Source organism: Gorilla gorilla, chromosome 1 (genome assembly GCF_029281585.2).
Source record: "Gorilla gorilla gorilla isolate KB3781 chromosome 1, NHGRI_mGorGor1-v2.1_pri, whole genome shotgun sequence".
Lineage (NCBI taxonomy): Eukaryota > Metazoa > Chordata > Mammalia > Primates > Hominidae > Gorilla > Gorilla gorilla.
The window spans coordinates 37,583,460-37,705,355 of NC_073224.2; the positions used below are offsets into that span (position 1 = coordinate 37,583,460).

Below are 121,896 nucleotides of genomic sequence, written 5' to 3' on the forward strand. Positions count from 1 at the left end.
CAGATAACCTTGCTGGCTGCATACATATTTGAAGCTTATGTGCACAAATGGAGTTCTTCCAGAAAGAGAGAATGGCATTTGTGGAGGGTGAATCAATTAATTCAGCTACTGCTTTTTCCAACCTCAGTTTCTCACCGTAAACAGACAGAACAGCATGAGCAAAGTATCTGGTGTTTTAGGGTAAAAAGAGGGAGGAAAGGGTGGCTAACTTATCCACCAGGCATACTAAAGTATATGTGGTTCTTTACTTTTAAGCAACCCACATGTTCAACATTGATATCCCTATTGTTTTTTATTTTCATAATATGTATTTATAGCACTTCTTCAGAATCAGATGAAGAATCATGATATACAGTTTTTTTTTTTTTTTTCCTAAGGCAGACAGAGTCTCACTCTGTCGCCCAGGCTGGAGTGAAGTGGCGCGATCTCGGCTCACTGCAATCTCCGCCTCCCGGGTTCACGCCATTCTCCTGCCTCAGCCTCCCGAGTAGTTGGGACTACAGGCGCCCGCCACCACGCCTGTTTAATTTTTGTATTTTTAGTGGAGACGGGGTTTCACCATGTTAGACAGGATGGTCTCGATCTCCTGACCTCGTGATCCGCCCGCCTCAGCCTCCCAAAGTGCTGGGATTACAGGCGTGAGCCACCGTGCCTGGCTGTATATACAAATTTTTACCTTAAGTTTGTTAACTTTTTTTTTTTTTTTTTTGAGACAGAGTCTTGCTCTGTTGCCCAGGGTGGAGTGCAGTGGCATGATCTTGGCTCATGTCAACCTCTGCCTCCTGGGTTCAAGCCATTCTCCTGCCTCAGTCTCCCTAGTAGCTGGGGTTACAGGCACATGTCACCACTCCTGGCTGATTTTCGTATTTTTAGTAGAGACAGGATCTTGCCATGTTGCCCAGGTTGGTCTCCAACTCCTGAGCTCAAGCGATCCTCCTTCCTCAGCCTTCCAAAGTGCTGGGATTACAGGCATGTGCCACCGAGCCTGGCTAACTTTGTTAACTTTTTAACACAAGTAAACATACTTGCAGAAAAGAGCCCAGATAGGCATATAGCATGATGGATCTTCACACAGGAAACATGACCATGTAAGCATCACCCGGATCAAGGAGGGCATGGTTGGCACACCAGGGGCAGCCCTAATGCATGCTCCCTGCCAGCCACTACCCTTCCCTAAGTAGCAGCCTACTAATGGAATCAATTGGCTTTGTCTTTGAACTTTATATATATTAATCAGTAGAATCACACAAGAACTGGCTTCTTTCAGTCAACATCTATGAGAGTCACCCATGTTGTTGTAGCCAGTTTGTCATTGCTGGGTCGTACTACATTCTAGTGTGAGAAAACACCACATTTATCTGTTCTACTGCTGATGAACATTTGGTTTGTTTCTAGTTTTGATCTATTATGAATTATGCTGCTATTTTGGTGAACATATGTATGCATATTCATTTATATGTGTGTAGGAGTGGAATGTTGAGCTATTCACATGTCTCTCTTTTTTTTTTTTTTTTGAGACGGAGTCTCGCTGTGTTGCCCAGGCTGGAGTGCAGTGGCACCATCTCGGCTCACTGCAACTTCCGCCTCCCAAGTTCAAGTGATTCTCCTGCCTCAGCCTTCTGAGTAGCTGTGATTACAGGTGCATGCCACCATGCCCAGCTAATTTTTGTACTTTTAGTAGAGACAAGGTTTCACCATGTTGGTCAGGCTGGTCTCAAACTCCTGACCTTGTGATCCGCCCACATCAGCCTCCCAAAGTGCTGGGATTTCAGGTGTGAGCCACCGCACCTGGCCAGCCACCGCGCCCGGCCGACATGTCTCTTTATCGTTTTTATTTTTTTGGGTCTTGCTTTGTCACTCAGGCTGGAGTGCAGTGGCACAAACATGGCTCACTGCAGCCTCAACCTTCTCCCTCCCACCTCAGCCTCCCAAGTAGCTGGGACTACAGGCAGTCACAACCACACCCAGCTAATTTTTGCATTTTTTGTAGAAACGGGGTTTTTCACCATGTTGCCCAGGCTAGTCTGGAATTCCTGAGCTCACGTGATCCACCTGCCTTGGCTCCCAAAGTGTTGGGATTACAGGCATGAGCCACTGCACCCAGCTCTTTATCATTTTTCATATGACAAAGTCAAACTTCTTTTTATTTTTGAGACAGAGTTTCGCTATTCTTGCCCAGGCTGGAGTACAATGGCATGATCTCAGCTCACAGCAACCTCTGCCTCCTGGGTTCAAGCAATCCTTCTGCCTCAGCCTCCTGAGTAGCTGGGATTACAGGCACACACCACCATGCTTGGCTAATTTTTGTATTTGTTGTAGGGATAGGGATTCACCATGTTGACCAGGCTAGTCTCAAACTCCTGACCTCAGGTGATTTGCCTGCCTCGGCCTCCCAAAGTGTTGGGATTACAGGCATGAGCCACTGTGTCTGGCTCATATGACAAAGTCAAACTTCTATTACCTGGTGAGCAAACATTAAAAATTCTCACCTGGAGGAGCTGTGCCCCAGCAGTCTAATTTGGACAAACATGTTGTTGAAGAACAGTTCATTCACTTCACTTTATTCAATGCTTCCTGCGTGCCAGAATCCGGGCTGGGTGCTACAGAGACACTGACTGACAGAATCCTTGCCCTTGTCTAGGCACAGGGGCTCACGCCTGTAATCCCAGCACTTTGAGAGGCTGAGGTGGGCGGATCACTTAAGTCCAGGAGTTCAAGATCTGCCTGGTCAACATGGTGAAACCTCGTCTCTACTAAAAATACAAAAATCAGCCGGGTATGGTGGCACGCAGCTGCAATCCTAGCTACTCGGGAGGCTGAGGCAGGAGAATCCCTTGAACCTGGGAGGCAGAGGTTGCAGTGTGCCGAGATCATGCCACTACACTCCAGCCTGGGCAACAGAGGGAGACTCCGTCACAAAAAAAAAAAAAAAAAAAAAGAAAAAGAAAAACAAATGCTGATAATAGTGATAAGCGTAAGTCTCATAACCCAAAGCAAAAGTGATAAGGCTAGAGTCTGAATCATGAGCAATACCATCTCACCCAAATCTATTTGTCTTCTCAGCTTTGGAAGGTGAGTAGTGCAATTTCAAATAGTGAGGGATTTGTCCAAAAAATGTATCCAAATCTATTCAGTTCCTGAGTTCAAACAGTGAGATCTAGAATAGTGACAGATACAAAGTATAGAGTACTATACTTTTACCTAAGTTATATCTACTTATACTTTTTAGGGTAATAAGGCATTTTACAACATTTTTAGCTTTTGGAAATAAGATCTTCCCGTAAATACTATTTGGACATGTTTTCAGCAATAACCTACATACAAACGTGAGAGGCCACCTGCTTCTTCCCACTGACACCAGCCCCTCCCTTATCCAGGCCTTTGTTCTCTGCTCAGGTCATTTACCTCCTTCCTTCATCTTCTTCGCCTTCAGATTCCGCTGACACATCGCATTCTTGGGAGAACCTTCCAATTCCAATTATGGACTAGCTGCTCCTACCCTGTGCTCTTCGCTTGGTGACTATTCTTATCCCTTTTCAGCCCTTCTCACACTGTTTTGTGACTGTCTCTTTATCTGTATTAAGTTGGATATGAATTTGGCTCCTTTCACACAGACCAAAATATAAATGGCTTAAGCAACATAAAGATCACACACACAAGTGAGGCAAATGACCATCTGAGGGGTGAGGAAACTCTGCCGCAAGGGTTGCCCACGATCCTGGTTTCTTGTGTTTTATTACTTTGTCATTCCCTAGGATGTTGTCTCCATTTACAAGGCCAAAACAGGTTCATCATCAGCTCATCACTCTCTAGTCCCGGGAAGGGCAGCATGGAGTTAAAATGACAGGTAGCAGCACCTTCTTTTTTAAACAAGTTATGACTTTTCAAGGACATAGCCAGGGTCTTTGCTTCTGGGAGAAGGTGTGTTGAGTTCAATGTAGGCTGCCCTGAGTTAATGATGGGTTAATGCAACCCAAGTCACTTCCTTATAAGGATGTAACCAGAAGCTGTTCCCATCGCTTCTGTTTATATTATACTAGCCAGATGTTTGTTAGTCACTTTCCTGGCAGCAAGAGCCCTTCTTACTAAAAGGTAGAAGAAAAGAATGGACATTATAGGGCGATAAGCTCTCTGCCACACACACCACACTGGGCGTTAAGTTCTGAGTTTGTTCACCATTATGTCAGTAATGCTCAGTACAAAGTGTTTAATGAAATGGCTAAATCTTTGACAGTGCTAGAACAGAGGACATAATTCCGGGAGTTTCTGAACAGAGGACTGGATCTTTTTCACAAGAGAAAGAAAAGTTAGACCGCTGTAGACCAGAATTCAGACTGTTCCGCGAGTCCCCTTGAACAGGCTCTGAACCTTGTTCTTTTTGATGAAATGGGGATAACGCTATTTGATCCCTAGTATGAGTTGGGAGCGTTAAGATAACATTTGGCAGTGTGTAGTACACAGATCACGCTGAAAAATATGATCTTCCCTTCCATTTGCAGAAGTGCTGGCAACATCCACTGTCACACTACCTGTCGCAGTATCTGCCTGCTGTTCAACATGTACCATACCTGACTGGCAAAGCCAATGAACACGCAGCCAGTCTGCTCTCTGATGCGTTCTACATTTTATGTCGAGGTTAAGCTAAACTACCAGCAAGTTGGATACTTAGACCTAACATTTAATAGTCAAGACGATTTTTGCTTTTTCTCATAACCCACATCTATGATATACCTGACTGTGTTTCTCAGGATTGGGTGGATGTCAAGCAGAGTTGAATCTGCTCCTCAAATTTAAGACCTTCTGGTGCATATTCCAATTTTCCCTTCATTCTTTTTTGTTTTTTTGAGACGGAGTCTCACTCTGTCACCAGGTTGGAGTGCAGTGGCACGATCTCGGCTCACTGCAACCTCTGCCTCCTGAGTTCAAGCAATTCTCTTGCCTCAGCCTCCCGAGTAGCTGGGACTACAGGCCATGCCACCACACCCAGCTAATTTTTGTATTTTTAGTAGAGATGGGGTTTCACCATGTTGATCAGGATGGTCTTGATCTCTTGACCTCGTGATCCGCCCGCCTTGGCTTCCCAAAGTGTTGGAATTACAGGCATGAGCCACCGCACCCGGCTTCCCTTCATTCTTAATCACCTACCTTTAGTATGTGATCCTGATTTGCCTTTTTTTTTCTTTTTTGGTGCTCCCTCTTCTGGTGTCCTAAGGTACCCTCTTCTTCATGCCCTTTCACTGGGCATGGTCATACTCTGCTGAGATGTCTGAATCCTTCTGCGAACTCCTCAAAAAAACGACTGTGTTGGCTGGGCACAGTGACTCACGCCTGTAATCCCAGCACTTTGGGAGGCCAAGGTGGAAGGATAACAAGGTCAGGAGATTGAGACCATCCTGGCTAACACGGTGAAACCCCGTCTCTACTAAAAATACAAAAAATTAGCCGGGCGTGGTGGCAGGCACCTGTAGTCCCAGCTACTCGGGAGGCTGAGGCAGGAGAATGGCAGGAACCCGGGAGGTGGAGGTTGCAGTGAGCTGAGATTGCACCACTGCACTCCAGGCTGGGCAACACAGCAAGACTCCGTCTCAAAAAAAGAAAAAAAAAAAGACTGTTTTATTGACCTTTGTAACCCTGATTTGCTTTTAGTAACATTTTTTCACCACATTCTTTTTGTAAATTTTTTTTTTTTTTGAGACAGAGTCTCACTCTGTTGCCTAGGCTGGAGTGCAGTGGTGCGATCCTGGCTCACTGCAACCTCCGCCTCTGGGTTCATGCGATTCTCCTGCCTCAGCTTCCTGAGTAGCTGGGATTACAGGTGCCTGCCACCACGCCCGGCTAATTTTCATATTTTTAGTAGAGACGGGGTTTCACCATGTTGGCCAGGTTGGTCAAGAACTCCTGACCTCAGGCGATCTGCCCGCCTTGGCCTAGTGCTGGGATTACAGGCATAAGCCACCGCGCCTGGCCTTGTAACATTTTTTTTTTCCTTTTTGTAGAGATCGGGGTGTCTCACTATGTTGCCCAGGCTGCTCTCGAACTCCTGAACTCAAGTGATCCTCCCACTTAGGCCTCCCAAACATGCTAGGATTACAGGCATGTGCCACTATGACTGGCCCACATTCTTAAAAGTAGCCTAAAAATTTTTGTAGAATGAGGTGAAGTAAAAATTTAAGAAGAAAGAAAAGTAGGTAACCAGACCCATCTATATATAACTTCAGGATATATTGTGAGCAACACTGTAAATGATGAGTTGAGATTAAACACAACAAAAATCAAGCCCTTCACAAAGTATTGCCTAGGGACTCATCAAACATATAGAGGCCAAAGGAGAGTCAAATCTGGGACAGTTTGAATATCATAATGATAATAATGGATAATATATTAAAAATAGTAATACTTGACTTTGATGAGGAATGGACTTTATGAGTTTCAAAGTAACTTCCCATAAAATACACATACATTACAAAGTGAAAAAAAAGAGTAAAGAGTAACTTTGTAGTGTGAGAAACCTGGAAGAACTACCTCAAGTGATCACAGTGAACATCATGAGTAACAGGACAAACTGAAATTGCATGCCACATGACAAGCGCACAGTGTCACTTTGTAATCTGCCAAAGATGCATAACTTGAGTCTAATCACAAGGAAAACATCAGACACATCCACACTCAAGGCATTTTACAAAGTAACTGGCCTGAAACCTTCACAAGTGTCAAAAGTCAAACCTGAAGAAGCGTTCCACACTTAAAAGAGATTAAAGAATGTAGCAACTAACTGCAGTGGCCTCCTTTTAAAGCAGTGGTCCCCAACCTTTTTGGCTCAGGCACTGGTTTCGTGGAAGATAATTTTTCCACAGACAGGGTCAGGGGAGGTGGTTTCAGGAAGAAACTGTTCCACCTCAGATCATCAGGCATAAGATTCTCATAAGGAGGGTACAACCTAGGTCCCTCAAGTGCACAGTTCACAACAGGGTTCACGCTTCTATGAAAGTCTAATGCTGCCACTGATCTAACAGGAGGTGGAGCTAAGGCAGTAATGCTCGCTCGCCCACCACTAACCTCCCACTGTGCGTCCTGGTTCCTAACAGGAGACAGATAGGTACCTGTCTCCAACCTGGGGGTTAGGGACCTGTTTTAAAGGACATTATCAGGACAACTAGAGGAACTTGAATGGAGGAGGATTAGATGGCAGTGATATATCAATGTATTAATTCCCTGACTTTGATGGCGGGTTATGTAGGAGAATATCTTCAAGTGTAGGAAATACACATGACAGTATTTGGGAGTGATAGGGCATCAGGTTGGCACTTATTCCTAGATGGTTGTGGAAGGCGGGGGAGGAGATCTCTGTAACTTTTCTGTATAGTCAAAATAGTTCAAAGTAAGTTTTATTTGAAAAATGTAACAGTCATTTTATTTCAGCAGTTTAAAAATTGTCCTTTTTCTTAAAGAGGAAGAAGGCATTTTCACACAAGGCTGGCCAGATGGGAAGAATCTTCAGCTTCAGCTTGGCCTCATTCATTTGAAAATAAAATGTTTACATGAGGCCGCGCCTGTGTCCAGCTGAAAGCGGGTCCTTCAGAGCGTGTGGGGGATTCTCTGCCGGCTTGATGGGCTAGCTCCTCTAAGCCGGCTGCTGGAGACGTCACCGGCTGAGGGACTCCTGCAAACGTTCATACATGATTTGATCCTGAAAGGTGGGAGAACACAGAATACAGAGCCCGTCACTGCTTGTTTTGGGCTGAATGGTGCCCCCCAAAATTCACATGCTGCAGTCCGCACCCGCAGGACCTCAGAATGTGATTATAACTGGAGAGAGGGTCTTTATAGAGGAGACTGGATTAAAATGAGGTCATACAGGTAGACTCTTATCCAATATGACTGCTCTCCTTACAAAAAGAGGGGATTAGGGCACAGGAGGGAAGAGCATGCGCGCAGAGGGAAAAGCACATGCAGGCGCTGGGAGAAGACAGCCATCAGTGAGGACAAAGGCTCCAGAAGAACCAACCCTGCCCAACACTCTCCAGAACTGTGAGAAAATAAATTTTCCACTTTTTAAGCCACCCAGTCTGTGGTACTTTGTCATAGTAGCTCTTGCTGACTAACTTACTGTTAAAGAGAGGTGATATTTTACCTTCCTGCATCTAAATCCTAATCTATACATGCTCCCTTCCACAGGGGACTCCATGACATTCACAATCGTTGACTCAAGTTTTCCTAAAAAATCAGGTCAAGAGTCTTATGTCTATCTAATTAGTGAAGAAAGCACAATTCTAAACTACACTGAATCCAGATGGAAAGGAGGCAAAAGCAGAAACTTCTTTTTTTGTTTTTTGAAACGGAGTCTCACTCTGTCGCCCAGGCTGGAATGCAGCAGTGCAATCTCGGCTCACTGCAATCTCTGCCTCCTGGGTTCAAGGGATTCCCCTGCCTCGGCCTCCTGAGTAGCTGGAACTACAGGTGCGCACCACTACGCCCAAAAAATTTTTTGCATTTTAGTAGAGATGGGGTTTCACCATGTCGGCCAGGATGGTCTCAAACTCCTGACCTCGTGATCCACCCACCTCGGCCTCTCAAAGTGCTGGGATTACAGGCGTGAGCCACTGTGCCAGGCCGGGAAAATAGAAGCTTCTTACACTATATTAACATTCATAAGAAACTGCCAGAATGGGCCGGGCGCGGTGGCTCACATCTGTAATCCCAGCACTTTGGGAGGCTGAGATGGGTGGATCACGAGGTCAGGAGATCGAGACCATCCTGGCTAACATGGTGAAACCCTGTCTCTACAAAAATACAAAAAAATTAGCTGGGCGTGGTGGCGGGCGCCTGTAGTCCCAGCTACTCGGGAGGCTGAGGCAGGAGAATGGCGTGAACCTGGGAGGCGGAGCTTGCAGTGAGCCGAGATCGCGCCACTGCGACAGAGCAAGACTCTGTCTCAAAAAAAAGAAATTGCCAGAATGTTTTCCAGTGTGGTTGTATCTACATTTTCAGCAACAATGTATAAGAGTTCCAGGCCAGGCGTGGTGGCTCAGGCCTGTAACCCAGCACTTTGGGAGGCTGAGGCGGGCCAATCACCTGAGGTTGGGAGTTGGAGACCAGGCTGACCAACATGGAGAAACCCTGTCTCTACTAAAAATACAAAAAATTAGCCGGGTGTGGTGGCACATGCCTGTAATCCCAGCTACTCAGGAGGCTGAGGCAGGAGAATAGCTTGAACTCAGGAGGCAGAGGTTGTGGTGAGCTGCGATTGTGCCATTGCATTCCAGCCTGGGCAACAAGAGCGAAACTCTGTCTCAAAAAAAAAAATAAATAAATAAATAAAAAGAGTTCCAGCTGTTTCACATCCTTGCCACCATTTAGTGTTGCCAATATTTTAAATTTTAGTCATTGTGGTAGGTGTGTAGTAGAATCTCACTGTGGTCAAATTAAAAAAAATGTTTTTTTTTTTGAGACGGAGTCTCGATCTGTCGCCCAGGCTGGAGTGCAGTGGTGCAATCTTGGCTCACTGCAACCTCTGCCTCCCAGGTTCAAGCGATTCTTCTGCCTCAGCCTCCTGAGTAGCTGGGACTACAGGTGCGCAGTAGCTGTGACTACAGGTGCGCACCACCACGCCCAGCTAATTTTTGTATTTTTAGTAGAGACGAGATTTCACTATATTGGCCAGGCTGGTCTTGAACTCCTGACTTCGTGATCTGCCCGCCTCAGCCTCCCAAAGTGCTGGGATTACAGATGTGAGCCACCACGTCTGGCAAATTAACATTTTAAATGTTGGGTGGCAATTCCACTCCTGTGTATTCATCCCAAAGAAACACTTGAAGTGTGTTTTTTCTTCTGTGTTTATTCGTTTGTTTTTGAGACAAGGTTTTGTTCTGTAACCGAGGCTGGAGTACAATGGTGTGATCATGGCTCAGTGTAGCCTCAACCTCCTGGGCTCAAGTAATCCTTCTGCCTCGGTCTCCTAAGTAGCTGGGACTACAGGTGCATGACACCATGCCTGGCTAAGTTTTAATTTTTTTGTAGAGACGGGGTCTCACCATGTTGCCCAGGCTGATCTTTAACTCCTGGGCTCAAGCCATTCTTCCACCTCTGCCTCCTGAGTAGCTGAGATAACAGGCATAAGCCACTGTGCCCAGCTCCAGAGTGATTTTTTTTTTAACCCTTCTCCCACCTATGGTGAAGATGTTTTTATTTCCCTGAAATGTATGGGTAAGTCCCTATGGCTTAGTTTGGGTACAGTCTAGCTCCAAGAAATACAAAGCCATTTATCAAAAAGGGTAGAGTAGGTCAAATAATACTTGAATTAGATGATTAAAATTCTGAGATTGTGGGCCAGGCGCAGTGGCTCATGCCTGTAATCCCAGCACTTTGGGAGGCCAAGGCGGGTGGATCACGAGGTCAAGAGTTTGAGACCAGCCTCGCCAATATGGTGAAACCCTGTCTCTACTAAAAATACAAAAAATTAGCCAGGCGTGGTGGTGCGCACCTATAGTCCCAGCTACTCAGGAGGCTGAGGCAGAAGAATCGCTTGAACCCAGGAGGCAGAGGTTGCAGTGAGCCGAGATCATGCCACTACACTCTAGACTGGGTGACAGAGCGAGACTCTGTCTCAAAAAGAGAAAAAAAAAAAAAAAATCTGAGATTGTGGAGGCAGAAGAGGTCATTCTCTTTCTGAATAAAGTTGTTAGAGAATCTAGTTAGGAAAACTGTGTTCCAGTCCCTAAGAAACATATAAAATTAAAATCTCTCAAGAGCATTCTCACAAAGGCAATTATTTTGCTTGTTTTCAGATCAAAATGAACCATGTAATTTCTTTTTAGGAAGTAGAAGTAGTATACAAAACAATCTGTAAAAGAGTTTAATTCAGCCGGGTGCGGTGGCTCACGCCTGTAATCCCAGCACTTTGGGAGGCAGAGGCGGGCGGATCACGAGGTCAGGAGATCGAGACCATCCTGGATAACACAGTGAAACCCCGTCTCTACTAAAAATACAAAAAAATTAGCCGGGCGTAGTGGCGGGCGCCTGTAGTCCCAGATACTCGGGAGGCTGAGGCAGAAGAATGGCGTGAACCCGGGAGGCGGAGCTTGCAGTGAGCCGAGATGACGCCACTGCACTCCAGCCTGGGCGACAGAGCGAGACTCCGTCTCAAAAAAAAAAAAAAAGAGTTTAATTCATGAGGTCATATCTACTGGTCTAAAATTCTAGTTTCCTTTCTCTATGCATTTAACAGCATTGCTTACCTTTTTTGATACAGATGATCTTACTTTCTTGAAAGCTTCTTCAAAATGCTTATGACTAACCTTGAGTTCACCTACGGAGCAAATGCACAAATATACACATCTCAGTATCGTATGGTAACTGACTTAGAACTTAACTTCCTTTGAAAGATTTCAAAACTTTCAAGGGGTCCACTAAAAAGATCAGTGATGAGATGGGCTCTATTCTTTTTCAGAACAGTATTCTAGCCAGATATATTCTGCTCATCAGATTTTAATCCAAAACCACCCAAAGAGACCTGCCACTCATAAGCTGGTAACTTTTTGTAGGCCTCTTTGCATTAACTTAATGGTGATGCTTATGAAGAAGAGCCAGAATTATTCAGATAATTCAAATAAATTTAACTGGGAATAGAAAGTAGGATTCCATAGTATTAATATTTAAGAGTATGCAACACACAATGAGATCTTATGGAGCCACAATATCATAGAATATTTTATATATAATATATCTCAGCACTGGTTTAGAAGGGAGCTTTAGGTCGGGCGTGGTGGCTCAGGCTTGTAATCCCAGCACTTTGGGAGGCCGAGGTGGGCGGATCATGAGATCAGGAGTTCGAGACCAGCCTGACCAATATGGTGAAATCCCGTCTCTACTAAAAATACAAAAAAAAATAAGTGGGTGTGGTGGCACACGCCTGTAGTCCCAGCTACTCGAGAAGCTGAGGCAGGAGAATTGCTTGAACCAGGAGATGGAGGTTGCAGTGAGCCGAGATCGCGGCACTGCACTCCAGCCTGGGCAACAGAGCAAGATTCAAGTTTTGAAAATAAATAAATAAATAAATAAATAAATAAATAAAAATACAGACAGGGAGGCCAGGCGCAGTGGCTCACACCTGTAATCCCAGCACTTTGGGAGGCCGAGGCAGGCGGCTCACGAAGTCAGGAGATCGAGACCATCCTGGCTAACAGGGTGAAACCCCGTCTCTACTAAAAATACAAAAAAAAAAATTAGTCAGGTGTGGTGGCCGGCGCCTGTAGTCCCAGCTACTTGGGAGGCTGAGGCAGGAGAATGGCGTGAACCCGAAAGGCGGAGCTTGCAGTGAGCCAAGATCGCGCCACTGCACCCCAGCCTGGGTGAGAGCGAGACTCTGTCTCAAATAAATAAATAAATAAATAAATAAATAAATAACAAAATAAAAATAGAGACAGGGTTTTGCTCTGTCACTCAGGGTGGAGTGCAGTGGTGCAATCATAGCTCATTGCAGCCTCGAACTCCTGGGCCTCACCCTCCCAAGTAGTTAGGACTATAGGCATGCACCACCATGCCAGTCTAATTTTTAAATTTTTTATAGAGATGGCATCTTGGTTTGTTGCGCAGGCTGCTCTCAAACTCCTGGGCTCAAGCAATCCTCCTGCCACAGCTTCCCAAAGTGCTGGGATTACAGATGTGAATCACCACACCCAGCAGACAATTTTTCCCCCATATGCACTCAAATAATAACATTAAAGACACTGTCAAATGTGAAGGATGGTGCAAAGCTTTTGAGATGGCCCCAAAGCATCACATAACACAATACGCAGATTTTATATTTTGAAAGGAAAGTCTCAACATATGGAAAGTTATTCCAAATTTCACTTCTCTTGTGTATTTTCTAAGCTCTCCAATTTAGGCTGCATTTTAACAGGCAAGTAGATATCACCTTAGCAAAAGAATACGTTTTTCCAGAATTGATAAGCAGCCCAGACTCATGATGAAGACAGCGAATGGATCCATTTGCCTATAGGGACAGTACTCTTTATTAGAGAGGTACTAAATAACTTTGCTATTATTATAATTGTCAGCAACAGAGGTTACCTAATATTTCAGAACAGCTTCTAACAGTCTTATTAGAAAAACGTTAGCTTTAATATCATAGATAAATAGACACTAGAAAATGGTCATTTTCCAGGGCAACAGTGGTTTTAAGTATCATAATTAGAATTGAGAGATTCTGGAGAGAATTGTACCTTTTTCATTTCCACTCTTCTGTCTTGCCATTTCTTGTCTCAGGGCACAGATAGAAGCTTCTCGTACCAAAGCAGAGAGATCTGCGCCCCTACAATAAAATAGTATTATTTACTTATTCTTAGATACTGCAAAATCCCAGAAAAAAACCCGGAAAACAATTTTCATATAAGTCATATATTAAATAATCAGGAGAGAAAGTGACCAATAAAGATGAGAAATAAATTGATTATCAATCAATAGAAAAGAGCTCTTAGCTTTTATATAAGATATTTCTAGGCCAGGTGCAGTGGCTCACGCCTATAATCCCAGCACTTTGGGAGGCCGAGGTGGGTGGATCACTGGAACAGGAGTTTGAGACTAGTCTCAGCAATATGGAGAAATGCCATATCTACAAAACTACAAAAAAATTAGCTGGGCATGGTGGCATGCGCCTGTAGTCCCAGGCACTGGGGAGGCTTAGGTGGGAGGATCACTTGAGCCTGGGAGGTGGAGGCTGCAGTGAGCCAAGATTGCACCACTGCACTCCAGCCTGGGTGACAGAGTGAGACTCTGTCCCAATTAAAAACCAAAAACAAAAAAAATTAAACTCAAGAAGAAAGGAAATTATGGAGGAAACAATACAATGCATAAAGGGCTAAAGTGCTGACTAGCATATTCATGTATTACATAATGTCTAAAGTAAGCTTATAAAAAAGTCATTTATGGGCTGGGCGCAGTGGGTCATGCCTGTAATTCCAGCACTTTGGGAAGCTGAGATGGCAGAATTGCTTGAGCCTGGGAGGCAAAGGCTATAGTGAGTCTGGGTGACAGAGTGAGACCTTGTCTCAAGAAAACCCCCCAAAAAGTCACTTGTGGCTCCAAGTTCAGAAGGGAAAAATATAAACCCTGGAAAGTCTTTAATGCACCTGATTCAAGTTAAAACTGAATGAACACATCATAAGTTACTTAAAATATGACAAATACAAACAGGCCTTCACTTATTTAATTAGTTCATGTAATAATATGCTGAGTCAGCACAGTTCTGAGTTCAATGAAAGACACTCATGTTGACTGGAGTTTCACTACATTACAGCTGTAACAGGATTCTTAGAGATTATATGAGAAAGAGTTTGAATTTGGGGATAAAAACCTCACTTCTATGATTCACAAGTCTTGGAAAGAAAAGATGAAAATGAAAAATAAATTTTTTAAAAAAACCTCATCTCTGGACATTAAACTTATTATATAATGTTGATAATCCCCATACTATATAAATTTTTTTTTTTTTTTGAGATGGAGTCTTGCTCTGTCACCTAGGCTGCAGTGCAGTGGCGTGATCTTGGCTCACCGCAACCTCTGCGTCCCAGGTATGAGTGATTCTCCTGCCTCAGACACATACTATATAAAAGTAAAGACCCACAGAGCTTAAATTTTTAACTGAATCTGGTGTTTTGTTGGCTAAATGTTAGGGTTATAACATTATTTAATAATCACATACCTGCTGGGGTATTCATTCCTTCCCATACTATGAAATCTAACATTGGTGGAAACACCATTAACTAACACAAACAGATAGCTATAGACTGTAGTGGTGTAGTGTCTCTCAAACTGTAATTATAGTGGCATGAAAATCCAAAATGTACACCATTCAACTTTAGCCCTAACCCCTTCACAGACTGATAGCCTACTTGGTATATCCAAAAGATTTAGCCCAGGGCAAGTTCCGCCACCAAAATCACCTGTTACTCACCGAAAATCTTTTCAGATTTGAGCACTTAAAGCTGTATTATTATTATTTTTTTTGTAGAGACGGGGTCTCACTATGTTGCCCAGGCTGGTCTTGAACTCCTGGCCTCAAACAATCTGCCTGCCTTGGCCTCCCAAAGGGCTAGGATTACAGGTGTGAGCCACTGCTCCCGCCCTTAAAGCAGTAAACTACTCAAGTAGTAGTCTCCTAAGCATAAGGCCATTTCTTTATTTTTAATTTTATTTATTTTTATTTTTTGAGATGGAGTCTCACTCTGTTGCCCAGCCTGGAGTGCAGTGACACGATCTCAGCTTACTGCAACCTCCACCTGCTGGGTTCAAGCAATTTTCCTGTCTCGGCCTCCCTAGTAGCTGCGATTACAGGTGTGCACTACCATGCCCGGCTAATTTTTGTAGTTTTAGTAGAGACAAGGTTTCACCATGTTGGCCAGGTTGGTCTCAAATTTCTGACCTCAAGTGATCTGCCCACCTCAGCCTCCAAAGTGCTGGGATTACAGGCGTGAGCCACTGTGCCTGGCCACATCATTTAAATAAAGACTGGTATGGATTTGATTCCTAATTAGGGGGTGAGGCACATCCTATTTAAGGGGAGGTAGGAGCATTTACATCTGCCCCTCACCACCCCTGCCTGAGACTCTGATCAGTTTCTCTTCACTGAGAATCACTGCTACATTGGAAGGACATAACAGGGGAAAAAAAAGGGCCGGGTGTGGTGGCTCACTGTAATCCCAGCACTTTGGGAGGCTGAGGCATGAGGGACTACTTAAGCTCAGGAGTTCATGACAAGCCTGGGCAATATGGCGAGACCCCAAAACTACAAAATTTTTTTAAAAAAATTAGCTGGGGATGGTAGCATGCACCTGTAGTCCCAGCTATCCAGGAAGTCAAGGCTACAGTGAGCCATGATCATGCCACTGTACTCCAGCCTGGGTGAAAGAGGGAAACCCTGTATGGAAAAAAAAAAGAAAAAAAAGAAACAAAACAAAAAGCCGGAGGGGGCATTGTCTCTGTTAGTTAAACTTGAGTTTCATTTCCTCCCTCTGTGTCCCCAAATTGGGAAAGTTAACAAACAAATTTACTTCAAAACATATGAAGAAAAACTAATAACTGTAACAACCACAAACATAGAAAGGATGAAGGCAGAAATGTCAGATTTCCTGATGTTACTACGGCTATGTGGAGGTGAAAAGACGTGCAGTGAAAATGCATCCCGAGGGCTGCAAAATGTGGCACTTGTAGATTAGTCTCTTTTAAATGCTGATGCACCAGTACAATTTGTAAAGGACAGCAGTGCTGGTTAGGGTAGGTTAAGTACCAAGAGTCAACATATGAAAGGACTCCCCTGTTCCCAGGAATTCCTTCAGGGCCTCCAAACGTGCAGTCTCTTCTCTAAGAAGGGAGATGCCAGACACTTTATGTGCTTCATGGGGTACCTCATTTAATCCTCCCAACAATCTGCTGAGGTGAGCGTCATCACCCCTCATTTTATAGATGAGGAAATTGAACCCCAGAGAGTGAATTGACTTAAGATTTAAATACTTACGTATAGCAATCACAGCGAAGGTCACCAGCAATTGCTTCCAAATTTACATCTGCATCCAGTGGTGGTTTGGTACCATTCTAAGTAAGAGAGAAAAATGATTTTTCATTGGAGCTTTAAAGACCATGCCGGGCGCGATGGCTCATGCTTGTAATCCCAGCACTTTGGGAGGCCAAGGTGGACAGATCACCTGAGGTCAGGAGTTCGAGACCAACCTGGGGAACATGGTGAAACCCCGTCTCTACTACAAATACAAAAATTAGCCGGGCGTTATGGTATGCACCTGTAGTCCCAGCTACTCGGGAGGCTGAGGCACGAGAATTGCTCAAGCCCTGGAGGTGGAGGTTGTAGTGAGCAGAGATCATGCCACTGCAATCCAGCCTGGGCGACATGGTATGCACCTGTAGTCCCAGCTACTCGGGAGGCTGAGGCACGAGAATTGCTCAAGCCCTGGAGGTGGAGGTTGTAGTGAGCAGAGATCATGCCACTGCACTCCAGCCTGGGCGACAGAGTGAGACTGAGTCTCAAAATAAAGATAAAGACCATATTCATCTACATAATAGGTTCTTAATAATGGCTGTTTGACTAAATGAGTATAACTGACTTCCAGACTGGTGCTGTTAAGGTTTATACAAATTTCAATGTTGAGAAATGAGGCTAAGAAGCAGATTCCAAACTTGAGAAAGCTAAAGGCAAACAATTTATGCTCATGAAGTTTGAGGAATTTGTGTACAGCTGCAGCAAATACTAAACACCATCAACAAGAATGAAAATCAGCACTTCGATCTTTCCAAAGGCGAAGAAACACATTTCCTTTCCAGCTTAAATATGGCAAATACTTAAGCAATGCTTAGTGTTGGTGTGAGGCTGGCTAGGACGGAAGAAATAATACTGAACCTGGCCAGGAGAGAAGGAGCAGTATCTGCTCTAAAATAAAAGCACAAAGCACTCTAAGCTCAGTATATTCTTTCTTAATCATTTAGCTAACACTCAATCTTGATTTTGGTGCCAATTCCCCTTCAGCTCATTTCAAGACACATTAGCAATGACAAGTATGTAACTTAGAACTCTTAGAATTTCTCATGAGACTGGATGTAGAGAAAAAAAAACCAACCCAGAATTTTAACACTTAACCCAGTAACTTGCATGCATACATTATGTTTAATAATATTTTTAGTGACAAACTGCAGAGGCAAACAAAACAAGCTTTTTCTTCCCCCCAGGGTCTTGCTCTGTCGCCCAGGCAGGAGTGAGTGGAACAACCACAACAGACTTGACCTCCTCGGCACAAGAGATCCTTCTACCTCAGCCTCCCGAGGAGCTGGAACTACATGCCACCATGCCTGGCTAATTTTTTTTTTTATTTTTATTTTTTGAGATAGTCTCGCTCTGGAGTGCAGTGGTGCGATCTTGGCTCACTGCAACCTCTGTCTCCTAGGTTCAAGCAATTCTCCTGCCTCAGCCTCCTGAGTAGCTGGGACTACAGGCATATGCCACTATGCCTGGCTAATTTTTTATATTTTTAGTAGCGATGGGGTGGCGTGTGCCTGTAATCCCAGCTACTTGGGACACTGAGGCAGGAGAATCACTGGAACCCGGGAGGTGGAGGCTGCAGTAAGCCATGATCGCACACCATTGCACTCCAGCCTGGGTGACAGTTTGAGAGTTGGAGACTTGGTCTCAAAAAAAAAAAAAAAAAAAAAGAAGACACACACACAAAAGTGAATAAACACAAGCCATTAAGCTTTTCTCTTTTCTTTTTTTTTTTCTTTGAGACAGGGTCTGGCTCTGTCATCCAGGCTTAGTGCAATGGCGCAATTTCAGCTTACTGCAACCTCCACCTCCCGGGCTCAAGCCATCCTCCCACCTCAGCCTCTTGGGTAGCTGGGACTATAGGCACCCACCACCACACCTGGCTAATTCTTGTATTTTTTGTAGAGATGGGGTTTCACGATGTTGCCCAGACTGATCTCAAACTCCTCAGCTCAAGCGACCTGCCCGCCTTGGCCACCCGAAGTGCTGAGACTACAGGTGAGGGCCACAGCACCTGCCCAGTAAGCTTTTCTTAGTGTAAAACGTCAGCCTGGCAAAGTGCTCCAGGCACAGGGTTCGGCGACCTGGCTGAGAGGACTGGAGCTGCCGGCCTTGTGCACTAGTTACCTGTTGCTCTGCCCACACTCACATACCAGCGTCTCACTGCCTCCCAGCAGGGCATGTTCAAGAACTGCATAAATTATACATCTGTTAGTTGCTATCACTAAATAAAATGGACATGTTATCTACCACAGGTTCAAGAAACAGTTAATTTCCCATTCAATCCATTTTGACCTGGGACACAAACTATGATCTTAGGCAAACAATCTTGTGCTTTTTTCTCTAAGTAATAAAACTAAAGGGTCAGAATGCAGGATTGCTAAGCATCTTTAAGTGTAAACAATTTTCAACTGAGTCAGGATAGTGGTCAATCCTGGGGGCAGGTAGAAGTGGGTAGTGGCTGGAAGTAGAAGAGCAGCTTTTGTCGGTGTGGGAATGTTCTATTTTATTGTGGCAAAACATACAAAAAACTGACCATTTCAACCACTTTTCTGTGTACAGGTCAGTGGCATTAAGTCCATCCACATTGTTGTATCACCCCTATCCGGCTCCAGAACTTTTTTATCTTCCCAAAGAAAACAATGCATCCATTAAACACTAACTCCCCATTCTTCCTGCCCCCGCCTCCCAACCTCTGGCAGTCACCATTGTACTTCATAATTCTATGAATTAGACTTGGAGTGTTCTCTTTCTTGATCTGGAGACTTTGTAACAATTCATGGAGCTGGACATTTACTACTTTTTAATTTTTTTCTTGAATCTCTAAATCTACTTTACATTTACCACTTTTCTGTAGGTGTATCATACTTCAATAAAAAGACCTAAACAGTGGAAGTAACACTGGGCGAGGAATTAGAAAACCTGAGTTCTAAAGTTCAAATTTGCAACTGAATGGCCCTTATAGAACTTTGTTAATCTTTATTATTTAATTTTTTAAATAAAGTATCTTAATAGATAAGTATCTTATTTCCAGATGAGTGTGTGTGTGTATATATATATATATATATATATTTTTTTTTTTTTTTTTTTTTTTTTTTTTGAGACGGAGTCTCGCTATCGCCCAGGTTGGAGTGCAGTGGCGCGATCTCGGCTCACTGCAGGCTCCGCCCCCCGGGGTTCACGCCATTCTCCTACCTCAGCCTTTTGAGTAGCTGGGACTACAGGTGCCCGCCACCTCGCCCGGCTAATTTTTTGTATTTTTAGTAGAGACGGGGTTTCACCGTGTTAGCCAGGATGGTCTCGATCTCCTGACCTCGTGATCCGCCCGCCTCGGCCTCGCAAAGTGCTGGGATTACAGGCGTGAGCCACCGCGCCCAGCCGAGTATATATAATTTTGTGCTATATTTGAGAGGGGAGGGGGGCATCAGTGAACATATAATAGTGATTTCTTAAAATGAAGACTAGCGTAGAATTTCTTGCTATGGTGGTGGGGCTGCCACATTAGGTAGGAGCCCTTGTTAAGTGCTTTCTATGATTTTAAGAACCTATCAACTTACCTCGACTGTCACACTGTCACATTAACTGTACGGATCTTCCCTAAGGACACTCTGCGTGCTGTTAGATAATCTAATCTGAAACTATCCAGTGTCCTGTTTTAATCAAAAGCTGTATCATAAGAAGACAATTCTTTTATACTTCTCAATATCTAAATTCTACCCTTGGGTTAAGCTGGACCTCCACAAGGTCATGTGCATCCTCAGAGTGCATTTCTTGGACCTTCATCAAATTGTATTTAACGAACTGGCTTTGAGTAATACCCTCAGTTTATATTAAGAAAATGACAAGCCTCAGTCCCAAGAGGCTTATTGTGTTTGTGTCAGAAATACTGTTAAAGACATTGTGCATCGCATCTTAGTGTTCTCTTTGTGAGTACCCAGAGGAGGAATTTTTCTTTTTTCTGTCTCGCTCTGTCACCAGGCTGGAGTGCAGTGACGCAATCTCGGCTCACTGCAACCTACGCCTCCCAGGTTCAAGCGATTCTCCTGCCTCAGCCCCGAGTAGCTGGGATTACAGGCACGCGCCACCACAGTTGGGTAATTTTTTTTTTTTTTGAGACAGAGTCTCACTCTGTCACAGGCCCAGGTTGGAGTGCAGTGGTGCGATCTCAGCTCACTGCAACCTCCGCCTCTCAGGTTCAAGCGATTCTCCTGCCTCAGCCCCCCAAGTAGCTGGGATTACACCGCTACTTGGGACTACGCCGCCACCACGCCTAGCTAATTTTTTGTATTTTTAGTAGAGATGGGGTTTCACCATGTCGTCCAGGCTGGTCTTGAACTTCTGACCTCAGGTGATCCACCCACCTTGGCCTCCCAAAGTGCTAGGATTACAGGCGTGAGCCACCGCGCCCAGCCAACGCTGGGTAATTTTTGTATTTTAGTAGAGACGGGGTTTCACCATGTTGGTCAGGCTGGTCTCAAACTCCTGACCTTGTGATCCACCCGCCTCCACCTCCCAAAGTGCTGGGATTACAGGGGGGAGCCACAGCCCCCAGGAGAGGAGGAATTTTCCTCACATTTGCATAATGGGAGCAATTGTCAGCTTTCTATTCTTAGCATATCCTTTGTTTAAGAAAAATCTTTTGTGAAAGAAAGCTCAGTATATAAAGGAACACAATAAATAAATGAGGTGGGGTATGAGCTTCACAAAACGAATTCACTGTTATATGTTTAGATACTCTCAGAAGTTTCCTAATTCTTAGAAGATTAAACCTTTAGAAAAAGAAATAATTTCAAGTACCCTCACTTGAAAGAAAGTAACAAACTGTCCTTTTTTTTTTTTTTTTTTTTTTGAGACAGAGTCTCGCCCTGTGGCCCAGGCTGGAGTGTAATGGCGTGATCTCGGCTCACTGCAAGCTCCGCCTCCCGGGTTCAAGAGATTCTCCTGCCTCAGCTTCCCAAGTAGCTGGGATTACAGATGCACACCACCATACCCGGCTAATTTTTTGTATGTTTAGTAGAGACGGGTTTCACCATGTTGGCCAGGCTGGTCTCAAACTCCTGACCTGGTGATCCACCCACCTTGGCCTCCCAAAGTGCTGGGATTACAGGCACAAGCTACCACGCTTAGCCAAACTCTCCTTTTTTTGAGGGCATGAGGTATGCTCTACCTAGGATACCTCCAAAAGTTTCATTAGCAACATTACTTTCTAATTAGTAGAAATAAGGGCTAAGGAATCTTTGGATCACTGAAATCTAACTATTCTTTAATTGAAATGTGGTAATGTTTCTGACTTATAGTAAGAACTAAAATGAATTCTATTTATTCTCAAGTGAGAGCAAAGAGAAAAATTTTAAATGGCATAATAAAGAGCTTATAAAACAAAATAGGAGGATTTTGGAAAATCATTTATTGAAATGGTACTAGGATATTTAGAAGTATTTAGAAGCTTAAATTAATTTGGTTTTTCTTTATGACATTATCTCTATTACGATATTATATTATTTTTTAATAAAGGCCCTAATGGAAATCTCAAATAGTTTGGTAACTATAGAAAGCTAAGCTAAAGGAATTATTAGAAAAAGAAGGAAAATAGTCTCTTAAGGAAATTATAGGCCAGGCATGGTGGCTCATGCCTGTAATCTCAGCACTTTGGGAGGCCGAGGCGGGTGGATCACCTGAGGTCAGGAGTTCGAGACCAGCCTGGGCAATATGGTGAAACACCATCTCTACTAAAAATACAAAACTTAGCTGGGTGTGGTGGCAGGTGCCTGTAATCCCAGCTACTTGGGACACTGAGGCAGGAGAATCGCTTGAACCCGGGAAGAGGAGGTTGCAGTGAGCTGAGATCAAACCATTGCACTCCAGCCTAGGGAACAAGAGCGAGACTTCGTCTCAAAAAAAAAAGAAAAAGAAAAAGAAAAACAGGTGTGGTGGCAGGCGCCTGTAATCCCAGCTACTTAGGAGGCTCAGGCAGGAGAATCACTTGAACCTGGGAGGCAGAGGTTGCAGTGAGCCAAGACCACGCCATTGCACTCTAGCCTGGACATCAAGACCAAAACTCTGTCTCAAAAAAAAAAAAAAAAGTTATATCCCACAAATACTGTATGATTCTACTTGTATGAGGTACCTAGAATAGGCAAAGCATAGAGACAGAAAGTAGAATGGTGGTTGCCAGGGGTAAGGAAGAAGGAATGGGCAGTTTGTGTTTAATGGGGACAGAGTTTCAGTTTGGGAAGATGCAAAAGTTCTGGAGATGAGTAGTGGTGATAGTTGCACAACAATGTGAATGTACTTAATGCCACAGAAATATATACTTAAAAATGGCTAAAATGGTAAATTTTATGTTATGTATCTATAGTATTTTACTAAAATCTGAAAAAAGTTATGGCTCATTTACACTGATATTTTCCTATAATTCGTATTAAGCATTATATGTTATGAAATACTCAGGTTCAAAAAGTAATTCAAGATGTGCTACTACTTTTATTTTAACAAATATTTTTATTTGGTCATACAAATCTACTCTTTTTTTTTTTTTTTGAGACGGAGTCTCACTCTGTGCCCAGGCTGTGCAGTGGCGTGATCTCACTTCACTGGGTTCAAGCGATTCTCCTGCCTCAGCCTTCCGAGTAGCTGGGACTACAGGTGCATGCCACCATGCCTGGCCAATTTTGGTATTTTCAGCAAAGATGGGCTTTCACCACATTGGTCAAGCTGGTCTCAAACTCCTGACCTCAGGTGATTCACCCGCCTCGGCCTCCCAAAGTGCTGGGATTACAGGTGTGAGTCACCATGCCCAACCAAATTTATTCTTAAATCTATTCTTAACTACATATCAGAGTTTAGAATCATTAATGCTTGTTTTTTTTTTTTTTTTTTTTTGAGACAGAGTTTCGTCCTGTTGCCCAGGCTGGAGTGCAACGGCGTGATCTTGGCTCACTGCAACCTCTGCCTCTGGGTTCAAGCGATTCTCCTGCCTCAGCCTCCCGAGTAGCTGGAATTTACAGGTGTGTGCCACCACACCCAGCTACTTTTGAATGAGATCACCTCATTCAGGTGATCTGCCCACCTTGGACTCCTAAAGTGCTGGGATTACAGGTGTGAGCCACCGTACCTGGCTAGTAATTTTATTTATTTATTTTTTATTTTAAAATCCAGCTTCTGCAGGAAGCAATTTTTATTCACACAGTCGACTGTGAAAAATTAAAGAAAGGGCCGGGTGTAGTGGCTCAGTCTTGTAACCCTCTACCTTGGGAGGCTGAGGTGGGTACATCGCTTGAGCTCAGGAGTTCAAAACCAGCCTGGGCAACATGGTTAAACCCTGTTTCTACAAAAAAAAAAAAAAAAAAAAAAAAAAAAAAAAATTAGCTAGGCCTGGTGGCACGTTCCTGTAGTCCCAGCTACTCAGGGAGCAGAGGCGGGAGGATCACTTGAGCCTGGGAGGTTGAGGCTGCAGCGAGCCAAGACTGCGCCACTGCCCTCCAGCCTGGGTGACAGAGCAAGACCTTGTCTCAACAACAACAACAACAAAAGTTTGTAAAAAGTTTGCTCATCAGCAAAAGGAAAATATTTAAATATTTTGTAAGACATATACTTCAAAGGGAGTTTCAAGGTTTAAGCATGTGTATAAATGTAAAATGAAAATACTACATGGAACAGAGTAAGGGCTTAATAAATGTTAGCTATTATTATATCAGGTATTCTTAGGTTATACTTTTTTTTTTTTTTTTTTTTGAGATGAGGTCTCGATCTGTCACTCAGGCTGGAATGCAGTGGTACAATCTCGGCTCACCGCAACCTCCACCTCCCGGGTTCAAGAGATTCTCCTGCCTTAGTCTCCCAAGTAGCTGGGATTACAGGCACCTGCCACCACACCCAGCTAATTTTTGTATTTTTAGTAGAGACGGGATTTTGCCATTTTGGCCAAGTAGGTCTCGAACTCCTGACCTCGTGATTCGCCTGTCTCAGTCTCCCAAAGTGCTGGATTACAGGCGTGAGCCACCACGCCCGGCCTTGTCACTCTTTTAAAGACTGTATTTTATCTGAAAGTATTTGGCAGATATCAAATAATGTTTCTGGTTTTCTGAGATATTTTAATGACACTTAAAAGGAAGTAGAAGTTATGAAAAAAAAATTTTGGGGCCGGGCGTGGTGGCTCATGCCTGTAATCCCAGCACTTTGGGAGGCCAAGGAGGGCGGATCACATGAGGTCGGGAGTTCGAGACCAGCCTGGCCAACATGGAGAAACCCTGTCTCTACTAAAAATACAAAATTAGCTGGGCATGGTGGTAGACACCTGTAATCTCAGCTACTTGGGAGGCTGAGGCAGGAGAATCACTTGAACCCAGGAGGCAGAAGTTGCAGTGAGCTGAGATCGCACCATTGCACTCCAGCCTGGGCGACAAGAGCAAAACTCCGTCTCAAAAAAAAAAATTTCTACTTCTCAGGCAGCTTTTAGTGATAGACCTCTTATCACCACATCATCACTAGAAATACCAAATAAAAAATATAAAAAAGTAGTATATGGCTCGCTCTTTTTTATTTGAGGTGGAGTCTCCCTCTGTTGCCCAGGCTGGAGTGCAGTGGCGTGATCTCGGCTCGCTGCAACCTCCACCTCTCTGCTTCAAGTGATTCTTTTGCCTCAGCCTCCTGACTAGCTAGGACTACAGGAGCATGCCACCACGCCTGGCTAATTTTTGTATTTTTAGTAGAGATGGGGTTTCACCATGTTGGTCAGGCTGGTCTCGATTTTTTTTTTTTTTTTTTTTGAGATGGAGTTTCACTCTGTCGCCCAGGCTGGAGTGCAGTGGCGCAATCTTGGCTCACTGCAATCCCTGCCTCTTGGGTTCAAGTGATTCTTTTGCCTCAGCCTCCTGAGTAGCCGGGACTACAGGCACGCACCACCATGCCTAGCTAATTTTTATATTTTTAGTAGAGACGGGGTTTCACCATATTGGCCAGGCTGGTCTCGAACTCCTGACCTCGTGATCTGCCCGCCTGGGCCTCCCAAAGTGCTGGGATTACAGGCATGAGCCACCGTACCTGGCCCACTCACTCTTCTTTTACAAAACTTAGATCCCAAAAGATATGAAGAAGTTGCTTTGACCTACAAAATTTTTCAGACTTTTAAGAACAGGACTAAAGATCTTTATTCTAATCTCCTTATAATATTTCAGATGTTAATAGGAGAAAGAGAAAACTGTATATAAAACAATCTGAGGAATTAAAGTCAAAAGCCAGCAAACTGAAATAGAAAGGGTAAACATTAAAAATGCCAATTTTCCTCACTTTCTGTTGACTTACAAAGAACATACATGGGCAGGAAGTCTGCCTTGTGACTTCTCCCCTCTGAAATTAGATATTGTGCTTCCTCTTCCTCTCACTCTGCCCTGCTTTAGCCATCAACAAAGTTTTTTAAACAAAAACATTCATGACCTCTGAAGGATGAGGTAAGATAAGGATGTGAAATTGCACTGCTAACAGCTCTCTCGAGAGGGCACCAGGCCGACGCAGGCAGACAGGGCACAGGGAGGCTGCATGTGGGTCCTGCTCCTCCTGGGCAGCTCTGCCCAATGAGGTTCCAAGTCTTAGAATAGGACACAGTCAGAATTGGAGCAAAAATGCACTCTCAAGTCAAAGAGAATAAACTAACAAAAGCCCTTCTGCCATTGGCACAGACAGAGGCTGAGGACTGACTATGCAGCAGTCTAAACCACAATCTACAAAAGTTGCTTTTGGCCCGGCATGGTGGCTCACACCTGTAATCCCAGCACTTTGAGAGGCCGAGGTGGGTGGATCACCAGGTCAGGAGTTCCAGACCAGCCTGGCCAACATGGTGAAACCTCATTTCTCTAAAAATACAAAAATTAGCCGGGCGTGGTAGCACGTGCCTGTAATCCCAGCTACTCGGGAGGTGGGATCCGTCCACCTTGGCCTCCCAAAGTGCTGGGATTACAGGTGTGAGCCACCATGCCCGGCCAAAGTTGACCTCTATTGAAATGTCCTTTTTGATTTTTTTCTTCTTCCATATTCACAACTTTGTGCTTGGAAGCTGCAGGGCTCCTATCTGTTACCCACCCCATTTATGCCAGATGACTTTTTTTTTTTTTTGGAGACAGAGTTTTGCTCTTGTTGCCCAGGTTGGAGTGCAATAGCATGATCTCGGCTCACCACAACCTCTGCCTCCCGGGTTCAAGCTAATTCTCCTGCCTTAGCCTCCTGAGTAGCTGGGATTACAGGAGCACACCATCACACCTAGCTAATCTTTGTATTTTTGTAGAGACAGTGTTTTGCCATGTTGGCCAGGCTGGTCTTGAACTCCTGACCTCAAGTGATCCACCTGCCTCGGCCTCCCAAAGTGCTGGGATTACAGGCATGAACCACTGTGCCTGGCCGAAGTGGGGTACTTTGAATATTCACCCTTTGGTCTGAGGCCTAATGATTTTGGCAAATAGCACTGAAATTCTAGATGAATGAAGTATAAAGTTGTTCTGGTGTGAGTACCATACATTGAATGAAACACAGCAGGAAGAATGAGCCAATCATTCTCTGGTTCCAAATCTATAAAGCTCTGAATATCACATGCCTCATGTCTGGCATGTCTAGAAATAAATACCAATCCAACTTTTCTCTTTAGTTCATGAAATCCCAAGGACAAGTGTGAAAGCATTATCATTATGTCACCATGACTACAGGAAATTCATAGAAACAAAATTGGATTATATGTGTGTGCTTATTTGTATATACATACACACCCACATACATTGACCAAAGCAAACAAAATCTCAAGACCATAGTTCCTAATGACAGAGCCAAGAAGGCCGGGCATGGTGGCTCACGCCTGTAATCCCAGCACTTTGGGAGGCCGAGGTGGGTGGATCACTTGAAGTCAGGAGTTTGAGACCAGCCTGGCCAACATGGTGAAACCCCGTCTCTACTAAAAATACAAAAAAAAATTAGCAGAGTGTGGTGGCATGCACCTGTGGCCCCAGCTGCGTGGGGAGGCTGAAGTAGGAGATATGCTTGAACCCAGGAGGTGGAGGTTGCAGTGAGCTGAGATCACGCTACTGCACTTCAGCCTGGGCAACAAACGGTCTCTTTTTTTGACATACTGTGTCAAAAAATAAAAAATAAAAACAGAGCCAACGAAAGGGAGAGAAGATGCTATGATGCAGTCATCATCAAGCTTGTTTGATGCAAAGAAATAAGTATATGCAACCAAAGCAGGGTTTCTTAACTTTGGCATTACTGACATTTTGAGTCGGATAATACTTTTTTTTCCCTTGAGACAGGGTCTCAGCTCTGTTGCTTAGGCTGGAGTGCAGTGACGTGATCATGGCACACTGCAGCCTCGACTTGTTGGGGTCAAGCCATCCTCCCACCTCAGCCTACCAAGTAGCTGGGACTACGGGTGCATGCCACTATGCCCAACTAATTAAAAAATTTTCTTGGCCAGGTGCAGTGGCTCATGTTTGTAATCCCAGCACTTTGGGAGACTTGAGGCAGGTGGATCACGAGGTCAGGAGTTCGAGACCAGCCTGGCCAACGTGGTGAAACCCCGTCTCTACTAAAAATACAAAAATTAGCTGGCTTGGTGGTGCACGCCTGTAATCCCAGCTACTCAGGAGGTTGAGGCAGGAGAATCACCTGAATGCGGGAGGTGGAGGTTGCAGTGAACCGAGGTGGCACCACTGCACTCCAGCCTGGGCAACAGAGTGAGACTCTGTCTCAAAAAAAAAAATTTTGTTTTCTTGTAGAGACAGGGTCTCACTCTGTTGCCCAGGCTGGTCTTCAACTCCTAGGCTCAAGTGATCCTCCTGTCTCAGCCTCCCAAAGTGCTGGGATTACAGGCCTGAGCCACCATGCCTAGCCTTGGATAATTCTTAGTTGTTGGCTGTCCTGTGCACTGTGGAATATTTAGCAGCATGATCACTCCTCTGCATAGTGGTAAATAAATGTCCCTAGACATTGCCAAATGTTCCCTGGGGATATGAGGTGGGGTGGTGGGAAAATTGCCTTAGGTTGAGAACTACTAAACTAAAGCAACATGTTTTCATGGCTTTGACCACCAGCTATGTCCTGATGACAGACAAAACTATAGCCCAGCCAGAGGACTCTCCTGAACTCCCAACCACAGACCCAACATCCTGCTCAACTTCTCCACTTGATAGTGCCCAGGCACCTGAAACTCAAAGAGCTCATCTCCCAGACCTCTAATCCTGGTGGATGCCACCAGCTGCACAAGCTGCAAATTCATCTACCTTTTCCTTTAACTCCCAACTCTACAGTTAATCCAATGTCCTACTAATTAAAACCTTTAAACAGTTCTCATGTCTGTATCTTCTTTGTTATTCCCGTGATAACGCCTTAGTTCGTTATTTTTTCTTTTTCATTGATGTTTCTCAGTCATATTGCCTTAGTTCTAACATGCTTAATTTCATAACTTTTACTTTACTGGCTTCCAAGCTATTTTCCATACTGTGCATCAATAGAATCTTTCTACCCTACAAAGATGATCATTCTTCTGTTCTCATCTGCCCTGTTCTCCCTCCTCGGGGTGATTTTTAGGAACATTGCTAAAGGCGGTTTTAAGTAATGATGGCCCAGTGAGGCAGGATCACAGAATCTTCCTTTGTCAGCATCAAAAGAATACTAAAAAAAGTTAAACAATTTACCAGTAGCAACCACAGAAAGGGGTAAACCTTCATGCTGCAAATGTTGAAAAGTGGGTGCGAAGAGAAAATTTGAAAGTGGCTGATAATTAGGCCTCCATTCCTGGGAAGGAGTATTGAAGAAAGAAGGTAAGTTAACAAAATCTTGTGATGTCTATTAATATTCCAAGCTGGAGACAAGCAGCCTGAGGAGAAGATAGCTCTAGAAAAAGTTAGACACACACAATCAAGGGATTTCAGCAGATTCAGGAATAACTGCCAAGGTATGCCACTTTCCAGGGAGCTGGACAGAACTGGGTACAATCCCATGGGAGTGGGACAGCTCCCATGGGGGAGGTATCTCCAACTGGATGGACAGAGCGGGTCCAGGTACAAGTGATTTCATCCCCAGAAGGGTTAACACCACCAGCTTAGCTCCCTCTCCCATCCCAAGGCTATAGAAATGTAGAAACAAAGCACTTCTACAGACCTCAAAATGTGATGTGTGAAGGGCAGAAAAACTAGTTCCAGGTAGTGAGAAGTGGGATGACAGAACTCATTCAATTTTTTTTTTTGAGAGAGGGTCTTGGTCTGTTACCCAGGCTTGAGTGCAGTAGCGCGATCTTGGCTGACTGCAACCTCCACTTCTTGGGCTCAAGGGATTCTCCAGCCTCAGCCAGGAATGAGCCATTGAAGTCCAGCTAATTTTTGTATTTTTTGTAGAGATGGGGTTTCCCCATGTTTCCCAGGCTGATCTTGAACTCCTGAGGTCAAAGCAATCCACCTGCCATGGCTTCCCAAAGTGCTGGGATGACAGGTGTGAGCCAACGTGTTTGGCCCACTTATTTATTTATTTTTAAATATAGGGTCTTGCGGGGTCGGGTGCGGTGGCTCACGCCTGTAATCCCAGCACTTTGGGAGGCTGAGGCAGGTGGATCACGAGGTCAGGAGATCGAGACCATCCTGGCTAACATGGTGAAACCCCGTCTCTACTAAAAAACACAAAAAATTAGCCGGACGTGGTGGCGAGCACCTGTAGTCCCAGCTACTCGGGAGGCTGAGGCAGGAGAATGGCATGAACCCGGGAGGCAGAGCTTGCAGTGAGCCAAGATCATGCCACTGCACTCCATCCTGGGTGACAGAGCAAGACTCCGCCTCAAAAAAAAGGACAGGGTCTTGCTCTGTTGCCCAGGCTGGAGTACAGTGGTGTGATCACAGCTCCCTGCAGCCTTGACCTCCTGGGGTCAAGCAATCCTTCCACCTAAGCCTTCTGAGTACATGGTCCCACAGGTGGGTGCCACCATATCTGGCTAATTTTTTCTATCTTTTGTAGAGACAGAGTCTCAGTATATTGCCCAGGCTGGTACCAAACTCCTGGGTTCAAATCTGTCCACCTCGCCCTCCCAAAGTGCCAGTTTCTCCAAAAGTTTCTACTCCATTTCAAATATGATCTGATGTAAATCATTTTAAAGTAATAATCGAAGATCAGTTCACCTTCCCTTTGGGAGATATAGGCTGGGCAAACACAGCTACAGAAAAGAAAGTAATCAATGAAAATTACTACCTCTTATAACTGTCTCTATTTAAAACAAGAGAAACATATACAAAAATATACCATTTCCTTTACTCACTTTTGTGATAGTTTTTAAGATGGCAAGGCGATCTGCAGGGGGCGGTAAACCCACAAACAGTGTTTTGTCCAGGCGGCCCGGGCGCAGGATTGCAGGGTCAATTATATCTAGAGAAGAAGGGAGAAAAAAAGTCTTAAATAAAACCTTTTATTTTTATTTTTTTATTTTTTTGAGAGAGGGTCTTGTTCCATCTCCCAGGCTGCAGTGCAGTGGCATGATCTCAGCTCACTGCAGCCTCGACCTCCCAGGCTCAGATGATTCTCCCACCTCAGCCTCCTGAGTAGCTCAGACTATAGATGCATGCTACCATGCCTGGCTAATTTTTTTTTCTTTTACTTAATTTAATTAATTAATTAATTTTTTATTTCAATAGGTTTTTGGGAAACAGGTGGTGTTTGGTTACATGAGTAAGTTATTTGGTGGTGATTTCTGAGATTTTGGTGCACCCATCACTGGAGCAGCATATACTGTACCCAGTGTGCAGTCTTTTATCCCTCAACCGCTCCCACTCTTTCCCTCGAGTCCACAAAAGTCCACTGTATCATTCTTATACTTTGTGTCCTCATAGCTTAGCTCCCACTTACGAGTGAGCACATAAGATGTTTGGCTGGCTAATTTTTTATTTTTAGTAGAGACAGGATTTCGATCTGTTGCCCAGGCTAGTCTTGAACTCCCGAGTGCAAGCAATCCGCCCTTCTCGGCCTCCCAAAGTGCTGGGATTACAGACGTGAGCCACTGTGCTCAGACCAAATAAATAAAATCTTTTAAAAAATGCAATTAACGGCTGGGCGCGGTGGCTCACACCTGTAATCCCAGCACTTTGGGAGGCCAAGGCAGGCAGATTACCTGAGGTCAGGAGTTCGAAACCAGCCTGGCCAATATAGTGAAACCCCGTCTCTGCTAAAAATACAAAAATTAGCCAGGTGTGATGGCACACACCTGTAATCCCACCTACTCGGGAGGCTGAGGCAGGAAAATTGCTTGAGCCTGGGAGATGGAGGTTGCAGTGAGCTGAGATCATGCCACTGCACTTCAGCCTGGCCAACAGAGTGATACTGTCTCAAAAAAAAAAAAAAGCAATTAACATGAGATGAGAAGAACCTCTTTATAAAAAATAAAAAATTAATAAATTGCATTTTATTTAAATGAAAAGCTTCTGCTCATCAAAATACATCTCTTTGGCTATGCATGGTGGCAGATCACCTGAGGTCAGGAGTTTGAAACCAGCCTGGCCAACATGGTGAAACCCTGTGTCTACTAAAAAAAAACAAAACATTAGCTGCGTGTGGTGGTCCACACCTGTAATCCCAGCTACTTGTGAGGTTGAGGCAGAAGAATCACTTGAACCTGGGAGGCGGAGGCTGCAATGAGCCGAGATCGTGCTACTGCACTCCAGCCTGGGCGACACAGCAAGACTCTTTGTCTCAAAAACAATAACAAAAAAACAAAACATGTCCTTAAGTAAATGAAAAGTCCACCCCACCTTCCGGCCCCAAACTGCTCTTCTTCCAGGATTCCCTATCTCAGATAATGATCACCACACCACTCCACCCCACCCTACCTCCCAAATACCAGGCAGGTTTCTCCCTTCCTTCTAACCAATTTCCATCAAGCATTCCTCTGATTACGTCAACCCTCAGTAAAGGCAAAATGTGAGTCCTCCTAAATGGTCCTGCCTCTAGACTTCCTCTCTCTGGGCCTCTTTACAATGCCGCTAGTGTTATTGTCCTAAAATACATGTCCAATTCTCTCAAATTCCTCTCCCACTGCAGAATGAATCCTCCAGCTGTCACTATGGCAGGAAATCCCTTTAGGATCTGACCATCTTCCTTTCTGGTTTTATTCTTCCTACACATTCTTCCAACTCCCACGCCCTGTTTACACCAGATCTCTTGCTGTTCCCTAAACAATCCAGAAGCTTCTTGCCTTCTCTGTGCTCTCAGTGGTTCCCTTCCCTGAAGTGCCTCCCTCCTCATTTATACCTGTGGGAATTCTCAAAGGACACCTCTTTCAGGAAGTTTTCCTTGAGTCCCCCCAGATAAACTCTCTCACGTTCCTTTGTGCTTGCCAGACCCTTGGTATCAGGAGTACAGAGCAAGCCCCACACCTGAAGCTCATTTTGACCATTCCTGACTCCTTCACAAAGACCCCATTTTTAATAAAATCACATCATTTCCAACAGTCCCTTAACCATTAATATGAGGGTTCTTATAGCTCACAATGTTCAGACACAGGCTATAATTAATGAGATTCATGTTTCTAATAAACCTACTAAGACTTAACCAATGAGTTACTCCTCTACAAAGAGGCAAATTATTATTATTCCCTTTTTAGCTAAAATTCCAAACCTGTTAGATGTTGTTCTTTAACCACCTTATGGAACCCATATACTTATTATTCAATGGTTTCATCACTATTCAGCACATTGTTGGAATTCCCTCTTGGAATGCTAGGATTCCATACTTGGAAATAGGAAAGAATATTACTGCCTAACACTTTCAATATCATACTAGAGCATGGTTCAACAAGCCTAAGGGTCTTCTGACTCTACAGGGCAGAGGTTGTCAAATATTCATGTCTCAGAATCCCTTTGCACTCTTAAAAATTATTGAGGACTCCTTTGTAACCTTTCTCTCCTGCCCTTACCTGCTCTCCTTTATCCTTAGGCAGCCACCTATCTGTTTTGGCACTATAGATTAGTTTGCATTTTCTAAAGTTTTATATAAGTGGAATTATACAATATGTACTGTGCTTTCTTTCATGCAACATAATCATTTTGGGTTTCACCCAAGTCGTTTCATGTGTCAGTAATTTTCTTGTACAAGTCTTTGTATATGCTTTTTTTTTTTTTTTTTTTTAATGACAGAGTCTCACTCTGTCACCCAGGCTAGAGTGCAGTGGGGCGATCTCGGCTCATTGCAACCTCTGCCTCCTGGGTTCAAGCAATTCTCTGCATCAGTCTCCCAAGTAGCTGAGATTACAAGTGTGCCCCCCTGCCCCCCACGCCCGGCTAAGTTTTCTATTTTTAGTAGAGACGGAGTTTCACCATCTTGGCCAGGCTGGTCTTGAGCTCCTGACCTCATGATCCACCCGCCTCCCGAAGTGCTGGGATTACAGGCATGAGCCACGGCTCCCAGGCTGTATATGCTTTCATTTCTCTTCAGTAAATTACCTAAGTGTAAGATACCAGTAGTATGACCATATCAAACTGTAGGTATATGCTTAACTTTTAAGAAATTGCTGGCCGGGCGGAGTGGCTCACGCCTGTAATCCCAGCACTTTGGGAGGCTGAGGCGGGAGGATCACGAGGTCAAGAGATTGAGACCATCCTGGCCAACATGGTGAAACCCTGTCTCTACTAAAAATACAAAAATTAGCTAGGCGTGGTGGCACATGCCTGTAATCCCAGCTATTCAGGAGGCTGAGGCAGGAGAATCACTTGAACTCGGGAGGCGGAGGTTGCAGTGAGCCGAGATCAGGCCACTGCACTCCAGCCTTGGGACAGAGCAAGACTCGGTCTCAAAAAAAAAAAAAAAGAAAAGAAAAAAAGAAATTGCCAAACTGTTTTCCAAACTACTCATACCATTACATTCCCATCATCAGTGCATGAAAGTTCTAGTTCCTCCATATCCTTGCCAACATTTGGCAAAGCCAGTCTTTTCAATCTTTTAGTTATTCTAAGGTTTGTAGTGCTTATTGTGGCTTTAATTTGCATTTCCCTAGTGACTAATGGTGTGAAGCATTTTTCATGAGTTTGCCATTTGTACAACTCCTATGGTGAAGTAACTGTACAAATCTTTTGGTCATTTTTATGTTTAAAGTTGATTAAATAATTTTGTAAACTGACAAAGAAAAATGGTATATATTTAGGTTGTACAACACGTTTTTTTTTGTTTTGAGATGGAGTCTCACTCTGTCGCCCAGGCTGGAGTGCAGTGGCATGATCTCAGCTCACTGCAACCTCTGCCTCCTGGGTTTAAGTTCATTCTCCTGCCTCAGCCTCCTGAGCAGCTGGGATTACAGGCGACCACCACCATGCCCGGCTAACTTTTGTATTTTTAGTAGAGACGGGGTTTCACCATATTGGTCAGGCTGGTCTCGAACTCCTGACCTCGTGATCCACCTGCCTTGGCCTCCCAAAGTGCTAGGATTACAGGCGCCTGGCCTATTTTTTTTTTTTTTTTTTTGAGATGGAGTTTTGCTCTTGTTGTCCAGGCTGGAGTGCAATGGCGCAATCTCAGCTCACCGCAACCTCCGCCTCCTGGATTCAAGCGATTCTCCTGCCTCAGCCTCCTGAGTAGCTGGGATTACAGGCATGCACCACCATGCCTGGCTAATTTTTTTTTTTTTTTTTGTATTTTTAGTACAAACGGGGTTTCTCCATGTTGGTCAGGCTGGTCTCGAACTCCCAACCTCAGGTGATCTGCTCATCTCGGCCTCCCAAAGTGGTGGGATTACAGGCGTGAGCCACTGTGCCTGGCTAACATGTGTTTTTAAAATGTGTATACACTGTGGAATGGCCAAGTTGAGACAATTGACACAGGCATTACCTCATATTCTTATTACTTTTTTTGTGGTAGATCACTTAAAATCTACTTTCTTGGCAGTTTTCAAGTACCTTTTGGCTACTTTTAAAATGGTGTAGTTTTTTGTTTTTTTTTTTTTGAGACGGAGTCTCTGTCGCCAGGCTGGAGTACAGTGGCATGATCTTGGCTCACTGAAACCTCAACTCCCAGGTTCAAGCGATTCTCCTGCCTCAGCCTCCCAGGTAGCTGGGATTCCAGGCATGCACCACCACACTCAGCTACTTTTTGTATTTTTGGTAGAGACGGGATTTCACCATGTTGGCTAGGATGGTCTCGATCTCCTGACCTCGTGATCCACCTGCCTCGGTTCCCAAAGTGCTGGGATTACAGGCGTGAGCCAATGTGCCTGGCCCAAAATGGTGTAGGTTTTTTGTTTTTTGTTTTTTTTTCTGAGACAGAGTCTCGCTCTGTCATCCAGGCTGGAATGCAGTGGTGCGATCTTGGCTCATGGCAAGCTCCACCTCCCTGGTTCTCGCCATTCTCCTGCCTCAGCCTCCAGAGTAGCTGGGACTACAGGTGCCCACCACCACGCTCAGCTAATTTTTTTTGTATTTTTAGTAGAGACGGAGTTTCACCATGTTAGCCAGGTTGGTCTCGATCTCCTGACCTTGTGATCCGCCCACCTGGGCCTCCCAAAGTGCTGGGATTACAGGCGTGAGCCACCGCGCCTGGCCTAAAATGGTGTAGTTTTTAATCTTTTATGAGATATATGCTTTGCAAATATTTTCTCCTAGTCTGTGGTTTATCTTTATATTCTCTTATTTGCATTTTTGTAAGAGACTGGGTCTCACTACACTGCCCAGGCTGGCCTTGAACTGCTGAGCTCAAAGGATCCTCCCACTTCAGTCTCCTGAGTAGCTGGGTTTACAGGCGTGTACCACTGTACCTGGCTTATTGGCACTTTCGAAGAGCAGTTCAGTTTATCTATTTGCTCTTTTATGGTTTATGCTTTTAATGTCATATAGGAAATCTTTGCTTAATTCAAGGTAGAAAAAAATTTCTCCAATGTTTTCTTCCAAGAGTTTTATAATGTTGTTTTCAATGGTCTTTTGATTCATTTTGAGTTATTTTTTGTATGTGGTAAAAGGTGTGAATTAAGGTTCAATTTTTCTTTTTGCATATGGATATTCAGTTGCTCCAGTACCATTGTTGAAAAGACTATACATTCTCCACTGCATTGCCTTTGTGCTTTTTAAATACATCAACTATCTAGATATGCATAGGAATATTTCTGGATTTTTTTTCTGTTCCTTTTATCTATCTGTCTCAGCTCTATGCCAATTACCATGCTGTTGAAACATCTTTTAATTTAAACATATAAATACATGCCAGGCATGGTGGCTCATGCCTGTAATCCTAGCACTTTGGGAGGCTGAGGCGGGTGGATCACTTGAGGTCAGGAGTTTGAGACCAGCCTGGCCAACATGGTGAAACCCCATAACTACTGAAAATAAAAAAATTAGCTGAGCATGGTGTTGCGTGCCTGCAATCCCAGCTACTCGGGAGGCTAAGGCAGGAGAATCGCTTGAACCTGGGAAGCGGAGGTTGCAGTGAGCCAAGATCGTGCTACTGCACTCCAGCCTGGGCAACAGGGTGAGGCTCCATCTAAAAAAAAAAAAAAAAAACCCACAAAAAACTCCCCACAAAACACATCTTAAAGCCAGTTCTACATGCCCCAAGGTAAAGGGGAATACTGATGATAATTATAAAGCATTCTTAGTTTGGGAGTCCTATAATCACTTAACATCTCTGACAAATATCACACTTAATATTATGCAGTTTATTATTTTAATAAGTTATTTACAATAAAAGGCATTCTGGACACTTTATATAAATTTTAGTATTAGATGACTTAAACTACACTTCACCAAAGGCTCCTGCAAGATTCTATGTATTACATCATTAGAAATGAGATGCTAATCTCTTCCTAGCTCTTCCCTAAACAGGCCCCTACCATTGTCTTTCCCATCTTAGTTAATGTGAACTCATTCTCCCAGTTTTTCAGGCCCAGACCTTGGAGCCATGCTTGATTCCACTTTCCCACATCCTTAACTACTCCATTAGCAAATCAGGTCAACCCTATGACACAATATATTCAGATTCTTTCTACATCCACAGCTATCACCCGGCTCAAACCACCACCACCTTGCACCTGCATTATTCTTACAGCTTCCCAACTGGTTCCCTATCTAATTATGTCAGAGACAGAATTCTTTTTTTTTCCTTTTGCCCTCTCAACCCAGCTTCTCCCAACTTTGGGAAATCTGGGAAGAGAAAGCCTAAGAGACAGAATTCTTAGGTAGAAGACAAAAAATAACAATTCTGATATTTACAATAAAAATGGCACAACAATCCCAACACTTTAAAGAGAAAGTCCATTCACTCACAAATGAGATGGTTGCCTGAAAAAGAACCCTCCTTTGATCTGTTGATAAGCAGCACCTACTGTTCTTTATCAAGCACCTCCCTCCCCTCAAAAAAGCTATTACAGCTTGCCATGGGTAAAAAACATTAATTAAAAAAGAAAAAAAAGTTAAAATTGAGAGGTAACAGTAGCAACTTTTAACTTTAGGAAAACATTATTTTGTTATAAATGGACCCTCAATTTTTAACAAAGGTAACAAGACAATTCAATGAGGGAGTAATTAATCTTTGCAACAAAGGTGCTAGGACAAGTGGTTTTTTGTTTGTCTGTTTGTTTGTTTCTTTTTTTGGAGACACGGTCTCACTCTGTAGCGCAGGCTGGAGTGCAGTGGTGTATCATAGCTCACTGCAGCCTTGATCTCCGGGGCTGAAGCAATCCTCCTGCCATAGCCTCCCAAGTAGTAGCTAAGACTACAGGCATGCACCACCATACCCATTTAATTTTGTTTTGTTTTTGTGTATTTTTTGTAGAGATGAGGTCTCACTATGTTGCCCAGGCTGGTCTTGAACTCCTGAGCTCAAACAATCCTCCCATGTTGGCCTCCCAAAGTGCTGGGATTACAGGCATGAGTCACTGCACTGGGCCCGACAAGGGATATTGACACTCAAAAGAACCAATTTGCACACTTTCCTCACAACACGCAACAAATTAACTCAAAATGGATCAAAGACCTAAATGTAAGAGCTAAAATTTTATGAGAAGAAAATGCAGGAGTTAATTTTAGTGACCTTCGGTTAGGCAATGATTTTTACACCATTGATACACCATCAAAATTGCAAGCAGTAAAAGAAAAACACATAAATTGGAATTTATCAAAATTAAAAACTTGTGTTTCAAATGACATCAAAAAAGTGAAAAGACAACCCACAGATTGGGTGAAAATATATGTAAATCACATATCTGATTTTAGATTTGTATCTAGAACAAAGAACACTTACTACTCAATGACAAGGCAAATAACCTAATTGAAAAATGATTCAAACAGACATATCTCCAAAGAAGACATACAAATGACCAACAAGCACAATAAAAGATGCTCAACACTATCAGTTATCAGGGAAATGCAAATCAAGTCAGAATGGAATACCACCTCACATCCACTAGAATAACTATAATAAAAAAAGACAATAACAGGTATTAGTAAGAATGTGAATAAATCAGAACTCTCATATATTTTAATGTCAAAATTACTAGTGGGAATATAAAAATGATGCAGCCACTTTGGAAAAGAGTTTAGCAGTTTCTCAAAATGTTAAACAGGGAGTTACCATATGATCCAGCAATTCCACTCCTAGGTATAGACCCAGGAGAAATTAAAACATATGTCCATACAAAAATGTATACATGAATGTTCATAGCAGCATTATTCATAATAGCCAAAAAGCAGAAACAGCCCAGATGTCCAACTGGTCAATAAATAAAATGTGGTATATCCATACAACGGGATATTATTTCATAATAAAAAGGAATGAAGTATTGATACATTCTATAATATGAATAAATCTTGAAAACATTATGCTAAAGAAGCCAGATTTAAGAGCCCTCATATTGTATAATGCTATTTACATAAAATATCCAGAATAGACAAATTTATATAGACAGAAAGTAGATGATGGCCAGTAGTGACAACCTCAGTACTTTGAGAGGCCAAGGCAGGGGGCATGCTGCAGGCCAGGAGTGCGAGACCAACCTGGTTAACATGAGACCCTGTCTCTATATTAAAAAAAAAAAAGGAAAGTAGATTAGTGGTTGCCTAAGGCTGGAGATGAGAAAAGGAAAAGTGAATGCTAACAGGCATGAGATTTTTTAAGGGTGATGAACATTTTTTTTTTTTTTTGATAGGGTCTCACTCTGTTGCCCAAGCTGGAGTGTAGTGGCACAATCTCGGCTCACTGCAACCTCTGCCTTCCGGGTTCAAGCAATTCTGCCTCAGCCTCCTAAGTAGCTGGGACTATAGGTGCGCACCACCATGCCCTGCTAAATTTTGTATGTTTTTGGTAGAGACGAGGCTTCACTGTGTTGGCCAGGCTGGTCTCAAACTCCTGGCCTCAAGTGATCCACTCGCCTCGGCCTCCCAAAGTGCTGGGATTACAGGCATGAGCCACACACGGCCCAGGTGATGCAAATATTCTAAGATTAGATTGTTGGGATGGCTGTAAAGCTATGTAAATATACTCAAAACCATTGAATGGTATACTTAAAATGGGTAAATTTTACGATATGCCACTTATATCTCAGTAAAGCTTTTTAAAAAAATGAATCCTCAGACTAGCAACACTATAAATATATCCATTGAAAATAATTACAAGATCAACCTTCATGAAATAGGTTTCTACTCACGATTCATTAAACAAATAATAATAATAAGAATGATGTTTTTTGTTTGTTTGTTTTGAGACAGAGTCTCCTTCTGTTGCCCAGGCTGGAGTGCAGTGGCACAATCTCCGCTCATCACAACTTTCACTTTCCAGGTTCAAGCGATTCTTGTGCCTCAGCCTCCCAAGTAGCTGGGATTACAGGTGTGTGCCACCGTACTCAGCTAACTTTTTTTTTTTTTTTGTATTTTTAGTAGAGACGAGATTTTTGCCACATTAACCAAGGTTGGTCTCAAACTCCTGGCCTCAAGTGATCTGCTCACCTCAGCCTCCCAAAGCGCTGGGATTACAGGCATGAGCCATCGCATCCAGCCGTAAACAAATAATTATTGAGCTCTACTACATATCATAGCATCTATAACTCAGCCAAAGTTCTGGCTGGGCATAACCTAATTTTCAAAGGGCAGTACTGTGCCAAAGGGCAAAACATACAGGGTTGACCATGGCACCAAGTCATTGTTCAATTACCTTCAAATGCATTCAACAATGACCCAAAGCATCCAGACTAGATGTGTAAGGAAACACTCTATTTAGCTTGGAACTTCAGTGGTAAATATCTTAGTACAATGAAATAAATACCTTCTCTGTGAGTCATCCACTCTTTCATCTGATAATTATTATTACTTTTTGAGACAGAGTCTTGCTCTGTCACCAGGCTGAAGTGCAGTGGCGCGATCACTACAACCTCCACCTCCCGAGTTCAAGCGATTCTCCTGCCTCAGTCTCCTGAGTAGCTGGGACTACAGGCATGCGCCACCATGGCCAGCTAATTTTTGTATTTTTAGTAGAGACGGGTTTCACCATGTTGGCCAGGATAGTCTTGATCTCTTAACCTCGTGATGTGTCTGCCTCAGCCTTCCAAAGTGCTGGGATTACAGGCATGAGCCAACACACCCAGCCTTCATCTGATAATTATTAAACGCTTAGAATGGGCAGAGCCTCTAACTAGAACCTACCTCTCAGATATAAAAGTGCAGAATGAATCCCTGCCCTGCAGAAGCTTGCACATCTAATCATAATTTGCTTATTTATTTCTTCTTTTCTTTTCCTTTTCCTTTTTTTTTTTTTGAGACAGGGTCTTGCTCTGTCACCCAGGCTAGAGTGCAGTGGTGCAATCATAGCTCACTGTGGCCTCAAACTTCTGGTTTCAAGTGATCCTCCTGCCTCAGCTTCCCAAGTAGCTGGGATTACAGGTACACACCAGTGCATCTGGGTAATTTTTATTTTTATTTTATATTTTTTGAGACAGAGTCTTGCTCTGTCAGCCAGGCTGGAGTGCAGTGGCGCGATCTCGGCTCACTGCAACCTCTGCCTCCTGAGTTCAAGCAATTCTTCTGCCTCAGCCTCGCGAGTAGCTGGGACTATGGGCACGTGCTACCATGCCCAGCTGATTTTTTTATTTTTAGTAGAGACGGGGTTTCACCATGTTGGCCAGGCTGGTCTCGAACTCCTGACCTCATGATCTGCCCGCCTCGGCCTCCCAAAGTGTTGGGATTACAGGTGTGAGCCACTGCACCTGGCCTAATTTTTATTTTGTAGAGATGGGGTCTTGCTTTGTTGCCCAGGCTAATCTTGAACTCCTAGCCTTAAGAGATCCTCTTGCCTCAGCCTCCCAAAGTGCTGGGATTACAGGTGTGAGTCACCACACTTGGCCCTTATTTATTTTTTCAACTGAGCCATGCATAGAAGGCAGAAACTCTTTCTGGATTGTACTACTGGTAGAAAATACATAATTATTGAGTAGAAGAGAAAGTAATAAGATATTTGGGTTTCATAATTGTGCAGGAATATCTTTTTTAAACAGCTAGATAATAGATTAAGGGGGAACAGGTAGTTTCCTAACTGAGAACATCGTTTACTGGAGTTGGTATGTGAAAAAGAGAATGCAAAGATGTGCGTAGGAGAGACTAAGGTTAGGGTACAAAGAACTGCATTTCCTCTGGTTAAGCAAAAGGAAATTTGCTTATTTCCAGAAGAAGATGTGGACTTTGATATAGCACACATTAGAAGAGGGCTAGGGCTATACACGGTGGTTCACGCCTGTAATCCCAGCACATTGAGAGGCTGAGGTGGGAGGATCGCTTGAGCCCAGGAGTTTGAGACCAGCCTGGGCAACATAGTGAGACGTCATCTCTACAAAAAAGTTTTTTTTTTTTTTAATTAGCTGGGTGTAGTGGTGCGTGCCTGTAGTCCCAGCTACGTGAGAGGCTGAGGTGGGATGATCTCTTGAGCCTAGGAGGTCGAGGCTGCAGTAAGTGGTGATTGCACTACTGCACTCTAGCCTAGGCTACAGAGTGAGACCCTGTCTCAAAAATACAAATAAATAAATTAAATAAAAGAAGAGGGCTGTCCCAGTTCTTCAGAATAACCAAAGGTGGAATGGTGAGAGGACAGTATTTTCATTTACTTTCTAAGCATTAATACCTCAATAATTGGGAAAAAAATTAAAGGCAAGAAGATGAAAAATAAGAAAAAAGAGGACATTTAGATCAGTCCAGGAGGGTTTAAGATCCAAGTGCTAAGCACACAAATTAAACAAACAAACAAAAAGTCACATAGAAAGAATGAGAATGCCATGGAACCTTTAAAAGAAAAAAAGCAATGTCTATAAATTATGAAGAAAAATAATTTTAAACTCAAAATTATATCCCAGCTAGGTTACCAATCAAAATTAGGGTGGAATAAAGATATTTTCAAATATAAAAGAACTATGGGGGATGGTCTCACATTTGGAAAAACAAATCAAATATACAAGCAGTCAAAAAAAATCTACTTCCTACATAATCTTTCTTAGAAAAGCCACTGAAAGATAAGCACCAGCAAAATGAGGGCGTAAGCAAGATAAAAAAAAGTACACACAAAAAACCCATGAGATCAGAAACAAAGGGCAAACAAAGGAAAACAGTCAAGGAAGTCCTGAAATAACAGCTGTTTAGACCACAGGCCTAAAGCAACCAGTCCAGATTAGAGCCAGGAAGGTGGAAAGCTCCAGAGGGAGGTCTCCAGAAACAAACAAACAAATGGAACTGGTACATCGTTTGAATAAATAACATCGACAGCTGTATAAAATATGTGATGAACAGTAACAGAAAACAAAGCAAAAGAAAAAAATGAGGGCCACTGAATCCAAGAACAAGAGTTATATGAGAAAGGAAAACTAATCAGTGTCATGCTTGGGTCAGCAGAGAGAAATAGTGACACAGCCATAGTAATGTAAACACTAGTGACTTAACCAAGAGTTCTGATCAAACTATATTACAATACTGGGAGAATGGGGAAGAGGACAGATGATGTGGCAGTGATGGTGGGAGTGGAGGGTATGGAGAAAGGGTGAACATAAGATAACTAAATCTTCGTCTACCTTAAAATGAAGTTAATGGGCAGTGTTTAAAATTGATAGGAAATAGCCATAAGAGCATATTTGAAAATATGAAGGAAAAAAATTGCTCAAGTGGTTGCCTCTGGGCAGGGGATTAGAAGGGATGGGAGAGAAAACTACAATTTTTGTTATAAGCTTTTCCTGCCATTTGATTTGAAACTGGGTCCCTCCCTCTATATGTCAAAATTACAACTGGAGATGAGATTTGGGTGGGGACACAGAGCCAAACCATATCACTCACCAAGGTTCAACTTTTGCACACATGTAGTTTCCTCGTAGGGCTGTTGTGAGGTTTACAATGGTAAAGCATCCAACAGAGGGCCTGGCACTTAGTAGGTGCTCCAAGAACCTAGTTGTTATTACTGGTGATTGTTTTAAATAATATGGACTTGTAAAGAAAATGAAATAAACTTATTTTCATCTCCTTGAACAGACATTTTAGAAAAGTTGGTCTTTTTCTAAAGTGTCCTTTTTCTCCAAGTGTCCTCTATCTCAGAAGTGGCAAAACCTTTTACCCAGTATAGGTAAAACAATCTAACAATAAGAATAGCCCTTATTTATTTTCTTTCTCTTATCCCACATCTAATTCCAGAAAATCCTATTAGTTTTACTTTCAAAATGTGTCTCAAATTTTACCACTTCTTACTTCTCTCATTAAGCTCACACAAATTCTCCATGGACTGTAGATCTTCTGGCTCAGAGTATCTTTTGTGTCAAGGACTTCTTTGGAATACAGAAAGTTTATAGACTGCTTCTTAAACATTTTTCAATGTATAAAGTAAAATACATCAGAAAGATTACAAGGTGAAACCCCATCTCTACTAAAAATACAAAATTAGCCAGGTGTGGTGGCACATGCCTGTAATCCCAGCTACTCCGGAGGCTGAGGCAGGAGAATCACTTGAACCTGGGAGGCAGAAGTTGCGGTGAGCCGAGATCATGCCACTGAGCTCCAGTCTGGGCGACAGAGCAAGATTCCATCTCAAAAACAAACAAACAAAAAAACCCCAAAAAGATTATAATTATTTGGCAGCCGGGTTGGGAGAGAGACCAAGGATTGTGAAGACATTGTGAGTAAAGAGGCCACTGTGGAAATGGATTCTCTGGTCCAGCCACTCCAGCTGATAGCACGTGGATCCAAGATGAACCACCCAGACAAGCCCATCCCGAATTCCTGACCTAAAAATTGTGAGCCAAGTAAAAATGGTGATTTTTTTTTTTTTTTTTTTTGTGAGATGGAGTCTCACTCTGTCGCCCAGGCTGGAATGCAGTGGTGCTATCTGGGCTCACTGCAACCTCTGCCTCCTGGGTTCAAGTGATTCTCCTTCCTGCCTCAGCCTCCTGAGTAGCTGGGATTGCAGGCGCCCACCACCACGCCCAATTAATTTTTGTATTATTAGTAGAGATGGAGCTTCACCATGTTGAGCAGGCTGGTCTTGAACTCTTTAGCTCAAGTGATCCTTGGCTTCCCACAGTGCCGGGATTACAGGTGTGAGTCACTGCATCCAGCCACAAACGGTGATTTTAAAGCACTAAGCTTTACAGTAGTTTGTTATGCAGCAATGGCTAACCAGAACATCAAGCAAGAAGGGAATTCTTAAAGCTAAGCAGAGAAGTTATAAGCAATCAAAACAATGTCACGTGATAGTATACAATGGAGCAGAACTGCCAAATAAGCATGAAAACAAGTGAAGAAGATCTAGAACGTTTATTATTATTATTATTTTTTGAGACAGAGTCTCGCTTTGTCACTCAGGCTGGAGTGCAGTGGTGCAATCTCGGCTCACTGCAACCTCCGCCTCCCGGGTTCAAGTGATTCTCCTGCCTCAGCCTCAGCCTCCCAAGTAGCTGAGACTACAGGTGTGTGCCACCATGCCCGGCTAATTTTTTTTTACTTTTTAGTAGAGACGGGGTTTCACCATGTTAGCTGATGGTCTCGATCTCCTAACCTTGTGATCTGCCGGCCTCGGCCTCCCAAAGTGTTGGGATTACAGGCGTGAGCCACCGTGCCCGGCCAGAACATTTATTTTTAAATGTAGGTCGTTAATGCAACAGATTTGTTATAGGGGAAAAAAGGATGGAAGAGTTTTAGGGGAAGACAATATACACACATAGGGAAAAAACAAAACACCGGTACCACATTATGATTCATCTGCCATTTCTGCCATTCTTAACACAGGTTTTAAAATACACAGGCCAGGCGCAGTGGCTCATGCCTGTAATCCCAGCACTTTGGGAGGCCGAGGCAGGCAGATCCTCTGAGGTCAGGAGTTCGAGACCAGGCTGGCCAGCATGGTGAAACCCTGTCTCTACTAAAAATACAAAAATTAGCTGGGTGTAGTGGCACATGCCTGTAGTCCCAGCTACTTGGGAGGCTGAGGGAGAAGAAACCTTTGAACCCAGGAGGCAGAGGTTGCAAGGAGCTGAGATCACACCACTGCACTCCAGCCTGGGCAGCAGACCAAGACTCTGCCTCAAAATAAATAAATAAATAATAAAATAAAATAAACAAACTTAAAATATGGTGCGGGCTGTTAATGATAGAATAGGTTATTACAGGAAACGAAAGATTGATGCTGTGGTTTGAACGTATTCCCCAAATTTCACGTGTTGGAAACTTAATCCCCAATAAAACAGTGTTGAGAGGTGGGACCTTTAAAAGGTGATTAGGTCATGAGGGCTCTGCCCTCATGAATGATGCTGGTTTCAAGGGAGTGGGTAAGTTATTACAGGAGTGGACTCTTGATAAAAGGATATGTTTCACCACTCTCATTATTTTTTAAATAATAGAGACAAGGTCTCACTATGTTGCCCAGGCTGGTCTTAAACTCCCAAGCTCAAGTGATCCTCCTGTCTCAACCTCGTAAAGTGCTAGGATTACAGCCATAAGCCACCATGCCCAGCTTGGCCACTTTCTTTCTTTCTTTCTTTCTTTCTTTTTTAATGTCTACTCATTTGTTAACTATGTTTCTGTATGATGTTATTAATATACTGCACATATGACAAGTCACACATGAAAACCAGATAGTACAAACAAAGTAACAGATAATAATTTTAGCATTTTCTTGTCTCACCACTAACAGATATTAAGCCCATCCTTACTAATTTATGCTCCTCACTTTAAAAAGGATGATCATATACTGGAAAAAACTGGATCAATGTATTTCTTCAATGAGGCTTTTTTGAGAGAAACAGGGCCCTCATTTCCTACTCCCCAGGATCCCCCCTCTCTCTGCTTCTTTCTTCTCCAGACTTCCTCCAGTGAAACGAATCTTTTGCTATACAAAATGCTTTTTGGTAGGCTGAAGAAAACAGTTGTTTAGCTCAGGCAGTTGAGATAAATGTCCAAAGATAGGGTAAAATTAATTAAACTTTATTTGTCCACCCTTACTCATGGGACCATGGTTTCTTCCTGTCCAGGCCACTTTCCTTTTGCTCTCTCATGCATGCTCTTGTGCTCTTCCACCCTTTCACCTTGGGGTGATGCAGCAAGAAGGCCCTTGACAGATGCAGGCCACTCAACCTTGACCTTCCCAGCTTCCTGAACTAGAAGAACTGAATCTCTTTTCTTTTTAACACGAATTACCCAGTTTCAGGTATTCTGTTATAGCAAAACAAAACAGACTAAGACAAGCATCTTCTTGAAATATGTGAGAAAAGATCTGTATCTGCTTATGAAAGGGAGGATGTGATTCTGTTCCACTCTGAGGGACTTTCTTCTAGGATGACTCTGTGATTTTATGACCTAATGACTGTTCCCACTACTATTACCAAACTGCTTATGAACATGATAACAATTACTAAATAGCTACGTGCTGTTTAACACCACTGTGGTAGATACATTACCAACATCATTTAACTTTTGTGGCAATCCTGCCAATTAAGTATTATCATCTTCATTTAAAAAGTGCCAAAATGATGGTCAGCAAGATAAAGTAATATAGTCCCAAGGTTACTATGGTATAATATCGAATATAATTGGTCTTTGCCCACCTTTCCTGGCATAGATCTTCAAAAATCCTTGCAATTTCCTGAGTGCCAGGAATATCTTTGTTGAGCTAATGTGGTGACGCATAGTGGCCCCACAGATAGCTTCGGGCAGGGTACTCATCACCAGAAAGATCAAGCATGTGATTAGAGTTGTAAGTCTGAGCCATCTTCTGCACTTCTGTAGTCTTGAGCCCTTTTCTGAATCCCTCAAAGAATGCTTAACCTTGAAAACAATTTTCAATAATTATTCAGGGCAGATATAGGGGCATGGCTCCAGCATAAAATCTTAAAAATCTATCTTTAACTTCTAGTAGAGTGAAGAGTCTGGTTTTTGTTTCCTATAAGCTAGAGAGAAACCACAAAACACAAATTCTGAAAATACTTTTGTGGTCAAAAGTGTATGCTGGTCAGGTGCAGTGGCTCACGTCTGTAATCCTAGCACTTTGGGAGGCCGAGGTGGGCAGATCACCTGAGGTCAGGAGTTCAAGACCAGCCTGGCCAACATGGCGAAACCCCATCTCTACTAAAAATACAAAAAATAGCCGGGCATGGTGGCAGCACCTGTAATCCCAGCTACTCAGGAGGCTGAGGCAGGAGAATCACTTCAACTCAGGAGGCAGAGGTTGCAGTGAGCCAAGGTCATGCCACTGCATGCCAGCCTGGGTAACAGAGCGAGATTCTGTCTCAAAAAAAAAAAAAAAAAAAAAAAAAAAAAAAGTATGCTGCAACTGTTCTCAGCCAAAAAGAGCTTTCTAAGCACCAACACAGAAAAGCAATCTCATGGGATCCAAGCAGTAATACTATACTTTTTACTATAGCTTATGCAAAAGCTTTCTAAGCCTTTATTTCAACTGTGAAGTTTCCTTTCACAGAACCAAAAATGGATTGCCCAAATTTAATCTTCCTTTCCTAGGATGCATATGAATTATATTGTTAATAAATGCTACTAGTTTTTACTTTTTTTTTTAATTATCTGAATCTCTTCTATGGAAATGCTGTAAGTTTTTAGATTCATCTGTTACAATATTTTTATTTCTTACCTGGCCTGTTAGTGGCTGCCATAATAAAAACCTGCTGGCGTGCTTCCAGACCATCCATCTCTGTAAGTAGCTGATTCACCACTCGGACACTTGCCCCTGTCTAAAAAGACATAAATCTGGTTCCATCAGCTCTCAATACAAAGTAAAAAAAACCCATTTTCTTCCACATAAAAATAATACATTTCCCCATGCAAAGGAGATAACAATGATAATTTTCTGAGGCGTCACTATATGCAGACACTGTGCAAAATGTGTTCTCATCAGTGGACCTCCCCAGCAATCCTATTATTATCCACAGTCTAAATGAGGAAAGTGAGGCTTAGAGGGGTTATTTGTCCAAGTTCTCATCACTAGATAAAGGAAGAAATGAGACTCAATCTCAGGCTGAATGGATCCCAAGGTCTGATGTTTTTGAGTTACTCAAAGATCTAACTGTCACAATACACTTCCCTTGGGGCAAATCTACAGCTAGCTTTTGTTTCTTTGGTAGAGATGGGGTCTTGCTATGCTGTCCAGGCTGGTCGCGACCTCCTGGCCTCAAGCAATCCTCTTGCCTCAGCCTCCCAAAGTGCTGGGATTATAGGTGTGAGCCGCTGCACCCCACCAAGACTAAGCTTTTTTGTTTGTTTGTTTGTTTTGTTTTTTTGAGATGAAGTTTCACTCTTGTTGCCCAGAATGGAGTACAATGGTGTGATCTTGGCTCACTGCAACCTCCATCTCCCAGGTTCAAGCAATTCTCCTGCCTCTGCCTCCCAAGTAGCTGGGATTACAGGCATATGCCACGATGCCTGGCTAATTTTGTAATTTCAGTAGAGATGCGGTTTCACCACGTTGGTCAGGCTGGTCTTGAAACTCCTGACTTCAGGTGATCGGCCCACCTCGGCCTCCCAAAGTGCTGGGATTACAGGAGTGAGCCACCGCGCCTGGCCCTAGACTAAGCTTTTGAACCCCAAATTTCCCAGTATATCAGGTATTCTAGATCTCATTTTATTTTATTTTTAAAGCCAGTCAAATTTAACAGTGGGAGGTTGTATACCAACTTTGGTGAGACTAACTTTTTTTTTTTTTTTTTTTTTTTTGAGGCAGGGTTTTACTCTGTAGCCCAGGCTAGAGTGTACTGGTGTGATCTCAGCTCACTGCAGCCTTCCCCTCCTGGGCTCAAGCAGTCCTCCCACCTCAGCCTCCCAAGTAGCTGGGATTACTGGTGTGTGTCACCACATCTGGCTAATTTTCATATTTTTTCTAGAGATCCTCTTGCTATATTGCCCTAGCTAGTCTCGAAGCCCTGAGCTCAACCAATCCTTCTGCCTTGGCCTCCCAAAGTGCTGGGATTACAGGCTTGTGCCACTGCACCTGGATGACACTAATGTTAATAAGTTGTGATAACCCACCACCATTAGACATTAGACCAGCCAGGTGTTCCAGATCTTTTTAGTGCAACACATACAAGAGTATCTGGGACACTGAGGTATTTTCTCTTTTCCTTGAAGCAAATAATACAAAGTACAGCTACCTCAGCAATATCTAAGTGAAAGGAAACATTCAGGGAGTTGGTATAAATTCAGGGAGAGGGATAAATCACTTAGATACAGAAACAACAAAAAAGTTTTAAATGAAGGAAATGAGAAAAGTGGTGCTGTGTTTTTGGTCATTAATTGCTTTTCTTCACAATAAATTTTATGTACAGAGGTGGTAATGGGCTTACCTCATTTCTTTATTTTTTTTTTTCTTTTTTTTTTGAGACAGGGGTCTTGTTCTGTCACCCAGGCTGGAAGTGCAGTGGTGAGATCTCAGCTTACTGCAACCTCTGCCTTCTAGGCTCAAGCAATCCTCCTACCTCAGTCTCCCAAGTGGCTGGGACTACAGGTATGCACCACCACACCTGGCTAATTTTTCTCTCTTTTTCTTTCTTTCTTTTTTTTTTTTTTTTTTTTGTAGAGCCGGGATTTCACCATGTTGCCCTTGCTGGTCTTGAACTCCTGGACTCAAGCAATCTGCCCACCTCGGCTGCCCAAACTGCTGGCATTACAGGTATGAACTACCATGCCCAGCTTACCCCACTGATTTCTCTAGAAAAAAAAAATTTGGTGCTTCTTATTATCACTCCTTGGTAACATAACACTAACAGAATCATAATCCATACTCAAAAATATAAGGAAGAGATGGGTAAAAAACATTTTTTCTACATAAGCAAGACAAACTCAGAGTCAATACAAGAATGACTGATAGATTTTGCTGTATTAAAGCCATAATATTCTGGCTGGGCATGGTGGCTCACACCTGTAATCCCAGCACTTTGGGAGGCCGAGACATGTGAATCACCTGAGGTCAGGAGTGCAAGACCAGCCTGGCCAACATGGCAAAACCCCATCTCTACTAAAAATACAAAAAATTAGCTGGGCATGGTGGTGGGAACCTGTAATCCCAGCTGCATGGGAGGCTGAAGCAGAAGAATTGCTTGAACCCAGGAGGCGGAGGCTGCAGTGACCCGAGATTGCATCATTGCATTCCAGCCTGGGTGACAGAGTGAGACTCTCAAAACAGAAAACAAACAAACAAACAAACAAACAAAACCTATAATATTCTATATGATAAAATTAAATATAAGTCATAAGACTGGGGAAAATAGTGTCAACACATAATTAAATAAAAGACTACTTTCCATCATAGAGTACCAATTAATGTAAAAAAAGAAAAAGACAGCAATAGCAAAAGGGTTGAAAGATAAGATCAAATAAATTCAAATCACTGGAGACAGTCAACCTCATGGTAATCAGGGACATGTATACTAAAATGTAATATGATTTGCCAATAAAACTGCCAAAAAATAAAAATACGGGTATAATCCATTGTTGATAGGAAATGGTTATTTTCACACACGGTTGGTGGGCACATGTAACTGACAGTTTTTGTGAAGGATGATACAGCATTATTTTTCAAAATCTAATATATATCAATCTTCAACCCTGATTTTCACTTCCAAAAATCTATCTCATATAGTCCCATCATAGGTGCACAAAAATACGTGAAACAAGTTCAGCAGAGTTCTATTTACAACTGGAAACAATCTAAATGTCCAAAACAGAATTATTATGTAAATTCTGCTGTATCCAGACTGAGGATTATACAATATATATTTTTAAGTTATTACGTACATGAGAAAGTCATCAAGACAGAATGACCATATTTATATAAAAAATAGAAGCCTAGGTCCAGGCATGATGTAATCCCAGCACTTTGGGAGGCTGAGGCAGGAGGATCGCTTGAGGCCAGAAGTTCAATACAAGCCTGGGCAACATAGCAAGATCCCACCTCTAAAAACAAAAACTTAGCTGGGTGTGGTGGTGCACACCCGTACTACTAGCTACTCAGGCAGCTGAGGTGGGATCATTTCTTGAGCCCAGGAGCTCAAGGCGGCAAGCAGTGAGCTACAATCACACCACTGCACTCCAGCCTGGGCGACAGGGTAAGACCCTGTCTCAAACAACAGCAACAACAACAAAACAGAAGCGTAAAATATAAATTTTTTTATGTTTCTGGAAAAAATTCTAGAATGATGCATACTAAATGATAAACTATTAGCAGTCTCGTAATAACCTCCAAAAAGAGTAATACAGAGGAGAATGGAAAGAAATTTACTCTCTTTATACTTGTGTTTTATTTGAATTTTTCACAAATGTGTATTCATGTATAACTAGTGCAATTAAAAAAGAAAACATTTGCCAGGCGCGGTGGCTCACGCCTATAATCTCAACACTTTAGGGAGGCCGAGGCAGGCAGATCACGAGGTCAGGAGTTCGAGACCAGTCTGGCCAACATAGTGAAACCCTATCTCTACTAAAAATACACAAAAAATTAGCCAGGCGTGGTGGTGTGCGCCTGTAATCCCAGCTACTCGGGAGGCTGAGGCAGGAGAATCGCGTGAACCCAGGAGGCAGAGGTTGCAGTGAGCCGAGATCGCGCCACTGCACTCCAGCCTGGGCAACAGAACGAGACTCTGTCTCAAAAAAAAGAGAATGCATTCAAATTTAAAATGTTTTTAGAGGCCGGGCATGGTGGCTCATGCCTGTAATCCTAGCACTTTGGAAGGCTGAGGCAGGTGGATCACCTGAGGTTAGAAGTTCGAGACCAGCCTGGCCAACATGGTGAAACCCTGTCTCTACTAAAAAAAAAAAAATACAAAAAATCAGCTGGGCATGGTGGCACACACCTGTAGTCCCAGCTACTCAGGAGGCTGAGGCACAAGAATCGCTTGAACCCAGGAGGCAGAAGTTGCGAAGAGCTGAGATCGCGCCACTGCACTCCAGCTTGAGTGAGAGTGAGAATCTGTTAAAAAAAAAAATCAAATAAAAAGAAACAAAAAATAAAAATAAAATGTGTTTAGAATCTGCTTTAGGTGAAAATGTTAGAAAAGCAAACTATAGCTGGGCGTAGTGGCTCACACCTGTAATGCCAGCACTTTGGGAGGCCAAGGTGAGTGGATCACCTGAGGTCAGGAGTTCAAGACCAGCCTGGCCAACGTGGTAAAACCCCGTCTCTACTAAAAATACAAAATTAGCCAGGTGTGGTGGCACACATCTGTAGTCCCAGCTACTTGGGAGGCTGAGTCAGGAAAATCGCTTGAACCTGGGAGGCAGAGGCTGCAGTGAGCTGAGATTATCACCACTGCACTCCAGCTTGGGTGACAGAGCAAGACTCTGTCTCAAAACAAACAAACAAACAAACAAAACAAAAAACAAAACACAACAAAAACACAAGAAAAGAAAACCATATATATCAGAGTATAGAAATGTATGGCAGTAGGCTGGGCGTGGTGGCTCACGCCTCTAATCCCAGTACTTTGGGAGGCCGAGGATGGTGGATCACTTGAGACCAAGAGTTCGAGACCAGCCCGGCCATCATGGTGAAACCCCATCTCTACTGAAAATACAAATATTAGCCGGGCATGGTAGCAGGCACCTGTAATCTCAGCTACTCGGGAGGCTGAGTCAGGAAAATCGCTTGAACCTGGGAGGCAGAGGTTGCAGTGAGCTGAGATAGCGCCATTGCACTCCAGCCTGGGTGACAGAGCAAGACTCTCTCTCAAAAGAAAAAAAAAAAAGAAATGTGTGGCAGTAGACATCCAAGAAACAGATAAGGCTGCTCTGCCTATGGAGCAGCCATTCTTTATTCCTTAAAAAAAAGAGAGAGATAAACCAGAAGTTAGGCATGTACTTCATATGGCTACAGACTTCTTTGAGGGCAACAGTTGACAATGAACCTCTCCAAATTTAGATTTACCAGCTGACAGTAGAGAGCTTCAGACCAATTGAAGGGGCTATGGACAAATGAAGGGTTTATTCATGGCAAAAGAGAGAGAATAAAAAGGAAAGGAATAAAATCCAGAGCATGCTGTGCCCTAACCAGCTGGAGATAACAAAGTGCTGTGTTTTGCTCCATAGCCCACAGTAGACTTTGGAATATGACTGGGGAACCTGGGAAGGATCTCTGCCTCAGTCACTGACATCACTATCAAAGATAAGCCTGTAGTAAGAATCTTCTATGATGGTATCGATGACTACTGGATGAAGAAACAAAACCGCTAAAATGTGAGTCACATTTATTTATTTATTTATTTATATTAGTCATCTTTTTTTGTGTGTGACTTTTGAATGTTTTTGGAGATTTTTAGCAAAATGAGGCATGTAATAATGTTTTATGACCTAACAACACATACACACACACACACACACACACACACACACACACACACACACACACACACCCATATTGAAAATAAATCACAAAAGATTTCTAGGTTTCAGAAATGATGGTAAAACTCTGTCTCTACTAAAAACTACAAAAATTAGCCAGTGCAGTGGCGGGCGCCTGTAATCCCAGCTGCTCGGGAGGCTGAGGCAGGAGAATCGCTTGAACCCGGGTGGCAGAGGTTGCAGTGAGCTGAGATCACACCATTGCACTCCAGCCTGGGTGAAAGAGTGAGACTGTTTCAACAACAACAACAAAAAGAAATGTAACCATTCCTTCAGTCATCTTACAAGAAATGTACTTGTGGCCAGGCATGGTGGCTCACCCTTGTAATCCCAGCACTTTTTGGGAGGCCGAGGCGGATGCATCACCTGAGGTCAGGAGTTCAAGACCAGCCTGACCAACATGAGGAAACCCTGTCTCTACTAAAAATACAAAAATTAGCCAGGCATGGTGGCGGGTGCCTGTAATCCCAGCTACTCAGGAGGCTGAGGGAGGAGAATCGCTTGAACCCAGGAGGCGGAAGTTGCAGTGAGCCAAGATTGCACCATTGCACTCCAGCCTGGGAGACAAGAGCAAAACTCCGTCTCAAAAAAAATAAAAATAAAAATAAAAAAAATAGCAGTTGCTATCTGCTTCAAAAAGGTTACATATTTATTGTTTATGTTATGCTTCACTAAGCTTCAAATTGTTATACAATAGCACTCCTAATAACAACTGTTTCTGGTACTCTGTACTGAAATCTCTAAGGACTGTGACTCAGTGTGGCTGACACAAGTGGTATTCAGTGCAGATCAATTTTATATCTTCTCCCGATATAAAATGGGTGTTGGGTCTTTTTTTATCTTCTTCATTTTAATGTCCTCACTTTAAGAGAAAAGGTTTTGGGTCTTAAAGTTAATAACCTGACCCTATTTTGAGTGCATGATATCTTAAACCGTATTTTTTCCTGTGTCAAGAACCCATTTAGCTCAAGAATGTGGTAGGATTACAAGATTATAAGGCAAGCTATTTAAAACAATATCATTTCCATACTTACCTACTCATTTGTGTGAATTAGGATGACCTAAAGATTGTGCAACCAAAATAATATACAGGAAAAAAACTGGATGCAGCGGCAGATACAGAATACAACTGCTATCTCTAGGATTTGATTTCAAATTACTAAGTGTCTTCATTAAGAGTCTCAATGCTCCGAAGGGATGACTTCATAAGAAATACCTGGCTTGGAACATAGAAAAGGTTTATTGTGCTAAAAGAATCTGAAAACCACTAGTCCATGATACTTACCTCTCGGTCTGATCTTCGAGGACATAAAGCATCCACTTCATCAAAGAATATCACACAGGGAGCTGAGTTCTTGGCTCGTTGAAAAACTTGTCGCACAGCACGTTCACTCTCACCAACATACTAAACATACACAGAAAGGAAATAAAATACCAACAGTTCAACTTTGTGGTTTGGGTCAAATGATATTAAAACAGTTTTATGTGACATAGACTAGTTTTATGTGTCAAAGTCCAGAAAGTATCAGAATGAACCATATACAATTGCTGATATTTAACCATTTTTGACCTGTAATAGCCAACTGCATATAGTTCAACTTAATAAAATTAGCTACTATTTAAGCCTACTATAAATTTCCTTATTTATAAAATGAAGACTTAAGTGAAATGTAAGGTCTTCTCTAGCTCAAAAGAAATCACCAAAATTCAATTGCACTTTAGAACTAATCTTGTAAGCCTCGTGCATATAAAATATCCAGCAGTAATTTTCATTAATTCAACAGTATTTTACATACACACAAGTCAAATTACTGTTTTATTGTTATTTCTACACAAGTCGTCTTACTAAATAAAGGAATAACTATTTTGTCATACAGCATCAGAGGAGGCAAAGTGAGCCCACTAGGCATTTAACAGGTTTCATAACGGCTTACTCTATGTTGAAATCTAAATCAAAATATAAAACATTAAGATAAGTCAAGAAATATAGCAATTCACAAGCAACTATAACATTAGGACTAAGTAATATGAAAAGCTACATGTAAGGATTATTTCACTGTTAGCTTAGGCACAAGAAATTTTTCTTGTAAAATGTCAAACCAGATGATTAAGAAAGAGCAGTTTTTTTCTTAATGAAACTGCCAAATAAGATGGAATCCAAAAACATCTTTACAGCGCCAATTATTATTATTATTTTTAAGACAGGGTCTCTCTGTCAACCAGACCGGAGTGCAGTGGAGTGATCTCGGCTCACTGCGACCTCCGCCCCCCAGGCTCAAGCGATTCTCCTGCCTCAGCCTCCCGAGTAGCTAGGATTACAGGCATACTGCCACTACCACCTGGCTAATTTTTGTATTTTTAGTAGAGATGGGGTTTCACCATGTTGGCCAGGCTGGTCTCGAACTCCTGACCTCAAAAATCCACCTGCCTCAGCCTCCCAAAATACTGGGATTACAGGCATGAGCCACTGCCCCTGGCCTACAGTGCCAACTATTTCATATCACCTATGCTATTTAATGACTATATGGCCATACTAAATAATCAAGGCAAAGAATATACCACAGAAGACAGAGATTAAAGTGCTATTTTTTCATTTGACTAGAACTTTCTTTCCCTCACATCCTTTTGGTACTTTTCTTTGAACTTTTGCTCATTCTGCTTCCTTTACTTGAACTGCTTTCTAACCTACCTCCGAACATTTCTTCTTGCATTCTAAAAGATCCTCATTAATCATTCTTCCCATAATAGCTAATTTGATTAAGTTGAACTATATGCAGTTGGCTATTACAGGTCAAAAATGGTTAAATATCAGCAACTGTATATGGCTCATCCTCATCCTGATACTTTCTAGACTTTGACACATAAAACTAGTTTTATGACACATAAAACTGTTTTACTATCATTTGACCCAAACCAAACCCAAAGTATTTCTTTGCTCTTAAAGTACTTTGTATTATTATAACATTTGAGCTCTTCTACCTTCACTATATTATATTACAAAGCCCTTGGAAAGCAGGGGTCCTATTCAGATATTCAGATTTTATCATTATTATAACATTTGAGCTCTTCTACCCTCACTATATTATATTACAAAGTCCTTGGAAAGTAGGAGTCCTATTCAGATTTTTCTGTCATAACATCCTGCACAGTGTACAAATATAGCACACAGTGTGCAAATATAATAAACAGTATACAAATATAGTAGACTTTCCTGGAAAATCGAATTCAGCAAAAACTATACTTGCAATGCTGAAGCAAAATATTCAGTACTGTTGTAAAAGAAGGCATATCAGGGGGCTGGGAGACATAAAGTTTCAGATAGGAATAGAAGAGAACAATCAATACCATTGGCAAAGTGACTTTGGAAATGGTAAACCAAGGTAGCTAGGTAAAAGGAAATTTAATTTAGGGAAAGGTAAACCTAAAGTTTCAACAAGGACATATTAAAACCTATTTAATCTTAACAAGGCAACAGTGATTAAAAATAAGTAAATAAATGAAAAGCCCATCTTATCCTTTATTTGAAACATATGCAACATTTCAAGTAAAGATCCTACATTTATTATCTCAAAATCTTTATTGGCCATCAAATTTTCAGCCATTTTATTCTGGCTTTTGCAAACATCATTATTAAACATATTTTCCCTAAAGCCACCAATGACCTTCTAATTACCAAATCCCAAGTCCCACTCTCACTATCTTTTATACTGTTTGGTCACACTGACAAGGTTGAAAAACTCATCTTCCCTTGATTTTCAGGCTTAGAAGGTCCGGGGTGTCCTCCATCTTATGACCAAGCACTTTCGGTCTCCTTTACCAGATCTTGCTTCTTTATCCCTTAATTGTTCGAATCTTTCAGGGTTCTGTCAGAGGCCCTTAATGTAACTGTTCTTTTACTTAATAAACTTGTCCTACCAGACTGAACCCATTCCCATGGTTTTAGATGCCACTTGGATGATAGTGACTTTCAAATCTCTTCAGAGCTTCAGATTCACATTTCCTACTGCCTGCTGGACATCTCCAGATGGCTGTTTAATCTAAAATGTCCTAGAGTGAACTCATTTTCCAATCTCAAGATGCCCATCTTCCTCATTAGATCATCTAATCTTTTTTTTTTTTTTTTTTTTTGAGACGGAGTCTCACTCTGTCGCCCAGGCTGGAGTGCAGTGGCGTGATCTCTGCTCACCATTAACCTCCACCTCCTGAGTTCAAACAATTCTCCTGCCTCAGCTTCCTGAGTAGCTGGGATTACAGACACCCACCACCATGCCTGGCTAATTTTTTTGTATTTTTACAATGGGGTTTCACCACATTGGCCACACTGGTCTTAAATTCCTGACCTCAAGTGATCCGCCCACCTTGGCCTCCCAAAGCGCAGGGATTATAGGCGTGAGCCACCACACTCAGCCCAGATCATCTAATCTTTCAGAGACATTCTGCACTCTTCCATAGACCTCTTCCCCCTACCCACCCGTTAAAAACAAATCAGACCACAATGAGACAAAATGTCATATTTACCAGACTGGCAAAAATGAAAATATCAGACACCAACACTGCTGTTGAGAATGTGGGACAATCTGATACAATCACTTTATAAAAATAGTTAGCAATATCCAATTTTTTTTTTGAGACAGGATGTTGCTCTGTTGCCTAGGCTGGAGAGCAGTGGCGTGATCATAGCTCACTGCAGCCTCGACCTCTCAGGCTCAAGCGATCCTCCCACCTCAGCCTCCCAAGGAGATGGGACTACAGGTGTGCATCTGCCTAATTTTATGGGTTTTTTTTCTGTAGAGACAGGGTCTCACTATGTTGCCCATGCTGGTCTCAAACTGGCCTCAAGCAATCCTCCTGCCTTGACCTCTCAAAGTGCTGGGATTACAGGTGTGAGCCACTGTGCCCAGCCAATACCTAATATTTTTGAAAGTGCACATACTCTAAGATTCAGCAATTCTCCTTCTGGGTATATACCCTAAGGGGAAAAAATCTCACAAATATATGCAAAGATATACATATATAATATTCAACCTAAAAATTCATCAGAAAAAATCTGATTTTTAAAGTATGGTTATATTCATTCAATGAAATGCCACACAAAAAGTTAATAAACTAAAAATACATCAACAGAGATAAGTATTATAAATAAATATTGAACAAAAATAACAACCAAGAATAGGTGTAGTCACTCACACATGTAATCCTAGCATTTTGGGAGGCTGAGATAGGAGGATCACCTGAGGCCAGGAGTTTGAGACCAGCCTGGACAATACAGCAAAACCTCTGCTTCCAGAGACCCTGTCTCTCTCTCAAAAAACAAAACAAAACAAAAACCAAAAAACTCAACCAAACCAAGCTGCAAAATAATACACACTATTTAAAGGGGTTTTTTGTTTGTTTTGCTTTATACCATGGAGAGTTTATAAGGAGAGTTCCAAACTTATAACTAAAGAGATATAACAGTTATAAACTTCAAATGTACCCATCACTGACCTTCAATTATTATCAACTCAATTAATGACCAGTCTTGCTTCATCTATACTCCTGGCCACTTTCCTCATTTTATTGAAGAAAATCCTAGATGTCCTATTTTATTTATAAATATTTCAGTATCTCTAAAATATGATTTTAACATGTCATATCACACTTAAAAATTAGTATTTCCTTAATATAAAATATTCAGTAAGCACTAACATTTCCAATTATCTCATAAACCTCATATTTGAAATAAATTACATTAAAAATTTTTTTGGTAGAGACAGGGTCTTGGTATGCTGGTCTGTCTTAAATGCCTGGCCTCAAGTGATCCTCTTGCCTCAGCCTCCCAAAGTGCTGGGGATTACAGGTGTCGGCCACTGTGCCTGGCCTTATACTTCTGAAACATATAAAATAATACTATATATTGTTTAGGGATAAATATATACATAGTAAATATAGAAAGAAGCATGGAACTAATAAGCACCAAATTCAGCCTTGTGGTAAGTTCCATGGGAAAGAGAACAGGGAACATCAAGTGTACTGCTGTTTTTTTTTTTTTTGCTGGGTGATAGATACATAGGGGTATATTATATTACTCTTTGGAATTCCTTATATGTGGAAATATTTTACAATAAAATTTTTATTAATTACAATCTTTAAAAATATGTTACACTCTTGATTTAAAGCCTCTATTAGCTCTCTGATATTCTGAAGTTAACATCCAAACTTTAGCTTGGTATAAAGGCCCTTCAATGTCTGGCTATAACCTTCTTTTCCAATCCCAGTTCCCACCAATGCCCTCTGCTTCAAGGTTCACATCTAATACCACCTCTGCTGGAAAATCAAAACCAAGTACAAGAAAAGTTATGAGGTATGTAAAAAGCCCATAGGAAATACTTAAGTATAACTCCCTTATTTTAGGGAGAAAGTAATACACAATAGGAAAGATTTAAAAATTGGGGTAGAGATAAATTTTAAAAACCTTTTAAAACAAATGTTACCCTCATTTCTTCTTTGTTGGAATATATCATAGAATGGCATTTTTACTTTTCATAGAGAGGGACAAAAAAATAAGAAATGCAAAGCATCTTAAATTTGGATAATAAGTTGCTTAAATGCAGAAGGAAGATACAGCACTTGAGTGACTTCTATCTCCGGAAGTATTTCTATTTATTAATATGGAACTCATCTGAGCCACATGACAACCGGATAAAAAGTAGATCAGGAGTCAGACAACTCAGATTGAAATCTTTGCTCTACTGCTTCTAGCTGTGGGAAAATTCAGGCTCAGAGGTTAACAGACTTAATTGAGAAAGCATTTATACACCCAAAGTGGCAGAGCAGAGCAAAGCTCAGCCTCCTCACTCCTACAGCACTGATTTTTAATACCAAAATACCACAATTGCTGAAAGATCTGAGAACATTTTACCCCGTAATTTGCATGACCATTACTTTTTCTAATCTAAAATAATGGTTCATGCTCAATAACTTACCATGTTTAGTAATTCGGGGCCCTTGACAGATATAAAATTTAGTCCGGACTCATTTGCAACAGCCTAGCAAGAGGAAACAAAAAGACACAAATAAGACCAATACACAGTAATAATAACAATAATAATGATGATGATGTGTGACAATGAAAGGACTCTGTGTGTGTGTGTGTGTGTGTGTGTGTGTTTTAGATGGAGTCTCGCTCTGTCGCCCAGGATGAAGTGCAGTGGCGCGATCTCGGCTCACTGCAAACTCTGCCTCCCGGGTTGACGCCATTCTCCTGCCTCAGCCTCCCAAGTAGCTGGGACTACAGGCGCCCGCCACCATGCCTGGCTAATTTTTTATATTTTTAGTGGAGATGGGGTTTCACCGTGTTAGCCAGGATGGTCTCAATCTCCTGACCTCGTGATCAGCCCGCCTCGGCCTGCCAAAGTGCTAGGATTACAGGCGTGAACTACTGCGCCTAGCCCTTTTTGTGGTCTTAATTCTGTGTCTCCCTTTCTATATTAATAGTTACCTCTTTCTTATTAAAAGGAAAAAAGGGTTGGGTGCGGTGACTCGCCTGTAATCCTAGCACTTTGGGAGGCCGAGACGGGTGGATCATCTGAGGTCAGGAGTTCGAGACCAGCCTGACCAATATGGTGAAACCCCATCTCTACTAAAAACACAAAAATTAGTCGGGCATGGTGGCATGCGCCTATAGTCTCAGCTACTTGAGAGGCTGAGACAGGAGAATTGCTCGCACCCGGGAGGCAGAGGTTGCAGTGAGCCAAGATTGCGCCATAGCACTCCAGCCTGGGCAACAGAGCGAGACTCTGTCTCAAAAAAAAAAAAAAGGAAAAAAGACAAATGGGAAAAGGGGAATGGATAAAGGGAAAATCAAAGGAAATAAACGTTAACGTGTTAACGTACAACTTTTTTTTTTTAATTTCACTTTAATTTTTTTTTTTTTTTTTTTGAGACAGAATCTTACTGTCGCCCAGGCTGCAGTGCAGTGATGAGATCACAGCTCACTGCAGTCTTGACTTCCCAGGTTCAGGCAATCCTCTCACCTCAGCCTTCTGAGGAGTTGGGATTACAGTAGTATGCCACCACACTCAGCTAATTTTTGTATTTTTTTGGTAGAGGCAGGGTTTTGCCACATTGCCCAGGCTGAAACCTACGACTTTCTAAGAATTACTAAGGCTATAAATCAAATGGAAATGACACAAAATATTTATGTGAACATTTGTTTACATAAACATGCTTATGTAAATATAAATACATTTATAGCCCTAGTTTGGAATTCCAGTGAAATGCTAGTCTCTGTACTCAAGAAATACCTCATGGGATGAAAGCACTCATTGATTTACAAATGAAAATTTAACATCAGTTATCAGTCTTTACGAAGAGTCAGTGTTGAGAAACTCATAATTGTATGTGTAGAAGAGTCTAAGAATTACAATCTGAATGCAGAGGTGAAACCTGAATAAAATCAATCAGAACTTCAAAATGATCATGGAAGAGAGTTCTTTCTTATTCTTGGAACCTGGTATCTGAGCTCCCCATCTATGTTCCACTTACTCCTCAGCAACACCACTTGGATTGCACAAGCATTTCAAATCTATCACTTCCAAAACTGGACTCCCAATTCTTATTCTTCCAAACCTCTCCAACTCCAGTAACTGCATGTCCTGACTTTATGCTTGTTACATACTTAGTATGTGCAGGTGCCAAGAAAAATTGTATTATTTTGTTATCCTGAGTAAACAAAACAATCAAGATCAGCCAAATACCTAATTTTATATGTATCTCTAGGTTTCTAGGTTCTGACCTATAATTTGTTCCATGAGTTTATCCTAGGCCACACTTTGCCTCTGCCATTCAAGGACATTTTCTATTTCTGGATTCTTGGGCATATAGTCTTGCACCCCTTGGAGAACCTGATGAAAGTTGTTGTGAACACTCTTCCCCAGAAACAATACATATACACAATACATTGCCTGGGCTCATAGATTCAGTGAAGCTGTGAAGTCCATTCATGGAGTCCTAGGTAAGAGTCCCTGCTCCCAAAGGTCAGATGTAAGAAATCTGACTAAGGCCGGGCACGGTGGCTCATGCCTGTAATCCCAGCACTTTGGGAGGCCGACACGGGTGGATCACGAGGTCAGGAGATCGAGACCATCCTGGTTAATGCGGCGAAACCCCGTCTCTACTAAAAATACAAAAAATTAGCTGGGCATGGTGGCAGGCACCTGTAGTCCCAGCTACTCAGGAGGCTGAGGCAGGAGAATGGCGTGAACCCAGGAGGCGGAGCTTGCAGTGAGCCAAGGTTGTGCCACTGCACTCCAGCCTGGGTGACAGAGCAAGACTCCATCTCAAAAAGAAAGAAAGAAAGAAATCTGACTAAACAGAGTGGTCCTCAATTGTTGGCAGTTCAGTAGTGGGGAGAAGAAGAGGAGAAATGTAGATCTATGATGTTTTACTACTATATATGCTTTTCAAGTTATCCAAGCTACCTCCTCTCTGCTGTGAACAGGACTACTCAAAGGCAGATGTAACTAATTAAATAATAAACACTATAGGACACACATGAAAGGGAACTGCATTGACCTGGAGAATTCACACACCAGCATGCAGAACCTTCTTTCTGGCTATATTTTTCCAAAACTATTGTGAAAAAATTGTAGATCAATGACTGTGTTGTTCTCTTCTACCTCCATACCCAGCTCTCTGAAAGCAATGCCTTTTAAGAGTACTGAAAGCATAAAGCAAGGAAAATTAGTAGTATAAATAAAAGTAAGTTTTACACACAGCACTATGGATATTTGATATTTACTGAGGAGCTATAATTTGGTTGCTGTGGTACTTATTAAAAATGTTATTATTTCAATTTCTTACAATTAAAAATATTTTTAAAAGTTGATAAGGGTTAGTTATGGATGTAATATTATACAGACACTAAAAATGATGGATAACATACTTTACACATAGGGAAGACAGTTCTAATAAGCATAATTCCAATGGGGAAAAAAAGCACAAAAAGACAGAAATTTGCCCACATAAAAATCAAACCAAAAAAGCTCAAGGTGTCAAACATGGTTACAGTCAAGATAAACTAATCAGCATTTATAAATAACAAATCTTAATATATGAAGTGATATAAATAAGAAAGAAAATCACATGTATGCCATTAGAAAAATAGGAAAGGATATGAATAGACAATTCACAAAGAAATATAGCCAATAAACATACTTAAATAAAAAAAACTAGTTTTTTTTTTGAGACAGAGTCTTACTCTGTTGCCTAAGCTGGCATGCAGTGGCGTGATCTTGGCTTACTGCAGCCTCTGCCTCTTTGGGTCAAGTGATTCTTGTGCCTCAGCCTCCCGAGTAGCTGGATTACAGGCATGCACCACTGCACCTGGCTAATTTTTGTAATTTACTTTAGTAGAGACAGGGTTTTACCATGTTGCCCAAGCTGGTCTTGAAATCATGGCCTCAAGTGATCCACCCGCCTCAGCCTCCCAAAGTGCTGGGGTTACAGGCATGAGCTACCATGCCTGGCCAAAAAAACACTAGTAATTTTTAAAATGCGAATTAAACTGTAAGACAGCATTTTTACCTATTAAATTGTCCACTATTAAGAGCAACGTTCATGGCCATCACTAGTTTAAGGTGTGGGAAAATTGATTCTCATACCCTATTGATAAAAAGGTAAAAACTGGTGAAAACCTTTAGGAAGGCACTTTAATAATATGGCTCAAAAGCCTTAAAAACATACATTCCTTTGACTGGAAAATTATTTAGAAATGCATTCTAATATAATTATTAGTCAAGGTACAAAAATATAAGTGCAAGGCCATTTAAAGTAGTGTTGTTTCAATATGGGATCATTTCCATAAATTATAGAACATCTATCTTTATGGTAGAATATTACGCAGGCATTAAACATACTGATGTGTATCAATATATACTGACGTGAAGATGTTCAGGAAATATAGCTAAGTGAGAAAAACATGTTTAAAAAAGCTTATATTTGTGGCCGGGCGTGGTGGCTCATGCCTGTAATCCCAGCACTTTGGGAGGCCGAGACGGGCGGATCACGAGGTCAGGAGTTCAAGACCAGCCTAACCAATATGGTGAAACCCCATCTCTACTAAAAATACAAAAATTAGCCGGGCGTGGTGGCGTGTGCCTGTAACCCCAGCTACTCGGGAGGCTGGGGCAAGAGAACTGATTGAACTCGGGAGGCAGAAGTTGCAGTGAGCCAAGATCACGCCACTGTACTCCAGCCTGGGTGACAGAATGAGACTCCGTCCCAAAAAAAAAAAAAAGCTTATATTTGTAAACATGCATGTAAAAACGTAAAAGTTAGATATTACTTTGATATGTATTCATAGAAAAATATCTGAAGGATTGACAATGAAATGAAATAATAGTAGTAGGTGACAGTGAGAGAATTACACACAATGCTTTTCCTTTTTTGCTTATTTTTATTTTCTATTATGAAAAAACAATTTTAGAAAATAATTACAAGAAATATAGAGGAAAATATTTAAGTTATAAATAATAACAATACCAAAGCAGGAAACTAAGTCAAGTAAAAACTAAAACTATGGAATAATACTCACTAAAAAGCTAAAATATAATACACAGAAAATATAATAATTGCATGTTAAAATTGATAGGATTATGGTTGATATAAACATTTTTCAATCATGTGCCTTTGTAATTTAAAAAAGTAGGAAACTTTAATGAAGAAAGTTGTCAGTTTTGCTAAAATAAACTTCCGGTAAAAATTATGCATAAGATTTACCTCACTGTAATATTTAAAGTTAAATTCATATTATCCTATCTGATACTAAGAAATAAATTACATGCAATTGAACTTATATGATACCTTCGCCAGCAGAGTCTTCCCACAGCCAGGAGGACCAGCAAGGAGGACCCCAGCCGGAGTCACCAATCCAAGAGCTTTGAACTGGTCTGGGTTGCGTACTGGTGCCTGGAAAGAATGATACAAACGGCGATCCATTACATGTCCATTTTATACTGCAGGTTCAAATTATTTCCAGATACATATTTTATGGTTTTTTTTTTTTTTTTTTTTTTTGAGTCTCCCTCTGTCACCCAGCTAGAGTGCAGTGGCGCTATCTTGGCTCACTGCAACTTCTGCCTCCTGGGTTCAAGCGATCCTCCCACCTTAGCCTCGTGAGTAGCTGGGACTACAGGCACATGCCACCACGTCTGGCTAATTTTTGTATTTTTAGTAGAGTCGGGGTTTCACCATGTTGGCCAGGCTGGTCTTGAACTCCTGACCTCAGGTGATCCACCTGCCTCAGCCTCCCAAAGTGCTGGGATTACAGGCATGAGCCACTGCACCCAGCCTCTCAGGCTTATTTTCAACATAACTGTGAGGCCTGAAGATACAAACAGTACCTGGTTTACCTGTTCATGCTCTGTGGTGATAAAGAGAAAAGTCCCTGCACTTGAGGAATTTATACTTGAACGTAATGTCTAAGAACATTTTAGACATAATGATATAATATTTCAACAAATATTTTTTAGAAAACCATTTACATTTCTAGGTTATAAAATGTTTAGACAATGGTCTCCTCTAAGAAATCAGATGCAGCAGTAAGTTTTGCAAAGTTAAAAGCCAGAGATACCTGTTGACTATAATCCCAGTGTATTTTCTCTTTCAGTAGTACATACCTCTAAATCGATCATATTTCAATTAATGAACCACGGAATGATGAGTAGAAAAGTAAAGTAAATAAAAATTAATCCAAAGTTTTATGTGCATTAAAATTGCCTTGATCCATAAGATCAAGTTCAGAAAGTCTTTGTCAAACAATTTGGTCTTGACTGAAACCTATAGTTTTTTGTGGTTTAAACTCACTGCTACAGAAATCCATAAAATACAGCATAAAATAGGTCTCAATGGAATATTATTCAGCCACAAAAATGAATGAAATCCTGTCATTTGCAGCAACATGGATGGAACTAGAGGTCATTATGTTAGTGAAATAAACCAGGCACAGAAAGGCAAATATTGCACATTCTCACTCATAGTGGGAGCTAATAAAGTGGATCTCATGGAGACAGAGAGCAAATTGATGGTTACCAGAGGCTGGGAAGGGAAGGTGGAGATGAGTATAATGAAGAGAAGTTGGTTAACGGGTAAAAAAAATAGTTAGATAGGAGTAATAAGTTCTGGTATTTGATAGCACGGTAGGGAAATTATATTTCAAAACAGCTAGAAGAAAAAAGTATATTTCAAAACAGCTAGAAGAAAAAAAGTATAATGTTCCCAACACAAAGAAAACATAAACATTAGAGGTGATGAATATCCCAATTACCCTGACTTCATCAATACACATTTAATATATGTACCAAAATATCACATGTATCCCAAAAATATTTACAACTATGATACATCAATTTAAAAAAATAAACAAATCGGATCTCAAACAAAAGAAAAACCATTGTTGGGGGCTTAGCACTTGAAAGAAGTGCTACATTCAAGTCAAGTTAGACACAGTGATTATAGTCAAGTCAGTTTAGCCACAGAACCTAGTACACATGCATGGAGCTTTATCTCTGGTCTTTAATCCATGACATGCCAATAATATTTGGCAGCTGATATACCTACCAATATTGCCATGGTGAGCTCCTCTCTAATGTCTTCCAGGGCACCAATATCTGCCCATGTCACATTAGGGACAGTGACAAAGCCTTCCCTTTTGGCAGAGGGTTGGACTGAGGATAGAGCAACAATGAAATCATTCAGTTCAATGCACAGTCCTTGCATCTGCTCCTCTGAGAGGGGATCTTGGTCTCTTAGCAACCCCAGCAGCCTTTGTAATTCATCCTTGAAGGGAACAATTGAGGGGAAAAAAATAAACACCACAACAGCTATTGAAAAGTTACATTTTCTACTTGTAAAAATTATTACTGTAATATTTCCGTAAGCTATCCTGAACGTCTATGTATTTTAATAATTTTCTCTCTGACATGAGACAAGTTCATTTTATTCTAAAGGATCATATGCTCTGGTCAAGTAAAGATATACCAATTATAATTATAATTAAACATATAAGAATGACTTCTATATACTAGGGCTAGGTATAGCAAATATAAGCTGTTGGCAAATATTCATTTCAGCAACCATAATATTTCCCATGTTTCATTTATAAATATTCAAGAAACACTTGAATCCTGATGAAATTAAAACACTTATGCTGGAGGTAGTATAATTCATTAATATGGTTCCTTGATGGTTTATCAACTAAGTAGAGGGAAGGCAATTTTCCTATTACTATCAAATCTTAAACTTAAAAGGCAGATTTCTTGCTTTGTGGAGAAGATGAAAGGATAAGTCTAAAAAACAGGTAACCAATTAATTCAATTTATAAAATATTAATTTATATGCAATATTATAAGAGGAATGAGTTTGTTATTTTTTACAGAATTAATTGCAGTTTCAAATGTCTAAGAAAAAAACAAATTATCTGAGAACAAAAGATCTGGATTGAAGCCCCTGCTCTATAAAGTAGAGGCTGTATGGGCTTGAGGAAATCACAACCACTTAAGCTTAGTGCCTTTGATTATAAAATGGGGAAAATGACATTTATATAAGGTTACAGGGATCAAATTATATAACATACAGAAGCCATCTGTGCAAGCTACAAAATGCTATATGAAATGATATATATATTGAATTTTCATGACTCATAAAACTAAAAAATTTAATACCGATCTTGGACTGATAACTGTCCCCTATTATTCATATGACTGTCCTCCAGAGCTGTTTGCAGCTACTGACATGGATATAGTTGTGTCAACAGACCACTGTAATCTACCTAACCAAAAGTTAACCAGGAGATATAATTAAATGCCAATGCTGAAATAGGGGTTGACAACCTTTTTCTGTAAAGGTTTAGACTGTAAACACCATAGGCTTTGTGGGCCACGGTCTCTGCTGCAGACTCCTGTGTGAATTCTGCCGTGAAGAACGAAAGCAGAAACAGACAACATGTATACAAATGAACATGGCTGTGTTCCAATATAACTTTAATTTACAAAAAGACGTGGTGGGTGGGTAGGCCACTGTCTGCCAACCCCATTCCAGAATTTCATAATCATTATTGTAAAATGAATTTATTCAGAATAAACTAAACATAAAACAACTCATATTTTTGAAATGATAAACATTGTGGGTATAAATGATAAGTATTCTACAGATTAAATGCCAATAAAACAGAAAGTAATAAACCTCAATTATATTGACCCTTGCTTCAATGTAAGATAACACAAAGAACATTAAAAGGACAATTTAAGGTGCCTTTAGAGAAAGCACCTGTGTTTCAGAAGTGGGCTCAGTTCCCAGCCTTTCCTCCTGGACTCCTTTAGATGGCAAATCTTCCATTTCAGGATTTTTCTTCTGCTGTTCCTGTAGCTTCATTAAGACTCTATTGACTGCACACATTGCTGCCTCTCGGCACAGTGCCATGAGATCAGCACCAACAAAGCCTGGAGTTAGGTGTGCTAAGTGACAGAAATCAAAAGCTTGAGGAAGCCTCAGTTTTCTGCACAATGTTTGAAGTATTCTGTAGAAAAGACAGGGGAAAAAATTTCTGATTCCTGATCTAATAGTAAAAACAAGTCACCAACTATATTTATTTGAAGTCCTTCACGTCTGCCAAAGGTATCAAAATGGATACTATATAAGATCAAATAGTTCATTCACTCAACAAACGCTGTCATTATTACATGTTCCATCTTATTCCAGAAAGGATTATGGTAAATATCTGCTTTGTTAGGAACCATGCTAAGTGCTGTGACGAATACATAGAACTTTTAAAAAATATTTTGCCTTTAAGAATTTACAACATTACAGGGGAAATAAGATAAATAACTTATGGGGGTACTTTTAGAGTAGATTAAATGGATATCTACCAGAAATAAAAGCCCCCACATACACACAAACCATTAATTATCTTCATCACTGAAAATTATCTTGCCATATACTTCCCATTTCATATTAGGACAGTTACAACTCCAACTTTATCTTTACCTATTGTTCATCCCCTGTACTACACGTGTGGAAAATTTTGTTCAACCTAACTGGCAACATGGTATCTATAAACATCTGGACTTCTAGATAATTGTTATTAAAGGAATATCTTGAACAATTTCTGATAAGACCTACTGAATACAAACTTAAAAGCAGTAAAGATATTCAAGATGAGGCCAGGTGCGGTGGCTCACACCTGCAATCCCAGCACTCTGGGAGGCTGAGGCAGGCAAATCACCTGAGGTCAAGAGTTTGAGATTAGCCTGGCCAACATGGCAAAATCCCATCTTTACTAAACATACAAAAATTAGCTGGGCATGGCCGGGTGCAGTGGCTCACACCTTGTAATCCCAGCACTTTGGGAGGCCGAGGCGGGCGGATCACGAGGTCAGGAGATCAAGACCACCCTGGCTAACACGGTGAAACCCCGTCTCTACTAAAAATACAAAAAATTAGCCGGGCGTGGTGGTGGGCACCTGTAGTCCCAGCTACTCGGGAGGCTGAGGAAGGAGAATGGCATGAACCTGGGAGGCGGAGCTTGCAGTGAGCTGAGATCAGGCCATTGCACTCCAGCCTGGGCAACAGAGCGAGACTCCGTCTCAAAAAAAAAAAAAAAAAAAATTAGCTGGGCATGGGGGCGGGTACCTGTAATCCTAGCTACACGGGAGCCTGACGAAGGAGAATTGCTTGAACCGGGAGGCAGAGGTTGCAGTGAGCCAAGATTGTGTCACTGCACTCCAGCCTGGACGACAGAGCAAGACTCCGTCTCGAATAATAAAAAAAGAAGATATTCAGGATGAAAGGTCTGAAGCCAAACTGCAAGAGTCTGAATCCCAGCTCTGTTAACCTTTGTTATCTGGGCCAGTTACTTAATCTTTGTGCTTCAGTTTGTTCATTTATTCAATCTATATTATAGTAGCACTTATTCAGAGGGCTGTTGCTACAAATGAATACATGCAAAGCACATAAAACAATGGCTGATCTACAGTTAGTGCCCAATGAATGTTAATTCTTTTTTTTTCTGAGACGGAGTTTTGCTCTTGTTGCCCTGGCTGGAGTGCAATGGCGCGATCTCGGCTCACCGCAACCTCCGCCTCCCAGGTTCAAGCAATTCTCCTGCCTCAGCCTCCCAAGTAGCTGGGATTATAGGCATGCGCCAATGAATGTTAATTCTTATTTACATATTTTGATATTATAAACTAACTTGGACAAGGAAATATATTTTAAAATTAGTAACTTTGTAAAGAAGACTAATATTTTCAAATGTCAAGCTAATAAAGAATAAATTATAGAAAAATCATTTGGGATCATATAAGTGAGCAGAATAGAAGCAGATAAACATTACTGACAAATTTTTTTAAATTTCACTGGGATACTCTGAATAATGGGAATCAAGAAAACTTTCCACTAAAGAACTATTTCCAAAAGATACAGATCCAATTTGCTACTATGCACAAGAATACAAAACACTCTTCGACTTACCATGAGTTTACATCCTGATCAACCCATCTTAAGTCAAAAACATCATGATAAACCCTTTGTAAAGTTGAAAAACTATAAGCCAAAGCATTGTCAGTTGGGGACTATCTGTACTAAGAACATTTTGGATGTTGTGAAAATGGCTAACAGAAAATAATATCACCCTTTTCATAGTTGTACTCTATCCCTAAAAAAAGTGGGTATTTTTGGTCATCATACTGTAGAAACTCCAAAAGAAGGGAAAGCTACCACTGTTCTAGCTCCAGCTACTGCAGCCACGTGAGACCGCAAGGCAGAACCATCTAGCTGAGGCCTTTCTAAATTCTTGATCCACAGAAACTGTGAGACACAATAAAATAAGTATTGCTGTAAGACACTAAATTTTGGTGTGGTCTGTTTTACACCAATAGAAACTGGAAAAATTATATGGGTCTCCTTTTATGTATGCTGAAACTTTTCCATAATTTGATGCTGTTGAAGTACAGGATGATATCCGGAGGATCATTTGAGGGCAGGAGTTCAAGATGAGCCTGGGCAACATAGTGAGACCCTTTCTCTATATAAAAAATAGTAATAATAAAAGAGACAGCTATCAATAGCTACCTTATTAAAAAAATTCTCTATGTCAGATATTGTGCTAGGTTATGTTAATTCAATACTCACAAGAAGCCTTTATAGTATTATGATCACTTTACAGATAAAGTTATTACTATTATTATTACTGCATTATAGGTAAATAAACTAAAGCTTGGAAATGTTAAAAACACTGGACAAGGACCAAGGATAACAGGAGGCAGAGGTGGAATAATTTTCCTTCACTGGCTCAAAGTTTGGGCATCTATTCATTGCCTCTGCAACCCAGTCCCGCCTAGGTCTGGCCTTTCCCCTCCTTACTTACACTTACTCACACCCTGGACCTCGTCATCACCTGGATCTAGCCCCTATCTGAGATCACAATCTCACATGCGGCACTCTGCCCAGTCTCACATGTCTGAGCTTATATGTGCAATTACTCCCACACTGTTCCTGGACCTCACCAGGATCTTCAGTGCACCCCTTCCTCATTAAATACCTTTTTTTTTTTTTTTTTTTTTTTTGAGACAGGGTCTTGCTGTGTCACCCAGGCTGGATGGAGTACAGTGGCATGACATCGGCTCACTACAACCTCCACTTCCCAGGTTCAAGCGATTCCCCTGCCTCAGTTTCCTAAGTAGCTGGGATTACAGGCGTGCACCACCACGCCCGGCTAATTTTTTTGTGTATTTTTAGTAGAGATGGGGTTTCACCATGTTGGCTAGGCTGGTCTTGAACTCCTAACCTCAAGTTATCCACCCGCCTCGGCCTCCCAAAGTGCTAGGATTACAGGTGTGAGCCACCACACCCGACCTAATATTTCAGAACAATTTTTTTTTTTTTTTGTTTTGAGATGGAGTCTTGCTCTGTCGCCCAGGCTGGAGTGCAGTGGCGCCATCTCGGCTCACTGCAAGCTCCGCCTCCCGGGTTCACGCCATTCTCCTGCCTCAGCCTCTCAAGTAGCTGGGACTACAGGAGCCCGCCACCACGCCCGGCTAATTTTTTGTATTTTTAGTAGTAACGGGGTTTCACCATGTTAGCCAGGATGGTCTCAATCTCCTGACCTCGTGATCCACCCGCCTCGGCCTCCCAAAGTGCTGGGATTACAGGCGTGAGCCACCGCGCCTGGCCCAGAACATTTCTTAGCTAGATTTCCACTCTACCACCTCAACAGTGCTTCCTGAGATAGTCTCGCTTATGAAGTTATATTTCTGGTTATTGGTGGATATTTATTTGCTCTATGGACATTACTCATTTGCTCAATTACTAGGAAAGGCTGGTACTGCAGCAAACAGCTTTCAACTGTCTGGCTGCCATTTCATTACTGGTAACAGGACCTGTGGTCTCAGACAGGTTAGTGCAATAGGTTAAAGTATGGTACTCAGATTTAACCTATAAGTGGACCAGATGGCTGCTGTATGCCATAGCTCCAGACATTGCCACTAACCTGGTCAGGCAACTGAAGAATGCAAGCCATTGTTAATAAGACCAGACAAATGAGTATGGATACATAAGTCCATTACTACTTCTGAAAAAACAACCTGAAACAATTATCCTACTGATGAGTAAATTGTTTTCTTCCTCTTTTTTTACAGAGGTGGGGCCTCCCTCTGTCACCCAGGTTGGAGCACAGTGGCACAATCATAACTTGCTGCAGCCTTGAACTCCTGGGCTCAAGCAATCCTCCTGTGCTTCAGCCTCCTGAGTAGCTAGGACTACAGGTGTGTGCACAGCTGATTTTATTTTTTGTAGAGACAGGGTCACACTATGTTGCCCAGGCTCAAACTCCTGGTCTCAAGTGATCCTCCTGCCTCGGCCTCCCAAAGTGTTGGGATTACAGGCATGAGCCACTGCACCCAAGCATAAATGATTTTCTTAATGTGGGCTTCTCCTTTTCCAAATCAATTTAATTGGTACAAAAAGAAAGAGAGAGAAAGAAAAGGCTACTTGGTATTTCTCACCTCTTACTTTCAAACCATTCAGTTAAGATGACTTAGTGGCATACAAACTTCATTCTATAAGAATATACCTTTCCCTGGATGCTTCATCTGGGATACCTAGGCATATTTCTCGGTCGAACCTTCCTGCACGTCTCAAAGCAGGGTCTAACGAGTCTGGTCGATTAGTAGCTCCAATAACTAGGACCCGGGCTGTAGCAGCCACATTATTCAGATCTAGTAAGAGACAGAGAAAGAGTAGTGAACAAAGCACTTGACATTGAGGGCAATAATGGTTACAGAATCATTTCATGGTTAAAGATAAAGTATTACAGATTTTGACAGCAACATACATATAAAACCAACATTTATTAAATGTCAAATATGTAAAAGGTGTGAGGAGGATAAATAAAATACAAACTCTGTCCTCAGCAGTTCACAATCTATTGAGAAACATTGAGTGTGTAAATAAAAAAATGGCATCAGACAAATTTTGTGAAGTATAATAACAGATATAAACAAAGCACCATGGTAATATGTGAAAAGACATCATGAATTCCAACTGAGGAATAAGGGAGGGTTCATGGAGGTGGTAACATTTCAGAAAAGGCTTGAAGGGTAAATACAATTTTAACAAGCAGATATATAGGCTAATGGAATTCTATGTAGAAGAAAGAGTATTAGTGAAAGCACAGAGGGTCAAGCATGCATGGCACATCCAGGCAAGGTGAGCAGGACAACAGGGAGGCTGGGGAGGATGCCAAAGTCTGTGTCTCAGAATAGACTGATAAAATTAATTCGAGCAGGGGAATACAAAATAGTCTTCAGCAGTTCTGGCTTAATCTAGGAATGTATTTCTAGGAATGGACAAAACTGAGGACTTAAATCTTATCTTTCCTAAGTATTATTTCTCTCAGCTGAACCAGGATTGAACAGCAGGGAGTCTGAGGTTATTTTCCCTCACAGGTAACAAGAAGGTAGTAAGATGCTAACTAAATCATGAGGAGTTTATACAGTGTGTTCTTTTTTTTTTTGAGACGGAGTCTCGCTCTGTCGCCCAGGCTGAAGTGCAGTGGCACCATCTCAGCTCATGGCAAGCTCTGCCTCCCAGGTTTACGCCATTCTCCTGCCTCAGCCTCCTGAGTAGCTGGGACTACAGGCGCCCGCCACCACGCCCGGCTAATTTTTTTATTCTTTTATTTTTTAGTAGAGACAGGGTTTCACCGTGTTAACCAGCATGGTCTTGATCTCCTGACCTCCTGATCCACCCACCTCGGCCTCCCAAAGTGCTAAGATTACAGGCGTGAGCCACCGCGCCCAGCCACAGTGTGTTCTTTAGCTAGCAGGAAGCCATGAAAGCATTTTCTCAGAATGCAGGCCTCAAAGACATGGCAAGAAAATTTTAGATAAAAATAAAACAGAATCCCAGCACTTCGGGAGGCTGAAGCAGAAAGACTGAGCCCAGGAGTTCAAGATCAGCCTGGGCAACATAGTGAGACCGTCTTTAAAAAAACAACACCCAGGCACAGTGGCTCACACCTGTAATCCCAGCACTTCAGGAGGCTGAGGCCAGTAGATCACCTGAGGTCAGGAGTTCGAGACCAGCCTGGCCAACATGGAAACACCCCATCTCAAAAATCAGCCAGGTGTGGTGGCACGCACCTGTAATCCCAGCTACTGAGGAAGCTGAGGCAGGTGAATAGGTTGAACCCAGGAGGCAGAAGTTGCAGCGAGTTGAGATCGTGCCACTGCACTCAAGCCTAGGCAACAGAGAGAGACTCTGTCTCAAAAAAAAAAAAAAAAAAAAGGCCAGGCATGGTGGTGCACACCTCTGGTCCCAGCTACTTGGGAGGCTTAAATGGGAGGATCACTTGAGCCCAGGAGGTCAAGGCTGCAGTGAGCTGTGATTGTGCCACTGCATTCCAGCCTGGGTGACAGAGCAACACTCTATCTCATCAATCAATCAATCAGTCCATCAATCAGAAGAAGAAGCAACCTACAATCTGGTAATGCAAGGAACATAAAATATATACTTCGAATTTTCTTGTGTACACAAAACAAGTGCTATTTCTTTTTATTTATTTTTAGAGGTAGCATCTCGCTATGTTGCCCAGGCTGGCCTCAAACTACTAGGCTCAAGCAATCCTCCTACCTTAGCCTCCCAAAGTGTTAGGATTACACGCATGAGCCACTGTGCCCAGTATGACTTTTTTTTACACTATTTGATATTTACTATATGAATATTATTTTATATCTTCATGTATTAATTACACTATTTTAAAAAATTTATTCTCTTAAAATGAATTTATTATTTTAAACTAACCATCCATGCAGGTTAGGAGTTGGGCTACAATTCTTCGTTCCATATCTTTTGAAGCCACTTCTCTTTTGGGGGTAATAGCATCAATTTCATCAATGAAAATGATACACGGTGCATTTGACTAGAAATAAAAATATCACAAAAAGACAATCATAAATGCATCCCCTATACTGAAGCACAATTAAGCATATACATTTTTTAAAAAACTTAAAGGTCAAGGATCATTTGCCAAAAGAATAACCCTAAAGAAGGCAGTTCACATGTGTTACTTCTGATTTTTATCTGACTTAAGAGAACCAAGATGATTAGAAGTACACAGTAAGAGACTGCAGATAGGGTAACACATTTATAGTCTCTTCATCAATGCATGTTTTGTGATAAATCTACTGAAATTCATTTGTAAATTAGATACATTTGCTATGCTATGAAACAGAAACAATGATTTTGGATAAGCATATGCACAGAAAAAAAAACTTAAGACAACAAGTTTATAAACTTTAAATTAGCAAACTCAAGCTTACTAGAAACGTTATGAGGGTTTCTACCAACGTAAGAATCTCCAAGCCTTTCTCTATAATTTGCTATAAGAGGAAATTTGAGAAGCACCAGAAGCTTTTTAAAAAATCTGTGGTAAAATATACATAAAATTTACCATTCTAACCACTTTGGGTATATAGTTTAGTGGCATTAAATATTTTCAGACTGTTGTGTAAACGTCACCACTATCCATCTCCAGAACTTTCCCAGCATCCACACTGAAAAGTACCGGAAGCTTATTTTAAAGGCTACACTGAATAAGGAAGGATGGTAAAGTTCTAATACATCAGTGTAAAGCTCACCTCCAGTTTTTTGTTTTTTGTTTTTAAGAAATAAACTAGATATGGTTCAGAAAGAATAAGTTAAGATGTAAGGATCAGCTACCGAGAGTAGTCAAATTCATTAAGACAAAAAGTAGAATGGTGGTGATGGCCAGGGACTGGTAGGAGAGAGGAATGGGGAGTTACTGTCTGGGAACATGAAGACATTCTGGAAATGGATGGGGGTAATGATAACACAACAATATGAATGCACTTAATGCCACAGAATTGTACACTTAAAAATGTTTAAAATGGCCTTTTCAGTTGGAACTGCCATCTTCCAGTAATTCACCAAAATGATGAACACAAAGAGAAAGAGGAGAGGCACCTAAGAGATGTTCTCTAGGCCTTTCAGAAAACATGGAGCTGTTCCTTTGGCTATATATATGCAAATCTATAAGAAATGTCATATTGTAGGCCAGGTGCCATGGCTCATGCCTGTAATCCCAGCACTTTGGGAGGCCAAGGCGGGTAGATCACCAGAGGTCAGGAGTTCAAGACTAGCCTGGCCAACATGGCGAAACCCCATCTCTACTAAACATACAAAAACTAGCCGGGTGTGGTGGTGCATGTCTGTAATCCCACCTACTCGGGAGGCTGAGGCAGGAGAATTATTTGAGCCTGGAAGGCAGAGGTTGCAGTGAGCTGAGACACTCCACCCTGGACAACAGAGAGAGACTCCATCTCAAAAAAAAAAAAAAAAAATTAGCTGGTGGGTAGTGCATGCCTGTAATCCCAGCTATTTGGGAGGCTGAGGCAAGAGAACTGCTTGAACCCGGGGGGCAGAGGTTGCAGTGAGCCGAGATTGTCCCACTGCACTCCAGCCTGGAGATTGTCCCACTGCACTCCAGCCTAGGCAACAGAACGAGACTCTGTCTCAAAAAAGAAAAGAAGAGAAGAGAAGAGAAAAAGAAATGTGATACTGTAGACATCAAGGGAATGGGTACTGTTCAAAAAGGAATGTCCCACAAGCGTTACCACCGCAAAACTGGAAGAGTCTATAACGTTATCCAGCATGCTGCCGGCATTGTTGTAAAGAAACAAGTTAAGGGCAAGATTCTTGCCAAGAGAATCAATGTGCGAGAATCAACGTGCATATTGAGCACATTAAGCATTCTAGGAGCCGAGATAGCTTTCTGAAACACATGGAGGAAAATGATCAGAAAAAGGAAACCAAAGGGAAAGCGTCAGCGTGCTCCACCCAGAGAAGTGCACTCTGAGAACCAATAGGAAGGAGCCTGAGCTGCTGGAGCCTCTTCCCTGTGAATTCATGACATAATAGGTGGTAATAAAAGACCTCTGGACTGTAAAAATGTTTCTCTTCATTGAGTAGAAGTGTAGTGTCCTCTTCCGCAAAGAAACATTTAAAGCAAATTTAAATTGTTGTCCTAATTCATTGTGTAATGTCTTTACTATTCAAATTTAATGTATTTCTTGCTGAAAGATGTGAGGTGGCTTATTGTGCAACAAATTACTCAGTTGGTTAGAAAACAGCCAGGTATTATTTATGAAATATCTGTACTGGTTTGAAGATAGTCCCTCTAAATCATCATGGAAGACATAAAATAATTTACAAAAACTTAAAAAAATGTTTAAAATGGTAAATTCTGTTATATATATTTTACCACAAAAAAGAGATAAGGATCAGTTAAAATGAAAAAAATTGAAGAAAATTATCTAGATTTACAATCTAAATCATTTTACTCAATCAGTTACTCAATGGTTAGGAGTGACAGTGATTATGCTAAGTAAGGCTGTCAGCGTCGCTTAAGGCATCTCAAAACCATGGGAACAACCACATCTTAAAGGGAAAGATATTTAGCTTATCACTAGCTGGATCTCTTCCCTAATCATCCTTATGACAATGTTTGCAAAAGACGCCTATGACTGCTAGATATATTACCCAGTTACAAAGGAGTAAAATTACAGAGGCCAAAAGCATCAGAAAACAAGCACATCAGTACTTGTCAGTGACCTGGAAAGTTGAATGGGGGGAAAAAAAAGAATAAATGATGGTCATCAGAATGTGGCCTAAAGAAAGCATAGTTTTCAACCAAGTATCACTTGATTGGATTTCACCTTATTGTTTCCTGATCCACATGCTTTACTTGACTCATTCTCATTAGCGAGGAGGGGACCAGGAAAAGCAGGGTGCTAGGCCACATATTTACTGAGCATCTACTGTGAGGTACTGTACTGGCTCAGTACCAGTTTAGTGAGAGGTTTAAACACAGAACTAACAACCTAAAGATGCCATTTGCCTCTTATCCTTATTCATCGTGTTTACCATACACACAAAATTTACTACTTGTCTCTGGCTATGCATGCCAATTTGACAATGGAATCCACCGCGTTTTGGAAAACAGGTAGCACCTGAGAAAGTTCAGCTTTGCTCTACACTCTGCCCTTTCCACCTTTTTTCTCTTTATCCTCCTAGTGTTGCCCACAGCTTTTTCAACGTCAGCCCGCACCATAACTAAGTAGATGGCCTACCCATTCTTGTTATTTAAAATGTTTTTTTTTCTCAATTACTGCTTAAATATAATTTCTCTTCTAATTTCACACAGGCTTCTAACAGTTGTATTGGATATTCATCAGCTACTATATATTGTCAGTGCTAATAATGACATAAAATAAACTTTTCACCATTTTTTAGTTTTAAACACAGTGATATTTGTTCAAGTGTGAATAATCTTACAGCTAATATTTACAGGGCTTGTGCTGTGTGCAAGGCACCATATCGAAGGTTTTATAAGAATTCTCTCATTTAATACTCTCAATAGCTACATGAGATTTGGGTATTATTATTGCCCTAGTTTACTAGTAAGGAATGACAGAATTTATTCTGGTATTTTTATGGTTGCTTTTATAATAGCCTAAATAACAATTTTTACATTGCTTACAAGTTTTTTTTGGCCAAACCTAAGTTGAGGAAAGTAAAAGTGAATGGAAAATATCATAAGGATAATATATTTTCAACATATGACTACAGGGTATGATGGCCCAGAATTTCTCACCAATTACATTTATGTTTGATTTCAAATGAAAAGGGTTATTTATCCAACAGCTGGTATCACTAAATCTACTTTAAATATTTAGCCATCATGCATAGCAAATTACCATGTTTATATTAATAAAAGAATGGCCAGTGAGTGGGTTAACAAATACTAGCATCAGAAAAAGCAGGATCTTTAATATAAGCTGGTAGCGTCTGACCACCTGGCATTAGTCATTAACTGACTCACCACAGCTTGCTCAAATAGTTCTCTCAGCTTCTGCTCAGACTCTCCGGATACTCCAGACACAATCTCTGGAGCAGCCACTTTCAAAATTGGCAGGTCAAGTTCCTATGCAGACACATAAAAGAATAACCAAATATTCAAATTTTAATTTCCCTACTTTTTCTTATCCAGTCCCCTCAAATTTTTTAAGTAGCTAGTTTCCTGAGGAACTTCATCTTTTTATGTCGGCCCAGTGAAAAACACTATTTGAAAATCAATGGTTTTGGCCGGGCATGGTGGCTCAGGCCTATAATCCCACTACTTTGGGAGGCTGAGGTGGGCGGATCACCTGAGGTCAGGAGTTCGAGACCACCCTGACCAACATGGAGAAACCCCATTTTTACTAAAAATACAAAAATTAGCCATGCATGGTGGCACATGCCTATAATCCCAGCTACTTGGGAAGGCTGAGGTAGAAGAATTGCTTGAACCCGGGAGGCAGAGGTTGTAGTGAGCCGAGATCGCACCATTGCACTCCAGTCTGGGCAACAAGAGCAAAACTCCATCTCAAAAAAAAAAAAAAAAAAATCAATGGTTTCATGCAAACACATTTAAGTGGATACCTTCAACTTGTTTTTATTTTATACATGTCACTATAAAATTCTATTATCTTTTCTGAATAAAGGGTCTTGACTTTCAAGAGGTATGTTATCCCCACTTAGGGCTGAGCCAAAGCAATTCTTCGTTTTTTTTGTTTTTTTTTTTTTTTTTGGAGAGACTGTGTCTCACTATGTTGCCCAGGCTGGTCCCAAACTCCTGGCCTCAAGCCATCCTCCCAATTCAGCCTCCCAAAGTGCTGGGGATACAGGAGTGACCATTCCTGGCCTATCAAAACAATTCTTACCCATCTGCTAAGGAGAAAATATCAAGGGTTGTGACACAGATGTTTCCCACACATTCTGCTAGTATTTCTCCAAATCCTAACCCAGAGAGTAGCCAGTTACTAGTCAGAGGAGGGAGACTCTTTAAGAAGAGGCCAGGTGTGGACGCCCATGCCTGTAATCCCAGCACTTTGAGAGGAGTTTGAGACCAGCCTGGGCAACACAGTGAGACCCCACCTCTAAAAAAAAAAATAAATTAGCCAGGCATGCTGATGCATGCCTGCAGTCCCAGTTACCTGTGAGGCTGAGGCAGGAGGATCATTTGAGCCTGAGAAGTCAAAGCTGCAGTGAGCTGTGATCATGCCACTGCACTCAGCCTGGGCAACAGAGTGAAAATCTGTTTCAAAAAAAAAAAAAGAAAAAAAAAAGAGAGAAGAGAGACTACTGTTCTCCCATTCTTGTGCTTATCTTGAAATTTCACTTCCTCAACCATACCTTCCTTGAACCCAACTCTAATTTGGGAATCCTAATATACCACATACCATTTTGCACTTCTTCTTGTCTTCCATTTATTATAGTCATTATTATGTACGGCATTTATTTATATGAATGACTGTTTAATGTCTCTCTCATATTAGAACTACGATTGTGGTACTTAACACTATATTCCAAAGTCTGGCATGCAGTAGTCATGTAATGGAATTATTAAACAAAAATGAAGCAAACCAATCAAGTCCCCCTTTACAAATGATTTTCTTTCATAGAACATTATTGTATTAGCGCTTGGTATAACATGCTATTTTTCTTTTTTCTTTTTTCTTTTTTTTTTTGAGATAGAGTCTGCCTCTTGTTGCCCAAGCTGGAGTGCAATGGCATGATCTTGTCTCACCGCGACCTCCGCCTCCGGGTTCAAGTGATTCTCCTGCCTTAGCCCCCAAGTAGCTGGGATTGCAGGCATGCGCCACCACACCCGGCTAATTTTGTATTTTTAGTAGAGATGGGGGTTTCTCCATGTTGGTCAGGCTGGTCTTGAACACCCGACCTCAGGTGATCCATATGCCTCGGCCTCCCAAAGTGCTGGGATTACAGGCATGAGCCACTGCGCCCGGCGAGCATGCTATTTTTCTAATCGAAGTTACTCGGATATTTTACATTACTGCCCCCTACAGTTTCTGAAAAATCTGAGAGGGTTAAAATAAGATTGCTAACTTTTAATTTCTCAAAGTAAGTGTCTATTATTACCATTTTAGAAAGAATTATTTTAAAACTAAAAAGTATAAGAACATGACTCTAAATAAAAATTTTGAATAAATTTAGCTCTATGAAAAATAATATAACCCTAGTTTTCTTATTTTACTGCTCCTTAGAACCACTGGGAGGGCAGGTGCAGTGGCCCATGCCTGTAATCCCAGCACTTTGGAAGACTGAGACAGGAGGACTGCTTGAGGCCAGGAGTTTAAGACCAGCCAGGCAACATAGTGGGATTCGTCTCTACAAAAAAACAAAAACATAAGCTGGGCGTGGTGGTATGTGTCTGTGGTTCCAGTTACTCGGGAGGCTGAGGTGGGAGGACCACTTGAGCCTGGGAAGTTGAGGCTGTAGTGAGCCATGATTGCACCATTGCACTCCAGCCTGGGTGACAGTGAAACTCTGTCTCAAAAAAATAAGTAAAATGAAATAACTATTGGGTTAAAGGGAAAGCAAAGTAACTAAAATGTAAGCTATGTGTTAATAAAAAGGTTTGTTTAAAACCGTATTATTACGGCCGGGTGCGGTGACTCACACCTGTAATCCTAGCACCTTGGGAGGCTGAGGCAAGTGGATTGCCTGACCTCAGGAGCTCAAGACCAGCCTGGGCAAGAGGGTGAAACCCCGTCTCTACTATAATACAAAAAATCAGCCGGGCGTGGTGGCGTATGCCTGTAGTCCCAGCTACTGGGGAGGCTGAGGCAGGAGAATTGCTTGAACCCAGGAGGCGGAGGTTGCAGTAAGCCAAGATCACACCACTGCATTCCAGCCTGGGTGACAGAGTGAGACTCTGTCTCCAAAAAAAAAAAAAAAAAAACTGTATTATTTTACTTTTTATCTAACTCTTGCCATATAAACAATTACATACATTAAAAAAAAAAATCCCTCAAGTTGCTCGTGAGAAACAATAAATAAACTAAATGAATAAATACCACAAATAATACCAGCATGATAACAAAGGCATCAGTTCCAATGACTATGTTCTCTTCCTGAAGAATGCCATGTCTGGTTTAAGTTGACCAAAGAGAAAAAACAAAAACAAATAATAACAACAAAAACAGCAAAAGCAAACAAATGTCAGCAAGCCTCACCCCAGCAATTGCATGTGCAAGTAATGTCTTCCCACAGCCTGGTGGTCCATGAAGGAGAACTCCACGAGGGGGCACGACGCCCAGGTGGTGGTACACCTCCGGGTGACGCATGTGTATGAGCATCTTGCAGACCTCCTAGCAGAGGATAAGCACAAAGATGTCTTTCAAGACAGAAGAATCAAAGTAGAATGAAATGTCCTATTTTTCGGAGCAGTGAAATGGAGTAGATAGGTAGAATATACACCTTAGACTTAGATCAGACTTTGAATCCTGGCTCTGGTACCTACTGTGTGATTTCAGCAATAAACTCTCTGAGGAGCTATTTCCTAAGCTGTAACATTATATACCTTGAGGATGTAATGCAAAGTTAACTAGCATGGCAGATGAAAAAGAGTAGGCATTAAAAATAAAGTTACCATTACGGCCAGGCATGGTGGCTCACGCCTGTAATCCCAGCACTTTGGGAGGCTGAGGTGGGCAGATCACGAAGTCAGGAGATCAAGACCATCCTGGCCAACATGGTGAAGCCCTGTCTCTACTAAAAATACAAAAATTAGCTGGGCACGGTGGCACATGCCTGTAAACCCAGCTACTCGGGTGGCTGAGGCAGAAGAATCACTTGAACCTGGGAGGCGGAGGTTGCAGTGAGCCGAGATCGCGCCACTGCACTCCAGCCTGGTGACAGAGCTACACTCCTTCTCAAAATAAATAAATAAAATAAAATAAAAAATAAATAAAAATAAAGTTACCATTACTATTAGTATTGCTAAGACAATATTACTTATAAAGCATGGATCTTATATATACTATAATTAAAATAATAGAAAAGTTCAAAATAGTATGCATCTTTTCTCCTGCAATGCCCTAAAGGGTACAGGTCAGGTTTGCCCTTCTCAACCTTCCCAGTTTCCTTTTCTACACCCAGATCATATTAGAAACAAAGAGGTAGGCTTTTTTCTCATAACTGATTAGTAATATATCCATTTGAGGTAAAATTCAGAATTTGCACTAACTTTTAATGTCATATCATTGCCTCCCACATCTTCAAACTTCACGTTGGAGATCTGGAATTCTAACCCCCTGGCTTTAGCTGGTAAACAAAAATGAGGAGATGAAAAGATTAATGATTCAGTAGTAACTCATAATTATAATGAATAGTCTTTAAGTAAACAAAGGTCCATTAAATATAGAAATATTTCCTGGTAAACATTTCTGCACATAGAAGGTCTCTCAAGCAAAATAGCTTGGGACAGAATGATGCTTCTCTCACTGCAAACATGACCACTGCCACCAACAAGACTCACACCTTACCTTTCTTTTGCAGGACAGCTTCAATTTCTCCATCTACTTCCTGAAGATCTTCTTTCTTCCTTTTGCTTCCTTTATTCTTTAGCTTGCCTTTCCGTTTCATATCACTCTCCAAAAGAGAAGAATCTTTTGAATCCTGGAAAGAAAAGAAATTTAAATATGCCATGCTTAAAATTCTATGCCAATAATTGTTTTACTTTTTAAAGAGGGGCATTGTAAAGAAAATTCATTCCTGCCCTAGCACTTTCACCTCTGTTAACTATTCCCAACCTCTTTGCTCAAAGATGCTGTCTATTGTGAAAGTCCTTCTCCTCATTCCCTTAAAGCTCAGTTTAAATCTTAACATTTGGTGCTGGCCTTGGCAGCACATATACTAAAATTGGAATGATACAAAGATTAGCATGGCCCCTGTGCAAGGATGACATGGAAATTTGTGAAGCATCCCATATGGGGAAAAAAAAAAAAGAAAAAAGAAATCTTAACATTTGAATGCTGCTTCTTTTCCAGATTCTTTCAGTTAGAGTTTGTTTTTGTTTTTGTTTTGAGACACAGTTTCGCTCTTGTCACCCAGGCTGGAGTGCAACAGTGCAATCTCAGCTCACTGCAACCTCCACCTCCTAGGTTCAAACAATTCTCCTGCCTCAGCCTCCCAAGTAGCCCACCACCATGCCCAGCTAATTTTTATATTATCAGTAGAGATGGGGTTTCGCCATGTTGGCCAGGCTGGTATCGAACTCCTGACCTCAGGTGATCTGCCCACCTCAGCCTCCCAAAGTGGTGGGATTGCAGGCGTGAGCTGCCCTGCACGGCCCTCTTTCAGTTAGATTTAATCTTGTCCTCACATTCCCACGACACTGCATTTGCAACTATTATCAGTTGGAATAATCTGCCTTGTATGAGTGATTCACTTATCTCTGTCTCTCTCAGTGAATTGTGTGCTCCTTGATTAAGGACACTGATATTTGCCTTTTATTTCTCACTGAGTCTTCTATATAGTTGTCTTCATCTGACAGCTGATGATTCACTAAATTAAATATGACTACAGAGCTGCTTTGACAGTCATAACAAAGTGTAATTCAGCCAAGCACACTGGGACACACCTGTAGCCCCAGCTACTTGAGAGGCAGAAGGACCACTTGAGCTCAGGGTTTCAAGGCTATAGTGTTCTGTGATCATGCCTGTGAAAAGTGACTGCACTCTAGCCTGGGTGATGTAGCAATATTCCAACTCTTAAAAAAAAATTTTTTTTTTTGAGACGGAGTCTCGCTCTGTCACCCAGGATGGAGTGCAGTGGCACGATCTCAGCGCACTGCAAGCTCCGCCTGCCGGGTTCACGTCATTCTCCTGCCTCAGCCTCCTAAGTAGCTGGGACTACAGGCGCCCGCCATGACGCCTGGCTAACTTTTTGTATTTTTAGTAGAGACAGGGTTTCACTGTGTTAGCCAGGATGGTCTCAATCTCCTGACCTCATGATCTGCCCGCCTTGGTCTCCCAAAGTGCTGGGAATACAGGCGTGAGCCACTGCGCCCGGCCAAAAAAAATTGTTTTTAAGTATGATTCAGGCTGAGGTGGGTGGATCACTTGAGCTCAGGAGTTCAAGACCAGCCTGAGCAACATGGCCAAACGCCATCTCTACAAAAAATACAAAACTTAGCCAGGTGTGGTGGTGGGCACCTGTAGTCCCCAGCTACTTGGAAGGCTGAGGTCGGGGGATGGCTTATGCCCAGGGGGTGGAGGTTATAGTGAGCCGTGATCATGCGACTCCACCATGTCAGTCTGGGTGACAAGGCAGACCCTGTCTCAAACCAAAAAAAGTATTTCAGCATTAAGACTCGAGTTCTTGCCAACCATAACAATGTTCCCTATAGATGGATGATATGGATAATTAAAGCAAAGAGATTTGGAAAGGCCTATTAATAAATAAAAAGGGGAAAGGTTCTGCCAAATCAAAGGGCTTGGTTCTTAGAAACCAGTTGAAGCATCATTGTCCATGAGGAATATGTGAGCCACATATGAAATTCATTTAATAATCTATTTTACTTAACCCAGTATATCCAAAATATTATCATTTCAACAGTCAATATAAAAAATTATTAATGAGATGTTTTACATTCTATTTTTTTAGTGAGTCTTCAAAGTCTAATGTACACTTTAAGTTAATAGCACATCTCAATTTGGACCCTAAATTTTCATGGGAAACACCTGATTTGTACTTAGAGTTTGTAAAATTTACAGCTGAGGAAATAGATTCACATACCTAACAGGGTGGTAGGAGATGAAACTGAAAAGAAAGTCAGGCAGCGAAATCATAAAGGACGTTAGTGGCTGTCACAGGCCTTTGGATTTGAAACTGAATGAAGCCACTGGAGGGTTTTAAATAGAAGAATGATAATATGTGGTGGCTCATGCCTACAATCCCAGAACTTTGGGAGTCCGAGGCGGGTGGATCGCTTGACCCCAAGAGTTCAAGACCAGCCTGGGCAACACGGCAAAACACCATCTCTAGAAAAGATATAAGTTAGCTAGGTGTGGTGGCGCATGCCTGTAGTCTTAGTTACATGGGAGGCTGAGGTGGGGGATGGCTCGAGCCTGGAAGGCAGAGGTTGCAATGAGCCAAGATCGCACCACTGCACTCCAGCCTCAGCGACAGAGCCAGACCCAGTCTCAAAAAAAAAAAAAAAAAAAAAAAAAAGCTATCTCTCTGTGTAAAGAATAAACTAGGGGAACAAGAAAGGACACAGACTCCAGCTAGAAGGCTGTTTCAATAATTAAGTCAAGAATGAGAAAAGGCTTAGACTAGGATAGAAAGAATGGAAAGCAGTGCAATGTGATCAAATTCTCCATATATTTTAAAGTTCCTATGCCTTCCACAAAACACAAGTATCTGCTTGATATTATATTCAACTAAAAGGCTGAAATGTACTTCGATGATATGGGGCTAAAATTTCATTACAAAAATACCTGTATCTCAGTTACTGGCTTCTTAGGATTACTTTTCTCATCTGACAGGTCCAAGAAAAAACTGTCTTTCTTTCCACTTGGGGTTTTGTCAATAAACCATCCTCCCTCAGAATCTTTGGCAGGGGTCTTCAAGGGAATGGAGCCTGTTTTGGAACTTATCCGTGGTGTTGAAGAGGTGGTTTCTCTTTGCTCCATCTCAGGAGTATTTGAAACAGAATCAGGATTTCCTTTCCGATATAAAGACAGCAGGGAACTGTTCATGTGATTTGCTGACTGGCAGAAAGATAAAACAAAATTGTAGCATAAATTACTCAACAGGTACTCATAAAAGTTGTATTGCCTATAGTAATAAGTTTTCTGTATTTTGTTTTTTAACAACTTCTCTCAGAACATTTATAATCAGAATATATAGGTGTTAGGCTGGGCACAGTGGCTTATGCCTGTAATCCCAGCACTTTGGGAGGCCGAGGTGGGCAGATCACTTGAGGTCAGGAGTTCAAGACCAGCCTAGCCAACATAGTGTAACACCGTCTCTAGTAAAAATACAAAAATTAGCCGGGCGCAGTGGTAGGCACCTGTAATCCCAGCTACTTGGGAGGCTGAGGCAGGAGAATCACTTGAACCCAGCAGGCAGAAGTTGCAGTGAGCCGAGATCACACCACTGCACTCCAGCCTGGGTGACAGAGTGAGACTCCATCTCAAAAAAAAAAAAAAGAGAAAAGAATATATGGGTGTTCACAATAAGACGACTCACAAACAAGCATTTACTATTCAAAAAGACTTCACTCGGCCGGACGCAGTGGCTCACGCCTGTAATCCCAGCACTTTGGGAAGCTGAGGCAGGCGGATCACGAGGTCAGGAGATCAGGTCACCTGGCTAACACGGTGAAACCCCGTCTCTACTAAAAATACAAAAAATTAGCCGGGCGTGATGGCGGACGCCTGTAGACCCAGCTACTCGGGAGGCTGAGGCAGGAGAATGGCGAGAACCCGGGAGGCGGAGCTTGCAGTGAGCCGAGATCACGCCACTGCACTCCAGCCTGGGTGACAGAGCGGGACTCTGTCTCAAAAAAAAAAAAAAAAAAAAAAAAAGACTTCACTCCATTCCAATGGAAAACCAATTCATAATTGGTGGTTAAATAAAATAAAGTAAGTATGGTTGCTTTGAAAAAAAATACACTAAAGAAGTATGAAAATGAGCTGGTTGCCAATGAGAGTCACTGTTATTCCATCAAAGCAAAATTGGGGCTGGGCGTGGTAGCTCACGGCCCTGTAATCCCAATGCTTTGGGAGGCCAAACTGGGAGAACTGCTTGAGGCCTAGAGTTCGAGACCATACTGGGCAACACAGCGAGACCCTGTGTCTACAAAAAATTTAAAATTTACCCAGGCATGGTGGCACATGCCTGTTATCCTAGCTACTTGGGAGGCTAAGGTAGGAGGACAACTTGAGCCCAAGAGTTTGAGGTTGCAGTGAGCTAGGACCACGCCACTGTACTCCAGCCTGGGTGACACAGCGAGACCCTGTCCCCGCAAAAACTGGATCAAATATTTTGATAATACATTCAAAACTTATATACCAAGGGAAAAAATAAAAAGGAAATTATAAATAATTTGACAAACAGTTGGCCCTCTATATCCAAGGGTTCCGCATCCAGGGATTCAATGAACCTCAATGGAAAATATTTGGGAAATAAAAAGCAATTAAAAAACACAATACAGCAATAAAAATAATACAAATTTTAAGAAATAAAGTGTATGCTGGGCATGTTGTCTCATGTCTGTAATCCCAGCACTTTGGGAGGCCAAGGTGGGTGGATCACTCAAGGCCAGGAGTTCAAGACCAGCCTGGCCAACATGGTGAAACCACATCTCTACTAAAAATGCCAAAAAGTAGCTAGGTGTGGTGGCGCACACCTTAATCTCAGCTACTCAGGAGGCTGAGGCACGAGAATCACTTGAACTTGGGAGGCAGAGGTTGCAGTGAGCTGAGATGACACCACTGCACTCCAGCCTGGGAGACAGAGCGAGACCCTGCCTGTAATTCCAGCTCCTCAGGAGGCTGAGGCAGGAGAATCACTTGAGCCGGGGAGGTGGAGGTTGCAGTGAGCCGACATCGCACCACTGCACTCCAGCCTCGGTGATCACACCACTGCACTTCAGCCTGGGCGACAGAGTGAGACTCCCTCTCAAAACAAAAAGAAAGAAAGAAAGAAAGAAATATAGTGTAAAAACTATTTACATCTTATTTACATTGTATTATTACAAGTAATCCAGAGATAATTTAAAGTATACAAGAGGATGTATATAAGGTTATATGCAAACATGATGCCATTTTATGTAAGGGACTTGAGCATTTGCAGGTATTCATGTGGGGCTCTGGGGCCGATCCCCCATGGATAGTGAGGGCCGACTATATTATCTCCATATTCTCCTTTAATCAAGACTTTTCATTACTAATGCCATCTCCTTGACAAAAAGTATATCCCTTTTTCCATTTTTACTATTAATTACTCTATTCTTGTCTGCCCTTATTTCTAGCTATTCTCTTCCCTTCTTTTTCCTTGTATAACTGACTTATAAACATAAATACTGGAAGGATGGTTAATCCATCACCAACACTGAACACAGAAAGTGTTCAATTATTTATTGATGAAGACTTCCGAAGTCTCTTATTCTATTCCCTGTCCTTCCTTTCTCCCTCCCTTTAGCCCTAACCCTTTTTTTTCTTTCCCTCTTTCTTTCCTTCTCTTCTCTCTCTCTTTTGCAATAAGGTCTGTCGCCCAGGCTGAAGTGGAATGGCACAATCATAGCTCACCGCAGCCTCAAACTCCTGGGCTCAAGCGATCCTCCAGCCTCAGCCTCCTGAGTAGCTAGGACTATGGGTGTATGCCACCAGATCCAGCTAATTTTTGTTTGTTTTTTGTAGAGACAGAGTCTTGCTAGGTTGCCCAGGCTGGTCTTGAACTCCTGGCTTCAAGTGATCTTCCTGCCTCAGCCTCCCAAAGTGCTGGGATTACAGACGTGAGCCATAGCCCCTGGCCTTTTATTCTATTCCTTACTGATTTTTATTTATTTATTTTTTTGGAGACAGGATCTGGTTTTGTTGCTCAGGCTGGAGTGCAGTAGTGCTATCCCAGCTCACTGCAACCTCTGCAACCTGGGCTCAAGTGATCCTCCCACCTCAGCTTCCTGAGTAGCTGGGACCACAGGTGCAAGCCATTACACCTGGCTAATTTTGGGGGGGTTTTTGGTAGGATGGGGTTGTGCCATGTTGCACAGGCTGGTCTCGAACTCCTGGGCTAAAGTGATCCACCCTCCTTGGCTTTCCAAAGTGCTGGGATTACAGGCGTGAGCCACGACAGCTAGGCTTATTTTTTTTTTTAAAGTTAGGGTCTCACTCTGTCACCCAGGCTGGAGTGCAGTGGTGCAATCACGGCTCACTGCAGCTCACTGCAGCCTTGACCTCCTGGGCTCAAGTGATTCTCCCACCTCAGCCCCCCAAGTAGCTGGGACCACAGGTGCATGCCACCATGCCCGGCTAACTTTTGTATTTTTTGTAGAGACAAGGTTTCACCATGTTGGCTAGACTTATTTTTTCGTACTTTATAGAGACAAGGTTTTGCCATGTTGCCCAGGCTGGTCTCAAATTCCTGGGCTCAAGTGATCTGCATGCCTCAGCCTCCCAGAGTGCTGGGATTAGAGGTGTGAGTCACCATGTCCAGCTAATACTGAGTTTTTCAAGGGAGATACCATAACAACTAAAAAAGAAAAAATCAAAGTGGACCCACTAAATGTTCGGCTCACCTGTGGATCTGGGTAGTCTTCCATACTTGAATCATCATCAGAATAGCTTTCAGTATACCTCAGTAAAAGGAGGGAAAAATGTTTTAAAGACTTTATCTCCCATATCCTAAAAAAATGACTACCCAAAACAAGTAAATATATTCAGCCAAAAGATTATGGTGGTTAAGAGTCCAAACTCTGGAATCAGAGAAACTAGGATTCAAAATCCAACTTAACCAGTTATTACTTAACCTCTCTAAGCGTCAGCTTCCTTATCTATAAAACGGAGATTTAATAAGTAATGTCTGTCTCCCAGGGTTATTAAAGGATTAAATAAACACTTGCAAAGTCCTTATGCATTTACAATATATAATAAATGCAAAATAAATTATAGTTATATTTATCCTAGCAATAAATAAAAGTGAGATACAAATTCCCTCAGGCCCAAGGGTCCCATTTAGGGATATCAGATTCAGGTAGAGGAAATACTTCAGCAACCTATAATTAAGTACTCTGAGTAACAAATTCACAAAGTCAACATGACCAAAGCATGTAACCAAATACAACTTCTCCAAGACTGTTCATGAGGGATGAAGGAGCAAATAAATTTCCTGTATCAAAAAAGAGGTATAAATCCTAATAAACTACAAGCTGAGAATGTAGTCTTAATTCATTATAACTGAAAGTTGTTATCTAATAGCTTCAAGTAACTCCAGGACACTGCTAGTATTTAATACTTCTTTGGAAATTATTTAAATAGGCCCGGCATGGTGGCTCACGCCTGTAATCCCAGCACTTTGGGAGGCCGAGGTGGGTGGATTACCTGAGGTCAGGAGTTCGAGACTAGCCTGGCCAACATGGTGAAACCCCGTCTCTACTAAAAATACAAAAATTAGCCAGGTGTGGTGAAAATATGCCTGTAATCCCAGCTACTCGGGAGGCTGAGGCAGGAAAATTACTTGAGCCCGGGAGACGGAGGTTGCAGTGAGCCAAGATCGTGCCACTACACTCCAGCCTGGCCCACAGTACGAGACTCTGCCTAAAAAAAAAAAAAAATTATTTAAATAAGAAAAAAAAAGTCCTTTTCTTATTTAAATAATTTTTTTTTTTTTTTAGGTAGAAAGCTTTATATGAATGCAATGAAATGCTGTTATAATTAAGATATTAAGATACAAATTCTAGCCTGGGCAACTAAGGGAGACTCTGTCTCTACAAAAAAATTAAAAAATTAGCTGGGCATCCTGGCACACACCTGTAATCCCAGCTACCTGTGAGGCTGCGGTGGGAGGATCGCTTGGGCCTAGGACGTCAAGACTGCGGTAAGCCATGATTGTGCCAGTGCACTGAAGCCTGGGTGACAGAGCGAGACGCTGTCTCAAAAAAAAAAAAAAAAAAAAAAAAAAACAAGCAAATTCTGTATTCATTAAAATTAATCAGCATTACTTGGGAGCAATTCTAATCAATGTAAATAAGGTATATCATTCAACTATTTGGAAAAAAAAAAGTTTTGCCTTACAACTCATGCCCTAAAAAAAGAAAAAAAAATTCCAAGTGGATTAAAGAGTTAAACGTAAAGAAAGAAGAAAAAGGTGTAAGTAATTATTTTACACGCTCTTGTGAGAGAGGTCTTTCTAAGCATATCAGCATAAACCAAAAGGAAAAAGACTGATAGATTTGACTACATAAAAATGCAAAACTTCTCTAATCAAAAGATGGTGCAAACAAAAATTAAAAAAGAAGTGGCAACATGGGGAAAGCAGTTGTAATGCATATAAAAAGAGGTATTATTTTATGCAAAACACTCTGACAACTAATAAGGAAAATGCAAATACCTCTCAAATGAAATAGAAAAAACTCCATAAGCAAGCAATTCACAAAACAAATATGAAATAACAAAAAAACTAACCTCAATAATTATAAAATCACAAATAAAAATATGATCAAGGCCAGAGGCGGTAGCTCAAGCCTGTAATCCCAGCACTTTGGGAGGCCAAGGTGGGCGGATCACCTGAGGTCAGGAGTTCGAGACCAGCCTGGCCAACATGGTGAAACCCTGTCTCTACTAAACACACAAAAATTGGCCAGCAGTGGTGGTGGGTGCCTGTAATCCCAACTACTCGGGAGGCTGAGGCAGGAGAATTGCTTGAACCTGGGAGGCAGAGGATGCAGTGAGCCGAGATCGCATCACTGGACTCCAGCCTGGGTGACAGAGTGAGATTCTGTCTCAAAAAAAGAAAAAATATATATGATCAATATTTTGCCTATAAAAACAGCAAAGATTAAATTATAGTATAACTAAGATTGCAGGGATGCAGAGAAATGTGCCCTTTATACAATTGTTGGGAGTATAAACTGAGTCAACCTTTTTAGGAAGGTAAGTCCAAATGCACTGGAAATCTCAAAAATATAAATCTTTGACCCCAGAAATTCCACCTCAAAAATTCAACATAAAAAAGTGATGTGTACAAAGATATATGCAGTAAAGCAGTAAAGAGTTATTTATTATGCAATAGTGTAACACAAATATCCATGAATATGGAACTGGTTAAGAAAATTATGATAAATCTATATGAAAAAGGCTGAGCTACAAACAGTAAAATGGGGCTATCACCCCAAATCCTATAGACATTAAAAGGATAACAAGAGAATATTGCAGAAGCATTATGCCAACAAATTCCACACCTGAGAGAAAATGAACAAATGATTAAAAAATACAATTTATCACAATTGACATAAGGAGAGATGTAAGGAAGAGCTGTATATCTAGCAAAATTAAAATTTATCAAAATCCTTCAGAAAAAGAAGACTCTGGGGGAAGGTGACTCTAGGCCTAGAAAAACTGTGGTCGAACACTAACAAATATTCAAAAAAGAATTTCCATAATGTGTTTTCATAAAATAGAGAACAAAAGAACACTTTCCCACTAATATCATGAGGCCGGTGTAACCCTAACACCAAAACATGACAGACATTCCAAAAATGAACAAAAGAAAATTCAGACCAATATGACACACAGATGCAAACATCTGTGGAAAAAGATTAGTAAATTGAATCCAATTAATACCCTTTTTTTCAAAAATTAGCCGGGCATGGTGGCATGTGCCTGTAATCCCAGCTACTCAGGAGGCTGAGGCAGGAGAATGGCTTAAACCCGGGAGGCGGTGGTTGCAGCGAGCTGAGATCACGCTATTGCACTCCAGCCTGGGCGACAAGAGTGAGACTCCATCTCAAAAAAACAACGTCAAACAAATACTCTTTACAAATAACTCTTTTTCTTTTCTTTTTTTTTTAGAGACAAGGCCTCACTCTCTCACCCAGGCTGGAGTGCAGTGGCATAATTATAGCTCATTGGAACCTTCAACTCTGGGGCTCAAGCAATCCTCCTACCTCAACTTCCAAAGAAGCTGGGATAGAACCATGCACCACTATGCCTGGCTAATTTTTAAATTTTCTGTAGAGACAGAGTCTTGCTGTGTTGCCCAAGCTGCCAATAATACATTAAAAAGATAACATATCAGGACCAAGTAGAGTTTATCCCCAAGAGGCAAGATTGGCTTAATACTGGGAACCAATGTAATTAATCAAATTAATAGACTAAAGGGGAAAGGCCATAATGAGAAATTTCAACAGATGCAGAAAAGCATTTGACAAATGCAATACCTATTCATGACAAAAATTCTCAGCAATCTAGGATTAGGAAACTTCCTCAATCTGACAAAGGACATCTACAAAAAAACCTAAAGCTAATGTCATATTTACAGTGAAACACTACTGAAAATTAAACACTAACCATAACAAATATCAGCAATTTGTGGAAAGAGTAGAATTCTCATAAACTGCTAATGTAAAAGTAAAATGGTAAAAAGACATTGGAAAATAGTTTGGCAATTTCTTAAATATGCATCTATCACATGACCAGCTATTCTAATCTTAGATATTTAACAAGGGAAATGAAAATACTGTCCACACAAAGACCTGGCTTTAGGCAACCATTGATTTGCTTTCTGTCACTATATGTTACATTGCATTTTGTAGAATTTTATAAGCATAAATGTTCATAGCAGCTTAATTTGTAATAGCCAGAAACTGGAAACAAACCAACTGCCCAACAAGAGATAAACAGATAGGTCAGGCAAGGTGGTTCACACCTGTAATCCCAGCATTCTGGGAGTCCGAGGCAAGAGGATTGCTTGAGCCCAGGGGTACAAGACCAGCCTGACAACATAGTGAGACCGCCATTTCTACAAAAAATTAGAAAATTAACTGGGCATAGTAGCATGCACCCGTATGGGAGAATCGCCTGAGCCCAGGAGGTAGAGGCTGCAGTGAGTTGTGATATGCCTCTCCACTACATTCCAGCCTGAGCAACAAAGTGAGACTCTGTCTCAAAAAAAACAAACAAAAAAACAGATAAATAGATAAAATAATTGCAGCATGTCCATACATACTTATCAATAAAAAGCAATGAACTATTGATACACACAACATTGATAAATCTCAAAATCATGCTAAGTGAAAGAATGAAGGAATCCAGACTTTAAAAGTATGATTCCAAATAAAATTCTACAAAATGCAATGTAACATACAGTGACAGAAAGCAAATCAATGGTTGCCTAAAGCTGGGTGCTGTGGCTCGCACCTATAATCCCAACACTTTGGGAGGATGAGGCGGGCAGACTGCTTGAGCCCAGGAGTTTGAGACCAACCTGGGCAACATGGCAAAACCCCATTTCTACGAAAAATTAGCTAGGTGTGGTAGCATGTGCCTGCAGCTACTTGGGAGGCTGAAGGAGAAGAATCAAGTAACCTGGGAAGTCAAGGCTGCAATGAGCTGTGATCACACTCCAGCCTGGGTGACAGAGTAAAACCCTGTCAAAAAAAAAAAAAAAAAAGAAAAAAGTTTGCCTAGAAACAGGGGTGGAGGGAGAAATGAATTGCAAAGCGGAACAAGAAGACTTTTGATATTTATGGAAAGGTTCAGTATCTTGCTTATGGTGATAGTTCAATGAGTATATCTATATGTCAAAACTTAACAAATTGTACACTTTAAAAATGAAGAGGTTGGCCGGGCGCAATGGCTCACGCCTGTAATCCCAGCACTTTGGGAGGCCAAGATGTGCGGATCACTAGAAGTCAGGAGTTCAAGACCAGCCTGGCCAACATGGTGAAACCCCGTCTCTACCAAAAATATAAAAAATTAGCCGGGTGTGGTGGCACATGACTGTAATCCCAGCTACTTGGGAGGCTGAGGCAAGAGAATCGCTTGAACCCCGGGGGCAGAGGTTGCAGTGAGCCGAGATGGTGCCACTGCACTCCAGCCTGGGTGACACAGTGAGACTTAATCTCAAAAAAAAAAAAAAAAAGTAGAGCTTACTGATGTCAATTATACCTCAATAAAGCTATTTTTTAAACTCTCAATACTATTTCTTAAACAAAATTAATCAGCACCTTTTTATATATCTGATGTTGTATTAGGGCAGAAAAAGAAGGTAATGAGACAGTACTGTTGGTAATGCAAACAAGTAAGCAAATAATTTCAATGCCATATGATATGATAAGGATTATAACAAATATCTGTAACTAGAAGCTAAGGAAACATTTAAAAAGGGGTCTTAGGCCTAATAAAGGCAGTAACATTTCAACTGATTCTTGAGGGCTGTGTGGGAGTTTGCGAAAGGGAAATGACACTCTAACTCAATAAAACCACCCATACAAAGGCACAGCCAAAGAGAATTTGATCTCTTTGGGGAATAAAGAACATTCAATATGGCTGAAGAGGTTAGGTAAATATTACACAGGGCTTTGTTGGCAATGAAGAGCCATTGAAAGTTTTACAAGCAGGAATGTAACGTGATAAAGTTCATGGTTTAAAAAAACCCTGCATTTGGTGTACTTACTCATTATCCTCTTCACCTTGTCTTGCCCTTTTTGCCAAATGTTCATCTTCTAATTCTGTTAAATTCTTAAGTTCCTTCTCACTACTAATTATGCTAAATACTGAAACAAAAAGAAAAACGCTATGAGCTAAAACAATTGTTTGTATAACTTTATTGATAATTTAGCTCTAACAATAAAAGACTCACCTTTTTCTACCTGAATCCTAAAAGCATTTCTTTTTCTTCGACCATAGTCTATACTGAAAAAAGAAAACAAGAAGTTTAGCATAGTAGTCTCCACCAATATTTTTGCATTAAGTTCAATCTAAATGGATCAAATAAATTTGCATGAATATTTCATTGTTACAGTATAGACACTTGCCATAAACCTATTTTCAAACTTCTAAGTTTATATATTTACTACTGTGACCTTTCTCCATTTTTTCCCCTTTTTTTAAACTAATCTTTTTTGCTTCAAATATTTTTATTTTAAAATTTCAAAGTTACTAAAAATATGAAAGAAATAATGTAATCAACACTCATATATTCTTTACCTATAGTGTTCTCAAACTGCCATATTTACTTTACTTCTGTCTGCATATAGAGATTTCTTTTGGAGGGGTAGAGCAAAACCATTTGAAAATAAGTTTTAGGCCAGGCACAGTGGCTCATGCCTGTAATCCCAGCACTTTGGGAGGCTAAGGTGGGAGAATCACTTGAGCCTAGGAGTTTGAGACCATCCCTGACAACATAGGGAAACCCTATCCCTACAAAATATTAAAAATTAGCCAGGTATGGTAGTATGTGGCTGTAGTCCCAGCTACTTGGGAGGCTGAGGTGGGAGGACAGCTTGAGTCTGGGAGGTGAAGGCTGCAGTGAGCCGTGATTGCGCCAATGCACTCAGCTTGGCCAACAGAGCAAGATCTCATCTAAAAAATAATAATAAATTAAGAAACTAAGAAGAAGAAACTAAGTTACAGACCCTTCATCTCAAAAATTCTCAGCATGTATCTCTTTAAAAAAAAATATCTGCAGCCAATTGCGGTGGCTCACTCCTGTAATTCCAGAACTTTGGGAGGCTGAGGTGGGAGGATCATGAGGTCAGGAGATCGAGACCAGCCTGGCTAACACGGTGAAACCTCGTCTCTTCTAAAAATAAAAAAAAAAAAATTAGCCAGGCGTGGTGGCGGGCGCCTGTAGTCCCAGCTACTGGGTAGCCTGAGGCAACAGAATGGCGTGAACCCAGGAGGCAGAGCTTGCAGTGAGCCAAGATCGCGCCACTGCACTGCAGCCTGGGCGACAAAGCGAGACTCCATCTCAAAAAAAAAAAAAAAAAAAAAATCAGCTGGGTGTGGTGGTGCACACTTGTGGTCCCAGTTACTTGGGAGGCTGAGGCAGGAGAATCCCATGAACCCGGGAGGTGGAGGTTGCAGTGAGCCGAGATCACACCACTGCACTCCAGCCTGGGGACAGAGCAAGACTCCGTCTCAAAAAAAAAAAAAAGGAAATCTGCATAGCTACAATACAATTAGCGCAAATAAGAAATTTAATATTGATAAATTATCTAATATACAGTCCATATTAAAATTTCTCAAATTATTCCCTAAAAATGGTCTTTATAGTTGTTTTTCTTTCTTTCTTTCTTTCTTTTTTTTTTTTTGAGACGGAGTCTCGCTCTGTGGCCCAGGCTGGAGTGCAGTGGTGCGATCTCGGCTCACTGCAGACTCCGCTTCCAGGGTTCACGCCATTCTCCTGCCTCAGCCTCCTGAGTAGCTGGGACTACAGGCGCTTGCCACCACACCCAGCTTTTTTTTGTATTTTTAGTAGAGACAGGGTATAGTTGTTTTTCTCTGACCCAGAGTCTAGTCAAGGTTCATGCATTTACTTGGTTGTTGTACCTCTTTGGACTCTTTTAACTTGTAATAATCTCTTCACCTTTGTGCATGTAACACTGACATTTTTGAAGGATCCAGGCCAGCTAATTTATAAAATGTCCCACAATCTGAATTTATGTCTCCTCATTATTAAATTCAAGTTAAACATTTTTAGCAAGACCATCTGCTAAAAATATAGGTGAAAGTTTGATGAGTACAGGATATTTGTATAATCTGAAAATATATTCTTATAAATTATTTATTAATTTCAAATTAATTTACAGTGGATTGATCAAAACTAACATTACCGAATAACACCCCACACAGATATTCTGTGCCTTTTGAAGTCAAATTGCTTCTTTGGTTTTCCTTCCAAAAACATATAACCTGATTCCAACCATGTGGAAACAGCAGAAAAATCCAAATTGAGGGATATTCTTTATAGTAACTACCTGTAATCTTCAAAAAATGTAAAGATCATGAAAAACAAAAAAAGGTTGAGGAACTGTTGCAGATTAAAGGAAACTAAAAAGTAAAACAAGCATAATTTAGGGGCTGGATTTCAGTTCTGGAAAAAAAATTCCCATAAAATAATAGCTATAAAGAACATTATTGAGACAGGCAAACTCTGAATATGAATGGTAGATTCGATAATATTACTGAATCAAGATTACATTTTCTGGTTTTAATAAATAAACTGTGGTTATATAATAAAAGCCTTTGTCCTTAGAGAATAGATAGTATGCATGGATAAAGGGACATTCTAGGTAGAGTATATGGGTGTTCTTTGTACTATTTTTTCCATTTTCCTCTTTATAAAAATTTGTGCCAGCGCAGTGGCTCACACTTGTAATCCCAGTACTTTGGGAGGCCAAGATGGGCGGATCATTTGTGGTCAGGAGTTCGAAACTAGCCTGGCCAACATGGTAAAACCCCATCTCTACTAAAAATACAAAAATCAGCCAGGCATGGTGGTGGGTGCCTGTAATCCCAGCTACTTGGGAGGCTGAGGCAGGAGTATCACTTGAGCCCAGGAGGTGGAGGTTGCAGTGGGCAGACATCACACCACCACACTCCAGCCTGGGTGACTGAGTGAGACTCCATCTCAGAAAAAAAAAAAAACTTTATGTTTTTGAGACAGGGTCTCACTCAGTCAGGCTGAAGTGTAGTTGTGCAATCAGAGCTTGCCACAACCTCAACCTCCTGGTCTCATGCAATCCTCCCACCCCAGCCTCCAAGTAGGTACGACGACAGACACGTGCCAGCACACCTAGTTAATTTTTTAATTTTTTTTGTAGAAATGGGGGTCTCACTATGTTGTCTAAGCTGGTCTGGGTCAGTTTTTCTTAAATGTGAAATTACATCAAAACACAAAGTTTTAGATGAGGCAAATATTGTACTAAATCATGACCATTTAAAAAGGCAACTTGGGGCCTGGCACGGTGGCTCATGCCTGGAATCTTAGCACTTTGGGAGGCTGAGGCGAGAGGATCACTTGAGCTCAGGAGTTCAAGGCCAGCTGGGCAACATGGCAAAACCCCATCTCTACAAAAAATACAAAAAATCAGCGGGGCATGGTGGCATGTGCCTTAGTCCCAGCCATCTGGGGGCTGGGGCAGAAGGATGAGCCCAGGGGGCTGAAGCTGCAGTGAGCCGAGATTGAGCCACTGCACTCCAACCTGGATGATAGAGCGAGACTGTGTCCCCCAAAAATAAATAAATAAATAATTAAAAATTAAACAGAGAAAGAAAGACGTAAAAGCGATTCTTCACTCATGGGCCATACAAAACAAGGTGGTAGGCAGGAACTGGTTTGAGGGCCATAGTTTGCCAACACCTGGATAAGAGATGATGGCAGATGGATGTAAGCAGAATGTTTAAAAGCTGAAACAGGCCAGGTGTAGTGGCTCATGCCTATAATCCTAACACTTTGGGAGGCCAAGGCAGGAGGATCACTTGAGGTCAAGAGTTCAAGACCAGCCTGGCCAACACAGTGAAACCCCATCTCTACTAAAAATACAAAAATTATTTTTAGTAATAATTTTTAAATAAATTTTTAGGGTGTGGTGGTGTACACCTGTAGTCCTGGCTACTTGGGAGGCTGAGGCAGGAGAGTCACTTGAACCCGGGAGGCGGAGGTTACAGTGAGCCGAGATTGCCCCGCTGCACTCCACCCTGAGCAACAGAGTAAGATTCCATCTCAAAAAAAAAAAAAAAAAAAAAACCTGAAACAGTAGTCTAGACAAGAAATAATGAGGCTCTGGATTAGGCTAGTATAGTAATGGTAGGGAAAGGAGATAACAGGCATCATGAAATATTTAAGAGACCACAGCAAGGCTTCTTGGTGACTTATTATAGACATGGCAGGGGGATTCAAGGCTAGGTAGAAGGAAGTGGACAACATATAGATTAACCTGGGTGACTGGCTGAGTAACAGTCATACCACCAACTAAGAAAAAAGGTTACCAACAAAACACAACTCATAGATTTCAATGGAGTGAGTGGCGGGGATAGAAACAATCTTAGTTTAGTCTTTATTTTTATTTTTTAAGAGACAGGGTCTTGCTCTGTCACCCACGCTTCAGTGCAGCGGTGCAATCGTAGCTCACTGCAGCCTTGAATTCCTGGCCTCAAGTGATCCTCCTGCCTCAACTTCCTGAGTAGCTAGGACCGACTACAGGTGGATGCCACGCTAATTTTTTATTTTTTTTTGGTAGAGACAGAATCTTGCTATGTTGCCCAGGCTGGTCTCAAACTCCTAGCCTCAAGCGATCCTCCTGTGTCAGCCTCTCTAAGTGCTGAAATTACAGGTGTGAGCCACTGTGCCCTGGCCTTAGACCACTCATTAAATAAATTCTGATCAGGGGAAGGAAAAATACTACTGAGTGGTAGCCAAAGTGAGGTATACTATTGTTTTAAAAAGCTTTCTGTCTTAGTTTCTCTTCTTTTCTTCCTTCCTAATACAGATTTTGGTATTGATAAGTATAGTGCTACTGTGACAAATACCTTAAAATGTAGAAATGGTTTCGGAACTAGGTAGTAGAGGCCAGAGAGTTTTGAGGTGCATGTTAGAAGAAACCTAGATGGCTCTGAAGTGACTGCTGTTAGAAATATGGACACCGCAGGGCGTGGTGGCTCACGCCTGTAATCCTAGCATGTTGGGAGAATGAGGCGAGCAGATTGCCTGAGCTCAGGAGTTCAAGACCAGCCTAGGTAACACAGTGAAACCCTGTCGCTACTAAAATACAAAAAATTAGCCAGGCATGGTGGCGTGCACCTGTAGTCCCAGCCACTCAGGAGGCTGAGGCAGGAGAATCGCTTGAACCCGGGAGGCAGACGTTGCAGTGAGCTGAGATTGCGCCACTGCACTCCAGCCTGGGTGACAGAGTGAGACTCCATCTCCAAAAAAAAAAGACACGGAAGGCAATTCTGGTAAGAGCTCAGAAAGACAAGAGAAGAGCTGTACAGGAAGGTTCTATAGTTATATACACACAGAGAGAGAATGCTATTAGAAATATGAATGTTAAAGATGCTTCTGGTGAGGTCTCAGACAGAAATGAGAAGCAGGATATTGGAAATTGGAAGAAAGGCAGTCCATGTTACGAAGTGGCAGAGGACTTGTGTTTTACTGTTTTAAAAGTAGAACTTGTAAGTGATGAATCTAGATATTTCACTCACATTTCCAAGCAAAGTGTTGAAGTGTGGCCTGATTTCTCCTTGCTGCTTATAGTAAAATTTTACAGTATAGACAGAGATAAAGAAGGAATTGTTCAACAAAAAGGAAACCAGAACCTGAAGATTGGAAAATTCTCAGTTTATCCATATTGTAAAAAATGAAAAAGCATAATCTAAAGAGAATATCAAGGGTGTGGGGGGACAACAATTTGCTAAAGCAATTACCAGCATATGACTTATGGATCCAGTCAGCCATCTCAGCAGAAGCCAGGAATAGAGATGGGGTTAAAGCAACAGAAACACTGCCAGCTTGGACTGAAGGGACCGAGATGGGGACAAAATTAAGGAAGGCTGTTGGACTTCCAGGATTCTATAGGACAGGGCCAATAAAACCATCCAGCTGTGAACACAAGTTATCCTTCAAGAAAAGGGAAGAATGACCCTTAAGGAGGCTCAAAAGAAGGCAGGGCTGCCACTGCCAACACAGACCCAGAGGGCACAGGTCCGGCAGGTGGGGCTGCCTCCTCCTAGGTAACAGGGCAGGATCACCACCCTACGGAGCCTACAGGGCAGGGCATCAAGCCAAAGAGGATTATTCTAACGCCTGAAAATCTAATGACATTTGCCCTGCTTGGTTTTAGACTTGCTTGGGACCCATGACCCTTTCTTTTTTCCAATTGCTCTCTTTTAGAATAGGAATGAATGTCTAACCTACACCTATGCCTGTCCCGCCATTGTACAATTGTGCATCACTAAACAATGGAGACACATTCTGAGAAGTGTATCATTAAGCATTTTCACTGTGTGAAAACAAAAATAAGTAAGAGTATACTTACACAAACCTAGATGGGCTAGCCTATTACACACCTAGACTACATGGTATAGCCTACTGTGCCTACAAACCTATACAGCACATTATTGTACTAAATACTATAGGCAACTGTAACACAATGGTATTGTGTATTTAAACATATCTAAACACAGAAAAGGTACAGTACAAATATGATATAATAATCTTATGGGATCACCATCATACATGAGGTCCATCATTGACTGAAACACTGTTATATAGCACATGCCTGTATTTTGGAAGCAGATAACTTGTCTGGTTTCACAGGTTGATAGATGAAGAGGAATTTTGCCCCAGGATAAATCATACCTTGAATCTCAGCCATTACCAATTAATTTAGATAACATTATTTTTATTTATTTTATTTTTAGAGACAGGGTCTTGCTCTGTTACCCAGCTGGAGTGCACTGGTGCAATCATAGCTCACTGCAACCTTGAACTCCTGGGCTCAAGCGATCCTCCCACCTCAGCCTCTCGAGTAGCAAGGACTACAACAGGTTCAGGCCACCATGCCCAGCTAATTATTTCTATTTTCATTTTGTAGAGATGGGGTCTCACTATGTTCCCCAAGTTGGTCTTGAACTCTATGGCCTTAAGCCAATGGCCCCTCAAAACGCTGGGATTATAGGTGTGAGTCCTTGCATCTGGCCTGATGTAGATGATATTGAGATAAGAGTTTGGACTTAAGAGGTGATGCTAACATGAGTTAAGACTTTTGGGGCTTGTGGAATGGAATGAATGTATCTGCAGATGAGAAGGCCATGAATTTTGGGAGCCACAGGACAGAGTACAATAAGCTGAACTGTGTTTCCCTTATATTCTTATGTTGATGTCCTAACCCCCAGTACCTCTGAATATGACTGCATTTGGAGATAGAGCCTTTAGAAATAATTAAGGTATTCTTGGCCAGGTGCGGTGGCCCCCACCTATAACCGCAGCACTTTGGGAGGCTGAGGTAGGCGGATCACCTTAGGTCAGGAGTTCAAGACCAGCCTGGCCAACATGATGAAACCCCATCTCTATTAAAAATACAAAAATTAGTTGGGTGTGGTTAGCGCACGCCTGTAATCCCAGCTACTCAGGAGGCTGAGGCAGGAGAATCGCTTAAACCCAGGAGGCAGAGCTTGCAGTGAGCCGAGATCGCGCCACTGCACTCCAACCTGGGCGACAGAGAAAGACTCCGTCTCAGGAAAAAAAAAAGACTCAGGAAGCTGGCTGGGCATGGTGGCTCATGCGTGTCATCCTAGCACTTAGGGAGGTGAAGGTGGAAGGATCACTTGAGGTCAGGTGTTCAAGACCAACCTGGGCAAATACAGAAGGTCCTGTCTCCACAAAAAATAAAAATAAAAACTGTATTAAAAAAAAAAAAAGAGGCTGGGCGCTGTGGCTCACGTCTGTAATCCCAGCACTTTGGGAGTCCAAGGTGGGCGGATCACCTGAGGTCAGGAGTTCGAGACCAGCCTGGCCAACATGGTGAAACCCTGTCTCTACTAAAAATACAAAATTACCCGGGTGTGGTGGCACATGCCTGTAATTCCAGCTACTTGGGAAGCTGAGGCAGGAGAATTGCTTGAACCTGGGAAGCGGAGGTTGCGGTGAGCTGAGGTCATGCCATTGCACTCCAGCCTGGGCAACAAGAGCGAAATTCTGTCTCAAAAAGAAAGGAGTCAGGAAACTCAGGGAGATCATACCTGCTGGTGATGGTTTTAATTTTCTTTCTTTCTTTTTTGGGACAGGATCTTATTCTGTCACTGAGGTTAGAGTGCAGTGGCGTGACCACAGCTCACTACAGCCTTGACCTCCTGGGCTCAAGTGATCCTCCCACCTCAGCCTCCCAACTAGGTGGGACCACAGGTGCATGCCACCAAGCCTGGCAAATTTTTGTATATTTTTTGTACAGATGGGGTTTCACCATGTTGCCCAGGCTGGTCTCAAACTCCTGGGCTTAAGCCATCCTCCCACCTCAGCCTCCCAAAGTGTTGAGATTACAGGCATGAGCCATTATGCCTGGCCCGGTTTTAATTTTCTAATGAAGCAGGAAAGGAAGTGATATAATAACATCTTTATCTCTTGACCAGACTGTCAGGTACTAAAAGATAAGCAGTGACCCATTTCCCACAGTACAAAAGACATTTTACTGCACATAATAGGTATTTGATAAATGTTTGCATAACCGAATTGAGTTCCAAGATTATGGATTGGTGAACTAATGCCAGCAGCTATTGATATCAACTGGAAATTTAAGCAGGATATAAACTTTTAAAATGGTAAAGGAGACATAAAAATCCAAGGATCTGGAAACTATATTTATTTACCTGTACACTCTTTGTAAATCAGACGCTAAGACTCCAATGTCCACATATTTGCCACATTTGTTACTGGTAAGGTACTAAAACAGAAAATATAACAAATACAAAACACTCAACATTTCAAACTCAGTGATTTTAATCAACAGATTGAGCTATCTGAACACATTATACTTTAAGATAAACTCTTCAGGTTAATAAAGTGTACCAGAAACATAAATAAAAGTAACCAAATAATTGTCAAGTATGAAATCAGAAAATTTAATTAACATTAATCACTATAATACAACACTAATAATTATTAGAATAGTTATAAGGCAGTAAGTGAGGGCTTACTTACTAATATCCTAGGTTTCCAAACACCCCAGAACACTGCAATAAACTCATAAGGGTAGGAGGGGATATTGTAAACTTCAAGGAACACAGTGATATTTGACATCTGTCAGATACTGCAGAACTACTAGCTTGAGGCAATTTAGTTTCAACATTAAATCACCTTTTGGCTGGGCGTGGTGGCTCATACCTGTAATCCCAACACTTTGGGAGCCCAGGAGTTTGAGACCACCCTGGGCAACAAAGTTTGACCTCATCTCTACAAAAAAATTAAAAAGTTGGTTGGATGTGGTGGCTTGTGCTTATACTCCCAGCATTTTGGAAGGCCAAGGTGGGAGATCGCTTAAGCCCAGACTTAGAGGTTGCAGTGAGCTATGATCGAGTCACTGCACTCCAGCCTGGATAACAGAACAAGACCTTATCTCAAAAATAAATACATAAATAAGCCCGGGCGTGGTGGCTCACACCCGTAATCCCAGCACTTTGAGAGGCCAAGGCGGGAGGATTGCTTCAGTCCAGGTGTTCGAGACCAGCCTGGGCAAGGTGGTAAGATCTCATCTCTACAAAAAATTTTAAAATTAGCCAGACATGGTGGTGCATACCTGTGGTCCCAGCTACATGGGAGGCTGAGGTGGGAGAATCACTTGACCCCACGAGTTTGAGATGGCAGTGAGCAGTGTTCACACCACTGCACTCCAGCCTGGGTGACAGAGCTAGACCCAGTCTCAAAAATAAAAAATTAAAATTAAATTAAATATATAGCTAAGTGAACATTTATTTAAAATATTGTGTAAGACTATCTTCAGGCTATGTGTGTAAGGTGTATATGAAACATAAATAAACTTCATGTTTAACTTGGGTCCCATCCCCAAATATCTCATTATGTATATGCAAACATTCCAAAACCTGAAAAAAATCAATCTGAAACATTTTTTGGTCTTAAGCATTTAGAATAAGTACTTTTATAATGAACCAAAGTGAAAGCTATAGAGGAAAACTGATAATGTCAAACGCTGAAAAGAGTCAAGTGTGAGGACAGTGAAGAGGCCACTAGACCCAGTAATTAGGAGTCACTGCTCAGAAACCTGAATAAAGTGAAGGAGCAAGTTGTGGGACGCGGGAACATCCAGAGGAAGAGTAATTCAGAGTGACTGAACGAGAACAAAGGTCCTGTGCTTGGCATGTTTGAGAAGGTCTGTGTGGTTGGGACAGGAGAGGAAAAGTAAACTAGGACAACAGAGACCAGAATATGCAGGGCTTTTTAGACTGGGTTTTACTCTAGATGTCTGTGACTCCACTGAAAGGTTTTGAGCAGGGCTATGGCAAGCTCTGATTCCCCCCCCCCCCTTTTTTTTAAATTATACTTTAAGTTCTGGGACACATGTGCAGAACATGTGGGTTTGTTACATAGGTATACAGGTGCCATGGTGGTTTCCTGCACCCATCAACCCGTCATCTACATTAGGTATTTTTCCTAATGCTATCCCTCCCCTAGCCCGATTTTTCCCTTTAAAAGGATGTCTTGGCCACGCCTGTAATCCCAGCACTTTGGGAGGCTGAGGCGGGCAGATCACCTGAGGTCAGGAGTTCGAGACTAGCCTGGCCAACATGGTGAAATCCTATCCCTACTAAAAATACAAAAATTAGCCAGGCGTGATGGCATGCACTTGTAATCCCACGTACTCGGGAGGCTGAGGCAGGAGAATCACTTGAACCCAGGAGGCAGAGGTTGCAGTGAGCAGAAAAAAAAAAAAAAATTAGATGTCTCTGGCTGCTCTGTGGGGAATAGGCTTTAGGTAAAAGCAGAATCAGAGAGATCAGTTAGGAGGCTATTGTAATAGTATAAGGTAGAGATGATGGTTTGGACTAAGATGGTTACAGGGAAAGACAGTAAGAAGTACTTGGAATACATTTTGAAAGTAAAGCCAACCAGGCTGTTGACAGATGGTATATAGGAAATGAAAGACTCAGAATGATCCTTAAGGTTTTTGGCCTTAACAACAGGATGAACGGTAGTATCATTTACTGAGATACAGAACACTAAGAAAGGGCAGATTTGAAGGAAGAAAAAATCACAAGTTCCACTTGGCCATTTTAATTTGGAGATATGCTGACTAGGCAGCTGGATATATCAATCTGTACTTCAAGATAAAATCTGGACTGGAGATATAAAGTTAGCAGTCATAAATATACAGAAGCCAGTGCAGCAGCTTGCACCGGTAATCCCAGCTCTTTGGGAGGCTGAGGCCCGATTGCTTGAGCCCAGGAGTTAGAGACCAGCCAGAGTAACATAGTGGAACCCCGTCTCTACAAATAATAATAATAATAATAAATTAGCCAGGTGTGGTGGTGCACACCTGTAGTCCCAGCTACTGGGGAGGCTGAGGAGGGAGGATCACTTGAGTCAGGGAGGCCGAGGGTGCAGTGAGTTATGATTGTGCCCATAAACAGCCACTGCACTCTAGCCTAGGCAAAAGAGCGAGACTATGTCTCAGAAAAATAAAAATAAAATGAAAGAAATACATAGATAATAGAATATGTAGATACTACTCAAAGGTTATTACACTAAATGAGATCACATAGGAAGTATGGATCGGTAAGAAAAGTGTATGAGGAAAGAGGAGGAAGGGGAGGTAAGAGAACAGTGGCACAGAGCACTTCCAACATTTACAAGTTGGTAGGAAAAGATGGGTCCGAAAAGGAGATTGTTTAGGGGCTGGTGAAGTGAAAGAAAAACAAGGAGAATGTGTAGCTCACAAATTCCTAAGTGAAGAAAATTCTCTCCCACCTTTTAACTCAGACTGCTTGCTTACATTCTAAGGTATTTGCCACACACTGCTTTTTACTGATGGTCATGAAAATGAGAAAACCGTAGGCAAAGTGCCTGTTACTGTTGCCAGACCCATGTTACCTCGTTTTAGTGTGTAAGTTCCTTGAGAACGGAAATTAACATATTATTTATGCCACCCCTTCTCAAGGACCTCTTACAATGCGAACGTTTGAAGACCATTCCTGTGCTAACTTCACAAGCCAAAGAGGTTAAAATTCAAAGGCTACCTCCACTCTACTGAATGATCTGCGCTGAAGACGACCAGACAACTTGGGCAGCCCTACCAAGCTGCACCCTCCCACCATCCTCGGCTTCTCCCTGAGACTCCGCACCAACGTGGGTAGGGAAGGCCCCGGCACCACCAACTAAGGAGGAACAGACGCACGCCCAGACCCAGACTGGGGAAAGAAGACTAGTTGAGTTCCACCTGGATGCCACCCTACAAAAGGGGAGTGGCACCCTGGGGCAGCGATCGCGGCCCTTGGCGAGGCCAAGCGGTGCAGAATACACACCTGGATGACTCGCTGCTTGAGTTTATTATCCACGAACCCTGCAGGTCTGGGCTTCATCGCGTCGGTCTTCCAAGCCACAGCTCGGACCGCCAGCTCCTAGTCAACCGGGGGCCTCGTAGGGGTTGCCCGCCGCGATCGCCGGGCCAGTTGCACCTGAAATGCGCCCCTCCTGGGGCCTAGCCCGCGCCGTTTCCGTCAGAATAAAAGTAATGCGAATGAAGGGGAAAAAACTTCGAGGAGAGGGAGAAGACTTGAAAACCTCAGGGAGTTTCTAGGGGCCTTATTTTGCAGGCCTGCCCAGTGGACCCTGGAAGATTAGGACCCCTTTGAACGCGCTCAACTTTATTGGTTCCCCTCTGGGCGAACCAGGCGGGAGGAAGTTCCTACCCCGGCGCGGTGTGCGGAGACGCTGTCAACGGCGTCCTCTGGAAAACTTGGTTTCCTTTCCTCAGGCGTTCCAGCCACACCTCATTCTGATACAAAGCTAGTCTTCGCAAAACCAGCCACGGTAGATACTTGGAGTGATAAAATCAGGGTAAAAACACACCACCAGCCGCTGCTTGCTTTCCCACGTAGTTAGCTTACATTTTAGAGGCCCGACAAAAGGGCTAGGTGAAAAAGAAAAGGAAGGACGGATTTATCCAGATAACTTAAGTCATTTGTTACTTTTAGAACTCGTTTGACTTACGGTGTTATCATCGGCAGGTAATTTGTTGAATATATCCAGTGCAAGACTCCTTGGCCCAGAATTTTATCAAACGTTTGTATTTGCTCCAAGAAGTTTATCCTGCACTTAGGGAGACACAAAGGGACAGTTACCAAGCATTAAAAAAAAAAAAAATGCTGGCTTTAGTTTCTGTCTTCTTGTTTATTTCAACCGTGTTTTGAGTATTCTTATTTCAGGTCCTACTTGGCTTATGACAAGGTTAAGTGCAGTGTATTAAGGGGCAGAGGGGAGAGAAAATGGAATTAAGAGAAGGGCGTGAGGCCGGGCACGGTGGCTCACACCTGTAATCCCAGCACTTTGGGAGGCCGAGGCAGGCAGATCACTTGAGGTCAGGAGTTCACGACCAGCCTGGCCAACATGGTGAAACCTTGTCTCTACTAAAAATATAAAAATTAGCACTGAATTAAGTATTAGATTTCCCACTCAAAATATTGATCCCTTTGGTTGCAACTTCATTTCCTACTTCTTCACTATGTGTAGTTTTATTTTTTATTTTTTTAGTTGTAAAATATAAGAACATTCACCATCTTAAACATTTTAAAGTGTGCAGTTTAGTGATAATACATTCATAATATGCAACCATCACTGCCATCTAGTTCCAGAACTCTCTTCATCTTGTACAACTAAAACTCTATACTAATTAAAAAATAACTTCCCATTCCTCCCTCCCCGCAGCCCCTGGCAACTACCATTCTACTTACTGTCTTTATGATTTTGACTACACTAACTTCCTCATATAAGTGGAATCTTCCAGTATTTGACTTTTGTGACTGGCTTGTTTCTTAGCTTAATGCCCTCATATAGCATGTGTTAGAATTTCCTTCTTTCTTTTCTTTCTTTTTTTTTTTTTTTTTGATACGGAGTCTTGCTCTGCTGCCCAGGCTGGAGTGCAGTGGCGCAATCTCAGCTCACTGCAACCTTCGCCTCCTGGGTTCAAGAGATTCTACCACCTCAGCCTCCCGAGTAGTTGGGACTACAGGTGTGTGCCACCACACCCAGCTAATTTTTTGTATTTTTAGTAGAAATGGCATTTTGCCATGTTGGCCAGGCTGATCTCCAACTCCTGACCTGAGGTGATCCACCTGCCTTGGCCTCCTGAAGTGCTGGGATTACAGGTATAAGCCACCGCACCTGGCCTTTCCTTCACTTTTAAGGCTGAATAAAATTTGGCTCTTTTGTTGCCATTCTGCCTTTTGCCATGGGATGACACAGCAAGAAGGCCCTCACCAAATAACAACTCCTTGATATTGGACTTTCCAGCCTTCTTGCATTCATTCAACAAGTGTTTACTGAGTGCCTACCAGTTTCAGTCTCTGCTCTGCGCTTTAGGCTTGTGCGGAAAAGTGGAAGAATTATAACTAACTTTTTATGACATTTAAAAAATTAGATTAGGTATTTATGTGCTTGATTAAATGTTAGCAAAGATTCCCTACAGCATATAGTACAAATGTAGTCAATGCTCAGTAATTTTTAAAATGAAATGTAATTCTGTGCATGCCAAATGTCCAACATAGAATGAAAACACACTGAGGCCAGGCATGGTGGCTCATGCCTATACTACCAGCACTTTGGGAGGCAGAGGCAGGTGGATCACCTGAGGTCAGGAGTTCAAGACTAGCCTGACCAATGTGGTGAAACCCTGTCTCTATTAAAAATACAAAATTATCCGGGTGTGGTGGCGCATGCCTGTAATCCTAGCTACTTGGGAGGCTGAGGCAGGAGAATCACTTGAACCTGGGAGGCAGAGGTTGCAGCGAGCTGAGATTGTGCCATTGCACTCTAGCCTGGGCAACAAGAGCAAAACTCCATCTCAAAAAAACGAACAAATAAACAACCACATTGAAAGACCTAGTAGTATCATGACATGTACTAGGCAATATAGTTTATTAGTCTATAATTTGTCATAGAATACTATCCTACACTTAGGGTTGACTTCATGGGTATGTGACCTGTGCAGTCACACAGGGCCCTGTGCTCAGAAGGGCCCCACAGGTGGTTTAATGCTGTACTGTTGCCATCTTGAAATGCTTTCTGAATAAGCTGTCCCTTATTTTCATTTTGCACTGGGTCTTACAAATTATGTAACCAGCCATTCATATGTAAACTTGAAGTACTCTAGAATGCTGCCTTCTTCTTCTTCTTCTTCTTCTTCTTCTTCTTTTTTTAGGTGGAGTCTCACTATGTTGCCAGGCTAGAGTGCAGTGGTACATTCTTGGCTCACTGTCACCTCTGCCTCCCGGGTTCAAGCGATTCTTCTGCCTCAGCCTCCCAAGTAGCTGGGACTCCAGGTGCACGCCACCATGCCCAGCTAATTTTTGTATTTTTAGTAGAGACGGGGTTTCACCATATTGGCCAGGCTGGTCTTGAACTCCTGACCTCGTGATTCGCCTGCCTCGGCCTCTCAAAGTGCTGGGATTACAGGCATGAGCCACTGCACCCAGCCACCTCCTTCTTAAAGGCAGGGAATGTGTTGTTCATCTCACTACTGCTTCAGGTGCAGAAGGCAATAATTGAAAGTGAATTAATACTAGATGATAATATGCTTGAACATTTCTCGTTGGAATTATTTCATCAATTATTGCCCTGAAGACCATTTTACATTGATTCCAATGTTTGGATTTACAGTATCATGTATCAAAACCAAAAAGATTACTGAACAGTAACCTAAGTGCATATACACTTTAAGCACTTCCTTTTTTAATTGAAACATCCTCCATTCTTTGGTGGTGTAACCCCACCTAGTGGTGGTGGCATATTTTATCTTTTGTCTTTCACACTTTTATTCTGCTAAACCTCATACAGTATTTCACAAGCAAACAGCTTCTGGTCTAATTGTGCTTCATAACTAGGGTGATTTATGTCCAGATTTGCTCAGGACAGTCCTGATTTTTGATTCAGCAAAATTATTGCTAGTATCCCCTTTGTGGAAATACATGAAGACCAAATACATAAGAAGAGGCGAAGACTATTTGTTCAGAGTTTGCTATAACAAGGGAGTCAGCCACCATCACTTGTGTTTTGGCAGAGCCTCAAAGACAGGCAGAGGAGTGGGAAAACTTTATGGTGGGGAATAGGAGAAGGCTTCAGGTATGCCCTAACTGAAGACTTGTCATAGGGAAGCTATAGGTGGGCTAACTAGAACTAGCAGAGCATCCTATGTGTTTGGTTGGGATACACAGTTGGTTTTCTTTTTGGTCCTATGTTGACAGCAGATCCAAAAATTAGAAAAGCTATCATTTATTAATAAAGTTCTTGCCATCTGGGTCCATTTGTTACAGGGGTTGTTGCTGGGTTCCTGGATTGTTTGCTAGTGATAGTGATCTAACTTCCTACATGTCTGACTTGTAGATGATATATTGGTTTTCTGGTCTGGTTGCTGCAGATTGTGAGTCAGAGTTCTATTTTTGCATTTGGTCTGGCCATTTTTCATTCACATGTTCAGTGTCTTCCTTTTATCTCTCAAAAAGGTTCTAGTTTGGACAATGTATGACCACTCTATGTATAGTAGGAACATGGAGAAAAAGATGAAGTTTGCATGTCAGAGGATCCTTACTGAGATGCAAAAATGAGGCTGCCTGCTTGCTGGGAGCTGGAGACTGAGTTCTGTTCTGTTATGTTCTTTTCTTTTCTTTTTCGAGACAGGGTTATATAGTTTGGCTATGTCGCCACTCAAATCTCATCTTGAATTGTGGCTTCCATAATTCTTATGAATTGTAGGAAGGACTCAGTGGCAGATAAATGAATCATGGGGGTGGTTTCCCCCATACTGTTCTCGTGGTAGTGAATAAGTCTCATGAGATCTGATGATTTTATAAGGTGTTTCCTCTTTCGCTTGGCTCTAATTCTGTCTCCTCTGCCATCATGTAAGACGTGCCTTTACTCTTCCACCATGATTGTGAGACCTCCCCAGCCACAAGGAACTGTAGGTCCATTAAGTCTGTTTTTCTTTATAAATTACCCAGTCTTGGGTATGTCTTTATCAGCAGTGTGAAAATTGACTAATACAGAGCATCCCACTCTGTCGACCAGGCTAGAGTGCAGTGGCATGATTTCAGCTCACTGCAACCTCTGCTTCCCTGGTTTTTTTGTTTTTGTTTTTGTTTTTTTGAGATGTAGTCTTGCTCTGTCGCCCAGGCTGGAGTGCAGTGGCACGATCTCAGCTCACTGCATCCTCCGCCTCCCAAGTGCAAGCAGTTCTCTGCTTCAGCCTCCCGAGTAGCTGGGATTGCAAGTGCCCACCATCACACCCAGCTAATTTTTTTGTATTTTTAATAGAGATGGGGTTTCATCATCTTGGCCAGGCTGGTCTTGAACTCCTGACCTCATGATCCATCCGCCTTGGCCTCCTAAAGTGCTGGGATTACAGGCGTGAGCCACTGCTCCCGGCCACTTCCCTGGTTTAAGCGATTCTCCCACCCCAACCTCCTGAGTAGCTGGGACTACAGGTGCGTGCCACCACACCCAGCTAACTTTTGTATTTTTTGGTAGAGACAGGGTTTCATCACATTGGCCAGGCTGGTCTCAAACTCCTGACCTCAAGTGATCCGCTCGCTTCAGCCTCCCAAACTGCTGGGATTACAGGCGTGGGCCACTGCGCCCGGCCTTGGGTTTTTTGAGATTAAAAAAAATCTTTAATTTATTTTATTTGGTAATGGCTAACAATTCCATTTTCTAATCAGGTTTATCATTCTTTGAGGTGATTGCCTCATTTATGTTCCTAATCCTGAATAGAATGAAAATAATATTTTGAGCTTGGCATTTTATACATTCATTCTACAAATATTTATTGTCTCCTGTGTACCAGTTACTATGCCGAAGTCAAAAAAAACAGTGATGACCAAAACAGATATGGCCTTGGAACTTATATTCTACAGTGTCCCTTTAGAGAGGGACAGGAGATGAACTGGTAAATCAATAAATGTTTAATTAAAAAATGAGAAGTAAGGAGGATTTCATAGCCCATGGTATAGAATCTTTTTATTTATTTATTTAGAGTCAGAGTTTCGCTCTTGTTGTCCAAGCTGGAGTGCAATGGAGTGATCTTGGCTTACTGCAACCTCCACCTCCCCGGTTCAAGCAATTCTCCTGCCTCAGCCTCCCAAGTAGCTGGGATTACAGGCGTGCACCACCAAGCCCAGCTAAGTTTTTGTATTTTTAGTAGAAACGGGGTTTCACCATGTTAGCCAGGCTGGTCTTGAACTCCTGACCTCAGGTGATCCGCCTGCTTCGGCCTCCCAAAGTGCCGGTATTACAGGGGTGAGCCACTGTGCCCTGCCTATTTTTTTATTATTATTTTTTGAGATGGAGTCTCACTCTGTCACCCAGGCTGGAGTGCAGTGGCGTGAGCTTGGCTCACTGCAACCTCCACCTCCCGGGTTTCAAGCTATTCAAGCGATTCTCCTGCCTCAGCCTCCCAAGTAGCTGGAATTACAGGCATGCACCACCATGCCTGGCTAATTTTTTTGTGTTTTTAGTAGAGATGGGGTTTTGTTATGTTGGCCAGGCTGATCTCGAACTCCTGACTTCAAGTGATCCACCCACCTCCACCTCCCAAATTGCTGGGATTACAGGCGTGAGCCATTCCTCCTGGCCTGAATCTTTCATATAGAAAGTTTTTAGTAAATAATTGTTAAGTAAATGAATGAAAATTGTGAAGTAAATAGTCAGAGTACTGTGATAGAAAATAACAAGGCCAGGTGCAGTGGCTCACGCCTGTAATCCCAGCACTTTGGGAGGCCGAGGCGGGCAGATCACCTGAGGTTGGGAGTTTGAGACCAGCCTGACCAACATGGAGAAACCCTGTCTCTACTAAAAATACAAAATTAGCCAGGAGTGGTGGTGCATGCCTGTAATCCCAGCTACTCGGGAGTTTGAGGCAGGAGAATCACTTGAATCCGGGAGGCGGAGGTTGCGGTGAGCTGAGATTGTGCCACTGCACTCCATCCTGGGCAACAAGAGCGAAACTCTGTCTCAAAAAAAGGGAAGAAAATAACAAATCCTTTTGTAGTTCCTAAGTGTGAAGAATGGGTGTTCATGCAGAAGGATGAGATGTGCTACCTTCAAACCTTGTTCCGTGCATATTACACGTCTGACATGGAAAAAAAAGAAGAAAATAAAAAAGGGAGACTACCTCAGTCCCTGGTCAAGGGAGGTCTTTCTGAGAATGTGACAGGTACGGACTTTAAGTATAGCAGAAGCCAATTGTACAAGGAGAGTGGGAAGAGTTTGAGGTAGAGAGAATCATGTGTGCCAAGACCTTAAGCAGAAAAGAAGTTGACCTGTTCTAGGAACAGAAACAGAGAAAAATAAGCTTCTTTGTTGTTTCAACCACCATTATTTCAGGTTTCTGTCACTCAAAACCAACATTAATTTGAACAAATATAGGTATCTGGAGGAATTTTAAAAGTTGAATCTAAGATTGATGCAGAAGAGAAAATGACAGAAAAGAGCCAAAACATTCCTGAATAAGAACCTGGTATCATTAACATTTTTTAAAAAACACTATTGAGGTATAATTTACCTATAATAAAAAGGGTCCATTTTAAGTGTGTAACTCAGTGATTTTATCCATTTATTTATTTATTTTTAAAAGATGGTCTCAGGCCAGGCGCGGTGGCTCATGCCTATAATCCCAGCACTTTGGGAGGCCGAGGCAGACAGATCACCTGAGGTCAGGAGTTCGAGACCAGCCTGACCAACATGGAGAAACCCCATCTCTACTAAAAATACAAAAATTAGCCGGGTGTGGTAGCGCATGCCTGTAAACCCTCAGGAGGCTGAGGCAGGAGAATCGCTTGAACCCGGGATGCAGAGGTTGTGGTGAGATGAGATTGCGCCATTGCACTCCAGCCTGGGCCACAAGAGTGAAACTCCATCTCAAAAAAAAAAAAAAAAAGAAAGTCTCACTCCTGTGGCCCAGGCTGGGGTACAGTGGTGATCATAGCTCACTGTAGCTTCAGCCTCCTGAACTCAAGTGACCCTCCTGCCTCAGCCTCCTGAGTAGTTAGGATTACAGGCATGTGTCACTGTGCTGGCTATTTTTTTTTTTAAACTGGGTCTTGCTGTGTTACCCAGGCTGGTTTCGAACCCCTGGCCTCAACCAATCCTTCTGCCTCAGCCTCCAAGAATGCTGGGATTACAGGTGTGAGCCACCATGCTGGGCAAATTTTTTTTAATTGAGGTAAATATACATAGCATAAAATTCACCATTTTATTCATTTTAAAGTATACAATTCAGTGGCATTTAGTATGTTTACAGGGTTATGCAGACATTACCACTATATAGTTCCAGAACATTTCATTAGCCCAGAAAGAAACCCTGTAACTATTAAGCAGTCATTTCAGTTTTCCCCTCTTCCCAGCCCCTGGAAACCACAAATCTACTTTTTGTTTCTATGGATTTGCCTATTTTGGACATTTCATATAAATGGAATTATACAATATGTGACCTTTTGTGTCTGACTTCTTTCACTTAGCATAATGTGTCCAAGGTTTCTCCATGTTATAGCATTTATTAATACTTCATTCCTTTTCATTGCTGAGTAATATTCTGTGGTATAGATATATCCCATTTTAGTTATCAGTTCATCACCTGATAGACAGTTGGGTTATTTCCACTTTAAGTTTCAGTTCTGTGGGGTATACAGTACACCCAGGAGTGGAATTATTATGGAGCAAGGGCTCACTGCCTGATAGGCATAGAAGCCAATACTGAGGCAGGAGAATAGGGTGTGGAGACAGGGAGCCTTCACTTCGGCTTCTGATTAGTCGCAGGCCAAGTCTTTATTTGCATAGAGTGTAACTTACTTCAGCTTCCAATTGGTCGGGGGCCAAGTCTTCATCTACATAGGGTGTAACCAATAGGAAACTTCTAAAGGGTACTTAAACCCCAGAAGATTTTGCAACCAGGAGCTTTTGAGCTGCTTGCTCAAGCCCACTCCGCTCTGTGGCATGTACTTTCGCTTCAATAAATCAGTGCTTCATTGCTTCATTCTTTTGTTGCTTTGTTTGTGCATTTTGCTCAATTCTTTGTTCAACACACCAAGAACCTGGACAACTCGTCAAGACCTTGACAACCTAGTCAAGACCCTCCACCAGTGACAATACCATGGCACTTGCTTTTGAGAAAATAGAAACCTTTATTGCAAAGTTGACTTGGCATGCTCAAATCTGTCTCCCTGAGCTGGAGAATGGGGACAGGTTTTATAGGCAGATAGTTACAATGAGGAAGATAGGAAAATGCAATGAGGTAGACCAGGCGTGGTGGCTCATGCCTATAATCTCAACACTTTGGGAGGCCCAGGCAGGTGGATCACTTGAGGTCAGGAGTTCGAGACCAACCTAACAAACATGGTGAAACCTCATCTCTACTAAAAATACAAAAATTAGCCAGGCATGGTGATGCACACCTGTGGTCCCAGCTGCTTGGGACGCTGAGGCAGGAGAATCACTTGAACTTGGGAAGTGGAGGTTGCAATGAGCTGAGATCGCGCCACTGCACTCCAGCCTGGGAGACAAAGTAAGACTCCATCAAAAAAAAAAAAAAATGGAAAAATGCAATGAGATATGATCTGATTGGGTCATGCTGAGGGTCCTTGGCTCTTAAGTCTGTACTGCAACAAAATAGGGTACTCCTTGTTTCTGAATTTGGTCCCTGTTCCTTGATCCAAGCACTTTGGTTCTGCTTGTGACTGACTTTTTCATTCCTCCTGGCTCCTAAGTCACCAATGGGGCACACTTGGCTCATCTGGGCATGCTTAGGTTATGTAACTTGCAACCTGGGGGTTGGCTGCACTGAGAAACCACTCAGAACTTTGTTTCACAAAGGTTGAACCAGATTGAATTGATTCTGCTGTTACAGAATTGCTGGGTCATATAATTCAGTATTTAACTTTTTGAAGAATCACTGAACTGTTCCCTCCAGCTGCTGCAACATTTTACATTTGTACCAGCAATGTATTGAAGGTTCAGATTTCTCTGTATTCCCCCCAACAGTTAATTTCTCTTTTGTTTTTTAATTACAGCCATTTTAGTGGGTGTGAAGTAATACCTTTTTCTTTTTTTTTTTTTTTGAGACAGCGTCTCACTGTGTCACTCAGGCTGGCATGCAGTGGCCCGATCATGGCTCACTGCAGCCTTGATCTCCTGGACTCAAGTGATCCTCCTACCTCAGCCTGCCACGTAGCTGGAACCAACAGATGCATGCCACCACACCCAGCTAATTTTTTCCATTTTTTGTAGTCATGGGATTTTGCTGTGTTGCTCAGGCCTGCCTTGGCCTTCCAAAGTGTTGGGATTACAGATGTGAGCCACCTCGCTCAGCCACAATCAAATGATTGTCATTTTGATTTGCATTTTTGTAAAGTTAATTTCTTAATGATTGCCCAGGAAAGTAAAATTAACATCTTAATTTATAACAATCTGGTTGAATTAATACCAACTTAGTTTCAATAGTATACAAAAACCTTACTGTTATATAGCTTTATCTCCCCTCCCTATATTCTTGTCATATATTCAGCTTTATACATTGTGCCCATCAGTATAGATTTATAATTACAGTTTTATGTAGTTGTATTTTTTTTTTTCTTGAGATGCAGTCTTGCTCTGTCACTCAGGCTGGAGTGCTGTGGCACGATCTTGGCTCACTGCAACCTCCACCTCCTAGGTTCAAGCAATTCTCTGGCTTCAGCCTCCCGAGTAGCTAGGATTACAGGCATCCGCTACTATGCCTGGCTAATTTTTATATTTTTAGTACAGACGAGGTTTCACCGCGTTGACCGGGCTGGTCACGAACTCCTGACCTTAGGTGATCTGCCCCGGCCTCCCAAAGTGCTGGGATTACAGGCATGAGCCACTGCATCTGGCCTATACCGACTTTAATATTTACCTAGGTAGTTACCTTTACTAGAATTCTTTATTTCCTCATACGGTTTCGTTACGGGATCTTTGGAGTGTTGCTTTTCTGGCTGGTAACCTCTGTGGCTGGTGGCGCCTTTGCCCAAGTTTTGCTTGTGCCCACTGGGCTCGTTCCACCCATTCAGCCTGGCAGGCTGTGCTGGGCTCATGCTACCAGCCTGGATCTTATGCTTGCCAAGGACGAGTCAGGCATGGGGCAGTGAGGTGTGTGTGAATGAGTCAGGCGTGGAGCTGACTCTGGGGTCTGGCCACTGCACAGTCAGACACCTTGGCTGCTGCAGAGGGGCAGGCAGCTCCAGGTGCCAGCACGGGCTCTGACTCTCCGTGAGGCTGCAGCTGGATAAGGCGCATGGCAAGCAGCTTCCACAGCTGGCATTGGGGAACACTGGTGCCTGGAAGCTTGGAGATGCCAGGAACCACAGGGCCCCAAAGAGGGAGTCACAGCCCTGGCCTGGGGAGCTCCCAGGTTGGGGCTCCCCAGAGAGCCACAGATCTTCTCTTCACCCACAACATGGTGAGCAAGGGGCATGTTTCAGCCCTGTTTGTGTTACAACTCTTTTAGCCTCACCATTTGGTGGGTCCCAAGTTCTTGTCCTGTGACCAGGAAGAATGAGGTACTCAGACAAACGGAGGGTGAGCAAGCTTTATTGAGCCATGGAATAGCTCAGAGGAGACTCCCAGGGGGCAGCTCCTTTCCACAGCCAGGGTGTCCGTTCGAGTGTTCAGCTCACAGCAGAGGGTAGCTCCTCTCTACAGCTGGTCATCCCAACAAGTGTTCTGCTCTCAGCAGAGAAGGTAGCTCCTCTCTACAGCTGGTCGTCCCATGGTCTGTTCAGCTTTGGCTGATCCCAGGGCTTTTATTGGCCTCAGAGGAGAAGCAGCCATAGGCAGGCCCAGGAAGGGCACCACAAGTTCCCACTCCAGACCACAGGATTGGCAGCCCGG

General features: G+C 42.0%; 1 protein-coding gene and 3 non-coding genes across 7 annotated transcripts; 2 read left to right on the forward strand and 2 right to left on the reverse strand.

Moving 5' to 3' along the window:
- Window positions 1-7,369: 7,369 nt before the first annotated feature.
- NVL (nuclear VCP like) lies at window positions 7,370-110,694 on the reverse strand. Of its 4 annotated transcripts, XM_055372251.2 has the most exons (24): window positions 110,310-110,683; window positions 106,644-106,717; window positions 98,137-98,189; window positions 97,951-98,050; window positions 92,075-92,132; window positions 88,269-88,541; window positions 85,311-85,443; window positions 85,013-85,089; window positions 84,000-84,134; window positions 81,957-82,037; window positions 80,804-80,905; window positions 76,705-76,822; window positions 74,474-74,618; window positions 69,676-69,925; window positions 67,969-68,187; window positions 66,214-66,318; window positions 61,335-61,397; window positions 55,655-55,774; window positions 48,617-48,716; window positions 30,822-30,928; window positions 16,511-16,587; window positions 13,221-13,309; window positions 11,235-11,305; window positions 7,370-7,687 (listed from the first exon to the last, which is right to left on the reverse strand). In XM_055372251.2, the coding sequence occupies exons 1-24, from the start codon at window positions 110,364-110,366 to the stop codon at window positions 7,643-7,645; spliced, it is 2,652 nt and encodes an 883-aa protein (XP_055228226.2). In that variant the 5' UTR covers window positions 110,367-110,683; the 3' UTR covers window positions 7,370-7,642. The 4 variants fall into 4 exon arrangements, with proteins under 4 accessions (XP_055228226.2, XP_018886474.3, XP_055228221.2 ...); XM_019030929.4 differs by lacking the exon at window positions 81,957-82,037 and having other exon boundaries at window positions 110,310-110,694; XM_055372246.2 differs by lacking the exons at window positions 81,957-82,037; window positions 92,075-92,132; window positions 98,137-98,189; window positions 106,644-106,717; window positions 110,310-110,683 and having other exon boundaries at window positions 97,951-98,045.
- On the reverse strand, window positions 37,615-37,722 carry MIR320B (microRNA mir-320b). Its single transcript, NR_106429.2, has one exon. It is a non-coding gene; the product is annotated as a microRNA mir-320b (primary transcript).
- On the forward strand, window positions 85,657-85,760 carry LOC115932197 (U6 spliceosomal RNA). Its single transcript, XR_004068519.1, has one exon. It is a non-coding gene; the product is annotated as a U6 spliceosomal RNA (small nuclear RNA).
- A 6,337-nt stretch (window positions 110,695-117,031) lies between the features above and the next one.
- LOC115932437 (small nucleolar RNA U13) lies at window positions 117,032-117,130 on the forward strand. The gene has a single exon (XR_004068721.3). It is a non-coding gene; the product is annotated as a small nucleolar RNA U13 (small nucleolar RNA).
- The last annotated feature ends 4,766 nt before the right edge of the window (window positions 117,131-121,896 follow it).

What these genes read in the sequence shown, in the direction of transcription:
- NVL (XM_055372251.2), bottom strand. Translation starts at nt 110,366, where the DNA reads ATGAAGCCCAGACCTGCAGGGTTCGTGGATAATAAACTCAAGCAGCGA. An exon ending in CTCCTGCCTCAGCCTCACAG is followed by an intron (nt 80,906 to 81,956) that starts GTAACTGGGACT and finishes GTGTCTGCATAG; the next exon opens with GAACTTGACCTGCCAATTTT. An exon ending in ACTCCTAACCTGCATGGATG is followed by an intron (nt 74,619 to 76,704) that starts GTTAGTTTAAAA and finishes GTCTCTTACTAG; the next exon opens with ATCTGAATAATGTGGCTGCT.